We start from the raw sequence: 144,179 nt of genomic DNA, 5'->3' as shown, positions 1-144,179 counted from the left end.
AGGGGTTGGCAGCAGCAGCAGCTGCAGTGAAACCCCAGGAAGGGCAGTTTGGCAGTACCAGGGTCTGTGCTACAGACCACTGGGATCATGGGATTGTGCCAACTATGCCAGGATGGCATAGAGGGGGCAATTCCATGATCATAGACATGTTACATGGCCATATTCGGAGTTATCATTGTGAAGCTACATATAGGTAGTGACCTATATGTAGTGCACGCGTGTAATGGTGTCGCCGCACTCACAAAGTTCAGGGAATTGGCTCTGAACAATGTGGGGGCACCTTGGCTAGTGCCAGGGTGCCCTCACACTAAGTAACTTTGCACCTAACCTTTACCAGGTAAAGGTTAGACATATAGGTGACTTATAAGTTACTTAAGTGCAGTGAAAAATATCTGTGAAATAACGTGGACATTATTTCACTCAGGCTGCAGTGGCAGGCCTGTGTAAGAATTGTCAGAGCTCCCTATGGGTGGCAAAAGTAATGCTGCAGCCCATAGGGATCTCCTGGAACCCCAATACCCTGGGTACCTTAGTACCATATACTAGGGAATTATAAGGGTGTTCCAGTAAGCCAATGTAAATTGGTAAAAATGGTCACTAGCCTGTTAGTGACAATTTGGAAAGAAATGAGAGAGCATAACCACTGAGGTTCTGATTAGCAGAGCCTCAGTGAGACAGTTAGTCACTACACAGGTAACACATTCAGGCACACTTATGAGCACTGGGGCCCTGGGTTACCAGGGTCCCAGTGACACATACAATTAAAACAACATATATACAGTGAAAAATGGGGGTAACATGCCAGGCAAGATGGTACTTTCCTACACAACCCCCCCCCCCCAAACGAAGGACAATAAGACTAGCCATGACCTGATGAGTCTTCATTGTCTAAGTGGAAATATCTGGAGAGTCCATCTGCATTGGAGTGGCTACTCCCAGGTCTATGTTCCACTGTATAGTCCATTCCCTGTAGGGATATGGACCACCTCAACAATTTAGGATTTTCACCTTTCATTTGTTTTAGCCAAAGTAGAGGTTTGTGGTCTGTCTGAACAATGAAGTGAGTCCCAAACAGGTATGGCCTCAACTTCTTCAGAGCCCAGACCACAGCAAAGGCCTCCCTCTCTATGGCAGACCAACGCTTTTCTCTAGGTGTCAACCTCCTACTAATAAAAGCAACAGGTTGATCCTGGCCCTCAGAATTAAGTTGTGATAGGACTGCCCCTACTCCTAATTCAGATGCATCAGTTTGGACATAGAATTTTTTAGAGTAGCAAGGGCTTTTCAGGACAGGTGCAGAGCACATGGCCTGCTTCAGCTCCTCAAAAGCTTTCTGACAGTTTGCTGTCCATAATACCTTTTTAGGCATCTTTTTGGAAGTGAGGTAATTAAGAGGGGCTGCAATGGAGCCATAGTTATTAATGAACCTCCTGTAATACCCAGTGAGGCCTAGGAAGGCTCTCACCTGAGTCTGTGTAGTAGGGGGAACCCAATCAATAATTGTTTGGATTTTCCCCTGTAGTGGTGCAATCTGTTCCCCACCAACAAGGTGTCCCAGATAAACCACCTTACCCTGCCCTATCTGGCACTTTGAAGCCTTGATAGTGAGGCCTGCCTTTTGCAGGGCCTCCAAAACTTTCCATAGGTGGACCAGGTGATCATCCCAGCTGGAGCTAAAGACAGCTATATCGTCCAAATATGCTGCACTGAAAGCTTCCAGCCCTTGCAGGACTGTGTTCACCAACCTCTGAAAAGTGGCAGGTGCATTTTTCAAACCAAAAGGCATTACAGTAAACTGGTAATGTTCTCCAATGGTTGAAAATGCAGTCTTAGGTTTAGCATCTTCTGACAATTTGATCTGCCAATACCCTGCAGTCAAATCAAAAGTGCTTAGATACTTGGCAGATGCCAGTGTATCTATGAGCTCATCTGCCCTGGGTATAGGGTGAGCATCAGTTTTGGTTACCAAGTTGAGACCTCTATAGTCTACACAAAACCGCATTTCCTTCTTTCCATCTTTGGAATGGGGTTTTGGTACCAGTACCACAGGAGAAGCCCATGGACTGTCAGAGTGCTCAACCACTCCTAGTTCTAACATTTTCTGGACCTCTTGCTTTATGCAGTCCCTGACATGGTCAGGCTGCCTATAGATCTTACTTTTGACAGGCAAGCTGTCTCCAGTATCTATAGTGTGCTCACACCAAGAAGTGGTACCTGGCACAGTAGAGAAGAGTTCAGAGAATTGATCTAGGAGGTTTATGCAATTGTCTTTCTGCTCAGCAGTAAGACAATCAGCCAAAACTACACCTTCCACCAGAGCATCTTGTTCTGTGGAAGAGAAGAGATCAGGTAGAGGATCACTGTCTTCTTCCTGTCCCTCATCAGTTGCCATGAGCAGGGTGAGATCAGCCCTGTCATAGTAGGGTTTCAGGCGGTTGACATGGAGCACCCTAAGGGGACTCCTGGCAGTGCCTAAGTCAACTAAATAGGTGACTTCTCCCTTCTTTTCAACAATTGTGTGGGGTCCACTCCATTTATCTTGGAGTGTTCTTGGGGCCACAGGCTCCAAGACCCACACTTTCTGCCCTGGTTGGTACTGAACCAAAACAGCCTTCTGATCATGCCATTGCTTCTGGAGCTCTTGGCTGGCCTGAAGGTTTTTACTGGCCTTTTTCATGTACTCAGCCATCCTTGATCTGAGGCCAAGTACATAATCCACAATATCCTGCTTAGGAGCTTTTAAAGGTTGTTCCCAACCCTCCTTTACAAGTGTGAGTGGACCCCTAACAGGGTGTCCAAAAAGAAGTTCAAAGGGGCTGAAGCCCACTCCTTTCTGGGGTACCTCCCTGTAGGCAAAAAGGAGGCATGGTAGAAGGATATCCCATCTCCTGCGGAGTTTTTCAGGGAGACCCATAATCATGCCTTTGAGAGTTTTATTAAATCTCTCCACCAGTCCATTTGTTTGTGGATGATAGGGTGTTGTGAACTTGTACGTTACACCACACTCCTTCCACATGGCCTTTAAGTATGCAGACATGAAATTGCTTCCCCTGTCTGATACTACTTCCTTTGGGAAGCCCACTCTGGAAAATATTCCCAGGAGGGCCTTTGCCACTGGAGGTGCTGTAGTGGTCCTTAAAGGAATAGCTTCAGGATATCTTGTGGCATGGTCCACTACAACCAAGATAAACCTATTGCCTGAAGCAGTAGGAGGGTCAAGGGGGCCAACTATGTCAACCCCTACCCTTTCAAAGGGAACCCCAACCCCAGGCAGTGGGATAAGGGGTGCCTTTGGGGTGCCACCTGTCTTGCCACTGGCTTGACAGGTTTCACAGGACTTACAAAATTCCTTTGTGTCCTCAGACATTCTAGGCCAATGAAACAGGGGAACAAGCCTGTCCCAAGTTTTCATTTGTCCTAGATGCCCAGCTAGGGGAATGTCATGTGCCAGGGTTAGGAGGAACTTTCTGTACTCCTGAGGAATCACTAATCTCCTGGCAGCTCCAGGTTTAGGATCCCTATGCTCAGTGTACAAGAGGTTGTCCTCCCAGTAAACTCTGTGAGAGTCACTGACATCCCCATTAGCCTGTTTGACAGCTTGCTGTCTGAGACCCTCTAATGTGGGACAGGTTTGCTGTGCCACACTCAGCTCCTCTCTGGCAGGCCCCCCTTCACCCAAAAGCTCAGCAGTATCTGCTTCCAGCTCCTCTGGTGTAGGTTCTGCACAGGGAGGGAATTCTTCTTCCTCAGAAGATGAATCCACTGTAGAGGGAGGGATAGTAGGAAGTGGTTTGCTTCTACTAGCCCTAGCTTTAGGGAGCACTTGGTCCATTGTTCCAGGATGCAAGCTTCCCTGTCCTTTTTGCTTTTTGGCCTGAGCCCTTGTCAAAGCAAAAATATGCCCTGGGATGCCCAGCATTGCTGCATGGGCCTCCAACTCCACATCTGACCAAGCTGATGTCTCCAAATCATTTCCTAGTAGACAGTCTACAGGTAAATCTGTGGCTACCACAACTTTCTTTGGACCAGTAACCCCCCCCCAGTTGAGATTAACAACAGCCATGGGGTGGCTAAGTGTGTTGTTGTGAGCATCGGTTACTTGGTACTGGTGACCAAGTAGGTGTTGTTCAGGGTGGACCAGTTTCTCTATGACCATAGTCACACTGGCACCAGTGTCCCTGTAGGCCTGAACCTCAACACCATTTATTAGGGGTAGCTGCTTGTACTTATCCATATTAAGGGGACAAGCAACTAAGGTGGCTAAATCAATAGCCCCCTCAGAGACTAACACAGCCTCTGTGGCCTCCCTAACAAGGCCAACCCCAACTAAGTTACCAATAGTGAGCCCAGCTACTCCCTTGGATTGGCTATTAGTAGGTTTGCTCCCACCACCACTGCTATTAGTAGGGACACTAGGGGTAGCAGTAGGGGTTGTAGTGGTAGGAGCATTGGTGCTTTTCTTTGGACAACTGGGATCTGTTGTCCAATGGCCTTTTATTTTTCATAAATAGCACCATGGTTTCTTTTCCTTGTTCTGATTAAAAGAGGATTTGGGCCCACCACCCCCACCAGAGTGTTTTTGTGGGCCTGATGAAGACTCATTTTTAGATTTGTCCCCACCCTTGTCAGAAGACTTACCATCCTTCTTTTTGTTGCCATCTTTGTCACCCCCTGTATGAACTTTTCTGTTCACCCTTGTTCTGACCCATTTGTCTGCCTTCTTTCCCAATTCTTGGGGAAAGGTCAGATCAGAGTCCACCAAGTACTGGTGCAACAAATCAGACACACAATTATTAAGAATATGCTCTCTCAGGATCAAGTTATACAGGCTGTCATAATCAGTAACTTTACTGCCATGTAACCACCCCTCCAAGGCCTTCACTGAATGGTCAATGAAATCAACCCAGTCTTGTGAAGACTCCTTTTTGGTCTCTCTGAACTTTATCCTGTATTGTTCAGTGGTTAAGCCATAACCATCCAGGAGTGCATTCTTAAGAACTTGGAAATTATTAGCATCATTTTCTTTCACAGTAAGGAGCCTATCCCTACCTTTTCCACTAAATGATAGCCATAGGATAGCAGCCCACTGCCTTTGAGGGACATCCTGTACAACACAGGCCCTCTCAAGTGCAGCAAACCACTTGTTAATGTCATCCCCCTCCTTATAAGGGGGAACTATCTTGTGCAGATTCCTGGAATCATGCTCTTTTGCAGGATGACTATGGGGAATACTGCTGCTGCCACCATGGGTATCTAAACCCAACTTCTGTCTTTCCTTCTCTAGTTCAAAAGACTGTCTATCCAAATCCAGCTGTTGCTTTTTAAGCTTCAGTCTGGTTTGTTCCACCCTCACCTTATTGAGTTCCATCTCTAACATTCTGTCATCAGGGTTGGTGGGAGGGACATTCCTAGATACAGAGGTATGATGGGAATGAACAGAAGGAGACCTCTCCCTTACAGAAGCCACCCTAACAGCTTGGCTAACAGAAACATTACTACCAGTATGTTGAGAATAAATGCTTTTGCTATGATGTGAGACAACACTATTTGTATGGTGTGGCTCATCATCATTACCATCTATGCTAGACTGTCTAGTAATGGGCAGGCTAGGAAGTTTCTTTCCTGAATCTTTTCCTGGGGTAGTCCCTGAATCAGATTGGGAACTATTAGGTACTTTTTCAACAGATGGGGCACCTATAGGCTTATCTTGTTCTTTAAGCATGTTAAGTAACAGTTCCAAGGAAGGATTCTTCCCTACACTCAAACCTCTCTCTATGCAGAGACTCCTTGCTCCTTTCCAGCTAAGGTGATCATATGCAAGTTTGGACAGATCAACATTTTGGCCTGTGCCAGACATTTTTAGAGAGAGTTAAAGTGATAGAAAAAGAGAAAAAAGTTTTCAGAACTTTTAGGAAAGACAGAAAAAAACTTTTTAAACTTTTAAGAACTTTTTGAAAGTTTAGAAGTACTTTTCAGCACTTAGAAAAGAGTGAAAAGAGGAAATGCAAAACTTTTTGTCTATGTGTATATACACTGACCTTGTTTTGTATATTTTTCTCTTATGAAAAGTACAATGACAAGAGTGGTAAGTAGTCTCAAAGCACTTATCCCACCACTACACAACCAATGTAGGAGGCTGGACTGGCTAGTAGTGAGTACCAAGGGGTACTTGCACCTTGCACCAGGCCCAGTTATCCCTTATTAGTGTATAGGGTGTCTAGCAGCTTAGGCTGATAGATAATGGTAGCTTAGCAGAGCAGCTTAGGCTGAACTAGGAGACGGGTGAAGCTACTACAGAACCACTTAGTGTCATATGCACAATATCATAAGAAAACACAATACACAGTTATGCTAAAAATAAAGGTACTTTATTTTTATGACAATATGCCAAAGTATCTTAGAGTGTACCCTCAGTGAGAGGATAGGAAATATACACAAGATATATATACACAATAGCAAAAATATGCAGTATAGTCTTAGAAAACAGTGCAAACAATGTATAGTTACAATAGGATGCAATGGGGAAACATAGGGATAGGGCAACACAAACCATATACTCCAAAAGTGGAATGCGAACCACGAATGGACCCCAAACCTATGTGACCTTGTAGAGGGTCGCTGGGACTATTAGAAAATAGTGAGAGTTAGAAAAATAACCCTCTCCAAGACCCTGAAAAGTGAGTGCAAAGTGCACTAAAGTTCCCCTAAGGACAAAGAAGTCGTGTTAGAGGAATAATGCAGGAAAGACACAAACCAACAATGCAACAACTGTGGATTTCCAATCTAGGATACCTGTGGAACAAGGGGACCAAGTCCAAAAGTCACAAGCAAGTCGGAGATGGGCATATGCCCAGGAAATGCCAGCTGCGGGTGCAAAGAAGCTTCTACTGGACAGAAGAAGCTGTGGTTTCTGCAGGAACAAAAAGGGCTAGAGACTTCCCCTTTGGTGGACGGATCCCTCTCGCTGTGGAGAGTCGTGCAGAAGTGTTTTCCCGCCGAAAGAACGCCAACAAGCCTTGCTAGCTGCAAATCGTGCAGTTAGCGTTTTTGGACGCTGCTGTGGCCCAGGAGGGACCAGGAGGTCGCAAATTGGACCAGGAGAGAGAGGGGACGTCGAGCAAGACAAGGAGCTCTCTCAGCAGCAGGTAGCACCCGGAGAAGTGCCACAAACAGGCACTACAAGGATGCATGAAATGGTGCTCACCCGAAGTTACACAAAGGAGTCCCACGTCGCCGGAGACCAACTTAGAAAGTCGTGCAATGCAGGTTAGAGTGCCGTGGACCCAGGCTTGGCTGTGCACGAAGGATTTCCGCCGGAAGTGCACAGGGGCCGGAGTAGCTGCAAAAGTCGTGATTCCCAGCAATGCAGCCCAGCGAGGTGAGGCAAGGACTTACCTCCACCAAACTTGGACTGAAGAGTCACTGGACTGTGGGGGTCACTTGGACAGAGTCGCTGGATTCGAGGGACCTCGCTCGTCGTGCTGAGAGGAGACCCAAGGGACCGGTAATGCAGCTTTTTGGTGCCTGCGGAGCAGGGGGAAGATTCCGTCGACCCTCGGAGATTTCTTCGGAGCTTCTGGTGCAGAGAGGAGGCAGACTACCCCCACAGCATGCACAAGCAGGAAAACAGTCGAGAAGGCGGCAGGATCAGCGTTACAGAGTTGCAGTAGTCGTCTTTGCTACTATGTTGCAGGTTTGCAGGCTTCCAGCGCGGTCAGCAGTCGATTCCTTGGCAGAAGATGAAGAGAGAGATGCAGAGGAACTCGGATGAGCTCTTGCATTCGTTATCTAAAGTTTCCCCAGAGACAGAGACCCTAAATAGCCAGAAAAGAGGGTTTGGCTACTTAGGAGAGAGGATAGGCTACTAACACCTGAAGGAGCCTATCAGCAGGAGTCTCTGACGTCACCTGGTGGCACTGGCCACTCAGAGCAGTCCAGTGTGCCAGCAGCACCTCTGTTTCCAAGATGGCAGAGGTCTGGAGCACACTGGAGGAGCTCTGGACACCTCCCAGGGGAGGTGCAGGTCAGGGGAGTGGTCACTCCCCTTTCCTTTGTCCAGTTTCGCGCCAGAGCAGGGGCTAAGGGGTCCCTGAACCGGTGTAGACTGGCTTATGCAGAATTGGGCACATCTGTGCCCAAGAAAGCATTTCCAGAGGCTGGGGAGGCTACTCCTCCCCTGCCTTCACACCATTTTCCAAAGGGAGAGGGTGTAACACCCTCTCTCAGAGGAAGTTCTTTGTTCTGCCATCCTGGGCCAGGCCTGGCTGGACCCCAGGAGGGCAGATGCCTGTCTGAGGGGTTGGCAGCAGCAGCAGCTGCAGTGAAACCCCAGGAAGGGCAGTTTGGCAGTACCAGGGTCTGTGCTACAGACCACTGGGATCATGGGATTGTGCCAACTATGCCAGGATGGCATAGAGGGGGCAATTCCATGATCATAGACATGTTACATGGCCATATTCAGAGTTATCATTGTGAAGCTACATATAGGTAGTGACCTATATGTAGTGCACGCGTGTAATGGTGTCCCCGCACTCACAAAGTTCAGGGAATTGGCTCTGAACAATGTGGGGGCACCTTGGCTAGTGCCAGGGTGCCCTCACACTAAGTAACTTTGCACCTAACCTTTACCAGGTAAAGGTTAGACATATAGGTGACTTATAAGTTACTTAAGTGCAGTGAAAAATGGCTGTGAAATAACGTGGACGTTATTTCACTCAGGCTGCAGTGGCAGGCCTGTGTAAGAATTGTCAGAGCTCCCTATGGTTGGCAAAAGAAATGCTGCAGCCCATAGGGATTTCCTGGAACCCCAATACCCTGGGTACCTTAGTACCATATACTAGGGAATTATAAGGGTGTTCCAGTAAGCCAATGTAAATTGGTAAAAATGGTCACTAGCCTGTTAGTGACAATTTGGAAAGAAATGAGAGAGCATAACCACTGAGGTTCTGATTAGCAGAGCCTCAGTGAGACAGTTAGTCACTACACAGGTAACACATTCAGGCACACTTATGAGCACTGGGGCCCTGGGTTACCAGGGTCCCAGTGACACATACAACTAAAACAACATATATACATTGAAAAATGGGGGTAACATGCCAGGCAAGATGGTACTTTCCTACACCGTTCATGTCTCTGTTCTCACCAGAGTCCTGACTAATCCTGTATAGTTTCCAAGTGAACCTATACTAATGCATTTTGCCATTAGCGACTTGAAGCTCAAGAAAACGTCTTTCATGTGCCATCAGCACACTTACTGTGCTAATTCCAACTCCTTCCAGTTTGTGGATGTAAGTTGGAGGTGTCCGAGTATGCCTTGGGAGGCCTGTTCCTCAAACTGAGTGAGCATATCTACCATTAAAACCAAGGCAGCCATGCTGGTGAATACATCCTAAGGTTCCTAAATTAAAAAGTCAAACAAATATCCAGTGGGACTCATTCACCAATACTTTTACTTTTGCTCTGAAAATGAATCTACAAGTTGAGTCTGCACACTTTCAAACAAGTAGAAATGTTGGTGAATATGTCCAAAGGACAATTGTTTGACTTATTACACTTACTCTGGTTCTCGTTGGCAATCATGGTGGTCCTTGTGTAGCATACATAAGTTCCCTAACAAACACTTCAAAATTCAGTCATGGTTTTAACATTTTGCCACACAGGGTACTCCATGACAATGTGGCATATGTTCTGTCCGCTGGTATGTGCATTTTGGGAAATATAATGCATGTTAGTCGAACAGAACACCTACCACGTTCTGACGGTGGATATAGGTGTCGAGCAGGCTGTAAGGAAGTCCATGATTTCCTGAGGTAGATAAAGTAAAATTTTGTGGCTGCTTACCTAACGAAGCAGTGGCCCATGGGCGATCAGTATCCATGCACAGCCACTGAAAGGTTTACCCAATGGCAGCTTCACCTTAGTCGATTTTCCAGAACTTTGCTTTAGTATGATGCAATGTAAAGCAAGTAGAGACACAGAGGTCTGACTGAGATAGGCACTCAGGACAGTAATGCCAACTCTCCTGCATCTTTCCCTGCCTCAAGAACACTTTACAGCATCAACATGGATGATCCTTTTTGGGTGTTTTAGGAACGCGATCAGCAAAGTACCACTCCTGCATCTTTGTCACATCCACCAGAACATATGAGGTGGAGGCTGGTGCTTCTGTAACAGCAGAGAGGCTTTCAATTGCAAACAACTGGAGGTCAAGGAAAGTCATGAGTCTTCTTGTGGTTGTCTGACAATAAACAACATACGCATTGTATGATGCCTTTTGGATCAGGTGGGTAAACAGTTTCTTATACTAAGTGCAAGTTTTACGAAATGCATTGTATGGTTGAAGAATCTGGTCGTTCTTGTCCACTCCACCCATGTACTTAATGTAATCAAGTATACAGGTGGGCTTGTGTACTTTAGCCATCTGACTCCAAACCATGATGGGGGAAGTGCTCTCATCATGAACTGTAGTGAGCATGTACACATCACGCCTATCTGAGAACTTGACAACAGTTTGTCGGAACGCAACGCAGTACTCTGGGATTTCTGGAGCTTCTTGCAAACAAGCTCCTGTGGTAATCCTTCTTGGTTTCAACAAACTGAACTGCAGACCACAGTGTCAGCTTTGTAGAGCTCACAGAACATCTCTACTCCTGGATAGAAATTGTCCACATAAAGGTTATAACCTTTGTGAAGTAGTGGCTTGACACATTACCATACAATTCTACCTATGACCCCTAGTGCGGGAGGGCAACAAACAGGGTTTAAGGTGGAGTCCTCTGCATACACTCTTAAGCTATTCACAAGCAAGAAGAGCTCTCACACAGCTTGAACAGCTTAATGACATAGCAAGCTATTTTGCTGACAATGTGCTTTGTACTATCTGAACAGCAGCCACCCTTTGTACAGGATCTAGGACTCATCGAGTGCTATATTCTTTCCAGGAGTATAGATCACTGGAAACCTAGCAGACAAATGTTCCACGACAGGCCAAATTTTGAACAACCAATCATGGTCTGGATGGTCCCGGGGCAATGCAGCAGAATTGTCAATGAAATGCAGCATGCCCTGCAATAGCAATAACAATCTCTGCTCATTTACAGTGAAAAGATGGGGGTTATCCAAACCATGCAAGTCAACCAGTAGGACTGCAAGGTGGGTTTCTGCACTAACACCATTTTGAGCATACAGGCCAAAACAATCTTCAACTCCGCTAGCGAAGTGGGAGTCCACTTGTGTGCCCTAGAATGTGGGCCTAGAATGTCTCAATGCTCCCTCAGAAATTGTTCTGCAAGCGAATTTGTTTGCTGTACACTTTGCTGAAGGAAGTCAATATCCAAAAATAGATTGACGCAGTCGACTGGCAAAAAGTTGGCAATATCAACTTTACATCCAGTGTCACCAGTAAAAGGTGACATTTTGGGCTGAACTAAATTAGGGGGCTGCCAAGAGAGCATTCTCTCTGTGCTTGCTGTCACATGCACCTGCTCTCTGGGATGGGCTAACCCACTGTTGTCCTGCTGCACAGACTGTGCTTGCAAAAGGACAGGACAACTGTCTCCCTCAGAATCACTGGAAGAGTTGTCGTCGGATGGGAGTCCGCTGACTGAAAAATCACTCCCAGATTCTGCCCCATTGTTCCTGTCTCAGTATCTGCTGTCTCAGTCTCGAATCCTGCCTCGGAGCTGTCCGCCATAACCCGAGTTACGGCTTCAGCAGCAGTCATCCAATGAGACGCCAGGTCTGCTACTGGCTAAACTGTTCCTCTAAAGCACTAGCCTATGTGAAATGTAGAAAGGCTAACAATATTGCTTGTGGGTGTGTGTGTGTGTATGTGTGAGTGATGTGTGCAACAGTAAATGTCAAGTCACCTTGCCTTCGCTTCTTCTCTGAATCAGCAGATTCTCTAAAGGCACTGAATAAAACAAAAAAGGCATACTATTACTTCATTTTACCGCATACCCATCATCACAGCCTTTAGGGCTGGTAGATATATATATGTATATATATATCTCAGCTCCAACAGATCCAAACAGGCGCGCTCTTCTCATGTCGGTGCACGCATGGGAAGGACCTATTCCCATCAATAATCTTCACACCAGTTTGACAATTAAGTCAAAAATGCGGCACCTACAGGATTACAGCAGATTGCTTTTATTACATATCAGGACCCCAAACAAACTAACACCAACGCGTTTCGGCCTTCCCGGTCTTGGTCACGGTAATTACCCAATCCATTACAAGCACTATTTATACTAATCCTCTATATAAATATATATATATATATATATATATATATATATAGAGAGAGAGAGAGAGAGAGAGAGAGAGTCTCTCTCTACATCACTTATTTTATATACATTTGTGCTTTCCCTGGGGCTGATCGCGACCCCAAGGTAAACCACACATGTATTAAAAAAAATATGCCCCATAGGGGTTGAGTTTGAGGGCTGACCCCAACAGTTTCATTTTTTTTAAATATTCCCTTGGGGGGCACAATCACCTCCCCAGGGGAAACCATTTTTTTAAAATACTACAAATTGCCCGGTGGGGAAAAATGTGATGTCAGCGAGTCACAGATGGGTGGGAGGGGGATGGCAGGAGATGCAAGAGTTCTTCCACATCTCCCTGGGTTTAAAAAAAATCCTTCCCTGGTGTCAGCCCCTGGTTGTGGCCGACGCATGCACCATAATGGTTAATGTTCATTTCAGTGTATGTTATATTTCTTTTTTGAATGTGCATTAATCTCTTTTCAGAATATAATATATTAATTTCAGTACCTTATAGTCATTTCAATCTGTCATATTAATTTCAATGTATGGCATATTCCTCCTGTCATATATCAGTCAGTCCAAGAAATGTCCCATTCTTTTTGATGAATATTAAATTTCTTTCAGTGATTACTTTGTTTAAAGAGAGGGCAATCTTAATTTCAATATGATTGATGTACATTTCAGTATTTTTCTTATTCAATTTGGTGTGTGTTACTCATATTAACCACTAAGTAGCATGAGTACTCTGTCATATTTATTTTGTCACGTTATCCATTCATTCTGGTGTGTGTCATATTCATTCTGCAGCAAGTTTTGCATTTCAGGAGATGTCCTATATGGGGATCTGCAATTTTGACATTTACGGCTTCCCATATTTTGGGCATGACCCGTTAATGATAATTTTGAGTCTCTGACAGTGCTAGAATGGCTGTGATATCTGGTTTACACAGTCTGATCAGTATTTGACATGAGGAGTAAAAACGTGGGTACATGTTCAATGTGGATTCAGCACTGCAAAGTCAAACATTTTAAAAACTCTGACACATGACCATGGTAACATGGATACTCTTTATAAAGTTACACATGAGCTCTCAGGACAAAATTATTGCGTGCTAACATGTAAATCCCTAGCATTTAATACTTGTATTTTTTAAATGGACAAAGCCAGACAACAGGTTAGGGGTAGGAAGAATGTTTCATTCCTCCCTCGGAATTGGTAGAATTTGGCAACTCTGAGTTACTCTTGTAATGCAGAGTTCCGGCCAAATTCCGTTAATTGCCGTTTGGTGGAATTTGTTAAATGAAAGGCTCCAGAAATTCAAGCGCAAGCAAGATTTGGCATCCGCTGCTGCCATTTTCTAACATGGAAGGTCAAAGGGCTGCTTCTGGAGTAGATTTCCCACTACTCAAGTAGATTTTTTACTCAAGCGGCAGCAAAATCAACTTAAATGACTGTTCTCTCTTGCACAGCACATGGTGCCATTCACGCTGATTTTTCAGCGCTGCTTGTGCTACTTGCGCTAAATTGCAGTGCGAGCAGTATGGCATGCATTTTACTGTCCATTGACGGATATTCGCTGAAACTCGTGGAGTTTTTACGTAACTCCTCAGAATTCGGAAGAACAAAACTGCATGTTCCTCCCACCCCTATAATAGATACATTGATTATGCACAGGTCACCGATATTATTAGGCAGGAGAGGGCAAACTTATGTGATAGGCTTTACTAAATATTGTTGCAAGACAAGCGAATAATGCAGCATACTGCAGCACATTTTGTGATAGTATTAATCTTTAATTTTGTAATTTTTCCATGTCACATCTATCTGTAGAAATATTTTGCCTCATTAGTACAGCTCGACATCCAAATACAGCAATAAGAAACAGAAACATGGCCAGTCAAACTTTGTGAGGGACTTTCCACTGCAGAGCAACACTTGTTGCCATATTTTAGTAACCTTTGATGCATTTGAGATGTAAACCACTTTTCTTAAATCTGCAACTATGCAGCAGATGATCAATTATGTGGCAGATGTGGCAAAACATAATTTTGCAAAAAAATACTGCAACTGCAAAACATCCTAATTAAGTGGCCCTGAATATGTGTTCTCAATTATACGTTATGAGTGTCACCATGACATGAGGCCAAAGAGACATACTACGTCAACAATATTTCTCTTATATTTGAGCTGTGCAGCCCTCTGCACCTGACAACTGCAGTGGCCTGAGGGAGCCTGGACACCATAGAAAGGCCACATACTGCTGCTGGTGGCACTGGTGGTGTGATAGCCCCCGTGAGCCTGTGGAGGAGAGGGACAGTGAGGGTGCTCGTGCCTGGGGTACTATGAAGGTGAAGGTCCGTGACCGGGGGACTGATCTGCCATACCCGGTTAGGGGATTGGACTGCCCAGTCTTCAGTGACTGAAAAGGAGGATCAGGGTTCGATTTCTCTGCAGACATAATTACAGTATCCATTGGTGGTGGCCCTCGGAGGGGACCCGGAGATACATGGAGTGACAAAGGGAGATCCCCTGAGAAGTACAGACACAACAATGCACGGGCCCATGCTAATATGTCTGGTAGAGACATTGCAGGGAAGTCACATTGGTTTGACCAAAATCTGCCAGCCCCCTCCCAGAAAAGGATTAATCCCGAACAGAACAGAAGGAGACCACCCAGCTCACCCTAGCCATGGACTTGGGCCTGGAAACACACACGGAAACCATATTAGTGGCAATAAAGGACACCAAAACAGCCTTGTAACTCAAAATTGACACAGTGGCACCTGAAGTGAACCTTCTATGAGCTGACCTTAATAAATAGATGGACAGAGTATCAGACATGGAATCTAACAGAGCTCAGGACAGAGCTAAAGAGACTGAACTGTCCACTTGCATGAGGTGCTGGAGAAGGTCGCCACACTAGCAGAGAAAGTGAACAACGCAAAGGGTCTCTCCTGCCACAATAACATCAGGCATGTGAGAGTCCCATATAAACCTGAAGGCCCCAGCACAGAACTTTTCTTGCAGGAGTGGATCTCACTGGTGGTACTAGAGGGCAAAACCTTGAAATGCTCATGGTGGGACGGGCTCACAGGGCTCACAGAGTACTAGGCAGGCCACCAATTCTTGGACATACCACCACATACCATCGTGGCCAGACTATTACATTTTTGAGATAGGAAAGCTATACAGCAGATGGCATGAAACTAGGACCCTGCAAGATAAAAGATGCTAACGTCGACATATACCCATACTACACAACACTTAGGCCTTCCTGGTAGTTAAACAACCGATGCTAGAACTCCAATACTCCCATTTTCATAGCAAAACTCTGAACAATAGACAGGAGAGAGGCACACTTCTTAACTGAGGAGGTTTTGGGCTGGCTAGAGACATGCGGATACCAGCTACCAAGGGACAGAGGGAAGTGCCAGTCTCCAAGGTGGCAGGAACATAGGAGGCCCCCTAGGGCATGATGTTACCCACATATGGTACCAACAAAGGATCAAGCCCTATCAGAGGGGGTCTAAAATGGTGGCAGGTATCCACTAGACATGCTCGCTGGAGACCACAAATAAATGGAAAACCCTGGCAAGAGAGAATTACAGCTCCCAAGATGATGGCTCTGAACCAAATGGAGAGGAGTCAGATATAACCTGTCTATGGTTTCCCCGATGACATGTGAGGGGATTATCTGAGAACTGCCTGATCCTCCACAATACTTCATGTTGGGGCTTATGTGCTCAGCATAACCCACCTGAAACAGACTAACAAGCCCCCTCCCCTTCTTTGCTGCAAAAAATATCAACAACAATTGCACTGAAAATAATATTCATAGAATTTGATTTTATTGGCAATAGACTTACCATGAATTGCGGTGGCGGCCAATTCGAAGACTGGTGCATGGTAGGGTAGGATGGGAAGGACATTAGGGTTTAATGTAAAAGCTTGCAATATTCTTTGAGCACACCGAGTTCTATGACAGGTTAAACCCTCATAATAGGGATTAGCTCAGCAGACACAGAGTTACCATGCATAATTCTGCACGGGGTGCTCTGTTCCGAGGGATTTTGCACACAAATATTTTAGTCCACGCTGTGGGTGGTAAATGTATTCTGCTTGGGGTGTGGTTGGTGGGAGTGAGGTAAGGAGGGTACTGGAAGGAAGGAGAAGGAAAGTTCTGGTTTGAGCTTTGCGGGGCTCCCCCTTGCCAGAGGAAAAAGAGGGCACACCACCAAGGTTAGATTGATTACCGTGAGGGGTGACAACAAGCATGACAGCCCAAAGGTACACTCACTTAATTTACTGACGTGGAAAGTTAATGGACTGGGAAACCAAATTAAACAGGGCCTGGCAAATCAAGCACTTACACGCTATAATACTGATGTTGTGTTTTTCCAGGAAACACGCTTACAGGGCTCCAACTGTAGTTTCCTGTGGAGAGGGAAATAAGTGATGATCAGCCACTCAGGCTATACCTTTGGCTCCATAGGAGTCGAGATTTTGATTAAAAAAATAGAAGCATTCTAAGTGACACATACCAACTCCGATGACTAGGAATTTTATACAGCGATCCTCAGGCAGTGGGAGGGTGAGACAATCACATTGGTTAATGTACACATTTCACTGATGCTACAGGCTAATACACGAACAAAGTTGAGTCAACTGTTGTTGAACTTATGATCAGTGACAACACCAATAGGGGGGACTTCAACATGATTATGCTCCCTCACATGGGCAGAACTAACACTTCTCACTCATACAATCCCCTGAAATGGAAGCTAGAAAGGTCTTGGGACTGGGGGATGCGTAGAGAACACTACATGTAGTAAATGCTACTCCTACTACGCAGGCACACATAACTCACACTCCAGGGTAGATCTTTTCTTCACACCTATAGCAACACTTTCTTTCATTCACTGCAGCTGAATTCAAAGTGAGGGGGATCTCTGACCACTCACCTTTAAAGGCGGCCCTAGTAATATCATAATAAAGGGGGTGGACGGAATGGAGAATGGTAATGTGGAAACCAGCAGATGCAAAGTAATTGAATGACTAGATAAAGAGACAGAGCATTATTTTAAACAGAACACCGCAGAAGCAAAAGACGTGGTGACAAGATGGGAAACCTACAAGGTCATCATACCAGGGGTGATGACTGGCAGACGAAGTGGGTGAAAAAAGGAAGAGATCCCACTGATGCCTAGAATTAGAACAGGAACTTGTGGCGCTTTAGATGAACTACATTAAATTACCATCAGACACTGTGCGTCTACACCTGCTCCTCAAGACAGAGTAATACCGAACCCTGGTGATGGGTGAAGTCAGGTTAGCACATCTAGCCAAACAAAAACAATTGTACAAAGTTAGGGATAAGGCTGGGAAACTCTTGACTAGCTTAGCCATGGAGACAAAGTCAGGCATCATATTAGGAACATCATAGCCCCAGATGGCTCAAGTGTCACAGGCAGTGAGGGAATAGCAAAAGTAATGGCTGGCTATATGCAGGATTTTTATGCCACAGTTGGACAGTACCTACATTTCCTTATTCAAGACTGCCAGTGACAATGGCTGGGGAAATCCAGAGCCCTGGAGTTAGCAGAGTCCTAAAAAAAGAAGAGATACTACTAGCACACACACAGCTCCAGTACAGGAAAACACTAGACGCAAACAGGGTACCATATGAGTTTGTCATGAGAATGACGAACAAGGTTGCGACTCCATTATTTGAAATGAATATGGAGGCATAAAGAATGGGAGATTCCCCTGAGATCTATGCACCATGATAGTTACACTTATTCTTAAAGTGAGTAAACCACCAGGCAGGTGGAAGCTTTACAGGCTGATTTTCCTACTTAATGTGGGCACCAAACTTCTAGCTAATGTGGTACGGCTCCTATTTTGGGAATGGGACTTGATAGTTTAGCGTAGCAGCACCACTGATTGTGGGTAACACCGTCTGGAGACTGTGGCCCTGACTTCTCACTAGCTTGCAGTGCCTCACACACCTAGAAGGTGAAGGTGATTTGTGGCAACCTAAACAAGACACTCTGACTCCTCAGGGAAGTTGTGGTGAACAGATCATACCCCTTTCACTTATACAAAGACTCACACATGCCAAGGCAGAGATGTGCAATAAGACTCTTAACATATTTATTGAAGCAACTGCATACAATTATAAAAAGTATGGGCTGCGATGAGAAGGCAGATGAAATATAATACAGTGATCATTGTTACCATCAGTGTGAAAAGGATAAACACCCCCACACTTTAATATGATCCTAAGGCATAGAGATTCCTACCTATACCCTAATGTCTAAAACCTGAGAGCACAGAGGTGATAACCCTTCTGCCTGTTCTGGTCTTTGGGAAGACCCTGACCTCATACCTGAAAGGCACCAAAGGGTCTGCCTGTTGTCTGCTGGCAATTCTGGTTAGCTCAAGAGTCAGTGCCAGGATCAACGAAGCTGTCAATGGAATGGTGTACATCGCAGGACTGCCATGACCTGAATGCCCTCTACCTTCCCTATGGAAAAAATGGGATTCAGATCCAGATTTTTTAAATGGACTCAACTTCTTAATACTAACTCCAGAACTAGTCTTAAAGTGAGGGGAATCATCTCTAGGAAATTCCTTACACAGAGAGAGGCCCGAGAAAGGAATGTCCCCTGTCACCAATGCTCTTTGCCTTGGCAATAGAGGTCCTAGCTGAGTGGATCTGGGTTGATGCCCAGACATGGGGATGGCACTAGGGTGACTCCTGAGAAGGCAGAAATTCATAGTATGCGATGACATTTTACAATATTTTGCAGAACCTGACACATCCCTAGTGAGACTTAGAGATATCTTTAGGATTTACAGGAGCTTCTTGGAAATAAACTGGGAGAAATCCCTCATCTTCCAGATAGGACCTGGATGGACAGTGGACCCCTACCTTTACAGCTGAAAGTGGTTAAAACCACTCTAAATACCAGGGCTCTGGGTGTTGAAGACTCAATGAGCACACTATGAAGACATTCGTCACCACTCCTTCATAGACTCCAAATGATATAAACATTGGAGAGTTCTACCACTGTCCATTCTTGGAAGGGCATCAATTTCTAAAATGATAGCACTCACTAGAATCACCTATAGTACAAAACAACCCCTATGTTATCCCAACACTATTTTTCAGGCAGTAAATAGATTACTGCAGTCCCTATTGTGGCAGAATGGACCATTGTGAATCGCTCCAGCTACTTTCCAGAGATCTGTATATCGGGGGGTATAGCACTACTCCATGTACACAAATACTATGAGGCAGCAGGTCCAGATAGTGAACTAGTGGGAATATGCCCTAGTAGAGAAGGGTTCAGCATTCCAGATGGATCGAGAGAAAATCGGGTCGAAGAGTTACCTCCATTCACTATATGGAGGGAAGCTGCCACCAGATGCCCAAACAGTCACTGTAGCAGTTAAACTAAATAGAGAATGGGTGGGAGATGAGACTAACTGTTAAAACTCCTTTGAGGCTAGGCACAAGATTACACCTCATACGGAAACTACCAGGTTTTAAACAGTGGGATATGACTGGTCTTTCCATGTCAGACTTTATGTGGGACTTTATGTGGGACATAAATGCATGGACACTTCAAAACAGAATACACTATAGATGTAACACAGATATTCAAATACTTGCAATTACAAATGTTTTACAATCTAGAGTCCCAATAGGGGAGTAAACAAAGTAAAACTTCCCCCAAGAAAAGTGTCTTGTAGACAAATGATGTCAAAAGCCCTACCTCTCTTCTATTCCACATTGAGACATAGGGGAGCTTAACCAGATTAAGGACCTATTGGCAAAGAGGCCTGGGGGGACTGATGATGATGACTGGAGGGAGGCTCTGCAGTTCCCTGGCAAAATGGCCATGATAGCAAATTTTATGCTAATCCAGCTTAAAATACTACATGGGATTTACTGTACCTGAACACTCCTATATAAAAAAAGCAGAACCTGAGATTACCTCTGCCTCCGACACTGTGGACAGAGCGGTCCATTCCTACACACCTTGTGGGAGTGCCGTAAACTAAGCTCATTCTGGATCAGAGTGACATACAGCCACAAAGGCACCAGATATACCTATGGCTCTGAAAGTCCCACTTGCACTGTTGGGAATATGGTCCGAATCAGATGTGACTACATATAATATATTGCTGGTTAACTTCGCAAAGTTAGGAAAGAGAGAAATTGCCCAGCAATAGGGTAGTAATCTCTGCCCACACCCATAAGATTGTTCAGCTGGAGTGGAACTTTTCAGAATAAAAGAAAAAATGGTGTACAAGGGAGGGCTGCCCCCACAAGGTTGAAGAAGTATGGGATGGATGGGCCATATGGACCTATAAAGGGTGAACAATGGAGATGTAAAAAGACAACCCTTGAGGAATGGTATGAACAAGCCACAAGATCTTAGAGCCTGATTTAGCTATAGGCAGAGGCGAATACTCCATCACAAATGTGATGGATATCCCGTCCACCGTATTACAATCCCATTCTATCCTATGGGGATCGTAATACGGCGGGCGGGATATCTGTCTTGTTAGTGACAGAGTATTCCCTCTTCTGACATTGAAATCAGGCTCATAGTGTCCCTCGAAAGGCATTTGGCTTCAGTCTATACTGCAGACAATTAAAAATGGATTCTATTGGGGTTGATAGTTCTTGGCATCACAGCCATCTTATACTTTGATTGAGTGCCTGGGGTATTTATTGTGGAAATGCAGTTCTGTATGGGGTTGGTTAAAGTGATTTGAGGGGCAATCAATGCCATCTAAAACTCAGTGGAAATGGACAGTGGCGTAGAACTCCCTTCTCACTAATTTCCTTTCCACCAGTGATTGTGGAATGGTGATAAATTGGAGTACACGTCTGGTAATTCATCTCAGTACAGGGCACAAGCACCATAACTGGCTTGCCTGTGAAATTCCTACTCTCTTCTTATTGATCAACTGGGAAATTCATTGGCTAGAAAGTGGAGTGCAGCAAGAATTGTAATGGACAGCCTGAAAGCAGGCTGTTGAAGTGAGCTCCTGCACAAAGTCTGCAATCATGTTAAGGATCACATCAGCAGAAGAACAGCATCTTGCCAGTACTGCTGCACAGGACATACCAATGATAGTGATCCGCTGCCCCTATATGCTGTCTTTCCTCCTCAACTAGTTGTTCCTAATAAAGTGGAGCAATGTGACTCAGACAATTTGAAAAAGTATAGAATTTTTTGGGGGCCACGGCTTTACTTCTGCGGCCAGATTGTAAGAAATTGGGTGATGTGTACTGAGTTTCACAGTAGAAACATAATTGTTGATTTGCCCACCTCCTACATTATCAGGTGTGCTGTAAGGAAATATAGCCTTAATCGTGTATGTGTTATTTACTGTTTCTTGTTGTGTTTACTTTTTGGCCATGTGTATTTTTTTAACTCAAAATATATAGAAATATTTTTAAATAAATATTTATATCTTTTTTATTGGAAATATTTCAGAACATTTCATTGATGACATTATAATGCAGCAATATAAATATCTTGAAATCATCCGAAAATAAAAATCATAAATGTTGCACCATAAGTCACAACTAAATTAAAATCTTCAAGCATAATTTGTTGATCATAAAAGGATGAAAACTGATTACTAACACTTGACAAGAATATCCCTTCAGATCTCCAAAATGTAGCAACATGTGAGGTTAAAAAAATCTCTTCCTAACCAGCTCCCATATTTTCCTTAGCATGCTGCATCTAGTGTTGTTTTGTATGATGGCCAATTCCAGCACACAAAGAAATACAAATTCCTCCCACCAGGAAAACAATGCAGGGCTTCCTTCTGAAGCCATGTACTCGTAATCAACAACCTTGCTGTCATTAGAGCAAAAATGAACCCCCACTACATCAGATGACACTAGGTGAGTTGCTCAATAAAATAGTTATAGGGTCAGACCAGGCATCCTTCTTCAGAAGTTGATTAATTAGATCAAGACCTTTATGCCAGTATTTGATAATAATACCAGAGGTCGTTACAATATGTGCTGTGTCTGCACAAGGCTTGCAACAGAGAAAACAACTTGCTGTTTCTCTTAGACCCCATGTATGTAGTTTATATGGTGCATAACATAGATCTTAGAAAAGTTTCTTTAAAAAATGGGTCTTGGACCTGGAGACATTTAAGATACTCTGAGGGAGCTGATGGTGTGCATTATTTCAGTGACAGAGACTCTAGAGTGAAGATTATGTGACAAACTAGCAGACAAAGCCCTCTGGCCTGCCAGAATTGGATGAAAAGTATGAATGTATGTCTCAATGTTTTCTAATAGCCCTCTGTAAAATGCATTGCTAGTTATGCTGCTCTCATTCTGTAATTGCCAGGAGAGACATTCTCTTAATTGTAAATAGCCAAAAAATCCAGCTTTGGGATCCAATATTCATTACTTATTTCCTAAAATGCCAAAAGAATTCCATTCCCCTGAAGTTAACTGAAGGTCTGACACTGAGATCGGATCAGCAACTTAGATAGATGTTCTGAAAAAATGACAGAAGGCTGGCATTGTACCCAAGAGAGGCATGTTGATGGATCATCGTTATGTGACAAATGGACCAAATAGCCTGCCACGCCTTGTGATATACCAAAAGAGTTTTGAACTATGTATGTTTAAAATAGGTAGTGTCTATCAGGCGTTTGGTGGGTAGGATCATTTGGGGTAAAAGTGATACTCCAGGAATAGGCCGGCTAGGTCCTCAGTATGTGAGCTAACCACTGCCTAAAGACTAAAACTGAGTGAGGAGATATAATAGTTCGAGAGTAAAGGAAAAGCCAACCCACTTTTACTATGGGAGAGCTCTTAGTAACATATGGTGCATCATGGTTTATTATATTGTCAGATTTGGCAGCTAAATTTCTACCAACTGTTTTCTAGTTTTTTGAAGACATTCCTATCAAGATATAAAGGAATAGACCTAGATAGATAGAGATACCATGGCAAGATGACCATTTTAATAATATTACATCAGACTATTTGTCCTAAATGTAATCTAGCCCATTTTCTGACTATTGAGAGTGATTCAGTATTTAATGCATCATCGTTAAGATAGATACTGGTTTCCACATTTCCAGAAAATGAATGCCAAAATATCTGGCTGAGGTGACTGTTGCGAACCACTCCCCCCAACTCCAGGTCGTTCCGATGGGGTGATGCTAATCCCCGAATCCCAATGAGAACTGACAGATCAGCAGTGAAGGACGCACCGCAACCCTAGAAGTTACCTAGGGGAAGGGGGGGTTGTGGTGAGAGAGAAAGAGAGAAATACCAGGACCTCTGTGTATTTGGATACCTCTACCTTGGGCACTGATGGGCTCAAGGATATCTGGATTCTGGTTCTGGATTCAGAATACTGGCAATTAGGATTATTCAGATATAAGAGTCTGGACTCTGATTTCCCTGTAATGAAACCACACTTTAAAACAATAAAAGCTAAACAGATCCTTGGCATTAACTAGTGTCAAATCAACATACCAATAATTCACACTAGAAGCATGCACCAGTGTGATTCAAGAATTATCCAGGAATTATTATGAACTGGAATTATCATGTACAAGGATTTTGCTGAGAGAAAATAACTGGGTTAATCACAACAAAACTACTTCAAATTCTTCAGTAGTTCAAGAGGCTCAAGAGTTGAACGTTCATATGCAAATATGCAATGGGAATCAGATTATAGTTCTCAATTGCCCCAAAAGTCTTTACAACACCAACATCAGATTCTGATTGAGAAAACACGGATTAAAAAACAACTATGAGTACAAGATCCAGGAAGGCAAAGCAATTACAAGAAATATGACTTTTCCCTAATGTCTGCTCAGTCACGAGAGTGATGGGAATATTATTGCTGGCTTTAGATAAATTTGATTAATCAGCACTGATCACGACCCCAAAATAAACAGAATAACTAGTGTCCCCTTATTTGGATGACTGGTGTCTTTTTTGCCAGCGCAAGAAAGCGCGATGCGAGAGATGAATTGCAAGCTGCTTGCCTTTTACAAGTAGTGTGGTAACTGTGGAAAAGATCAGAAAGATGAGGTTGGAACTAAGGAACTGCATTGCTGTGAGGAGAAGCCTGTCACTGTGAAGGTATGGATACTGCTGTGAAGAGAGGACTGCTGCTGAAAAGAGAAGGGTGCCGAAAACTGGAGACAGGTAAGCGTTGCTTCCAAGTTAAACAAGGCTAAGCAGGATTTAGTCTGAAACACTAGCTTTTATAGTAGCCCCGAACTAGGTGGAAGGAGACACATGGGGAAAACAGAGGATCTTGTTGTACTTTTCTCAACTATCTTTTTTCCAATAGGAGGATCAACTAAAGAACTGGCAGTTGTTGAAATTTGACATGTGTTTCCTGGTTTACCTGGGTGAGGTCCAGGTGTTCAGAAGTTATCTTGACAACAAGCGTTGGTCTAGATTTGCTTTAAACATTGCCATTATGTTAATAACCGAGTTGCCAAGTTACACAAGGTTTCAAAGGCATAACATGATTCAAACTCGTAATGTGATTAAAAGAAAATAACATCTTTGTTACCCAAGAATGACTAAGGCATGACAAGCCCTGCTCACAGCTGGAACCATAACAGTGACATATTGAGTATCAGGATTTTCCAGGCAGACATTAGCTAACAAATGTGTGTTATCCATATTCAGTTTATTGCCAGAGATTTGCCTGAAGACTATAGCAGCATTTTCAATAGCTGGGAGTGCCTTTGGTGGCGATGACAATAAAATTTTGATATCATCTCAGTATGCTAGGAGCTTAACTTTCCAGTTATTCAGCCTTAATTATGGAGTTAAAGCAAATAATTTTAATACATGAATAAAAGGATCTCGATAAAGGGCAAATAGAAGCAGGATGAGGTACATCCCTGCCTAGTGCCAAAACTGATTTCAATAACTTGGGAAAGGCTTCCCATTCAAGTGATGAAGGCAGATAGATAGAAGAAGAGCATCCTACTCTGTGTTATAAAACAGGCACAAAAACCATAAAATCTCCAAAAGACCATAGGTACTGTCAAAGCTCTTTCAGCATCGAACAGGATCATCCCAGCAGGCCTTTTCATCTCACATGCAACATCAAGTGTTGATATGGCCAAGGTCGAAGCTTGGTCAGTAAGGCCCATATTTATACTTTTTGACACACAACTGCGCCAACGTAGTTGTGCGTCAAACATTTTACCGCCGGCTAACGCCATTCCAAAGCACCATGCGGGCGCCTTATTTATTGAATGACGTAAGCCGGCGCAGCGGACTGGTGTGCGTAAAAAAAAAAGACTCACACCAGGCTGCGTCGGCGTAGGGGAAAATGGAGCTTGGGCGTCAAAAAATGGGGCAAGTCAGGTCTGAGGCAAAATTCAGGCCTCAACCCGATTTGCGCCATTTTTTTTTACGCCCAACCCCCATTGAAATGACTCCTGTCTTAGCAAAGACAGGAGTCATGCCCCCTTGCCCAAGGCCATGCCCAGGGGACTTATGTCCCCTGGGCATGGTCATTGGGCATAGTGGCATGTAGGGGGGCACAAATCAGGGCCCCCTATGCCACAAAATAAATACGGAGAAAAAAAACTTACCTGAACTTACCTTTTCTTCCCTGGGATGGGCCCCTCCATCCTTGGGTGTCCTCCTGGGGTGGGCAAGGGTGGCAGGGGGTGTCCCTGGGGACATGGGAGGGCACCTCTGGGCTCCTTCTGAGCCCACAGGTCCCTTAACGCCTGCCCTGACCCAGGCGTTAAAAAACGGTGCCCATCAGGCTGGGCGCCGTTTTTTAAGGCCTGCCCCCTCCTGTGCGTCAAAATGACATCACAGTATAAATAAGGCGCACAGGCCTTAAAGTCATTTTTTGGAAAGGAACGCCTACCTTGCATATAATTAACGCAAGGCTGGTTCCCCCTTCCAAAAAATTACGCACATGGTGGAACTTTGACGCCCGCGGGGTCGGACGTCAAAGTATAAATTTGGGGCAGGGTTTGCGCCGATTGTGCGTCAAAGATTTTGATGCACATTCGGCGCAAAGAGAGTATAAATATGCCCCTAAGTGTCACAGTGTCTTTTCCTCTGGATCTGCACGCTGCTGAACACGAATGCCCACCTCCCGGCGTTACCAACTCAGAAAGCTTTAATAGCACAGAGTTATGATGAAGCCAGGTGGGGGGAAGGGAATTAGGGTAGGGAACAGCTGGGAGAGAGATCTGAAAAGGAAAAGGTTAGAACAAACATGCATATACTTATTAATGACAATCTAATTCATGATTAGAGCCTTCTCCATAACACCAGATTGAAACTCTTTGTGATTGCCCAATAGCCCCTTCTGTAAATCACAACACCAGAATGAACTGAGACCTCCGAGTCCCAAGAAGACCAGAGATTTAGACCACAGACACTTTCTTAAATATCAGTCATAGAACCACTTATGCATTGATAAAACTCTAAATATTAGATCTCAGTTTAGGAGACTCGTAAACACTTAAAGAGGTCTTTTCACATAATATAAAATACCTTAATATGTATCCCACATATCATGCATCCTAAAACAATGAAATTGTGATTTCTTTGTCTTTGAAACCCTTTTTCGATAAATGTTCTCCTGTACATGAAAAGCGCTTTAAGTATTGAGCCAAGGGTGCTTTACTTTCTGTGAACTGAAGTGCTTTCAAATATTGTGGCCAAAGCGCCTTTTTCTCCTCTGGAACTGAAGCACTATGCCAATGCTCGTTTATTCCTTTTGGTTGGAGTGCTATGTCAATGCGCGTTATTATTGTGACCTGAAGCGCTTTATCAATAGTGCGTTGCTGCCATGAATTAAAGTGCTTTTATTGAGCGCGTTGTTGTCGAGAACTGAAGCGCTTTACTTAGCGCGTTGCTGCCGTGAACTGAAGCGCTTTACTGAGCGTGTTGCTGCCGTGAACTGAAGCACTTTTACTTGAGCGCGTTGTCGAGAACTGAAGCGCTTTACTGAGCGTGTTGCTGCCGTGAACTGAAGTGCTTTACTGAGCGCATCGCTGCCATGAACTGAAGCACTTTTACTTGAGCGCTTTGTTGCCGTGAACTGAAGCGCGTTGCTGACGTGAACTGAAGTGCTTTACTGAGTGCGTTGCTACTGTGCACTAAAGCGATAAAATCAAATGGCCTAAAACGCTATGCTCGTTAAGCAAGGGGAATGCTGAAAGTTATAGAGAAACAACTCCCTTTTGACTTTCGCTCTTCACGGTCTTACCGCCCACGAGTACGACCTACTCGTGTCTGAATTCCAAATGGAATAAGAGGCACCTTCGTGTTTCTACCAAGCTGCCTTTGAAGAAATTCTGCTTTGCTCCTTGAGGTCTGACTGCATCGAAGTCTTCAAAATAGTAAGCCACGAGCTTGGGTGTGGCTGGGCTTTATAGGCCAGCCACACCCCAAGATGGCTGCTGCCTCTAAAAACATGGGAAATGTAGTCCCTTCATAGAATAGCACTGATAAGTGCATCTTGACCATCAGTGAACTTTACCACAGGGCAAACAACGATGCTGCCCATTCTTGGAACAAGCCGGGATGACCAGTGGTACGCATAAAGCGCCACAAACCCGCGCAGCGGACCTTCGGGTGGAACCTGGACCGCGCACAGCCTTGATCCTGATAGTAAGTTTGGGAGGGGTGAGAGCTTCAGATTTCCCAACAATCATGCTAGCACATCGATGTGTATTTACCAAGTTATCACGAAATGCAGCAGCCAAAAATACTGTGCTGTGTGAGAAGTAGAGAGCAGGAGAGCGCCAAATTTACAGAGATATTGCACTCTCCTCCCGTCTGTGCCGGTGCACAATCAGGTAGCAGTGTGCCATGCACACACCTTTGCACCATAGTGCAAGGGTGCCTGCATGAGCCTACCATAGGTTTTGTACTGGAAGGCTACCCTTCCAGTACATATTACAATGCTCAGACTAACTTTATCACTTTTCCCACTTTATGGTGTGTTGTACAGTGCACCACACATGCAGAGTCGGAAAAGAAAGAAGAAATAAATGCATTTCTCCCTGATAGTGCCTATTTGAAATGGGCGTTATATTTTTAGACAAAACTCTATCTACCTTTTTTTAGTATATAGGATTTTGCGGCAGAAATCATGGGTGGTTGCATGGGAATGCCCATGCACCACCCATGGAATGCCCGGCTAGCGCTAAGTAATACAAATCAGTGCTATGCGCTTTTTAAAATTACTTTCAAATGAATTCTCTGCACAAAACAGGTTTGCTCTGGAAAGTAAATTGGGAACAAAGGTTTTTCGTTGATTGGCATCACCATAGCGATGCAAACACAGCACAAAATCTTAGTAAATATACCACACAATGTTAAAATACATTATATGACAAGCAGGAGCCACGAGATGGGCTTAAAGGGGAGTAGAAAGGGAGAGTAATGAGAATTGTAAAGATAGTGAGAAAAAATCATTATTTTAGGAAAGAACCAGTATTTTTTAATTCTTTTTTCCAACAGAGAGAGGGAGAGAATGTGTGTGCATTTTAGTCTATGTATGCAAAATTTCCTGGTGAAATCTGACGGGCACTTCGCCATCCACAACTGAAAGCACCTGTACCCAATTATTTATAACAAAATACATACACTAGGGGGTGTAATACCCAAACATCCCCCCTGAAGCTATGCCCCCTGGATATGACTGTGCCTATGTGGTAAGTTGTATCCGGTGAGGGAACAAATCCATGCTGCTTTGGATCAATTAATGATGTAATAACAGTTGCCGATCGTTTAGTCAGAAATAGGTCGATAAAAATCGCAATTAAGTGGATGTTTGTTCTGCTTCTTACAGTTATAAAAGTTATCCTCAAGAGAACAGTGTCAACTTCAAAAAAAGCAGTGAAATTAACAAGTTCAAACAAAAGAGGGGTGATTATATTTTGAGACTGCTTGTAAAATTCCGTAGGGATATTATCAAGCCCTACCCCTTTACCCAATGCTGATTGTGCAATAGCCATTTCAATCTCCTACCTATTGATTAAAGTATCCAGCCCTACCCTCTGCTCAGCTGTAAATTGATTAGAACTTACTTCCTAGAGATAACTCTCGACCATGCCCTGAGTTGCCCTGCAGTCATCATTAGAAATATTGGAATAGATTGATGAAAGACTGCTAAAATATCAGCTCCTGTTACAATCTTCTGGTTGCCCCTCTTATACCTAACATCATTTGTTTATTTTTTTATTTTATTTTTATTTAAAAGGCCAGTAGATGGCCCATCTCCTCTCTATTTTTTTAAACAAGACAAATTGTTTGACTGATACTTTAAGGAAGCCCTATCTTTTTTTTATTGCATTTGCAACACAGTCAATTGTCCAAATATATTAGCAGCACTGTCGAAACAATGTTGGTATCTATGTCTGAAAGAGTATGCCAGCTCCAGATGAAAAAGCTTCTCCGGTAACTGTAACTCAATGGCCCGTTCTTGTTGGCCCTTTCAGAAAGTGCAGCTCAAAGTCTGGCTACAAATAGAAGCTTTTAAGTCATTTCGATTTTTTTTTATTTTGCAGAACCTCTGTAGATGCAAATTTGCTTAAGTGTGAACCAATACAGTTAATATATGCAGAGTCCAGCAATAACGTCTGATCACAAGTCTAGTGGATATGAAGTTACCCAATTTACTTGACAAATAATGCCAATGGATTGTGACATGACACAATCCCAGGATTTAATTTAGTGGGCAGTGATGATGAGAGCCTATAATTTGCAAAAAACATATCTCTGTAACAACATATCATGTGTTGAATGGAATGAAATGAAAACCAAGTCCCCCACTCTTCACCCCCACCAAGCCTGCCAGACATCAGCAAGAACATGTGTATCAAGAATCTGTTTCATAGCTGCCCTGGGCTTTCTCATGCACCACTGACTTGATTCACAAGATGCTGTTGAGTCCACTCTTGGGTGAATAGTCAGATTAAAATCCCTGCACACGAGAATTGGGTCCTGCCACATACTGAACTCACCAAGAAGGAAATTAAGCATTGTAGGTTCATCCGTATTCAAAGCATAGATTGCACATACTGTTTAATGTAAATTACCATTCTCTATAGAAGTAATTAGCCATCACCTGACTATCAAGTTTAATCTAATGAATATCCTACTCTTTCGCCCTTGGAAGTTGCATCACCTCCCTCTTTGGAACATCAGTCCCAGTTACAGCAAGTGTATGACACCTAGATTACTCAATTTCTGAAGTTCATCAATAGTGAGATGAGACTCTTGGACCAAATAACATGGGGGTTTGATATACTTAATCTCTCCTACTACATCTGATTTTAGCAGAAAGAAAGCATACCATTGAGGTTCCTACTAAGTATGTGTGCATCCTTGGTACAACTATTAGAAGTATTGCCCATAGGCGAACAAGAACTTTTTCCAATGTATGGCATCAAGTTTTAGCTTAGTTAAAACGTTATTTTCTTTTATTTCATTATACCTCTTCAACCTCCCTAGAATTACTACATTTTGGCACAATGCTCAGTATAAATCTTTGTGCCTCTGTCCAAGTCTCCCCCCCCCCACTGTTTTAACAGGATCTGTGCTTTCCCTGGGTCATGACAGTAAAACATTTGGCCATTAAAACCTGTCCTCAAATTAATAGGCTCTAATAAGGAGAAAGTTGCTCTGAGTTTCTGAAAAGATTAAATTGTTTCCCGTAGATGCCATCTGCGTTCTATCATCATATGACAGAAGTCAGTCCAAACAAAAAACTCTACTCCACAAGCTTTAACAGGTTTGTATGGATGAGCCAATTGAAATATGACTAGCCTGACAATTAAATTTCCCACAATATTCAAGAGAACACAGGAGTACTGAGCTGCCCTACCCTTGCTTGGCTTGTGAAAGAGACATCTTTGCCCACTGTGTCTGGCAATCTTTATCCCAGTCACTGAGTTGAGGAAATGGTTGCTGAAGTGAAGGAATGATCAGTCAACTCCTTATTCCCTTCTGGAATCACCAGTACATGAAGATTGTTTCACCTCATGCAATTTTCAATATCTTCCATGTTTTGGGACATGTCCTGAAACTTAACTTTGTGTTGATCAATTTGACTTTGAATGGGTTGTGTTGATTCCACAAGACTAGCAGATTGAGACTTGGCCCAAATGTATATTTTTTTAGCATCGCATTTGCGTCATATTTTGACGCAAAAGTGGTGCAAACTTACAAAATACGTTTGTATTTTGGACGTTTGCACCGCTTTTGCGTCAAAAAGTGGCGCAAATGCGGTGCTAAAAAAGTATAAATATGGGACTCAGTATCATTCTGGCAGCTATATAGTATGTCCATGATCTTAGACATTTCTTTACAATACCACATGTGTTTTTAAGTGAGAAGCCAATGAGTATTTTTATACTCCTCTCAGTGGCATTGAAGCAGATTTTGAATTGAAGAAAGGGAGGAGAAACTGTTGCAGCAGACACAAACTGCCCAGGCACAATTGTCAAGAGAGACCCTAAAGACCGCTTCACAATGGGGTTATTCTTACTTTCGGCCAGGCCTGGTCCATATATCATTGATTGTGCCTGCAGCTGGGTTTCATTGATAGGGGACAACTCAACTCCATCAGGAATCCATAATAGCTCACCCAGAGGCTAGTCCTCTATATTTTCCTATTGCCTGTATAGTAAGTGCTTCAATTCCCTCCTTCGGTTCGCACGCGGAGTCTGAGCCTACAGTAGCTAGACTGCCAGCCTCAGAGAAATCTGATAATGATAAAAAAAAGTTTCCAGGGATTCCTGATTCTCGTGAAACTCATTTACTCTGGAAGTATATGTCTCATGACATGCCATACCTCTGTTTGTTTCCCAATCTGGGCTATATCTTTCCTTATGGAGTCTTCATCCACAGCAACCGAAGGTGCAACCTGCCACTATGATTCACAGCGGTTGCTTTACAGTAAAGTCCAGCATTAACCCCAAGTGTAAAAACTGAAGGGCCAAGTGAAGGGTTAGGAGGAGCATATAAGCCCGAACTCTTGAGGCCAACAAAGTCCACCATAGTTTTCTGCACAGGAGTCTGTGGATAGTCATTATGAATTACTGCAGCTGAGGAATGTGCTTTCTCCGTTGTCGCCATTAACAACACCATCCTCGAAGGCCCAGCTCCAGGGCCTCTAACGGCATTAGCGCCCTACTTGCTGAACACTGGCTCCTCAGCTTGGCTATCTTCACAAGTGTCAGGCATCACGAAAGGTTTGGGCATCTCGAAAGGTTTGGTAGGCCCATTGAACTCCATTCTTTGCTCTTGTGGGTATTTTGGCATCTTTTGGGGCGAGTTAAAGACGCGGCAGCTGCCTTAACTATCTCCTCGTCAGCTACCCCAGCCGCTCTCACTTCCTGATGAATTCGTTGCTCTAATGGATGTCTTAGCCTGCAAAATAGCCCCGTGGCATCTTTTTGTCCTTGCGCTCGCCAGGATAAGGAACCGAACCGGCACGGCAGCCGATGCAGGGGCATGGATGAATCCATCAACAGTGAGTCAGGAAGCACTACTAGGCCACCGCCGCTGAGCGGCCACCGATCGGACCAGCCATGTAGGCGCCAGGTGCACCAAACAAAGCTGTCAGCCGTTCTCCAAGTTCCTAAGCGCTCGCCTTCATGGACCCCCTCAGTTAGGCATCAACCTCTCAGGAGGCAAGAAGCCGTGTCAGCCCAGCGCCCCATGACACTCTCCAAATGAACCGTGATGAAGCAGAAAATGAAGGTTTTGATTTATTAACGCTTAAACGTAGAGCTGAAATAATCATGTGTGACTTTATCCAAACTAATTAAGATTGTACGGGGACAAAATGTGCCCTCAGAGTAGTTTGCCATCATTTATACGCGTGCTTTATATAACGTGGAGAATTAGAATTGCACTAATCCGACATAATCATAAACGTGTGCTACGATTTGCCTATTCGAAATGTTTTAGCTTAGCCTGACTTTAGCGGAGGCTTTGGCCTAGTTGCCCGGTCTCACGGTTTAGATGCTCGTATTTTTCCACTGTGCTATTAAACGTGTATTTTAGCTTGAAGCTGTACTTTTCCACAGAAACTGTTCACATGCTTATCTTAAAGTTAGTGCCAGCCTGGCATATTTTCTCTTTAATTCAAGGTCGACTTGCAGGTGCGGACAATGGAGGCTCTGAGAGTAAGCTAATTGGGAGACAATGTTGCGATTTGCGTACCCATCTCCAAGGATAATGTATGCTTAAGTAAAAGCTTGAGAACTGTCGTTTTTGATTGGTCAATTTGAAGCTAACCTATGAACCCTCCAATGGAGACCCTACAGGATTTGGACTATTGTCTATAAAAATCAGGTGCACGAGAAGAAAGGGGAGCATTGCAGCCATTTGCCCGCGATTACGAACATTCGGACATCGTAGCTATTATGGCCCACTTTGCTGCGACGCCATTTTGAAGGAGACTTTGATGCTTTCTCTAATTGAGAGAAAGAGACTTTAAATGATTTTGGCCCTAGAGACTGTAACCTTGATTTGATCCCTTTGCATGAAGTAATAGTCTTACCTTGCCGCCGTGAGGCATTTGCCCCGTTTACCCCTGCCCCTTTGTCCCGTCCCATGCTGATCGAGAAACGGTACCCATGATGACCGAAGAACGGTACCTGTGAGACGAAGACTTCCTTGTATGCTGATCGTAATTGGTAAATATGAAAGGAAATTGTAAAATTGCATTGTGTTTCTTTTAGGTAACCAACTGCTGATTTTGGTAAGAACCCTAGTTAGGAGTTTTTCTAAATTAATGTTACTAAATTGTTTTTGCATGAAGTCCCACATGCCGATGCTAATTTGAGGTTAGACGAGGATTCCACATGTCGCACGATGCAATTTGAGATCTTGTTGTGCTGACTAAATGTATGCTATTAGTTCATTACAGATTATCGTATTAGTGATTTGCATAGCTATTATCGAATGCCTTGTGATTCAAATGCTGCATAGATTACACTTGTTTCGACGTTATGGACAGCTATTAATGTTCATATATGTTTATCATTTGGTGTTGAGACACATTTACATTGTGCTAGCTTTGTTAATATAGGGAAATAAATTCACTAACTTCGCAATAAACTGGTGTGGTTATTCCTGACTGAAAGGTCAGGGTTCGCCAAAATGTATTCTGGATTAATTGTAAAGTGTTATGTCGTTCAAGGGGTTGCTTATGTTCGTTATTGATTATTGATTTTGATGAGATTGACTGGATTAAGAGTACAGAGAGTTCCCACTAAGTCAAAAGATTCATCGGCCTAAAGAGCGTCCGAACACAGGTAAATTATTACTACGGACCGCTCTATCAGTAGATGGTAGCAGAGGACGGTTACGTCTTTTGGGACCCTGTACTATTAAAGTACATGGTGTTGAATTAACGGTTACGCATTTTGAAACCCCCATTCGAGAAGTTGAATTAGATTTTCTTGGGTAGAACGGATTGACAAGATGATGATGGGCTAGGTCCACCGCGACTTTCCCGGGATCTCGGAGCTTGCGAATGGAGAGAACGGAGGTGTGGAATCAGCGTTGGCGGTACTAGTGATGGTATGAGTGAAGTTAGGGTTTTGCGCTTGCACAGCTTATTGCCGCAGGGTGTGTGAAAAGGTTGCGAGGATTTTCTTTTTTAAGGATAGCGGAGGTGCGACTCCGAGTGTAGAAGTAGAGAAGTCGTCGAACTTCATAGAGTTAGCGGAGGTGCGGCTCCGAGTGTGAGAGTAGGGAAGTCGTCGAACTTCATGTGAGTGTGGCGCTTTGTGCATAAGAAGGTCCACGTGGTTGTTGTTGTTGAGACGGGCCCTGCGAGGTCAAGAGACTCCGGAGTATGTTGATCCATGTTGTGGTCTGGGCGGTTTAGTAGGTTGATCGGGCGTGGTCAACAAGTCGGTACGTGTGTTAGGGAGTGAAAGAAACTTCGACTTCGGGCTTTGACAAGATTCTAAGTGCACTAGAACAGATCATTGACAAGTTGAGAGTAGGTCTGCGGGTCAGATTTGCTTGCGAATGTGGGGACTGAGAAAGACGGAATAGCGGCCAGAGGCTAGTGAAAGGTCCCGAGGCTAGTGAAAGGTCCCTAAGGTCCTGAAGCGATTGTGTTACCCTTCCTGTAGTAAACCGTCAGATCTGTTTTATTTTTGGTAGCTCGCGATACATGCAAAAGTTGTTACGAGAGGAGGTGAGTGAAGGAAGACTAGCCGCGGGGCTTTGTCAGCCGCAGTGTGTGTGAGTGTGACGTCACTAAGAGCCGCGCTGGGATAGGTTGGTTGCAGAGAAGGGTCGCGCACGGATTGGACGCAGTCCGAGGGACTCGATTGGAAGGGGAAAGGCAGGTGAAGAGTATTCCGGGAATTAAAGTCACCTATTGATTACAAACTTTGTGAAATAAAAGCGACCTATTGATCATAAACTTTGTGAAATAAAAGACGAGAAAATGAAATTCTTTAAAGCATTCAGGAGCGCGATGAAGGGGGAGTCTTACATTAAAGCGAGCGTAGGAGAGGAGACGCCGCCTGAGGGTACACCAGCTTACATTGTAATGGAAGAGAAGGGGGTAGCTCCGTGTCTTTGGCTAAAGCAATGGCACAAGTTGACAGAGAAACATGGGAGCGTAGCATTCCCGATATACGGGACATTCAATATAAAGATTTTAGAGAATTTGAGATTCACGATGTACGACATGAAGGTGCCTCCAAGGCCAGCACAGTTTGAGGCTCTAGCAATTTGGGAACTAATGGCCAGACAGCAACAGCAAAAGAAGTTCGAGACCAGAATGAGGAAGGTAGAAAAGACACTAGCGGATGCTAGGTGGGATAATGCACAGAAGGTGTGGAGGTCAGATGTATTGCAGGGGATAAAATTGTTCCCCGCAATTACTAAGGAAGGAGAAGAGACAGGTAAGAAAGCTACCTGTAAGACGGACAGGAAGTGTTCCAAGGATAGAGAGGACGAGGAAAAATTGAGAAGAGAAGAAGAGTTGGAGGATGAGGAGTTGATAATGCAATTGTTGAACGACCGTCCACCACCTTATGCGGAGAATGGACAAGGTCCAAGTACCAGTTCTGCCCCTCCGGCACCGGTACAGAACAATGAAACTCAGAGTTCGGGAGTGTCATCGGGATCAAAGGACCCGAGTCTGCTGTTCACCCCGCAGATACCGCAGGTTAGGAGAGTATATCCAGATGTGCCCGTGTTGAAACCAGCAGAAAGTTATCAGCCGCAGATGCCAGGGTACTACAGTAGTGATAACGGTGCGGGAATGATTCTAGATCCAACAGTAAGGGGAGTACAGAATGGTTACAACCAAACAATGGCACAAGCTGAATCAACTCAGTTTTGATGCCTCAAAAGCAGATGCAGGGAGGAAACGCACATGCTCAAATGACGGGGAGCCAGATGGGCATGCCGGCAATGATGACCCATGGTGTGGGAATGAACATGCCACAGAACATGGGGAATGGACAGAACCCAGACGCGATATCCCTACCCATTACTGTAGGTCCAGCGGTACCTCTGTACAGTCAGCCTAATTCGGGTCTGAACAGTCAGGGATCAATGCTGCAGAATGGGACAGAAAGAAGGTGCATAGAAAACACTCCAGGGATAACTCCGATAGCGGCTCAGCCAACCGGGTCTGGGTCCTTGATGGAGTTTAGTCCCGTATGTGCGCAGTCAACACTGGTGAGGTCGAGCCCCCCACTGATAATACTTCTCACATCGAACACTGAAAAGCTGCCGCAGCCATCGATAGCAGTCGATGTGAACGCTACCTTGATGGGGGTGAATGCGCAACAGCTGACACAGTGGTTCAACAGTCTGAATTCCACACAAAATTCAGCTAGTGGGAGAGGAGAAGACTATATGAATAGGGTCAGGTTGAACATGGAAGCACAAGAATTGGTGGAAGGGACTATGGGTGTGAACAGGTTAGAGTCCTACACGGAAGAAGAGCTGAGGTATCTATGTCCCAGGATTACGAAGGAAGTGAACAAGATACATAAGAGCTTGCAGGAAGCAGCTGATAGAAACGGGGTTGACATAGACAAGACGAAACACTTGAGCAGGAGCTACAGGTTAGATTTTGGGACCACAGATTTTGAACACATGAGGTCAGCAGGCATGAAGCCCCACCTTAGAAAATTGCTGCAGAGTGCACAAGTGTGGAGGTGCTTAGACAAATGGGAAAGCAGGTGGGTAAAGAGGAAGGAAAAGAGGAGGGACAGTGCTACAGAGCACAATGAGAAAAGACCGCAGAGTAGTGATACAGTAACAATGTTACCAATGAGGGAGACAGCAGGGGGAAAATTAGTACATGTACCATGGCACAGAAGCGACATTCAGTCCTTTACGGATGATTTTCCCAAACTAAGAGAGAAGCCGATTGAATGGTATCAGCAGACTGATAGGTTTGTCAAGCTTGCAAAATGTCTCTGGGAAGACCTGAATACTTTATTTGAGATTGTGGTTCCGGCAGATTTGTGGGAGGATTGCAAAAGAGCTGTAGGTTGGCCGACAAGTGAACCAGAGAGGAACAGGGAGACAGGTGCACCATCACCTTTGGTGATGAGCTTGTACTATAAGGTGATTGAGCATTTGAAAACGAAGGTACCCGCGAAGAATGTAGATTGGCAGAAGATTGATCGAACTGCCCAAGAGACTAAAGAATCGATTCATAGTTACTATGAGAGGTTGTTGAAGGCGTTCAAGAATTACAGTGGCACGGAAACAATTGAGGCGAAGGACATGCTCCATTTTGTCTTCAGATTTGTGGAAGGGCTGAGGCCAGAGATAAGTCAGATGATAAAGTCGCATTAGATTTGTTGGCAATCTAAACCGATTGACGAAGTCTTGACTTACGCGAAATACTGTAGCGACGAAATTGAAGTGAAACAGAAAAGGCTGAAAGAGAAGGTGATGATGATGCAGCTTAAGGCAGCTCAAACAGGTTTACAATGTTTGCAGGGTTTGCAAGGGATGCAAGGGTTCCAACAGCAGGTACCGCAACCGCAGTTGCAGTTGCAGGGAAACATGGCGTTTCAGCCACAGGCCAGAGGCAGAGGCAGAGGAGGTTTTGTGAATAATGGTCCGGATTTGAACACCGTTGTGACGGGTGTGCAGGCAATGAAGAAGGTGATGCCGTGTCACGTGTGCGGAATCGTAGGTCATTGGAAACGCGAGTGCCCGATGGTGGTGCAGGAAGGTGCAGGTGCAGGTGCAGGTGCAGGTGTTGGTCAGCAAAACAATGATGTCAATGCATTTCAGACAATGAGGGGACCAAAACTGAGAGGTCCAAGCCCAAATTTTCAGACCGTAAATCAATTGCAGGGATTACAACCTATGCAGCCGCAGCAGATGCAGATGCCTCGTATGCAGATGACGCAAATGCAGCCAATGCAACAGCAGTTACCTATGGTACCTAATCAGCAAATGCAAATACCATTGGCACCAATGAGTCAGCAGCAAGTGATGGTTCCTCCACAGGTAACGGGTCAGGTAATGAGTACAAATGGCACCGTACAACAGTTCCCATTACACAGTGAGAGTGGAATAAACAATGTATGGGAGAGTGAAAGTTCAGGAGAAGAAGGAGATTGTGTGCTTGCGGCATCCTTGGAAGTTGATCAAAGGGGTCCGTACGTAGAGGGAAGAGTAATGGGTCATCGTGTCTCATTCTTGGTTGACACGGGAGCCACACGTTCAACAGTTAAGAGTAGTGAAGTTCCAAATTTGCCACTCTCAGGGAGGACAGTTCAAGTGGTGGGAGTAGCAAACAGACATCTGACGAACCCAATTACAGATCCGGTTCCAGTCAGCATCGGTAACTATCAAGGGGTACATCAGTTTGTGGTATGTGACTCAAGCCCAATAGCACTGTTAGGAAGAGACCTATTGTGTAAATTGGGTTGTTCGATAATGTGTTCAAACGAAGGAATAACAATACAAACGAGCAGTGATGGGGAGGAAGAGGACAGTGTAGAGGGGGATGAGATGGAAACTGTCGATGAAGAGTATCCTCTGATTTGTCTCTTCCCGATGATAACTGAAGAAGATATCCCAGCCGAATTACGGGAGACAGTCGGAAAGGAAGTGTGGGACATGACAGGGAAAGAGGTGGGATTGATGAAAGGAGTGGAACCAGTGAAAGTGATGGTAAAGCCCAATGCAATCTTTCCCCAGACCCCACAATACCACATGCCACAAGATACCCTCATGAAAGTTGCTCAACTCATTGACGAATTTGTAAAACAGGGGGTACTGAAAGAAGTGTTAAGCAGTCCATGTAATTCACCAATAATGGGACTAATAAAGCCGAGTGGAAAGGTCCGACTCGTGCAGGATCTGAGTAAAATAAATGACATCATAGTCAAGTGCTGCCCTGTCATACCGAATCCAGCTGTGATAATGTTTCAAGTTCCTTGCGATGCTGAATGGTTTTCAGTCATCGATTTGTCACAGGCATTCTTTTCTGTGCCTCTTCATGAGGACAGCCAATTCCTCTTTTGTTTCAAATTCCTAGACAGAGTGTACAGTTGGTGTCGAATTCCTCAAGGGTTTTCTGAGTCACCGTCAATATTCAATCAGATCTTAAAGAAAGATTTGGAAGAATTAGAATTGCCATTCGAGTCAACTCTAGTACAGTACATTGATGACTTACTGGTTGCATCAAAGACAGAAAGTGGCTGCACAGCCGATACCATTGCCCTGTTGAACCATTTGGGAAGGAATGGACATAAGGTGTCTCCTTCCAAATTGCAGTTCTGTCAGAAGAAAGTGAAATACTTGGGTCACCAAATAGAGAAAGGGTCACGGAGAATAATGAAGGAAAGGATTACAAGTATACTTCAAATGAGTCCACCAAAGACAAGGAAGGAGGTGAGGAAGTTTTTGGGAATGGTGGGATACTGTCGCCAGTGGATTCCCAACTTCTCGTCTCTAGCAAAGCCCCTACTGAAATTGACCCAAAAGGATACCTTGGATGAAATTGAGCTGAAGGGAGATGAGATGGATGCTTTTGTTGAATTAAAGGAGTGCATGTGCAGGGCTCCAGCTTTAGGTATGCCTGATTACACAAAACCTTTCACATTGTATTGTCATGAACGTGATGCATGTTCTTTGTCTGTCTTGACTCAAGCCCATGGTGGCGTAAACAGACCAGTAGCGTATTTTTCAGCTACTTTGGATCCGGTTGCAGCAGCACTCCCAGGGTGTTTGCGCGCCGTATCAGCAGTTGGTATCAGCCTCACTCAGAGTGAAGGAATAGTGATGGGACACCCAGTAACAGTCATGGTCCCTCACTCAGTTGAAATACTTTTGACCCGCTCCCGAACACAGCACATGACAGGAGCAAGACTCACAAGGTATGAAACGATAATTCTGGGCTCACCGAATGTGCAGCTGAAAAGGTGCACTACGTTGAATCCAGCAACCTTGCTTCCTGGAGAAAATGCTGAAATTGAGAACGCTGAAGACGTCGAGCATGACTTCCTTCAGGTGACTGAATTTTGCACAAAACCTCGACCGGACATTAAGGATACTAAGCTTGATGTAAATGACCAAATTCTTTTTGTTGATGGTTCATGTCTAAGAGATGGGATGGGGATTTTAAAAGCAGGATATGCTGTATGTACTGTAACAGGGGTCTTGGAAGCGGGATGGCTTCAGGGAGTCTATTCTGCACAAGTAGCAAAACTTGTAGCCCTTACAAGAGCATGTCAACTGTCTGCATTGATGAAAGTCACCATTTACACTGATAGTCAATACGGGTTTGGGATTGTGCATGACTTTGGACAGCTATGGTCACAGAGAGGTTTCCTGACTTCTTCAGGATCTCCAGTGAAGAACGGGGAGAGAATAAGGGAATTGTTACACGCCATTCAAGTACCAGCTGAAGTTGCAGTGGTAAAGTGTAGTGCTCATACGAAAGGACAGGACTATGTGTCTCTGGGAAATGCATATGCGGATCAAGTCGCAAGATTTTGTGCCTTGAACTGTATATTACTCAGAGATGAATGGAACTCCATAAGTGAGCCAGAACTCGAACCGGCTGAAGCATTTGCCTTGAAGGTTGTAGATACAATAGAGGAACTAAAAGCATTACAGAATAATGTCAGGGAGGATGAAAGAGATTCCTGGATTAAATCACAATGTATAAAGAGACAAGACGAGTTATGGGTTTCACATGAGGGAAAATTTGTTTTGCCAAATAGTCTCTTATCACAGCTTACGCGGTTCTATCATGGGCAAGCTCACCTAGGGAGAGATGCCATGATAAAATTGTTCAAAATTGATTGGTTTAACCCCAGATTTCGTCAAGCTGCAGAAGCAGTTTGCCATCGATGTGTCACTTGCCAGCAGATGAACCCAGGAAAGGGAACAGTTGTGAGCGCGAGTCACATCGGTAGGGCAAGCGGACCTTTTAGTCGAATGCAGATGGACTTCATTGAGATGCCTGTGCATGGGGGTCTGAAATATGTGCTGGTGATTGTGTGCATTTTTAGTCACTGGATTGAGGCATACCCCACACGTAGAAACGACAGCCTTACAGTTGCCAAGCTATTGTTGAGGGAGTTGATACCACGTTTCGGATTCCCGATCTCTTTAGAATCAGATAGGGGAAGTCACTTCAATAACGAGGTGATAAAGTTACTTTGCGAAGCGCTGAACATTGAGCAAAAGCTGCACTGTAGCTATCGCCCTGAAGCCTCAGGACTGGTGGAGCAGATGAATGGTACGCTGAAATCGAGAATGGCAAAAATATGTGCATCAACAAATTTGAAATGGCCTGACGCATTGCCCTTAATGAGAAACACTCCTGATAGAAAAACTGGATTGTCTCCGCATGAAATACTCATGGGCAGAGCTATGAGACTTCCTGCAGTTCCCGCAAACATGCTTTTGAATATTACAGATGATATGGTGTTAGACTACTGCAAAGGACTGGCTGACGTGGTTCGCTCTTTCTCTCACCAGGTGGAAGCGACCACCTTGCCACCGATCCAAGGTCCAGGACACGCACTGAAAGCAGGTGACTGGGTCGTGGTAAAGAAGCACGTGAGAAAATCGTGTCTGGAACCCCGTTGGAAAGGCCCTTTTCAAGTGATCCTGACGACAACTACCGCTGTGAAGTGTGCGGGGGTTCCCAACTGGATTCACGCCAGTCACACAAAGAAGGTGTTGTGTCCCACAGATGAGGAAGTTGAAGCGCTGAAATTACCAGTGCCTGATAAAGCAGTGCTGAGTGCTGAGACAGAACAAAAGCGAACTGAAAGCGAACAGGCAGAAGCAGGAGAGAAAGAGATATTCTCCGACGACGAAGACACCAACTCACTTGGGGAAGACCAAGGAGAAAGTTCAGACAGCGACGAAGAAGCTGAAGGTGACAAAGAACCTGAAGCAGCTGAGGGTAGCAAAAAGCCTGAAGCAGCTGAAGGTGACAAGGAGCCTGAAGCAGCTGAAAGTGATAAAGAGCCTGAAGAAAGTAAAGGTGACGAAGGGCTCGAAAAAGGTGAAAAGGCAGGAGAGCCTGATCAGAGGAGGGCTCTCCCAGAAGCAGAAGATACAGAAAAAGAAAAGGAGAACGTGATCGATTCCCCGGAAGAAGGGGATAAGGCAGAACAGAACGAAAGGGTTCAAGCTTCCACAGAAAAGATCACAGGTCCATCGAATGGACATGGTGCAAAGAGAAGACTGAGTATCTCACCAATAAAAGAAAAGGGTAAAGAAAGTTTGAACGAAGGAGGAAGGCCAAAAGTGAAAGAGAAAAGAAAGGAAGTGACTGTTGTGGAACAATCGTCAAGTGAGGAAAAAGACTTGACAAAAGAGGAAAGTACCAGCGAAGCCGAGTCGAAAAGGGAAGCAAAATTGAAAAGAAAAAGGATACCAAACAGGAGGTATTCCGGTCCTGAATGGGCATATGCAGTCAATGATGATTGGACTGACGAGTTTGTATCTCTAAGCATCGAGAACGAAGAAGAAGAAGAGATACCAATAGAAAAGAAAAGTTTCAAAGACTCTGTCGATTGAAAGAGTAGTAAATGATATTACTCGCTACAATCTAACGTGAAAGAAACAACCAGCTGAGACATTGTTAAACTGGATGAGACATTTGCTAAACTGATAAAGACTGAGTTATTGCCGAATTGAGACAAATGCTGCTAACCGATAAGTGACTGGCCTTTTGAAGAAGACGGTGTGAACATTGCGCTTGTTCAGCTTTGTAACTGAATTGCTAAGTAGTTTCATTTATAAGTGCTTCTAACTCTCTGATTCTATACAGATCATGGTTAGGTACACTACGCAAAATAATAGAAAGAGATATTGTAAATACGTGTGTATAGGCTTGGTAATTACATGTGTAATAATAATAATGGCAATTGTGATTGGAATGCATGGAAAGGGTGAAAGTGAGAATATCGAGGCTTCTACTATTGCTCCTGTTACTGTCACTGAACTAACCCCATTGAAAAGACTAGCAATGGATGAGAGGCTCTTGCATGATAAGAAAGAGCTTTCGTATAATGTTTTCTATCGCTTACTAACAGAGTATGTTGAGACTATGGATGCAAAGGATTGTTATGTGTGTACCCAGATACCGACATCGGTCAAGGAAGGGGTAACTTATCACCACATGCCTCTTACATATGGGATTACGTGTAGTATAGTAATGTCTAGGTTTTATGGTCAAACTAACATACAGTATTTTTACTCGAATTATGATGTTACCTTTGCTTATGTTCCTATAATAGCACAGCTAAACCAGACTGCAAAAGATTGGGATTTTAAAATTATGAGGGAATTTTTCGAGCCAATGCAACCTTTTGAAACGGCTCACGCTCATAGGGAGAACCTTACTTGCTCAGTCTCTGCTGTAGAAATAAGCTTTTTAGACCGCACAGATGATAGAAGGGCGCAGATTAATGCGAAATTAGAAAAGGAGTTAAGTAAGAGGACTTCAGTAGATAACTATGATTTTGCTGCTATAAAGACACAAGGGAAATTAGCTTTAGATGCTTGGCATGTAGGGAAGTTTTGTATATATCGAGGAGAATCTTATTATGACAATATTTTTGTAGGAGCGAGTGAATGCAAACATACGTTTATTTTTAAGGCCAAATGGACATTCATGATGAACGGACTTGACCCTGTCATCCCAGGTGTATATTACATTTGTGGGCATAATGCTTATTATCGTCTTCCAAAGGGATGGTGGGGGAGATGTTATTTGGGTATAGTGTTCCCGAAGGTTTATCAACTGGATGACGTATCGATGATTCAAAAGACATCTGGATCCCATCGTATCCAGAAAAGAGAGACCGCAGCTGCTGTGGTAGGTGACATATTTGGAGCCATGATTCCTTCATTGGGAGTTGTGTTGAATTCCATCAAGATACGAAAGTTGTCTACTATAGTGGATAACATGTTGACAAAGTTTTCAGGTGCTATAATCCTGATAGATGCTGAGCTTGCAGCGGAAAGAGCTATGACTCTTCAAAATAGGCTTGCTTTAGACATTCTTTTAGCAAAGGATGGAGGCGTTTGCAAAATGATTGGTGCACGTCACTGCTGTACCTATATACCTGATAATAGTGTGAAGATTAAAACTATGCTTGCTAATCTAACAAAAGAAAGTGCAGATTTGAAGGAATTGAAAGAACCAGGAGTGTGGGAGAAGGTTGGAAAGGGACTTGCTTCAGTGGGACATTGGATTGGGGGAATTTGGAATGGAATATTATTGAAAATAATAGAAGGAATATTAATAGTAATAATTTGTGTATTTGGAATTTGGGGAATAAAAAGGGGAATAATAATGATTATGGAAAGAATTAAAAGAAGAAAAGAAGAGAAAATTATGAAAAGAATGGCAGAAGAATACAAAGCGCAAACTAGGGGAATTAAAAGAAAGTGGGAACAGACAGAATTTTAATGGAATAAAATTTGTGGGCGTGGTTTGATGTGATGACTAGTAGTCATCAGAGGAGGGATTGATGAAGCAGAAAATGAAGGTTTTGATTTATTAACGCTTAAACGTAGAGCTGAAATAATCATGTGTGACTTTAACCGAACTAATTAAGATTGTACGGGGACAAAATGTGCCCTCAGAGTAGTTTGCCATCATTTATACGCGTGCTTTATATAACGTGGAGAATTAGAATTGCACTAATCCGACATAATCATAAACGTGTGCTACGATTTGCCTATTCGAAATGTTTTAGCTTAGCCTGACTTTAGCGGAGGCTTTGGCCTAGTTGCCCGGTCTCACGGTTTAGATGCTCGTATTTTTCCACTGTGCTATTAAACGTGTATTTTAGCTTGAAGCTGTACTTTTCCACAGAAACTGTTCACATGCTTATCTTAAAGTTAGTGCCAGCCTGGCATATTTTCTCTTTAATTCAAGGTCGACTTGCAGGTGCGGACAATGGAGGCTCTGAGAGTAAGCTAATTGGGAGACAATGTTGCGATTTGCGTACCCATCTCCAAGGATAATGTATGCTTAAGTAAAAGCTTGAGAACTGTCGTTTTTGATTGGTCAATTTGAAGCTAACCTATGAACCCTCCAATGGAGACCCTACAGGATTTGGACTATTGTCTATAAAAATCAGGTGCACGAGAAGAAAGGGGAGCATTGCAGCCATTTGCCCGCGATTACGAACATTCGGACATCGTAGCTATTATGGCCCACTTTGCTGCGACGCCATTTTGAAGGAGACTTTGATGCTTTCTCTAATTGAGAGAAAGAGACTTTAAATGATTTTGGCCCTAGAGACTGTAACCTTGATTTGATCCCTTTGCATGAAGTAATAGTCTTACCTTGCCGCCGTGAGGCATTTGCCCCGTTTACCCCTGCCCCTTTGTCCCGTCCCATGCTGATCGAGAAACGGTACCCATGATGACCGAAGAACGGTACCTGTGAGACGAAGACTTCCTTGTATGCTGATCGTAATTGGTAAATATGAAAGGAAATTGTAAAATTGCATTGTGTTTCTTTTAGGTAACCAACTGCTGATTTTGGTAAGAACCCTAGTTAGGAGTTTTTCTAAATTAATGTTACTAAATTGTTTTTGCATGAAGTCCCACATGCCGATGCTAATTTGAGGTTAGACGAGGATTCCACATGTCGCACGATGCAATTTGAGATCTTGTTGTGCTGACTAAATGTATGCTATTAGTTCATTACAGATTATCGTATTAGTGATTTGCATAGCTATTATCGAATGCCTTGTGATTCAAATGCTGCATAGATTACACTTGTTTCGACGTTATGGACAGCTATTAATGTTCATATATGTTTATCATTTGGTGTTGAGACACATTTACATTGTGCTAGCTTTGTTAATATAGGGAAATAAATTCACTAACTTCGCAATAAACTGGTGTGGTTATTCCTGACTGAAAGGTCAGGGTTCGCCGAAATGTATTCTGGATTAATTGTAAAGTGTTATGTCGTTCAAGGGGTTGCTTATGTTCGTTATTGATTATTGATTTTGATGAGATTGACTGGATTAAGAGTACAGAGAGTTCCCACTAAGTCAAAAGATTCATCGGCCTAAAGAGCGTCCGAACACAGGTAAATTATTACTACGGACCGCTCTATCAACCGTTAGATAAATATTTTCTAACCAACTATTTTTTTAAATATTTGTTTCTCTAAACAAAAATATTTTTTTCATATTTCCCCTGTTTACTTTAGAGCTGCTGTTGTTTCCTTCCTTTGTGTCACACCTGCAGTATCTGCGAGCGTCCACGTGTGGTTATGCGACTTACTCAAAGACTTCGGTGGAATAAATATGTCTTCTTTGACTGTCACTTGAGCTGACGTGGTTGCTACTGTGGTGAATGGCAACTGAGCAGTAATGCTGGAACTAGGTAGGGGTCGGAAGTTGCTACAGCACTCCCATAAATAGTAAAAGCGTTTAGCAGTATAATGAATAATGAAGGGCCCCTTCAACCGTTTTTCACTTAGCAGTATTTGCCCTGATTGCAAAGCAGACTGGCAAATATCAGACAACTTTTTCAGGCACGCTGCTGTTAGTTATGTTAATATGAGCATCTTTGTTTTATTTTCCTTTTTGTAACTGCAAAGGTGGGATTTTCTAATTTCAAACACAGTACTCAGTGTTGGAGTGGGGAGAAGGCTATGGCATGGCAAATATTTGACCGAGAGCTCCCGCATAAGGGATATGAGAGGTATGGGCAGTGATCTCTGCTCAAACCTTAGTGAAGAGTGTAGAATCCAGCTGGACTCGTTCTAGTGTTTCTGCCAGCCACTTTGCTGGGGGCTGATCTTACATGTGCACCCCACACCCACCCCACACAGGCGTCACTAGTCAGGTGACCCTACCAATAAAAAGGGCCGGGCCACGTGCCTGAGGCCAGTTTATAGTACCACCTTATTGTGTCTGCCTGACTTCGTTCCGGAGCATGAGGGCCTAGGGCCCCCAACATTACAAAGAGCATAAGGTAATAACAAGTCTACTAATTTCTGTGCTTAAAATTGCTTTGGTGCATTGGTTCGTGTACAGAGTGCTACGCACTCGTGATGGAGAAGAAATCCACACATACATGGACAAACATAGACATTGGACTGCAGTCTTATGTGTTTTATGAGTATGTGAAATAGCACTTCAAAAGTAACACTTTATATACCCATAAATGCGTTTTGTGATTCGGGCCCACTGCATTTTCGGGATAGGGTTAGCCACCCAACAGTTAACTCCCTCAATCCATTTCCCATGCACTTCAGACAAGCCCCGTCTCACTGCCTCTGCTACCCACTGGGCATGGCTGTGCATAACTATGACAAGCGGCCGCTGGGCACGACCTGTGAACATGCCTTGTGGAAGGCATTTATCCCTGGCACAGTGACAGTCTGCAAAACGTTTCAGAGTTTCCAGTCTTCTGCCGGGACTTTCCTAACAAACACAGCATCCACTAGGCTCAAAAGTTGCAAGGAGCGTAATTGTCTTTTTTGTTCTCTCAAAGAATAAATGAACAAAAACCCACAAAAAATCTTTGCCGAGCCTGTACATATCCTTGGTCCTCCCACGTGGTGACCTGGTGTCAGACATGCGAATCGCGCCGGTACCTGAGCTTTGTGGAGCCTACTGAGTGCAGCAGCGATCAGGTGTCTCAGTTCATAAACTCTTCCAGACAACGCTGCTAAAGCTCAGGGTACCCATCAGAGAAAGTGGCCAAACAGAACGGTTAATTATGTATTTATTTTGCTGATTTATGTATGACTTACGAACACATTCTTCTGCGTGACCCTAGCAGTTGATTGCAAAGGCCTTTGTTCTTGATTGATGCTTGTCCTTGGAAGAAGATGAAGCCCTTGCAGCGCAAACGCTTTCCAATGCTAAGACTTTTCACAGAAAAAACATCCTCGACTGACAGCATAAGGAAAAACATTCCGCTATTGGTGGCAGGTGTGAGCTTTGAGACATCTCTTGCACTGGTGTTTCTGTCGGTGTCAGGTTTAGACCCTCTGACACCCATTAATGATATTCAATCATCTCCCAGGTGTGACAAGTGTGCCATCTATTTTACTATTACTCCTAATGACACAAGAGTGACCACTCTGTCGATCGCTGGTATTTCTATCAGTGATGGAAGCGACCTCTGTGGCACCTGGCATCCATTGCATGTTATCCCAACAAGTGCCAGGTATGGCCACAGTGCCACTTGTGGAACAGGTATTCCCATTTGTGCCAAGTCTGACCAGTGTGTCACGAATTGCCCTTTTATTTATAATTGTGGCAAGTGTAAGTGCCGTGACACCCATTGAGCTTGTATTCGTACCAGTTTTTGTGTGGCACTTTTACACCCATTATACCGGTATTCTTATCGGTGCACGATTACCTCAACTGCATTAGTATTTCTTACGGTGTCAGGTGTGGACACCGTGAAACCCTTTGCTGTGACATTTCTATAGGTGCCGAGATTGAACACTGTGAAACCCATTGCTGCGAAAGGTGACCAGTGTGCCATCTATTGCACTGGTACTCCCATTGCTGCAAGGAGTGACCAGCGTGCGGCGACTCCCATTGCACTAGAATTCCTTTTCATGGTGTGTGTGGCCACTGTGATATCCATTGTGCTGGTGTGTCAATGAGTTTCGTATGTAACCACACTACTGTTGCACTGGCGTTCTAAACCAGGGCTAAGTGTGACCACTGTCAAACCTCTTACAAAGGCATTAAAATGATGCCAGATGTTACCTCTGTAACACCTGCTGCAATTCAGTCCTAGCCAGGACTAATTGGGGGCACTTAGATGCCCAATACACTGGAACCCCTGCTTGTGACAGGTGTGACTCGGGTAAAATTCATTGCACTAATATTTTTTATTCGTACTCGGGCCCTGATTTATATTTTTTGCGCCTCATTTGCGTCATTTTTGAGGCAAAAGCCGTGCAAACTTACAAAATTCAGGGGCATATTTATACTCCGTTTGCGCCGAATTTGCGTCGTTTTTTTCGACGCAAAACTAACTCCATATTTATACTTTGGCGTTAGACGCGTCTAGCGCCAAAGTTCGTGGAGTTAGCGTCATTTTTTTGCGTGAACACCTTCCTTGCGTTAATGATATGCAAGGTAGGCGTTCCCGTCTTAAAAAATGACTGCAATGCATGTGCGTCGTATTTATACTCCAGGGCAAAAATGACGCCCGGGAGTGGGCGGGACTAAAAAACCCGCATTTGCGCCGGATTTTTGCGCCTGGGTCAGGGCAGGCGTTAAGGGACCTGTGGGCTCAGAATGAGCCCAGAGGTGCCCTCCCAAGCCCCCAGGGACACCCCCTGCACCCTTGCCCACCCAGGAGGACACCCAAGGATGGAGGGACCCATCCCAGGGAAGAAAAGGTAAGTTGTGGTAAGTATTTTTTTTATTTTTTTTGTGGCATAGGGGGGCCTGATATGTGCCCCCCTACATGCCACTATGCCCAATGACCATGCCCAGGGGACAGAAGTCCCCTGGGCATGGCCATTGGGCAAGGGGGCATGACTCCTGTCTTTGTCATGTTAATGGCGCCTGGGCGCCAAAAAAAAATGGCGCAAATCGGGTTAAGACGATATTTTTGCCTCAGCCTGACTTGCCCCATTTTTGGACGCCCAAATGCCATTTTGCCCTACGCCGGCGCTGCCTGGTGTACGTGGTTTTTTTTCACGCACACCAGGCAGCGCCGGTCGGCTAACGCCGGCTAACGCCATTCAATAAATACGGCGCCCGCATGGCGCTTCAGAATGGCGATAGCCGGCGCTAATTTTTTTGGCGCTAAACTGCGTTAGCGCAGTTTTGCTTCAAAAAGTATAAATATGGCCCTCAATTGTATATTGTGCGTTTGCGACGCTTTTGCATCAAAAAAAGACGCAAATGCGGCGCAAAAAAGTATAAATCAGGGCTGAGTGTGGCCACTGTGGCATGCATTGCACTGGTATGTTTTGCTGTGCTGAAAGCGCCACATCGTACTGCTACTCCGATCAGTGACAAGTGTGGCCATTGTACACAAGTCACACAAGTATTTCAAGCTTTGCTGAGAGTGACATCCCTTGTACCGTTATCCCAATCATTGCTAGATGGGGTTACTGACATACTGCATTCCAGTTAACTTTATGAAAAGGTAAGTAATCGAGAATTACAGGAACGCCTGGCAATTGCCATATCTCTACGATTGTACGATTCACCTCTTCGGTGAGATCAACATAGGCCTGGGTGAATCTTGTATAATTTCATTTGCAGAAATTGCGCAAAATGCCCTGAAAATGTTGCCAAATTCCACATTAGAATGCATAAAGCTTGCTTCAGAATTCTGCACTATTTGTAAGCGCAAATTGAGATCTTGTGTCCACTTTTGGAGTGAACATGCATTTTTATTGGTACTGAGTGTGACGCATTCCTTCCGTTCTCCGACATTAGGATTTTATTTTTAAACCCAACAAGCCCCAATTATTCGAGGTGGCGTAATTGCATATTCTAACACATTTCGGGTAGCAGTCTTAATGCAGAATGCTGTAAATTACGCAAGATTACACTTGTTTAAAAACATTTCTACTCATACCTGATCTACAAACGGTGCTAGCAATAGTTAGGAACAGTTCTCTATTTCCACAATGTCCTCAAGTGCACGTTTGTCAATTTGTCATCACTTATCCCCAGCTGCAATGTAAAGGGGCCAAATACTGCACTACCAAGGTATTTCGTCATTCTAACGCTACTGTCAATGGACCTAAACCAGTCTGTAACATTCAACTGCGGAGAGTGATATTCTGCACACATATGTTCCTTAATGAGTGCACTTTCTAATAAACAGACAAAAACAATATCATTTCCAGAGAGAGAGACCTCAAAAGGTAACAATAGTCTACTTTTAATACAAATGAGAGAGCCGGAGAGATTTTATACATCAAATACAGAGATGTTTGTGCAACTTATAAGTCAAAGGTTTGAATCAAGGTGGATTAAAAAAACAAGGCCCAGATTTATTCAAAAGTGGCGCATCTCAGTGCTGCCCCACAAATAGCAGCGCTGCACTACTTTTGAAATACAAGGATGTGCTGTACTTAGAGGAATACTGCGCACCTCTGCTTTTCCCCCTGTGCTGAATTAAGCTGTCTGCGCCAAAGCAGGCATCCTTGCACCATAGTGCAAGGGTGTCTGTGTTGAGGGGATACATTGTTTATGTGTAGGAAGGTGCTCCTTCCTGCACATAAACAATCTATAATGGTGATTTGGCACTTCTGTGCGTGCCCATGGCCTTTTGCTCTATGTGTGCTGCAGAATGCAGCACACATGGAAAAAAGCAAAAAACGAGGAGGAATAAAAGCATTCCTCCTTGTTTTGTCATGATAAAGCCACCCCTGCGGTGGCATTAGTTTTTGGCGTTGTCACAGGTTTACGATTACTCATAAATCTTGGGTAGGGTTCAAAAGCAGCTGGTGTTGAGGTGGAATGCCCACTGCAACACCCATTGAATGCCCCCTCTGATGCAGAAAACTGCAAGAGAGGGGTCCATATTTACAAGGAGGCATAACGCCACGAAAAGTGGCATTAGATCTCCTTGTAGATATGGAGCAGTGGTTAACACCACCGGAGAGTCACGAAAAGTGACACTCCGGTGGCACAAGCAGCTCTTAAATCTGCCCCCAAGGGGAAATGCCCTCAATAATGACTCCGGAAGAATGATGCCGTGAACAACGCAAGCGTAACTATGCTTGCGGGAATAATGACTGCCTTTTCCTCTGCCTTAACCATGCATTTGCTGAACAACGCATATGAGTGGTTAAGGCAGGAAAAAAGGCAGAGTGGATCAGGAGAGGATGCGGTCAGGTAAGTGGGGTTAGGGGGAGTTTTTAGGGGTGGGGTGGATTAATGGTTTGGGGTTGAGGGGTTGGGGTAGTTTTGGTTTTAGGGGCGGGGTGGGGGGATTGGGGTATTTTTGTTTTTAGGGGCGGGGGTCAGAGTATTTCTGTTTTTTGGGGGCAGGGTGAGGGGTCGGGGTAGTTCTGTTTTTATGGTCGGGGTGGGGGTAGTTTTGTTTTTAGGGTTTGGGTGGGGGTAGTTCCATTTTAAGGGGCAATGTTGGGCACCGGGGTAGTTCTGTTTTTAGGGGTGGGCTGATGGGTTGGGGTAGTTTGGTTTTTAGGGGCGGAGTGTGGGGGTCAGGGTAGTTTGGTTTTTAGGGGCAAGAGTTCAGAGAGATCAGAGTATTTTGGTTTTTAAGGGCAGGGGTTGGGGTAGTTTGTTTTTTAGGAGTGGGGTGGGGGATCAGGGTAGTTCTATTTTTAGGGGTGGGGTGGGGTGGGGTAGTTTTGTTTTTTGGGTGTGGTGGTTGGGGTAGTTTTGTTTTAAGGGGTAGTGGTAGGGGAATCGGGGTAGTTTGGTTTTTAGGGGTGGGGAGCTGAGGTAGTTTTGGTTTTCGGGGCAGGGGTGGGGGGTCAGAGTAGTGTTGTTTTTAGGGGTGGGGTAGTTTTGTTTTAAGGGGCAGGGGTGGGCGGATTGGGTTAGTTTGGTTTTTAGGGTTGGGGGGGTCGGGTAGTTTTGTTTTTAGGGGCGGGGTGAGGGGTTTGGGGTAGTGTGGTTTTTAGGGGTGGGGTCGGGTAGTTTGTTTTTTAAGAGCGGGGTGGAGGGGCGGGGGAGTTTGGTTTGTGAGGTAGTTTTGTTTTTGGGGGTAGGGGAGGTGGGGTAATTTTGCTTTTAGGTGCGGGGTAGTTTTGTTTTTTGGGGTGGGGTAGTTTCGATTTTAGGAGCGGCGGTTGGAGGGTTGGGGTAGTTCGGTTTTGAGGGGGGGTAGTTTTGTTTTTGGGGCTGTGGGAGTCGGGGTAGTTTTGTTTTAAGGGGCAGGGGTGGGGGATCTGGGTAGTTTGGCTTTTAGGGTTGGGGTGAGTGTAGTTTTATTTTTAGAGGGGGTAGAGGGATGGGGTAGTTTGGATTTTAGGGACGAGGTGAGGGGTCGGGGTAGTTTGTTTTTTAAGAGCGGGGTGGGGGTGGTGTAGTTTTGTGTGTGAGGTAGTTTTGTTTTTGGGAGTGGGAAGGTGGGGTAATTTTGCTTTTAGGGGCAGGGTGGGGGGGTTGGGGTAATTTTGTTTTTAGGGGTGGGGGTGAGGGGATTGGGGTAGTTTGGGCTTTAGGGGCAGGGTGAGGGGTCAGGGTAGTTTGGTTTTTAAGAGCGGGGTGGGGCGGTGTAGTTTTGTTTGTGAGGGTGGGAAGGCAAGGTAATTTTCCTTTTAGGGGCGCGGTGGGGGGTCAGGGTAGTTTTGTTTTTAGGGGTGTGGTAGTTTTGATTTCAGGGACAGGGGTGGGAGGTTGGGGTAGTTATGTTTTTATGGGTGGGGTGGTTTTGTTTTTAGGGGTGAGGGGTGGGATGTCGGGGTAGTTTGTTTTTTAGGGGTGGGGATCGGGGTAGTTTGGTTTTTAGGGGTGGGGTACTTCTGGTCCCTAGAGAAGGTGGGGGTGGCATGCTAGAACCACACATGCAGTTTCCACACATGCCTTTACTAGGCATGCTTTTACAAAGAAAAATTATTGTAAAGCATGCGTGGTAAAGTCATTCGTGGTAACAACGTGGTCATTGATCTAACCGCGTTGTTCAGGCATGTGTGGTTCTCACATTAGTTGTTCCATCATACCTTCGCCCCAAGTATTTCAGTCTTGCAAAATCAATTGAACTACCCCCACTGAATTGGATTATTGAAATATCTGTTGTGCAGAGAAAGAGTAGTTGAAAAAGTAACGAATCTTATCATAATAAATATTATAAAGTTAATCAGCATCACAAGGTATTGATTCCTGCAGTGTGCTACCTGATTTATTCAAGGTCAATAGAAGTACGGCCACGTTACTCCCACCCTGATGGCAGTAAACTGACTCCCTCTTTCAGGTATGCTTTCATCATTGTCAAGTCAGCAAGGCAGCAACAACCAACGGCCCGACTGGTCAGTCTGTCACAGTCGCATCTGGTGAGCTGCAGGCTAGGGGGCTGCTGTCAGAGTGAAACAGCTGCCATGACCCATCCATGAAGTTCCAATGGTCCCTTACGTTCTCGGCTTCCTGCTGCGCGAGCTGGTCTGTATATTGTTGCCAGAGTAGAATCTGCTTTCCATTCCGACTGTAAGCAATCAACACACAATCCTGGGAAAAACAAAATGGTCGTGAGAGCAGACCAGCACTACACTCAAAGCCATCAAGTTACCATATTGGAAGCCAAAAGTTGCACAAAGGATGAGAAAATGAGGCAAACCTTTTCAAGTTATGTTCAAGATCCGAAAAGACTACCCAGCACTGCTCAGACTCTCTGCTCCTGAACTGTGGATGTAAGTCAGAATATGGTCAGAAAGATCACCTGACATAAACATCATGTTGAAAATAAAATATTATCCGAATAGGTGTAGATTTTTCATAATTGGATCCAACAGGGTGACACCTTTGTAAATGAGTGGGGTATATTGGGTTATAGTACTGCCAATCAGAGCTTGGCTAATAATGAGTGACAATGGGGAACCATAACTCACTGAATCTTGAATTCCCATCTATATTTATCCTGACATTTGGCTGCAGTGTATGGTTTAGGTTAAACTCTGTATGTTACTGTGAGGGGTGAAGCCTTCCAAACTTCACCTGATTTAATTATGATGAACTTTATCTCCCACTAAAGACAACCCTTCCAAATATTTAACACAATCTTTACTGATCCCATATTATGTAAAGCTCTGTTGGCCTCTTTTAGTGTTTGTGGAGCAGGAGGAACACTGTAACTAGGCTGTCCTCCCACCCACCAGCACCCAGTTCGCCCAACTCTTTTAGAAATTAGAGAAACTACCGGGTTCATGTTGGCAGAGCCAGCTGACCCAGAGGTCCGCCTTCACAGGACTGGGTATCTTGGTGGTCGCCCCATCCTTCTGAGGGTAGAACAATCAGCTCTGATATTCTATTGCCTGCCATTCATAGTGGACATGGACAGGGAAAATGCAGAATTGCCCCATGGCTTTGGGAGTTTGTCTACTCCCCAAAAAAACAGTTTTCTGAGTGGACGCTTGAAACAGTGGCTTAGCTAGGATGCCCCAGGCCCTACTGCAAACAAGGAACAGGGTCCTCTCACTCCGCTTCGAGGGTCGGTATCAAAAGATACCGATTGTAACTGCTGCAGTAATGATAGCTATGACCCGAGACACAGGTCTTGAGGCTCCTTATTTGTCTTTTGTTACTTCTCCATATCTCCATTCCTCTCTCCGCTCATCACTTTTCCCCCTTTCACCTATTGACATTAAACTCCCTATTTCCTTCCACTCTATTTCTCTCTTTTACTAGTCCTCATCTCTTTTCTTCCCTTTTGTCTTCTTCTTGATCCTTCTCTTTTTTCTTCGCTCTTATTTCTCATCCCAACTCCTCTATCATCTTTTTCTCCTTATACTTTTGCCAACTTCCAGCTATTCCTACATTTCACTCTTCTCCATCCTTTATTCTTTCTACCCTCTCTACATTCCATTGCTCCTTTCTATATATTGCCTGAGATGATCCCTGTTTTTATCACTTTTGGACCATTCTTTCTGATATCCTTATGTCTTCCTCCTTTCACCTTCCATTCCCTCTCTCATTTAGATTCTTCACTCATCTTCTTTCTCTATTTGATTATCCACTCATGCCATGTTTCTCATTTTATTTCTCCTTAAATGTTTCTTTGCACTCGGTCATTTCTTCTCCAGTTTTTCCTTATGCCTTTCCACATTTTTTATCATACTTTTCTCTTTCTCTCTACTCTATATCTTGCCTTTTCTTTCTCTCTTCTCTCGTGATTTCTGTCCTCCATTTCTTGACCTAGACTGAACTTCTTCACTCCCATTAGTTCTCCTCCATAGCTCTTCTTCCATTTCTGTCTACTGTTAACTCTTTCTGTCCATTATTTCTATTTCCTTTCCCACCTACTGTTCCTCTTCCTATCTCTTTATATATACCTTCTCTTTTGTAACCTTTTGGAAATGGCCTTTCTGCAGGGTCACCCCCAAACTTTTTGCCATCCTCCTTCTTTTTTTCTGACCTCATTTTTGCTGGCTTTAGTACTCTGCACACTTTACCACTGCTAATCAGTGCTAAAGTGCATATGTTCTATCCTTAAAACATAGTGACAAAGGCTCATACCCAATTGGGTTATTTAATTTACTTGTAAGTCCCTAGTCAAGTGCACTACATGGAACCACGTAGCCCGACGTCGCAAGAAAAAGATCGACGTGGCGCAAGCATTGCAACCGGAAATTCTATGCACGGCCCACTGGATCAACGCAAAGCTGAGCCAGAACAATGCAGCCCGACTTCCTGTGAGGAAATGAAGCAGTGGCTGCTGTGCGGTAACATTTCACTGCATCGCCCACCAGATTGACGCAGCCCCTGTGACTTCGTCCTGCAAGCGCCAGGTTTCAACGCATTGTCCCCAGGGCGTCCGAAAACCCGGCAACCCAAAGAGGATCCAAGTCTGCGCGCTGGAAATCTACACAAAGTCTTCCCTGCGTGACAAATAAACAACGCATCGTCTGTGTATGCCGGAGAAATCGACGCACACCTCCCCATTTTCCACGCATTGCCTCCTCTGTGGTCCCTTGCAGAGAATTTGAACGCAAACCAGGTACTTTGTGCTTGCAAGAGACACTTGTTGCTTTTTAAGAGACTAAAGACACTTTATATAATTTTTACAGGGATATTTCAATGTATACTTATTGCATCTTGATTGTTTTGACCTGCATCTTATCAGTTAAATATGATATATTTTTTTAAACACTGTGTGGTGTATTTTTGTGGTGTTCTGTGTTATTGCATGATTTATTGCACAAATAATTTACATATTGCCTTCTAAGTTAAGTGTGACTGCTCGGTGCCAAGCTACCACAGGGTGGGCACAGGATAATTTGGATTGTGTGTGACTTACCCTGACTAGAGTGAGGGCCCTTGCTTGGATAGTGGGTAACCTGACTGCCAACCAAAGACCCAATTTCTAACATATCCCCTTTACCAATCCCTCCTATTTTCCTCATTTTTCTGTTTCCCCCTCTCACCTCTTTTCTTTTGTTTCAAGGTCTCCATCCTATTCTTTCTCCTGTTTCGCCATTCTTCATTATCATTATCAGCCTTTTCTTCTACACTGCCTTCTTCCCTTTCCATTTATTGTCATTGTTTTTTCTTCTCTTCCCATCCTTATACTTCTTTTCTTGTCTCTCTGTCTTTTATTGCCTTTCTCCTTTCTTATTGTGTGCTTGCCGCAACTTCGTTTTCTCTCCATCACAACCATTTTTCATTCATGTGTTGACTTTCCTAATTAATCTGCGACCTGCGACTGCATAATTTCAGATATCATACTCTTTCCACCAGGGTATCTCCCTATTTGTCTGTCTCTCTACCCCTCTTCTGTCTAAAGACTAGGCAGATATTATTCTATAGTAGAGTTCTTCATACGTGGCACCATGGTGTAAGACTGAAGGGTAGAGGAGCTTCAGGAGTACGATTAGAAAGTGTATTTTATTTAATGGGGAGTGCATTGGACACATATAACAGAATGAGTGGAAATGAAAACTGTGAAAGAGTTTAAGAATTATTAGAGACCCAAACAGGGAAACAGAAACACAGTAAGCACAGTAAAGCAGGATATTTATGAAAACAGCATGCATGCTAAACAGGAGAACGAATGGGCCGAATGGTGTATGTTTTCCAACATGTGTTACTATGTAAGTAACAACTGTACTCTTTTGGTGAGTAACCGGAATGAGAATTCTGACTCATCTTACAAATTAAATCCAGAGACATACAGTGACATAACAAATGAAGACCCTACTCATACCCTATTGCCTAGTCTCTAATTCCAACTTGAGACGTGCTTTCTCAGTAAAGTGTCAGAACCTAAAGTCATGAGCACCTTTGCCCAGCATGCTGTATAGTGCAGTAATATTTAAACATTTCATGAAGGTCCTGTGACTAAAATGTGGTCTGTGGAACTCTAAGATGAGATAAGAGTTCCAATTATTGCTTTCTAGCTGTGGGATTCTGGGAAACCTGTTTTATTTCCAGGTGCCTCAATAGCAATTGTTCCTGACAGTAGTGCCGCAGATTTACGAAAAATTCACACAACGCAGCACAACAACTAAAGTTACTGTTCTGCGTTGCTTCAAAGGGAGAGAACACTGTAGCGCCTACGATCTGCCACTGTTTTCTTCTCTCCCTGCGCTGGCTGACTTTAGGCTAACATGTACAATGGCACTCACCTTTGCGCTATAGTGCAAGGTTGTGTGTGTGTTCTGTCAGGAAAAGTTTTAGAATTGGAAGGGGGCCCTTCCAATACAAAAACTATTATTTAACACTTTTCCTGTTCAGCCTGTGTTGTGAACAATGGAGCACACATGCAAAGTATGAAATAACGAGGAAGAATTAAAACATTTCTACTTTTCAATCCTGCCTCGAGCAGGTGTAAGATTTAGTATTAACGTTGGTCTAAGGATGTATGTAGTTAGAAATGCCCATGCATCACCCATAGACCGCCCCCTTGACGCAAAATAACGCGAAACAGTGCACAGCACAACTTTGCATTGATTTGCTTTGGATAGTAAATCCCAGCATAACTCTTTGCATTGGGGTTGTATTACAAAATTAAACAGTTAAAATATCAAAAAGTGACAAAGGATTTACAAGGGGCAGCTGGAAATATGCATTTTTAAAGTTTTAAATAAAAATAGTGCCAAAAGTGCAAGATGCCAATCATGGGCAGCTCATCAAACAAGACCGGCGCTAAGGTAAGGTTTACGGCGAGCCACAATGGATCATGGGTCAGATCCGAAGTCCAGGTAGTTCCCAGTGAAAGAGTTACCTTCTGAGAAGGTAAACCCTCAGTGGGGCAAGGCAGCAAGCTGGATCCAAAGATGGTATTGTCCACAATGGGTTGACGAATGCTGAGGTCTCAGTGAAGCACTCAACAGAAGCAGCAAAAGTCCAGATTTCATGCCCAGAAAGACATCAACGTCGACTGGATACTGCTCTCTGAAATTTTGCTGCCACACCATTCTATTTCTTGAAATTGGATTCCTTCAGTGGGGAAAAACTACAGGCTGTAGCTGGAGAGGGCTCAATGACATTGGACACTGGTTGGCATCAAGCCCGCTTAAATGAATTAACTGCTGTGTAGAAGAACCGTAGTGGGGGCTGCATCAAAGTCAGGTCTACCGGCAATACACCTTTTTAAGATCGGCCTGGCAGGTTAGCCCAGTCATCCGTCGTTTCTCCAGGCAAAAGTCCTTAAAAGAAACTTCTAAGTCACGGGTTTGAGGTTTGTGCAGGAGGAGAACACTTTAACACTTATCTTAGGGCCCCAGGATATTAGGGACACCACTTAGAGGTCAGGACTCACTCTAACACGGTCTGAGTCATGTCAAGATTTTACTGGTCAGCTGTGCTCTTCAGAAAAGTGGTCATCTTGCAGTTTTTTTGTATCTGAAGCTTAACAGGAGGTAAGCCAACTGAACTTTGGTGTCCATTTCTCAGTCCTAACTACAAGTGGGAGGATGTCCAGCCCTTAAGGTTCTCGTCACAGGATACACCTTCAGGTGCAGTCCCGCTGCTGTTCTCCACAGGGACAGAGGTGTTCTGAAGAAGGTGTCAGACTTATATTTGGCACTAGCCTATGGATGGGGGTGACTCTGCATCCCTCCCTGGCCGATAAGGAAAACATTCTCAGGGCTATCCCTACCCACTATTGCAACAGTTCCTGTTTCCCCTGCTTCAAACAATCCCACAGTGCCCCTCTTTCCCTATTATCAATGATTATTTCCTTCCGGGTGCTGAGCTCCTGTGCTGACTCTAGAGGTGGGGCTAGGCTAATGAGCAACACTTCCCTGTGGTCACTAAAAATTGGTTCTGGGTGCAGCTTTTCTCCCACTGGGATTGCTGGCTGCTTGGCTAGCAGGTCAACAGAGGAGACATGCCCAGATGTGGACTACATCTGCCTTCAACAGAATGTTTGGCTTGCTTGCAATGTTTATACGACATACATCTATTTATTGTAATACTATGAAAGGCATAAATGAATGTCGGTTTTATCTGCGTTATTGAAGGGAAATGCCTGCTTGCCCCAATAAAATTAGTTAGCATGCTTGCAACATTTAGCTTTTCATAGAATAAGTGTGAGAAGATTTGTTGTGATTTGATGGGCCTAGTGAAATTATTTTATGTGATAAGGTGCAGCATGAGAACATTTGAAGACCATTACATTTGACAGAAAGCTACACATGCCTTGAGTACAACAGAAATATGTAAGATAGTCATGTCTTCCTTCAGACTCCTATATTTGTCTTTTCTCAACTCTTCTCCTTCTGTGGCTACTGAGAAAGATTGTGGGCAGAAGATTGCCCTAAGATTTTAGAAGCCCCATAATGAATGTGAAAGCCCTGGCTCCTAGCATTCAAGGTGTGAGTTGTGACTCAGAGGCTCCAACCAATAGGCGGTGCCTCTTTTCTCAAGACCCATATTTTGTCCATTCAAAGTTTCCAGCATCTTCATGTCACAGCATGGAAACTGAGAGGCTGTGTGCAGAGGTAGGGCCTCCATTAGATACTTGTTCCATCCAGTCTTTAAAGATGGAGGCACCCTGATAAACTCCCACAAAATTAAATGCCAGCTCCAATGATCCCTGGTACATACTGCATTTCCTGATGAAAAGGTTCTTAAGAGGCCACTAGCCTCTCCCATGCATTTGCAATGAGTTGGTGGTGGAACTCTTTGTAAAGTGCTGTGTAGCAGTGCAAGGTATTCCCCTCATAGTGATCACTCATATTAACCTTCTGCAACCAGAAGTTAGTGTGAATTTACCTGCCCTTTCATGGAATTTTTCATTGGTTCACAGGGTCAACAGAAATACCAATTTCAGCCTTTTGAATCCTAGTACTTGTGCTGGCTATGGGACAATGCTGCGATGTTAGTGGTCACCACAGCTACTTGTTGTTTAGGGGACCAGGTTATTTGAGAGCAAACCCTCCAGATATTTCCAAACAATTACATTCTCCATCCTTCCTTGGCTGATGAATAGAGGGGCACACCTTGATTGATTGCAAAAGATACTGGGTAATCCTTGTGAGTCGCACCTATGTTGTCTGCAATACAGAAACACTATTTGTCACTCATGACGTTTGTTGCAAATTTAAGATCAACACATCATTGGGTGTGAATGTGCAACAGTGAGGGTGTGGAAGCTGATGTTCTTCCAGAAATTTAAGGATGTTGCTTGTTAAGGTGAAGGGGCTCTTTTGCAAGAAATCTGTAGAATGATATCCTTGGCTTTGTTTGCACCCTTGTTCCACATCACGTGAATACATTGCAGTATCCCTTGTTTAGTTCAAAGGTTGTACAAGCTGTTTACTCGCAATTTGTTTGAATTGTGATAATATAACACTTGGCAATTAAATGTGTATGTACTACCATGAGTGTTGCACTGAGCATAGAAACTTTGGTACCTCCTTACCTGCATACGTGAGTAAGGAATGTGGTGAGGAACATGGACCCTTTGGTAATGTCCTTATTACTGATCAAAACCCTCATTACTCCAAGTTCTGCTCTACCTTATCAGATTACTGGATTATGCTCACACACACACTCCGATGTTCGTTTTTGGAATTAATCTGATCAAAGTACTTGACCATCCACTGAACAAGCAGGGGTGAGGAGAGGAGATAGGAATAGCAGAAAGAGGACAGGTGGATTAGGGAAATAATCATCGTCTCGTCCTTTTGGAAAACTTTGCCTATCTGTTTGAAATGTATTGTATGGTATTATATTATAGAATTTATATAGCTTTATGCGCTATAGTAGGGTGAGAATGATTATTTTCAGTCATGGGTATTACAGTACACCATGCATGGTTGGCAGGTTTTTGTAATGTTTTGTGTGATGAGCTTGGAGGTCATGCACAGGTGGGCAGAGATGTCCTTTTATCTTGTCCTGTGGTGATATTCCTAGCAGTGTAATGGAGGAGGAGACGTAAGAATTAAGCTTTCACATTATAATGGCAAATACTAGGGAACTAAAAATTACTCTACTGGTTCTGGGTGAAGTGTAGTAGCTCATGTTATGCCGGATGCAGGAACAGAGCCTGCTATCTACCTACATAATCTGTATGATAGTTAGGCCAACAGGGAGAGCAGAGAGGCAGGGACACTAAACCATTTATGCAGCAACATAGCACCAGCCTAGCTAGAAGGGCAGTCTGGTGCTGTGTGCATGTATTCCAAAAACAGGGGGTTTAATTAGAGAAAGCCCAGTAAATATGGCAACATATGCAAAGCAGAAATGCTGTAAAATAAATGGAATGTTGCCAAATGTACAGGTATTGCAGTAGGTGACAAGAGCAGTAGCCATGCACCTTTTAAAGGCAATGGCACTGCCTATTGGTGTACAAATAGCAATCATGACAGAGTACAATGCTACTCCAGTAGGGGGTGCATGGTTGGCAGAGCATGGCATTTGTTATGATCTTATCTGGGAATCATTTGGTGTCATGATTGAGGGACCAGAGAGGTGCTCTTATTTTGTCTTGGGGAGCCGCGCGTAGCAGTGTGAAGGAAAGGGGGTCTGAGGGATAGACATGCAAAATATAATCGTAATTAGCATGGAACTATAAACTACTCTGCAGGTCTGGGGTTAAGTTTCATGGTTTTTATTAGGCTAGAGACAGAGAAAAGATGCAGAGATCTTGCCTTATCGTCTATCTTTTGGATAGTTCAGTTGGCAGGCCCATAACCAGAAGTATTTTTCTAGGCGGTATGGCCCTCAGCTATGACCAAACATTAAAGCTGTGCTCTATAGATTCATTCTTTCCCAAATAATGTTGTTTTAATATATTTCTATTATTTTTTGCAGTATTGCAACACATACAAACAGCATTACAGATGATCATTACACTCAATTGCCGTAAAGCTTGGGTGATACTCAATTTCATAATGTCAATTCAATTAAGCAACTTAATGCAAACCCTTCAACTACCCTCCCCTCCACTTGCTTCTGGTATCTCTCAGGTCCAAACATGTTTGTACACCCATTATCTACTTTTCCTGTCTTTGTGCATTTCCAGTCTCTTTAGCCACTTTGCTGCCTTAGTCTTTACAGGCGTCGATGTCGTAAGCATTCCTCACCCGCCACTTCTTTATATTGCAGCCTACCCCACTGATTCCCAGCACATATGTGTTTTTTAGCTGCCACTTATTTCTTCTGGTGGAATATTTGGCACTTTTAGGTCTTGCACCATCTTTGCCCAAGGCGTTATATCTTCTGCTAACTTTGCATCTGTGCCGACATGTTTCATCCGGACTTCTTCCGCTACTGCCCATTCGGTGAAATCTCGGTACCAGTCCCCATATTTTGGGGGGATAGGGTTAAGCCATTTAATCACTATACAACACTTTGCCAACAACACCATAAATTTGCGGCTTAGGTGTTTCCCCTTAAGTGTAGGAAGTAGTCCCAGCAGTATCACCCTGAGGGTACATACCAGTTTCCACGCAGCAGCCCCTTCAAAACCATCATTATACACCCCCAGTATGAGTACAGGGCTCTTCATTGGCATACTATGTGGAATAAGTCTGCCAAAGCCGCAGTGCAGCATGGGCAGGGAGGGGATGCCGCAGAGTATATACTGTGAAGGATGTTTGGGGCCAGGTACGTTTGATTATAGTTATATTGTATGAGTTTGAACCTGGCATTTAAACTGCTGGTCTTCACCCCTTCGTATCCACGTTTACATTCTGTGTCTGAAATCTCCTCCTCCAGCACCGCACCCTATCTATGCTGCGCTACCGGAGTAACACTCGGAACATCCTCCCACAGGGCTTTATAAATGTGTAAAATCAGTCTCGGCCCCCCCACCCAGGCATAACAATGCATCTAGGGTGGCTGAGGTTGGGGGTTCATCAGGAAATCCAGACCACAGACCATGAGCTGTTGCCGCCATTTTTGCATATTGTAGGAACTGACGTCTCCCCAGTTGAAAAGCATCCATAGCATCCTGTTGGGGGATGAATTTCCCCCAAAGGAAGAGGTCTCCTGCTGCCCCACATCCCCGTCTTTCCATCTCTTCATAGATATGTCCAAGGCGACTCTTGCAAATTCCTGTATATCCCAGATGGGTACATCCCTAGAGTAAGGGTGGCAACGCAACACAGAGGACACAACTCGGGTCCACACATTACAGACCTGTTTCACTATATATGGGGCTCCTTCCCTTACCACCTGGTCCCCCAGTAGTAAGGCCGACAAGGTATGTTTTTTGCACGCATCCTGTAATAGTCTCTTCTCCCAGTTGTTTTCAGGGTCAAACCAGTGTACCGCATGCTGCAGATGGGAGGCAAAATAATAGAGTTCCATATGAGGGAGCTCAATTCCACTGCGTTCCCATGTTTGTCGCAGCATAGACATCCGCACTCTCTTCCTCCTATCTGCCCACAACAACTCTAGGATTAGAGTACCTATTTGAGCAAAGTGTGATCTAAGCACTTCGTATACTGTATTCTGCTATCTATATAGGCAGCGCAGCAGGATGACCATCTTTGTAATGACTGTCCTAACCATCAGGGAAAGTGGCAATTCCTTCCAAAATCTGACTGAAGTCTTCAACCTCTCCAGTACTCTGCCATGGATGGGGTCATAATATTTATCAGCAGTGTATGTCAATTGTATCCCAGGGCCCTCAGCGTTCCACGGCAATCCAACTGATGGGAGAGTATCAATCTGGTCCCTGGCTATAGCACCCATCGGGAACAAGTAGGACTTACGTGGAGTCCAGAACACTCCCCAAATTTCCCCAAGGCATTTAAAAGAACAGGAATCGATGATTCTGGGTGCAGCACATAGACTAGCACATCATCTGCATATAGATAGATCACATGTGTAGTCCCCCAAAGCATAAGCCCCAGGGGCTCAGCAGTCCATGCAAGTGTGTCGCTAATGGTTCCATAGTCATAGCAAACAGAAGAGGGGACATCGGGCAACCCTGCCACCACCCTCTCCTCAATTGGACAGCCTCCAAGACCACTTCCCCAGTTCGCACGCGAGTGACAGGGCTCTGATACAAGAGTTGGACCCAAGCAATAAACTTCAGGCCGATAGGTATTTTGGCCATAGCTTGCCAAAGATACCCCCAATCCACAGAGTCAAAGGCCTGTTCTATATCCAGGAGTGCAAACGCTACTGGTTCATTCCACTGGTGGTATGTGTCATATATATGGGTAAGGCAACAAATATTGAACATTGTGCTGCGGTGGGGTATAAAACCACACTGCTCCTCATGAATAAGTAGGTCAAGTGTGGAAGCAGGGGCTCCGCTAGAATGCTACTGAGTATTTTAATATCCACATTCAGAAGCAACAGTGGTCTGTACGCAGTTCGGTCGGTCAGATCTCTATCTGGCTTGGGGATAAAGGCCACCCAGGCCTCCCTCATCAAGCCCGGCATGCTCCCACGGTCAGATGCCTCTTAGTATGCCACCAACAGTTTCTCAGAAAGGATATCTACATACTTTTGATAGAACTCTGCGTGGAGTCCATCAGAACCAGGCGTTTTTGATGTTTTTTAATTGTTTTATGTTCCCTTGTATTTCTGCCTGATCAAGGGAAGGGAGTGTGTGACCCCCATCTTGGAAGGCCATCCCTGCCTCCAGGGGGGCACCCCCAGGCAATGTATAAAGTCTGTCAAGATGATCTCGGAACACTGTATTAATTGCTACCTGCATACATACTCTCCTGCCAGCAACGTCCACCAGTGGAGTGACAGGCGCAAGGTCAGCATGTTGTTTGAGCAGATGCGCCAATATCGCAACTGCCTTATCACCCTCCGCATGCAGACACTAACGATATGCCCTATATACATATCTTTCCAGTCCTCTAGCACTGACCGTTGAGTGTGCCGCCATTCTTCCATTCTCTTCAGCTGCACTGAACGGCATTTCTCCCAGTCTCAAAGCTTGGCCTCGTGATCAATAACGTCTTTCATGAGGTAGCGACTAACACTGTAAGTAGTCTGCAGCAAAGACTCCTGATCACAACCTTCATCGCATCCCAGCCACATCCCCTAGTCGTGGACGTTCCCCAGTTTGTGACAAAGTATTGCGCCAGTCTATCCCGGACTGCCTTCTCAAATGGGGCATCCGTCAAAGCCTCTGGTGGCAACCGCCACGTCCGGACCATGGGTCATTTATAACCTTTATTCAAGTGTGCTAGAAGAGGGGAATGATCCGATATGCAGTAGGCCAAATATGCAATAGCCTGTCCCTGCGGGGATAGGGTCTCAGACACTAGGCAATAGACCAGCCTACTGTGAGTGTAACAGGAGTATTCCCCAAGAGTGAGGGTTCCTTGTGGTGCCAGAGGTCCTGTAACTGAAGCTCTTGCATAGTGTCTACCATTGTCCAGTCAGGTGGGGTTTCGTGCACTGCCGCGAAGGGTCTCGGTCTAGCGTACAGTCCAGGACACAATTACAGTCTCCTGCCAATATAACCTCTGCTGTCAAATATGGGGAGGCAGCCCCCACCATACTCCCAATGTAAGTTCCACTATCTACATTTGGGGCATATACATGTATCAAGCATATTTCCCAGCTGTCCAGGGTCCCAAACAACACCACATATCTTCCATCTGGAGTTAGCACATGAAATGTGACCTCTGGGACTATCCAAATCAATACCCCTCCTTGCAAAGCCAGATTAAGAAGTTGCGTACAACTGCATTTTTGTAGACTAGGGATACAGCTCCCCCATGTATGCATCTCCTGTAGCATTGTTATTGAGACACAGTAGCGTCGGAGGTAAGCATGTACCTGGGCGCCGCTTAGCTAGCTGAGTCAAACGTCGTACATTCCATGATATAAATGTGTAAGCGTCTGCCATGAGTGCAACCTAGGGTATATTTAAAAAACAACTGTTCTGTACATAAGGACCAAGAAATACACTTTTCTAAAAACCTTCACAAGCAGTAGAACCCACTGTTGAAGAACCAAAAAATGAACATTCCCCAACTTACCCCCTCCCATAGGCAGTGACCCAAACCTATCCCGTGTGAACCAGAACAGGTTAGAGGCCGACGGGCTGCGCCTCAAGTCCCAATTAGGCAATTGAAACAGATTAGTAACTATTACCCAATTATATGTAATATTACATTTCATCAGAGGCCATCACCAAGCCTCACCATGAGGCAGAGCCTTCAGTGGTCAGAACTCCACATGCACCTCTGAGGGGGTGTAGAGCCAACCAGCCCCCCACATTGGTATAGGACATCTAGCATTTCTTAATAGTACATAAATCGTCATGTTGGCTAAAATAAGTTTAGCCAGCAGGAATCGTTATCAGAAACTGTGCTGCCCTCATTCTTCCATTGATCTAATGCAGTGTATCCCCTCCTGACCACATTGTGGTAGGCAGATAATTCGTTCAACACTATCAAGGGTGACCATCCTCTGTAGCATCTGTGTTCGAGTCAGGGTGTCTTTGCTGTTCTTCAAGTGCGCTTTGACCATACAGTTTGCCTCCTTCAGTGGCCAGAGTGCCATCCGGTTGCACAGTAATTCTGCCCGTTGAAGCCAGTGATGAGGCTCCACTTTGCAATGGTTTCTGGGTGCGTCTCCTTGCACTCCGGCCCCCTCAAGCTTCCGGCTTGTCTGATCCCACTCATGAAGACACTATGTCCACCCGTTCGCTCACCTCTTGCGGGTCCGTAAACAATGTACCTTATTGTTATGAATTACTCTGAGTTTTGCCAGTAACACCAAGTTGTAGCATAGATTTTAGTATCATACATTTTTCTTGATATCCATATAGGATTTCCTGAGGTTCTGCACCTTCTGTGTGTAGTCCGGAAACAACAATATTTGGTGTCCATCGTAAAGTGGCTGCCCATTATTCCGCACCTGCTTCAGGATCGTGTCCCGATCCCTGTAGTGGAAGAAATGGGCGATAATAGCACGCAGCGGCACCCTTGGGTGAGGGGGAGGCATCAAGGTCCTATGGGCGTGCCTAACATTGAAGATGGGGAACGTTACTCTTGGGGGGCTATCACTACAAGCCATTGTTCCTCTACATTGTGCCCTTCAACCCCCTCTGGAAATCCCATGAAGCGTAAATTGTTCCAGCAGGATCTTCCCTCTGCGTCCTCAGCCCGTTCCTCAAGTAGCACAATTACCTTCTGGAGGGAGAAGGCAGTGTCTTTAAGGATATCCACCTCTTGGTTAAGCACTATGTAGGAAGTTGGCTCTGTATGTGCTATTTCAAAGTAAGGAATAACATGCACAGAGTCCAAGGGTTCCCCTTAGAGGTAAGATAGTGGCAAAAAGAGATAATACTAATGCTCTATTTTGTGGTAGTGTGGTCGAGCAGTAGGCTTATCAAAGGAGTAGTGTTAAGCATTTGTTGTACATACACACAGGCAATAAATGAGGAACACACACTCAGAGACAAATCCAGCCAATAGGTTTTGTTATAGAAAAATATATTTTCTTAGTTTATTTTAAGAACCACAGGTTCAAATTCTACATGTAATATCTCATTTGAAAGGTATTGCAGGTAAGTACTTTAGGAACTTTGAATCATTTCATTAGCATGTATACTTTTTACATAAAACACAATAAGCTGTTTTAAAAGTGGACACAGTGCAATTTTCACAGTTCCTGGGGGAGGTAAGTTTTTGTTAGTTTTGTCAGGTAAGTAAATCACTTACAAGTCTCAGGTTTGGGTCCAAGGTAGCCCACCGTTGGGGGTTCAAAGCAACCCCAAAGTTATCACACCAGCAGCTCAGGGCCGGTCAGGTGCAAAGGTCAAAGAGGTGCCCAAAACACATAGGCTTCAATGGAGAGAAGGGGGTGCCCCGATTCCAGTCTGCCAGCAGGTAAGTACCCGCGTCTTCGGAGGGCAGACCAGGAGGGTTTTGTAGGGCACCGGGGGGACACAAGTCAGCACAGAAAGTACACCCTCAGCAGCGCGGGGGCGGCCGGGTGCAGTGTGCAAACACGCGTCGGGTTTACAATGGTTTCTTATGAGAGATCAAGGGATCTCTTCAGCGTTGCAGGCAGGCAAGGGGGGGGCTCCTCGGGGTAGCCACCACCTGGGCAAGGGAGAGGGCCTCCTGGGGGTCACTCCTGCACAGAAGTTCCGATCCTTCAGGTGCTGGGGGCTGCGGGTGCAGGGTCTTTTCCAGCCGTCCGGCAATGGAGTTCAGACAGTCGCGGTCAGGGGGAGCCTGGGGATTCCCTCTGCAGGCGTCGCTGTGGGGGCTCAAGGGGGACAACTTTGGTTACTCACAGTCGTAGAGTCGCCGGAGGGTCCTCCCTGAAGCGTTGTTTCTCCACCAGTCGAGTCGGGTCGCCGGGTGCAGTATTGCAAGTCTCACGTTTCTTGCGGGGAGTTGCAGGGGTCTTTAAATCTGCTACTTGAAACAAAGTTGCAGTTCTTTTGGAGCAGGGCCGCTGTCCTCGGGAGTTTCTTGTCTTTCTCGAAGTCGGGCAGTCCTCAGAGGATTCAGAGGTCGCTGGTCCCTTGGAAAGCGTCGCTGGAGCAGGTTTCTTTGGAAGGCAGGAGACAGGCCGGTAGGACTGGGGCCAAAGCAGTTGGTGTCTTCTGTTCTTCCTCTGCAGGGGTTTTCCAGCTCAGCAGTCTTCTTCTTCAGGTAAGTTGCAGGAATCTAAATTCTTAGGTTCAGGGGAGCCCTTAAATACTAAATTTAAGGGCGTGTTTAGGTCTGGGGGTTAGTAGCCAATGGCTACTAGCCCTGAGGGTGGGTACACCCTCTTTGTGCCTCCTCCCAAGGGGAGGGGGTCACATCCCTAATCCTATTGGGGGAATCCTCCATCTGCAAGATGGAGGATTTCTAAATGTTGGAGTCACTTCAGCTCAGGACACCTTAGGGGCTGTCCTGACTGGCCAGTGACTCCTCCTTGTTTTTCTCATTATTTTCTCCGGCCTTGCCGCCAAAAGTGGGGGCCGGGGCGGGCAACTCCACTAGCTGGAGTGTCCTGCGGTGCTGGCACAAAGGGGTAAGCCTTTGAGGCTCACCGCCAGGTGTGACAGCTCCTGCCTGGGGGAGGTGTTAGCATCTCCACCCAGTGCAGGCTTTGTTACTGGCCTCAGAGTGACAAAGGCACTCTCCCCAAGGGGCCAGCAACATGTCTCTAGTGTGGCAGGCTGCTGGAACCAGTCAGCCTACACAGATAGTTGGTTAAGGTTTCAGGGGGCACCTCTAAGGTGCCCTCTCGGGTGTATTTTACAAAAAAAAATTACACTGGCATCATTGTTTATTTATTGTGCTGAGAAGTTTGATACCAAACTTCCCAGTTTTCAGTGTAGCCATTATGGTGCTGTGGAGTTCGTGTAAAACAGACTCCCAGACCATATACTCTGATGGCTACCCTGCACTTACAATGTCTAAGGTATTGTTTAGACACTGTAGGGGCACATTGCTTATGCACTGGTGCCCTCACCTATGGTATAGTGCACCCTGCCTTAGGGCTGTAAGGCTTACTAGAGGGGTGACTTATCCATACCGGCATAGGCAGTGAGAGGCTGGCATGGCACCCTGAGGGGAGTGCCATGTCGACTTACTTGTTTTGTTCTCACCAGCACACACAAGCTGGCAAGCAGTGTGTCTGTGCTGAGTGAGGGGTCTCCAGGGTGGCATAAGACATGCTGCAGCCCTTAGAGACCTTCCTTGGCATCAGGGCCCTTGGTACCAGGGGTACCACTTACAAGGGACTTATCTGGATGCCAGGGTGTGCCAATTGTGGATACAAAATTACAGGTTAGGGAAAGAACACTGGTGCTGGGGCCTGGTTAGCAGGCCTCAGCACACTTTCAATTCAAAACATAGCATCAGCAAAGGCAAAAAGTCAGGGGGTAACCATGCCAAGGAGGCATTTCCTTACACAACCCCCCCCCCCAAACGAAAGAGGATGAGACTAACCTTTCCCAAGAGAGTCTTCATTTTCTAAGTGGAAGAACCTGGAAAGGCCATCTGCATTGGCATGGGCAGTCCCAGGTCTGTGTTCCACTATAAAGTCCATTCCCTGTAGGGAGATGGACCACCTCAACAGTTTTGGATTTTCACCTTTCATTTGCATCAGCCATCTGAGAGGTCTGTGGTCAGTTTGAAGTAGGAAGTGAGTACCAAAAAGGTATGGTCTCAACTTCTTCAGGGACCAAACCACAGCAAAGGCCTCCCTCTCAATGGCACTCCAACGCTGCTCCCTGGGGAGTAACCTCCTGCTAATGAAAGCAACAGGCTGGTCAAGGCCATCATCATTTGTTTGGGACAAAACTGCCCCTATCCCATGTTCAGAGGCATCTGTTTGCACAATGAATTGCTTGGAGTAATCTGGAGCTTTTAGAACTGGTGCTGTGCACATAGCTTGCTTCAGGGTGTCAAAGGCCTGTTGGCATTCTACAGTCCAGTTTACTTTCTTGGGCATTTTCTTGGAGGTGAGTTCTGTGAGGGCTGTCACAATGGATCCATATCCCTTCACAAACCTCCTATAGTACCCAGTCAAGCCAAGGAATGCCCTGACTTGAGTCTGGGTTTTTGGAGCTGCCCAGTCCAGAATAGTCTGGATCTTAGGCTGGAGTGGCTGAACTTGGCCTCCACCTACAAGGTGTCCCAAGTAAACCACAGTTCCCTGCCCTATCTGGCATTTGGATGCCTTGATAGAGAGGCCTGCAGATTGCAGAGCCTTCAAAACCTTCTTCAGGTGGACCAGGTGATCCTGCCAGGTGGAGCTGAAGACAGCAATATCATCAAGATAAGCTGCACTAAAGGATTCCAACCTAGCAAGGACTTGATTCACCAACCTTTGGAAGGTGGCAGGGGCATTCTTTAGACCAAAGGGCATAACAGTGAACTGATAATGCCCATCAGGTGTGGAGAATGCTGTCTTTTCTTTTGCTCCAGGGGCCATTTTGATTTGCCAGTACCCAGCTGTTAAGTCAAAGGTACTTAAGAATTTGGCAGCCCCTAATTTGTCTATCAGCTCATCAGCTCTAGGAATGGGATGGGCATCTGTCTTGGTGACAAAATTGAGACCTCTGTAGTCCACACAAAACCTCATTTCTCTCTTTCCTTCTTTGGTGTGAGGTTTGGGGACTAAGACCACTGGGCTAGCCCAGGGGCTGTCAGAGTACTCAATTACTCCCAATTCCAGCATCTTGTGGACTTCCACCTTGATGCTTTCCTTAACTTGGTCAGACTGTCTGAATATTTTGTTTTTGACAGGCATGCTGTCCCCTGTGTCCACATCATGGGTACACAGGTGTGTCTGACCAGGGGTTAGGGAAAAGAGTTCAGCAAACTGCTGTAGGACCTTCCTACAGTCAGACTGCTGTTGGCTAGAGAGGGTGTCTGAATAGATCACTCCATCCACTGAGCCATCTTTGGGGTCTGATGAGAGGAGATCAGGGAGAGGCTCACTCTCAGATTCCTGGTCCTCATCTGTTACCATCAACAGATTTACATCAGCCCTGTCATGGAAGAGCTTAAGGCGGTTCACATGGATCACCCTCTTGGGGCTCCTGCTTGTGCCCAGGTCCACCAGGTAGGTGACCTGACTCTTCCTCACTAGTACTGGGTAAGGGCCACTCCATTTGTCCTGAAGTGCCCTGGGAGCCACAGGCTCCAGAACCCAGACTTTCTGCCCTGGTTGAAATACAACCAGTGCAGCCTTTTGGTCATACCACAACTTCTGGAGTTGTTGGTTGGCCTCAAGGTTTTTACTTGCCTTTTCCATGTACTCTGCCATCCTTGAGCGGAGGCCAAGTACATAGTCCACTATGTCTTGTTTAGGCTCATGAAGAGGTCTCTCCCAGCCTTCTTTAACAAGAGCAAGTGGTCCCCTTACAGGGTGGCCAAACGGAAGTTCAAAGGGTGAGAATCCTACTCCCTTCTGAGGCACCTCTCTGTAAGCGAAAAGCAGACATGGCAAGAGGACATACCATCTCCTTTTGAGTTTTTCTGGGAGCCCCATGATCATGCCTTTTAATGTCTTGTTGAATCTCTCAACAAGGCCATTAGTTTGTGGATGATATGGTGTAGTGAATTTATAAGTCACTCCACACTCATTCCACATGTGTTTTAGGTATGCTGACATGAAGTTGGTACCTCTGTCAGACACCACCTCCTTAGGGAAGCCCACTCTGGTAAAGATACCAATGAGGGCCCTGGCTACTGCAGGGGCAGTAGTCGACCTAAGGGGAATAGCTTCAGGATACCTAGTAGCATGATCCACTACTACTAGGATGTACATATTTCCTGAGGCTGTGGGAGGTTCTAGTGGACCAACTATGTCCACACCCACTCTTTCAAAGGGGACCCCCACCACTGGAAGTGGAATGAGGGGGGCCTTTGGATGCCCACCTGTCTTACCACTGGCTTGACAGGTGGGGCAGGAGAGGCAAAACTCCTTAACCTTCTGGGACATATTGGGCCAGTAGAAGTGGTTGACTAACCTCTCCCACGTCTTGGTTTGTCCCAAATGCCCAGCAAGGGGAATATCATGGGCTAAGGTCAGAATAAACTCTCTGAAACCCTGAGGCACTACCACTCTCCTAGTGGCACCAGGTTTGGGATCTCTTGCCTCAGTGTACAGGAGTCCATCTTCCCAATAGACCCTATGTGTTCCATTTTTCTTGCCTTTGGACTCTTCAGCAGCTTGCTGCCTAAGGCCTTCAAGAGAGGGACAGGTTTCTTGTCCCTTACACAGCTCTTCCCTTGAGGGTCCCCCTGGGCCTAAGAGCTCAACCTGATAAGGTTCCAGCTCCATAGGCTCAGTTCCCTCAGAGGGCAGAACTTCTTCCTGAGAAGAGAGGTTCTCTTTTTCTTGCTGTGTTGCAGCTGGTTTCCCAGCTGACTTTCCTTTTCTCTTGGTAGGCTGGGCCTTTCTTCCAGACTCCAGCTCTACTTTTTCACCCTGTGCCTTGCACTGTGCCCTTGTCTTGACACACACCAGTTCAGGGATACCCAGCATGGCTGCATGGGTTTTCAGTTCTACCTCAGCCCATGCTGAGGACTCCAGGTCATTTCCAAGCAAACAGTCTACTGGGATATTTGAGGAGACCACCACCTGTTTCAGGCCATTGACCCCTCCCCACTCTAAAGTTACCATAGCCATGGGATGTACTTTAGTCTGATTGTCAGCGTTGGTGACTGGATAAGTTTGTCCAGCCAGGTATTGGCCAGGGGAAACCAGTTTCTCTGTCACCATAGTGACACTGGCACCTGTATCCCTCAGGCCCTCTACACTTGTCCCATTAATTAAGAGCTGCTGCCTGTATTTTTGCATGTTAGGGGGCCAGGCAGCCAGTGTGGCTAAATCCACCCCACCCTCAGAGACTAATGTAGCTTCAGTGTGACACCTGATTTGCTCTGGGCACACTGTTGATCCCACTTGGAGACTGGCCATTCCAGTTTTAGCTGGATGGGAGTTAGAAGTGGTATCTTTCTTGGGACAGGCCTTGTCTCCAGTTTGGTGTCCAGACTGACTACAGCTACGACACCAGGCCTTTTTGGGATCAAAGTTTTTACCCTTGTACCCAGAATTGTTTTGTGAAGAGGCTCTGGGCCCACACTCCTGTGCAGGTTTTTGGGGGCCTGTAGAAGACTCCTTACTATTTTTGTTTTTGGCTGTCTCACCACCCTTCCCCTGGGGAGGTTTTGTGACCCCTTTCTTTTGGTCACCCCCTGTGGAAGTTTTGGACACCCTAGTCTTGACCCAATGGTCCGCCTTCTTTCCCAATTCTTGGGGAGAAATTGGTCCTAGGTCTACCAGATGCTGATGCAGTTTGTCATTGAAACAATTACTTAACAGGTGTTCTTTCACAAATAAATTGTACAGCCCATCATAATTATTTACACCACTGCCTTGAATCCTACCATCTAGTGTTTTTACTGAGTAGTCTACAAAGTCAACCCAGGTCTGGCTCGAGGATTTTTGAGCCCCCCTGAATCTAATCCTATACTCCTCAGTGGAGAATCCAAAGCCCTCAATCAGGGTACCCTTCATGAGGTCATAAGATTCTGCATCTTTTCCAGAGAGTGTGAGGAGTCTATCCCTACACTTTCCTGTGAACATTTCCCAAAGGAGAGCACCCCAGTGAGATTTGTTCACTTTTCTGGTTACACAAGCCCTCTCAAAAGCTGTGAACCATTTGGTGATGTCATCACCATCTTCATATTTAGTTACAATCCCTTTAGGGATTTTCAACATGTCAGGAGAATCTCTGACCCTATTTATGTTGCTGCCACCATTGATGGGTCCTAGGCCCATCTCTTGTCTTTCCCTTTCTATGGCTAGGATCTGTCTTTCCAAAGCCAATCTTTTGGCCATCCTGGCTAACTGGATGTCCTCTTCACTGGAGTTATCCTCAGTGATTTCAGAGTTGTTGGTCCCTCCTGTGAGGGAACCAGCATCTCTGACTATTATTTGTGGAGTCAGGGCTTGAGGGGCCCTGTTCTCCCTAGATAGGACTGGTGGGGGGGAATCACCCTTCAAGTCACTATCATCATCCTCTGTGTTGCCATCCTCAGAGGGGTTGGCTCTTTCAAACTCTGCCAACAGCTCCTGGAGCTGTAGTTTGGAAGGTCTGGAGCCCATTGCTATTTTCTTTATTTTACAGAGTGACCTTAGCTCTCTCATCTGTAGATGGAGGTAAGGTGTGGTGTCGAGTTCCACCACATTCACATCTGTATTAGACATTATGCATCTAAAAGTTGGAATAATTTTTAAGAATCTAAAACTAGTTCTAGGTTCTAATTCAAACTTTCACAAACTTTTAAACTCTAAAAGAAATGCTAACAGGGACTAACACAAGGCCCTAGCAGGACTTTAAAGAATTTAGAAAAATTTCAAATTGCAAAAATCCATTTCTAATGACAATTTTTGGAATTTGTCGTGTGATCAGGTATTGGCTGAGTAGTCCAGCAAATGCAAAGTCTTGTACCCCACCGCTGATCCACCAATGTAGGAAGTTGGCTCTGTATGTGCTATTTCAAAGTAAGGAATAGCATGCACAGAGTCCAAGGGTTCCCCTTAGAGGTAAGATAGTGGCAAAAAGAGATAATACTAATGCTCTATTTTGTGGTAGTGTGGTCGAGCAGTAGGCTTATCAAAGGAGTAGTGTTAAGCATTTGTTGTACATTCACACAGGCAATAAATGAGGAACACACACTCAGAGACAAATCCAGCCAATAGGTTTGGTTATAGAAAAATATATTTTCTTAGTTTATTTTAAGAACCACAGGTTCAAATTCTACATGTAATATCTCATTTGAAAGGTATTGCAGGTAAGTACTTTAGGAACTTTGAATCATTTCATTAGCATGTATACTTTTTACATAAAACACAATAAGCTGTTTTAAAAGTGGACAAAGTGCAATTTTCACACTTCCTGGGGGAGGTAAGTTTTTGTTAGTTTTGTCAGGTAAGTAAATCACTTACAAGTCTCAGGTTTGGGTCCAAGGTAGCCCACCGTTGGGGGTTCAGAGCAACCCCAAAGTTATCACACCAGCAGCTCAGGGCCGGTCAGGTGCAAAGGTCAAAGAGGTGCCCAAAACACATAGGCTTCAATGGAGAGAAGGGGGTGCCCCGGTTCCAGTCTGCCAGCAGGTAAGTACCCGCGTCTTCGGAGGGCAGACTAGGGGGGCTTTGTGGGGCACCGGGGGGGACACAAGTCAGCACAGAAAGTACACCCTCAGCAGCGCGGGGGCGGCCGGGTGCAGTGTGCAAACACGCGTCGGGTTTACAATGGTTTCTTATGAGAGATCAAGGGATCTCTTCAGTGTTGCAGGCAGGCAAGGGGGGGGCTCCTCGGGGTAGCCACCACCTGGGCAAGGAAGAGGGCCTCCTGGGGGTCACTCCTGCACAGAAGTTCCGATCCTTCAGGTGCTGGGGGCTGCGGGTGCAGGGTCTTTTCCAGCCGTCGGGAAATGGAGTTCAGACAGTCGCGGTCAGGGAGAGCCTGGGGATTCCCTTTGCAGGCGTCGCTGTGGGGGCTCAGGGGGGACAACTTTGGTTACTCACAGTCGTAGAGTCGCCGGAGGGTCCTCCCTGAAGCGTTGTTTCTCCACCAGTCGAGTCAGGGTCGCCGGGTGCAGTGTTGCAAGTCTCACGCTTCTTGCGGGGAGTTGCAGGGGTCTTTAAATCTGCCACTTGAAACAAAGTTGCAGTTCTTTTGGAGCAGGGCCGTTGTCCTCGGGAGTTTCTTGTCTTTCTCGAAGTCGGGCAGTCCTCAGAGGATTCAGAGGTCGCTGGTCCCTTGGAAAGCGTCGCTGGAGCAGGTTTCTTTGGAAGGCAGGAGACAGGCTGGTAGGACTGGGGCCAAAGCAGTTGGTGTCTTCTGATCTTCCTCTGCAGGGGTTTTCCAGCTCAGCAGTCTTCTTCTTCAGGTAAGTTGCAGGAATCTAAATTCTTAGGTTCAGGGGAGCCCTTAAACACTAAATTTAAGGGCGTATTTAGGTCTGGGGGGTTAGTAGCCAATGGCTACTAGCCCTGAGGGTGGGTACACCCTCTTTGTGCCTCCCCCCAAGGGGAGGGGGTCACATCCCTAATCCTATTGGGGGAATCCTCCATCTGCAAGATGGAGGATTTCTAAAAGTTGGAGTCACTTCAGCTCAGGACACCTTAGGGGCTGTCCTGACTGGCCAGTGACTCCTCCTTGTTTTTCTCATTATTTTCTCCGGCCTTGCTGCCAAAAGTGGGGGCTGGGGCCAGAGGGGGCGAGCAACTCCACTAGCTGGAGTGTCCTGCGGTGCTGGCACAAAGGGGTGAGCCTTTGAGGCGCACCGCCAGGTGTGACAGCTCCTGCCTGGGGGAGGTGTTAGCATCTCCACCCAGTGCAGGCTTTGTTACTGGCCTCAGAGTGACAAAGGCACTCTCCCCAAGGGGCCAGCAACATGTCTCTAGTGTGGCAGGCTGCTGGAACCAGTCAGCCTACACAGATAGTTGGTTAAGGTTTCAGGGGGCACCTCTAAGGTGCCCTCTGGGGTGTATTTTACAAAAAAATGTACACTGGCATCAGTGTGCATTTATTGTGCTGAGAAGTTTGATACCAAACTTCCCAGTTTTCAGTGTAGCCATTATGGTGCTGTGGAGTTCGTGTAAAACAGACTCCCAGACCATATACTCTTATGGCTACCCTGCAATTACAATGTCTAAGGTATTGTTTAGACACTGTAGGGGGACAGTGCTCATGCACTGGTGCCCTCACCTATGGTATAGTGCACCCTGCCTTAGGGCTGTAAGGCCTACTAGAGGGGTGACTTATCCATACCGGCATAGGCAGTGAGAGGCTGGCATGGCACCCTGAGGGGAGTGCCATGTCGACTTACTCGTTTTGTTCTCACCAGCACACACAAGCTGGCAAGCAGTGTGTCTGTGCTGAGTGAGGGGTCTCCAGGGTGGCATAAGACATGCTGCAGCCCTTAGAGACCTTCCTTGGCATCAGGGCCCTTGGTACCAGGGGTACCACTTACAAGGGACTTATCTGGATGCCAGGGTGTGCCAATTGTGGATACAAAAGTACAGGTTAGGGAAAGAACACTGGTGCTGGGGCCTGGTTAGCAGGCCTCAGCACACTTTCAATTCAAAACATAGCATCAGCAAAGGCAAAAAGTCAGGGGGTAACCATGCCAAGGAGGCATTTCCTTACACACTCCAATGGGGTCCTCCACTTCTGTCACTCTGTCTGCCACTTAACGTAAGTCTGCCCGCAGTAGTGTAACATCCACTGCGGGAGTGTTGATTTTGGTGACCAGTTCAATGCGTGTGCCCTTGATTTCGTTCAGGATATCAGACATGGATGGGTCTCGGTCAGGACTGGTACAATAGAGTTTCACAGGTCTTTCTAATGGTTTGCCGGGCAACCTCCAGCAGGCTTGTCAATCCCAGAACCACAGCTCAGGTGTCTCCCCCAGTTGGTACACCAGTCAATCAACAACATAGATCTATTGCACCGTGTCCCCTCCTGCCCTAAGCCAATGGTACCACATGTGGGCCTCCACTGTACACTGTCTGCTCTCCAGCTCAGGGGCGATGGTGCTGGTTATTACCTCATTCCCCCCTTGCCTCTAACTGTTGGCGCTATGGTTTCAGGGCCTCTTTTGTGTCCACAAAACCCAGGTCCATTCAATTCAAGCTGCAGAGGTTGAAGCTTGGGGGCCCCTGTCTCAATACCTTCCATCTCCAGCACAGTTTATGGAGGGGTGGGGCTTAGCCAGGACGCAGCTCCTTCCCCACCTGCCCCTGTCCACCATCCGTGTTTCCTCCGGGGCCTCTACAATTGGCCCTTCATCCGCAGGCTGGTTGTTCACTGTGGCAGAGGTTGCATCATCTGTCGCATCAGCCAACTCCACTTCCTGCCTCTCCTTACTGGTGGAGATGCACTGTTCGCCGGTGCCAAGGATTCACCAGCACGTGGACTCATCACAACTGCATCTTACGGCCACCAGCTCTCTCCTTTCGGCTGACGTCTCGCCACCTCCTCTCCTCGCCGCCGCTGTCATGGGGGGTGCAAGGGGAAACTTTACTCACATATCAGACTCCGTCGTCGGCCCCGGGCAGCGCAGCGCTCAGGCTGGGTCGAGGACTCAGCCCGGCTTGGGCTGTCCCAGCAGTCAGCGCCGCTCCACTGGGGTGTGCCCAGGCCAGGGAAGGCCACAGCCCCAGCTGACATCTAGAGTGCTGTGGCTGGGCCACATCCCAGGGCCCGCTCACACTAGTTTAGGCCTCACCCGGCCAGGGCAGGGGATCGTCACGGCTGTCTACATACTGGGCTTTCTCCCCAGATACTTTTCTGCCACTATAGATAGGATTTTGCTGCAGGATGGTTAGGATTATTTACAGGGCCGGCCAGATCTCAACAAAACACATCTAGTCGGCCATCTTGTTGGCTCCCCCAAGTCCCAAATAATGGTTGTAAAACTAAATACCAACACCCAGAATATCATCATACAAGAATATCAAGGTTAGAAAATTGAAAGGTAAGTGCATGCAGGGAAGTATAGATTTACTATTCCTAACTCCAAGTTTATGAATCTTAGGAGGATGATAAAAGGAACTATTGGGGATCAAACAAAGTGGGGGAAAGAGTCAATTGAAAATGAAAATCCAAATGCATGCCACAATCCCCAGTGTGTGCAGTGGACATATTCCATTAAACTGTCATCAAGTAATTAATGGACTTAAAAAATAAAGGAAGGAGAGAGTGTAAAATTTAAAATATCTCGCAGGATCAATGGAAAGCACTGAAGGATCTACAAAAAGATGACCAGGTGATCATTAAACCTTCAGATAAGAGGGGCAATATTGTTCTCCTCTCACAATTATGTGAAAGGGACACACTAAAACAATTAAACGACCACCAGTGATATCTCCCGATAGAATTAAATTAATATTTCAAGAGCATAAGCAGATTTCATTATCTGCTCGAAGAATGGCAAGATAAGGGGATGCTGCACATTGAGGACTTCCAAAATCTAAGGTGTGAATATCCCCAGGTCCTCTACCTTTTATCATCCTCCTAAGATTCATATGCATCCAACTTGTCCACCTGGATGTCCCATTATTTCTTCAAAGTGTAGTCTTCTAGAAAGAATATCCAATTATGTGCACTCTTTCCTATTTCCATTCATGAAATGTTTGAGCTCATACATAAGAGATACTAATGACTTCCTTCAGCGCATTAACAATGTTGAATGGGAGGATGACTTCATTAGAATTACAATGGACCTAGCACGTTTTTACACGAGTATAGCACATGAAGATGACTTGCTAGCCAGAGAGTACTTTCTGGGAAGTAGACCTCTGACATTTTATAAACACAATAAAAAGTTGTTATAATTCTTGGAATTCTGTGTAAGGAATTACATTTTCATCTGAGACAATATTACAGGCACATTCATGAGACGCCAATGGGTACCTGCATCTTGCCCAACTACACAAATTTATTTGTGGGCTGATGGGAGAAGCAGGTAGCCTGGTCGGAGGAAAATTATGTTTGACTAGAAAGGGTGATAATGTGGGTCCGGTACATCAATGACCTCTTTATTATTTGGAGAGGAACAAAGGAGTCAGTGTAGGAATACATATCGGTTCTCAATTGAAGAATGTTAATCTCAGATTCATGGGAGAATTCAATTCAGAGCGGGTGACATTTTTAGACCTAATGGTATTTGTTACAGATAGGGGGATCTGCACATCACTTTACAGAAAGCTGACTGCAGGGAACTCCGTGTTACACGCCAGGAGTAACCACCCCAAGAGATTAACATCGAGTATCCCCTTTGGGGAGCTCCTAAGTGCTAGAAGAATTAGCACTCAGGAACTGGAATATGGTGAAGCTGCGAGAGAAATGATATCGAGATTTGAAGTCACAGGCTCGTCCAAGAAAAGTTCTAAAAACAGGTAGAGCAAAGGTGGAGTCTTTCAAAAGGGAGGATCTACTGAGAAAGAAACCCAAGGCAGAAGGAGAAATAGGATTGTAATTAATTACAGATTTCTTGGAAGACACACCTGATATGTATTGGATACTTTAAAAAAGTAGGAATATACTGCAGGCAGATATGATATTAGGGCCAGAATTGTCAAATCAACTAGCAGTGTCTTATAGACTTACTACATCACTTAAAGACCTGCTAGTAAGTGGTCATTTCAGTAAGACAAGGAATAATCATAGAGAAACTGGTTTGGGAGGGTTCTACCCGTGAAATAAATGTAAGGCGTATAATTGGAGTATCAAGGTTACTGAATATAAAGTCCTGTGTTTAAGTACTCAGAGAAAAATTAAGCAGTTTGTGAATTGCAATACGGAACACAGTGTACTGTTTGGTCTGTACATGTGACAAAAAATATGTTGGGAGAACACGTGCTGTCAGCTAAGAAGCGAGTGCTACAACACATGAGAGCCATACTAATCAACTGACCCCACTTACACAGGGGCCAGGTATTTTGAAGACAGTCACAAGAGTAACAGTAATTTGTTGAGATTCGTCTGCCTTCATAATATACATGTGGAAGAAAGTGGAGGAGATAGGACCCTAACATTGAGGTGACTGGAGTCAAGGGACATTATCGATCGCCAGACGAAGATACCTTACAGTCTTAAAAGAAATGAGGAATTGGCTTCATACCTATGAGACTCTTAAATATTACATTTCAAATCCTGATTTGTATTGCTCATATTCATGTGAATGGCAATAACAAATTAATGGCAAGCCTCACTGTCGTTGTGATGTTAATGCCGCTGGTTCATTATGTTATCTTCCCTTTCATTATATTAATTTTTTTCATGTTTATTCATTTTTTTTCTTCATTTTTCCATATTTTGTTTATCTTGAGGGATTGCATGTGTAACATCCCATGGATGGGTAAGAAAAGGTATAAGAGAGATCTTGTAATAAAAAGTGATTCAAATTGGTACCTTCCATATGATGGCTATTGTAGCCCATTTAGGACACCATAATAACTACATAGATTTTTTATAACTCTTAAGATAACGATAGAGAGGTGCATGTGCAATGAGCATTTTATAACACTGGAATCCTTTCCTGAATGTCTGAGCTGTACATAAGGTAAATAGCAGGAGTCACACAAGATATTTATGTGACCATGATTATTTGGGTGAGTTCTAGGAACCAAACATTACGATATAGTGAGGCTGAGATGGCCGCCAGGCTCACCGAAGATTTATGAGTGATGTGTAGGGCTATCTGTTTTCATTTTGTGATTAATTAGTGGGATGTGTATTCAATGAAATAATCATAAATAGAAATGTTCTTGCACATAATCTGGAATCCTAAATGGTGAATGGAGTTTTTAGGAATTATATACGAAGGGAATATGTTAAGTGTTAAGATGTCCGCCATGATTAACAATGATACAGAGGTTATATATTTTGATTTGTTGTTCGTTTACTTTGTGATGAATCGGGAACAAATGAGGTGTGGAATTTTCTTTAAAAACTTGTCTGAGAAACAACATTGACAAAGGCCGGAAGCCTAAACACGCTCGTCGTCTTTAGTTGTTTCAATAAACAGCTTTACCCCATGGGTGCTGGTTGGTGTTCTTTGCTTTGGAGTACAATTTGTGACGTGAGTTTCACCCTCACAAAGGACCACACACATATCCGTGAGTTTGGCGGCCCTGGTGACTATTATATATGGCATAGGTACACATAAGTGGCATAAGGAAAAGAAAAACTATACCTACCTGTTGATATTTTCGATTCGATATTCTGTCATCAAGTGTGGAGTTTCCTAATTCCGACCAACTTTGTAAGCGATTATTTAATTTAACCTGTCACTAAATTAAAATAACTTTATGGAGAGCTTGAAGTATATTAATCAATAACATATTAGGGTATTAGTGGTGAACAGTGTGTTTTAACCATTTAAGGGATGCAACAATGGAGAAAACTAAATAGAATTTAGATGTAATTTTACAGGGGAAGTTGGGAAGGTCCCACAATTAATTTTACTGCAAGGTTGTGACAAAAGATGGATAGTCATTAAAAGCACCAATACAAATTCCATGGACTTGAAGGAATATCTGACATTGACATATACCCCTCATAGTTACAGGCAGATTGTGTAAAAGGTGTTGTTACAAAAAAAAAAAAAAAAAAAAAAACCTTTGTTAGACATCGACCAGCAAGAAAGTAAGGCATGGATAAGTATAGGTGAGTGTGAGCCTGTGATGGGTCCAAGTGAGGCCTCTGGCCTGGCTGAGGTCACTAGCAGCTGCACTACCTCTATTGTTCTGAGTGGTGGTTTCACAGTTTACATCTAAGATCCTGCTCTGTGATCTTTGATGTTGCTTGCATGGTACCTCCTATTTGGATGCTACAGAGTCCTCCACTTTCAGAATTATGGAAATTTTCTACTCTTTCACATGCAGTAGACTCCTTGCGTAGGGCCCTCAGGGTGGCACCCAATATGCAGCTAAGATTGCTTGGGCGAGAAGGCACTTATCCAAGTGGTGAACATAGAAAGCATGGAAGCCTGCAATGTATAGTAGTGTCACGATTCCTCAGCTAACAGCCATTATTTAATTCTTGTGCACATCCATGAGAGTGTACATTACAGGACTGTGGTGGTAAGTGGTGGCTGTGTTGCAGACTCTTTTTAACAGGTTCAATGTTCATAGGCTATTGATCATTACAGTATTGATCGTATTACTTCCCAGTTTAACTGTAGCAATCGGTTACATTTGCCAAGTTTTGTTGAATTTATCAGTAATCCTTGTGTCCTTCCTCAGTTTCCGTAGTAGCTTACACAGCCGTCCCTGAGGCTATAAAAGCAGCCCGCCCTACTGACACGTGCATGTTACTCACTGCAGAGACGGATGTCTGGTGTTGTCTCTGGGACGTTCTTCATTCCCAGGCCCAAAGAGTCAGAGTCAGTGTGTCATCGGGCGTTGCAATCTGAAATCCCCAAATGATTTCTGTCACTGCCAGGTAGGAGACCGACGATTACTTATAGGATCGAAAGAGCTGAAATCCAGCAACAAGTTCAAGTGTTGAAGGGTGGGATTTTGAGTGTCTATGGCAGGGCGATTCGCCTGTGAACTTTTAAACCATTGAAATCGAAGTCTTGGTGAACAATATTAACATATTGATGATTTCCGTGATTTCATGATGGTCTCATAAAGCGAGAAATTAAATTGAAAGTTAACTTTTGTCAAGTGTTGAAGCAATGAAATCAAAGCCATAACAAACAATATTAATATATCAATGACTTTCGTAATTCCATGATGGGCTCATAAAGCAAGAAATGAAACCAAAAGTCAACTTTTGTTAAGTGTTGAATCAGCGAAATCAATGCCGTAACAAACAATATTTATATTCTGATGATTGTTATCTTTTTAATGATGTTCACCTGAAACAGGAAACAAAACCGAAAGTGAACTTTGGTCAAGTATTAAAACATAAAAGACAGTGTTATAATGAACAATAATATATATCAATGATCGTTATAGTATTTATGACCTGACATGAAACAAGAAGTGAAACTGAAAGAGAAAAAGAGAAATAATCATAAATACAAGAAGAATGTAAAACTAACAAATTCTTATTCACAGTATTCGCAGGTATTAGTGACTATGATTTTTAACCTTGATATTATATTCACTAAGAGAGAACAGACAAGATTTTAGTTCTCATATTCTGCTTCCAGGTCTCCCTCCCCACAGTACCCTCCCTAATTCCCTTCACCTCGTCTGGCCATTCTGATACTCTGTATATACATACAATCAGAGTCTGAGCTGCCGGAAGGTGGGCCTCTTGATAGTACTGCTCCTGAGAACCAATCAAACGAATCTTGACAACTAGAAATGGAAAATATTTACTTGCACAGGGTTTGTTTGCCATTACTATATGTGCTGATAAAATTCAAGCTGTATGTTATGAAACAGTTAAGAGACTGCCATAATTAGATGTACACCAGCAAGCCAAATCGCCTCCTTAATCTTCTCAACAAGTAGGTTGTACTTTTTAGCAATTATAGCAGCAAATGTAGCATGGCTGTTATGCACTGAAAGACAAAGAGCCAGATGTAGCAAGCAGTTTTGCCCATTCTGTGTCTATGGAAAAATGTGCTCATACATACGGCCCAAGGTGTCACCACTTCTCACAAAGACCATATAGTAACAATTAACAAGGGATGCCATTGTTAAGCACTTTGCAAAAACCAATGTGGATTAAGTAACAATGGTTAGACCTTGTTAGAATTCTAAAGACTACTATGCAAGTTGATTTGTGGATCTTACTCTTAGATCCCTTTTAGAAAATAAAGTGAAAAAAAGTGTGCTTTGAAATCAAATTGGGCCAGGTTTATTGTCCAAACATGCTAAACTATAAATTCTGCTTAAGATTGCAAATAACCATTTGTCTACTTCCAACTCGCTATCACGTCTCTTTTTTAGGCTCTCTCTTACTTTCTCTATTTACTCCCAATTTACCAATCTCTGTCCTCGCTCCATCTTTCCATCTTTTCCTTGCTATTCCTTTCTGTTTGCTGTTGCATCTATCTTCTCATTCCTGTCTCCTTCTCTCGCTTGCTTTTTCTATTTACTCTCCTTTCTTTCTCTTCCTTTCGTCTATTTTTCCAGAACTTCTCTTCTCAGTCTTCTTTTCTATCTTCTTTGTACTTCTCAACATTTTTTATTCTCTCTCTAGCTCTCTTCCCAATATACCATTTATGGCAACTGAGACTTTCTCTTGGCTGTGCATGGCTATTAGCAGCACCTGCCACCTTTCTTTCACCACTGTGTTTTTAGCCCTTCCCAAGTCCCAGAAGCCTACCATGCAGTGGGTCTCCTGGAACTGGAGAAGTCCCCAACAATCATGGAACACAGAAATTAATGCAACATGGCCATCATATTCTTACAGCTTGTCATCAGTTCTTGTTGGACAGAACATTAGGCTGCATGAATTGGGTGGGTTTTAATTGCTTTAGGGCAGACAACTCATTGATGTCCACCACATTATCTTCACAGCACAGTGGTCTTCGACAGGTTATCCGCAGCACTGGAAAAGAAAATGTTTCTGGTAAGACACCAAATATGTTTTATTTTCCAAAAGTCAGTACACGAGGGAAGTGCTTCCCACAATTCCCAAGTCTGACTTTTGTTTTGTTGTATTTGCAGCAGGCTGTGCACACTGATGTCACACAACAAAACAAAAGTGAAAACAGATCACGCTACTGGAATTTGTGGAGATCCACAAGTGTTTGCCCACCAGCGTTCTTACTCTTCTTCCAATAACAGTAGTACCCAACACATGTGACTGTACTATCACCTGTGAAATGAATGGCTCCCTAAGGCCTCTAACACACAAGGAAAGATCACAATTTTTCCATGCCAATTGACGAATTCTGGTGATGTGGTTAGCTGTGGTATTTAGGTGAGGACTCAGCAGCACCTGGAGAAAACTTCCTGGCCGAAACATTTTTGAAACAATATACCTAGGGAAGTCTGGGGTTGTGCAGTTTGCGTGGATTCGGATACTTTTCCTCACCCAGAAAGGCCTGCAAACTCCAAACCTTAGCTAAATCACAGACTTTCCTCATGTTTCTGTGAGGAGAATTTTGGGAATCTCCAAGGATTCATACAGCTCCTATCACCCTGTGTTCCCACACTTCTTCCAATAAAAACACTACTCCAAATGTTCACCAGATATTTTGCAAGTAGTACATTAATTACATAGGACCTCATAACAGCAATTTATCTTCTATGACCATCAATTAGAAAAGCAGAATTAATAAAGCAGAATTTCAAATGAGTCAATAATGTACAGATTTATAGTACACAGATCTTAAACTACATTATAAAAAAATCAGAAAATGTTAGTCGATTTTCTGCAGAGATGTCTAGAGAGGTCCGTTATAATACAAATGCTTCCAGCCACAAATGCCCTGATTATGGTTTCCACATGATTTGGTTCAAGGAGATGAATCTTCAGTGTATTGACTCTGGCAGTATTATCTAGATATTAAACCATTTTTGAAGATGGTCTGACATATCAGCCCTTTCTGAAATGGCATACTATGTTGGCATACTATGTTTCAGCTTTACACTACTGCTAGTTTTTACACCACTCGGCACAGGCAAATTACCCCAACAAACCATGTGGCTTCTGCAAGCAAAATACCCATCTGTAGAGCAGATCCTTAACCTCACCAGGCTATATTTCACAACAAGCCAGCGTAGACTGGAGCAATGTGAGTTAAATATAAGTTGTACCTGAAATGTGATAGCCCAAAAGGCTAATCAAATTACCATGCCATATTGGAATCTGTAATTTCTTGACTGGCCATTGCTTCTGACTGGCTGGTAGGTTTGGGTTTCCTATCAGCTACTCACATAAAACATTGTGGTGTTCCACAGATATCATCATATCCCCTCTACCCAAATTGGTTAAATTATTAAACGTCACCTGTTACAACTATGAGAATGACACCAAAATCCTTTCTAAAAATAGATGGTCTGGAATATCTCTACAATTTAAAGCTTGATGACTGCCATTTGGGCCATAAACACATGGATGATGAATGACCATCTAAAGTTAACACCACAAAGACCGAGCTAATGACCGACAGACAGTGACAAAAATACCAACCTACTACCACATGGCCTAAGGAACATGAGGCCCCTACAACAATATCAAGAGAAGCCAGAAACCTAGGGATAACCATGGATTCACACCCATATTTGATACCACATGTTAACGAGGTAAAATAGAGTGCCTTCTTCACAATGAAAACACTATGGTGGTCATTAGAACCCTGGCGGATGGTGTTAAAGCGGCGGTAAGACCACCAACAGGCCGGCGGTAAAAAAATTGGAATTTCGACCGTGGCGGAAACCACCAACAAAGACAGCCACTTTAACACTCCGACCGCCACGGCGGTACAGACAAACAGCTTGGCGGTCACCGCCAACAGACAGGCGGAAGACAAAGTACCGTCCACATTATGACAACCTACCAATCTGCCACCTTTTCCGGGGCGGATTCACCGCGGACAAAAACATGGCGGAAACAAGACTTCGAAAGGAAAAAGCTCACCTCTACACACCCCACGAGGAATCCGGACGCCATGGACCCGAGCTCCAGATCCTGCCAGCCCTCATCTTCTTGCTCCTCTACCAGGAGCACGAACGGCGCCGGTGAAGATAACGGTGAGTACTGCACCTACGACACAGGGGAGGGGGGAGGAAAAAAACAGGGACACACACACCCAACACCCCCACCCTCACCCACTACAACACACACACTAATACATATTTATACATTATAGTTACACCCCCCAACCCCTCCGGAAGAATGCAAAGACAAAAGGAAATTAGTGTAACCATTGTGATATATATAAATCAAGTACGCAAAAATATATAAAACACCATAAACAAAATATACACCAAGCTTAGTAGTCCAGGTAGTGCTCCAATGAAGTCCGTGGAACACTGGGCCCACACGGTGTGGGTGAGGCCAACACAAGATCCCCGACCATGACAGAAAGAACACTGGAGGGGCATCAGAGAGCAAGAAAACAGGCACCTCAGGGGGAGGGAAAGGGGGGGCACCTCAGCCGGTTGAGTGCACAATGCCAAATCCACGAGGGGGCCACATGCCCACTGTTCAGTCCTGGGGAGTGCAGAGCCACAGTCTCTCAAGTCTCTACAGTGGGTGGGGTGCCTACTGTTCCATCCTGGGGAGTGCAAAGCAACAGTCTCTCAAGTCTCTACAGCGGGTAGGTGGCCCACTGTTCCATCCTGGGGAGTGCAAAGCCACAGTCTCTCAAGTATCTACAGTGGGTGGTTTGCCCACTGTTCCATCCTGGGGAGTGCAAAGCCACAGTCTCTCAAGTCTCTACAGTGGGTGGGTTGCCCATTGCCTTATCCTGGGGAGTCAAAGCCACAGTCTCTCAAGTCTCTACAGTGGGTGGTTTGCCCACTATTCCATCCTGGTGAGTGCAAAGCCGCAGTCTCTCAAGTCTCACAAGTGGGTGGATTGGCCACTGTTCCATCCTGGGGAGTGCAAAGCCACAGTCTCTCAAGTCTCTCCAGTGGGTGGTTTTCCCACTGTTCAATCCTGGGGAGTTCAAAGCCACAGTCTCTCAAGTGGATAACAGTCTCCACTGGTTCTGGAGGGGGCTTTGTGCCCAGATTGCTTCATCCTGCTAAGGACAGAGGTAGTGGATGTATCTCTCCACTGGTTCTGGAGGGGGCATGGTGCCCAGAGTGCTTCATCCTGCTAAGGACAGAGGTAGTGGATGCCTTTCTCTACTGGTTCTGGAGTGGGCTTTGTGCCCAGAGTGCTTCATCCTGCTAAGGACAGAGGTAGTGGATGACAGTCTCCACTGGTTCTGCAGGGGGCTTGTGCCCAGAGTGCTTCATCCTGCTATGGACCGAGGTAGTGGATGTATCTCTGCATTGGTTCTGGAGGGGGCCTTGTGCCCAGAGTGCTTCATCCTGCTAAGGACAGAGGTAGTGGATGACAGTCTCCACTGGTTCTGGAGGGGGCATGGTGCCCAGAGTGCTTCATCCTGCTAAGGACAGAGGTAGTGGATGTATCTCTCTACTGGTTCTGGAGGGGCTCTGTGCCCAGAGTGCTTCATCCTGGTCGTGACGGACTCAGTAGCGTCAGTGCCCTTGGCGCTCATGGGCCAGCGGTGCTTGTGGCGGCGGTGCCCTGTTCAGCGGTGCTTGGAGCGGCGGTGCCCTGTTCAGCGGTGCTTGAGGCGGCGGTGCCCTGTTCAGCGGTGCTTGAGGCGGCGTTGCCCTGTTCAGCGGTGCTTGAAGCGGCGGTGCCCTGTTCAGCGGTGCTTGAGGCGGCGGTGCCCTGTTCAGCGGTGCTTGAGGCGGCGGGCTCCTTTGCAGTGACTCAGCTGCTTGTGGTCGTCTCTGTCCTAGCGGGTCTTGTGCTGGCGGTCCTCTCTGTCCAATGGGGCTTGTGCTGGCGGTCCTCTCTGTCCCAGCGGGCCTTGTGCTGGCGGTCCTCTCTGGCGGTCCTCTCTGTCCCAGCGGGGCTTGTACTGGTGGTCCTCTCTGTCCCAGCGGGGCTTGTGCTGGTGGTCCTCTTTGTCCCGGCGGGGATGATGGCGGTGGGCTCCTTGGCAGCGGGGATGATGGCGGTGGCCTCCTGGGCAGCGGGGATGATGGCTGTGGCCTCCTGGGCAGCGGGGATGATGGCGGTGGCCTCCTGGGCAGCGGGGATGATGGCTGTGGCCTCCTGGGCAGCAGGGATGATGGTGGTGGCCTCCTGGGCAGTGGGGATGATGGCGGTCTCCTCCGCAGTGCTGCTCTTCCCAAACCTTCCTGGTTTCTTGTGGCCCTTCCCCACCTTGGAAGGTGTCGCAGCTGACTCAACACTCCCACAGGGACCCCTGGGAGCGGCTTTGGTGGCTGGAGTCTTCCCCCTCTTCCGCCGGACACTTGCCAACTTCCTATGCTTCACAGGTGGGGGACTGTCCGTGCTGTGGCTCCGTGCCACACTGCCTGCCCTGGTGGCCGGTGCACTCCAGATTCCGGTGACTACAGGCACCACTGGTCCCGGAGATGTTGTGGCTGAGGTGCTAGGTTGGGACCTGGAGAGTCGGGCTCTAGGAGACCATCAGGGTGGGGGAGGTGTGGGAAAGAGGTCAAGGTTGGACAGGAAAAGTTTTTTGGAGACACTGGGACGGGTAGCTGGAGGGGATTTGGGAGTGGAGGAAGAGGTAGTGGTTGTAGAAGGTGTTCGTTTGGTGACTTTGGGTGAAGGTGCATGCGCTGGAGGCTGTCGTGAGGTGGATGGCTATTGGGTGGGTGTGTGCCTGCGTTTGTGTATCTTGGGAGGTGGCATCACAGACACACTCGAAGAGGACACAGGGGACGTGTGAATGGTAGTGGGGGTGGTGACTGCACGTGAGCAGGGTGTGGTGGTGGGTTTGCTGGTGATGGCAGTAGTGGCTGTAGATGTAGTGCATGCAGGTGTGAGTGTAAACGAGTCTGGGAGGGAGGAGGGAGACGAGGAGGAGGGGGACACAGTGGAGGCAGTGGATGTTGGTGTGTCTGCATGTGTGTGATGCTTGCGTGAGTGCCTGTGGGATGTGTGGTGCTTATGTTTGTCAGAGCTTCTCTTGTGTGTTGACGTGTGTGCATGCTGGTCTGAAGGTGTGCTTGGGATAGGCTGGGGTACAGGGGATTGGGTCTGGGTGGAGGAAGGTGCAGGGGGGAGGATAGAGACAGGGACAATGGCTGCCATCAGTACTGAGGCCAGAGTCTAAAAAACTTGCTGAAGGGCCGTCTGACCAGAATGAATGCCCTCCAGGAATGCATTTGATTGTTGCAACTGCCTTTCAACACCCTGGATGGCATTCAAAATGGTAGACTGCCCAACAGTGAGGGACCTGAGGAGGTCAATGGCCTCCTCACTGAGGGCAACAGGGGTAACAGGGGCAGGGGCTGAGGTGCCGGGGGCGAAGGTGATGCCCACCCTCCTGGGTGAGCTGGCAAGGGGGCAAAGGCTGAGGGGCTGCTGGGAGGGCGGTGCTGGTAGGGGGGGTGGCGGCTGTACCTGTAGATGCGGGGGCACAGATGTTACCGCCACCACAAGGGAGCTCCCATCAGAGGACGAGTCAGTGTCGCTGGTGTCAGCTCCTGTCCCTGCCGTAGAGCTCCCCTCACCCACCGTCGCACTGGTGAACTCCAAGTCCGTAGTGTCGTCCTCCATGGCCATGTTGGATGCAGCTCCCTCGTGCTCGGGTGCCACTGCTCCTACCGCCTGATGATGCTAATGCACACAAGAACAGGGAGACCACAAAAAGGGGGGGGGGAAACGACAGAAGAAAGACATGTTCAGTGCATGCATTACCGCTACTGTTGGCGGACACGACAAACACAGAAGCCCCCTGCACTACGCCGCACTCTTGGGCTCCACTGTTGTATCCCTGGGAAATGGCCTACTAGGCTATGGAGGACATCTGCACACATGGATGATACAGGGGCATGACTAGGTGTACTTAGCACTCTACAGAGGTGGGGTGGGGTGCCACATGGCCTGCCTTATGGAGGGACCTTGCCTACTAAACTCGCCCTGGCCTAGGGAAACCCACAGCCCACCTCCCCCACCCAGACCCCTCCACTGTGAGCAAAATCAGCAGGATGAGAGTGTACTCACCCCCTTGTGGCTGCTGTGATGCCCTCAAGCGCCCATCCAACTCCGGGTACACCACTGCCAGGATCCTGAACATCAGGGGGTCATGGTGCGACGGGTACCCCTCCCACGTTGGGAGGCCATCCCCAGCTGAGCTTCCACCGTCTTCTTGCTGCAGCGACAAATGTCCTCCCATCTTTTCCGGCAGTGGGTGCTCCATCTGTGGTAGACCCCCGGGGTCCGGACGTCCTTGGCGATGGCACGCCAAATATCTTTTTTCTGGTGGGCGCTGAGCTACATGAATTGTACAGGGTGAAGAGAAACTTATTACCAACTGCACCGTCACAGTCATTGGCCCCCATCCCTACCCTTGCCATGTGACACATGTTGTTTCATGCATGCCGCAATCTCCCCCCCCTTCTTACATCCACCCCACTCCACACAGGCATAGCCCATACAGCATGCTCCCAGTGTACTTACCTGTTTCTCTGGATGACCGTAGAGTAGCGTGTACAGGGGGAGGACCCCGTCCACGAGTTTCTCCAGCTCCTCCGATGTGAAGGCAGGGGCCCTTTCCCCAGACACTCAAGCCATTGTCTCTTCCAGACCGAGGTCACAGCAGCACTTGCAGTGTAGGTCCTCTCCTGTCGAAGATCAGGTATCGAGTGATTGAACAGATAGAAAATGGCGGTCACGTCTGCGACGGTGCGTACCGTCACCGCCGGCGTACATTGTCATTGGCTCCTTGGACCCACAGGGTCCAACGTTAACCAATGCAGCATTGCGCCGCGGTCTTCGACCGCCTACAGTGACAGTGTACAACGCCAGCGAAGTTACTTCATGTCCCATTGTCCCACTTTAGAGGTCAGGCAGCCGCCATTTCAGGGGCCCACATGGCTTCATTTTTAACTGCGTCACACATACCTAGGCCTAGACTCAACACACATACAGGCCACTTTTCAGATTATGATTCATGTTCTGTGTAAGCTGTGGGTACGTACCTCTGAGTTGGTTGACTCTGTGCTCGCTGTTGTCCTTCATAGGCACCGTCCGCTGGGACATGTGAGGAGATGGCGGCATCCTCCGGTGTACAGACCGCTGGTGGACCTGTCGACAATGGAGGAAAGACATGTAATCATCACATACAGGCTTGACCGTGCCACAATCCAGGAACTGTGTACCCAGCCGGAGCCAGACCTGATGTCAGCTATCCACCATCCCACAGGAATCCCCCCTCAAGTGCAGGTGCTGTCAGTGCTCCATTTCCTTGCAAGTGGGTCATTTCAAACAACAGTGGCCATAGAATCAGGGATGTCCCAGCCTATGTTTTCCAACGTGTTGTCCAGAGTGTTTTTCTGCCCTGCTGAAACACATGCGGAGCTACATCGTTTTCCCTCAGGTGGAGGATTTGCCTACAGTGAAAGGTGATTTCTATGCCATGGGACATATCCCCAACATCATAGGTGCCATTGATGGTACACATGTGGCTTTGTTCCCCCACTGCAGGAGTGAAAAGGTGTACAGAAACCGGAAGAGTTATCATTCGATGAATGTGCAGATGGTATGTTTGGCAGACCAGTACATCTCCCATGTTAATGCCATGTTCCCTGGATAAGTGCATGACGCCTACATCCTGCGGAATAGCAGCATCCCTTATGTGATGGGTCAACTCCAGAGGCACCGTGTGTGGCTATTAGGTTAGCACCTGGAAGCAAGACAGTGGGAATGGCTGTCTGGGTCTGGGGTTATCCCTACAGGTTAGTGTGTGTCTAACAGTTGTCCCTCGCCATTTGCAGGTGACTCTGGTTACCCCAACCTGTCATGGCTACCGACCCCAGTGAGGAATCTCAGGACAAAGGCAGAGGAACGCTACAATGAACCCCATGGGTGAACACTGTGGATAATCGAGCGGACCTTCGGCCTCCTGAAGGCCAGGTTCAGGTGCCTCCATATGACAGGTGGATCCCTATTCTACTCACCAAAGAAGGTGTGCCATATCATCGTGGCCTGCTGTATGCTTCACAACTTAGCTTTGTGATGACAGGTGCCTTTTCTGCAGGAGGATGGTCTAGATGGCGGTGTTGTTGCAGCTGTGGAGCCTGTGGACAGTGAAGACGAGGAAGCAGAAGAAGAGGACATGGCCAACAGGGACTCAGTGCCCACTACATGTACTTTAACACTACTACCTCTCTACTGTCTGTCGCTTTCACCCAGTGTATGGTCACTGAGTTGTCACTTTCCCTTACGATTTCACAGATGTGGGTCCCACTGTGTGACATCTGCTTTGATTCCTCATGGACTAGAGCTGTGTGACATAGGTATGTTGACATTACAATTGAAAGAGCTTTATTTAAGTGCTCAATATTGGAGGGGGTTGCAAAATTGTGAGGGGTGATGGTGGAGGAATGTCCATGGCAGAGTCCAGTCTATTAGTCTCACAGGTGCATTGCCCAAATGGGCATGGGAAGTGGAGCTGGGGCAGTTTAAGAATGGACAGGGTGAAAAAGTGGGACAGAAGGATGACAATCAGAGTGGTCTCATTTCTTGCGGGGGTCTTGGCATTGCTCTCTGTCTTTGTCCTGGATCTCAGGGACCGTTTGCAGGGTGGTTCTCTCTCTGCAGGGGGTGGGGTGCTGGTGTGGGGGTCCTCTGGCTGAGGCTCCTGTCCACTAGTGCCGGCAGAGGTGGTGGGCAGTTCATCGTCCAGGCTAGTGTCAGGGGCCTCTTGTTGTGCCACAGTGTCCCTCCTGGTGTTGAGTACTTCCTTCAGCACCCCTACGATGGTGCCCAGGGTGGAATTGATGGCTCTGAATTCCTCCCTGAAGCCCAAATACTGTTACTCCTGCAGGTGCTGGGTCTCCTGAAACTTGGCCAGTACCGTTGCCATCGTCTCCTGGGAGTGGTGGTAGGCTCCCATGATGTTGGAGAGGGCCTTGTGGAGAGTGGGTTCCCTTGACCTGTCCTCCCACTGTTGCAAAGAAGCCCTCCCAGTTCCCCTGTGTTCCTGGGCCTCCGTCCCCTGGACCGTGTGCCCATTGCCACTGCTCCCAGGTCCCTGTTGTTGTTGGGGTGGTGGGTTAGCCTGGGTTCCCTGTAGTGGTGGACACACTGCTGATTGACGTGTCCTGGGGACATAGGTATGGGCCCGCTGGGTGGGTGCTGTGCTGGTGTTTCCAGAGGGGGGAAGCTCTGTAGTGGCATGTGACTGTGTGATGGGAACTGACTGTCCTGAGGTCCCCGATGGGCCGGGTTGGTCATCTAGATCCAGTTGCACAGAGCTGCTGTCATTACTGTGGGCCTCTTTTGTTGGTGGTGTGGACATGTGTGGACCCTCCTGTCCGGTGACGTTGGGTAGGGGTCCTGCAGGGGTATAAATGGATGTTTATTACATCTGTGTGTGATGGTGTGCAATGGGTGGGTGACCGTGTACCCCAGTGCTTGCATTCCTGTGTGGGACCTTGTGTGATGATGATTTAGGGGGGTGTATGGGTTTGTGCAGTGGGCATGCTTTGGTGATGTGTGTCCATGCTTTGGTGTTGCATGCAGGGCTTGGTGTTTGGATGTGTGGTTTGTGATGTTGGGACATTTGTGAGGAGTTGGAGTGAGGGTGGGGGTATGTGATGGCATGCAGGTAGGGTGGGGGATGTAATAGTTAAGATTTTACTTACCAGAGTCCATTTCTTCAGCTACTCCTGCGAAGCCCTCAGGATGCAGAATCACCAAGACCTGCTCCTCCTATGTTGTTAGGTGTGGGGTAGGAGGTGGGGGTCCGCCGCCAGTCTGCTAAACCGCAAGGTAGTGTCTTGAGACCACGCAACGCACCTTCCCCCGTAGGTCGTTCCACCTCTTCCTAATGTCATCCTGATTTCTTGGGTGCTGTCCCACTGCGTTGACCCTGTCCACTATTCTTCGCCATAGCTCCATCTTCCTTGCAATGGAGGTGTGCTGCACCTGTGATCCAAATAGCTGTGGCTCTACCCGGACGATTTCCTCCACCATGACCCTGAGCTCATCCTCGGAGAACCTGGGGTGTCTTTGCCGTGCCATGGGGTGGTGTGGGTGATGTGTGGGGTGGTGTGTGGTGATAAGTGTGCTGATATGTAGTGGGGTGTTGTGTCAGGTGCGTGGAAGTTATGTGGGTGATGGTCTGGTGTACCTGTGGATGCTAGTATTGTTGATGGTGGTGTCTCTCTGTGTGCTTCTTTCTCAATTGTGGTCGTAGGGGTTTGTGGGTGATGTGGGTGTGTGTTTTATATTGTATTGGGTGTGTGGGAGTGGTGTGTGTATGTGTATCAGGTGTGTGTATTTTGAATTGTCCAATGTGGCTGTGTTTCGGATGTGTGTGTGTATTTTGAGCGCAGTGGTGTGTACCGCCAATGGAATACCGCGGTTGAAAGACTGCTGCGTGGATTCGTGTGTCGTGATAGTGTGGGCGTATTTCTGTTGGCGTGACGGTGGAGGTTTTGTTTTTGGCAGTTTATCACTGACCTTTGGTGTGGCGGACTTGTGTGGGTGTCTGAATTTTGACGGATTCCGTGCTGTGGGTCATAATAGCTGTGGCGGATTTACACGGGCACGGAGGTGTGTTGGCGGTCTTCTGCACTGCAGTAAGCGGCTTTTACCGCCAATGTTGTAATGAGGGCCTATGTTGCATCCTCCCATACCTTGGATACCAACAGAAACTGCAAACCATCCTCACACTCACACTCTCCAAGCTTGACTATGCCTACAGCCTACAGCTCATCCAAAATACTGCTGCAATGTATTCCTTCTCTGCCTTCACCCAAAAGAGCACATAACTGCAGTCTTCCAATCACTCCACTGTCTATCAATAGCAAGAAAGTTAATGTTCGAGGCACATTGCATTATTCACAGAGCCGCCAAGGAAAAAGTCAATACAGATAAAACAGGACACTGCACTTCAGGCTTGCACCACTTATCAGACCACCTTACCATAAGAAATGTGTAGGAGGCACTGCTTTCTCAGTACAGGCCTCCAGCTCTGGAATACACTACCAGTCAGCATTTGAAGCATCGAGGTGCCTATACACTTCAGAAGACAGTTGAACACATGCCTATTTCCAAGTCAACTACACCACCACACATCCCTGCAACAGAACCTGGAAAGACAGCTGCACCCTCAAACTGAATCTTCAGCTTACAATCCACAGATAGGAAACAACCTAATCAGCAAACTACTTTCAGTAGGCAGGTAAGTTAAAGAGACTGACCCATGCTTCGCTGGGGTATTATATAGTTGTGCAAATTCAGACATAACAACTCTGGCCCACATTAATGCTAACACCATAACACTCAGTCATCCTCAACCAACTGTAACTTACAGCTGTTAGATTCACATAAGGCATATCTGCTATAAGAGTTTTCCATCACCAGTACTGTGAAGCCAATAAACCAGTCATCACTAAATAAACAGGCATGGAATAACTGAAGAGACCTGTCACAAACTGTGGGTCAATTGAAGGACTTTAATGTAGTCCATGACTGTAGGTCCCAAATATCTATACACTATGGCTGCTTTCTTTACATCTCACAATGGGTGTCAGATATGAGATGACAGTAACAATACACATCCCAGCATCTCTCCCCACTTCTCTCTTCCTCCCTCAATGCCAGGTCTGGCAGAGAACTATACACTAGGGGGCAGATTTATTATATTTTGCATTGGTCTTGCGTCCCTTTTGTGGTGCAGTCTGACGCAAAATCATTGTTGATATTTACTAAGCAATGCAAAGCCACCTTGTATGGTTTTGTGTAGTTTAGTAAATACAAATTAACGGATGGCGGCACATATTTCTGCCTTGAGTTAACTTACATTGGGGAGGTGTTCCATGGGTGGAGCATGAGTGTTGTCATACTTCCACCTATGGAATTTTATGCATTCCTAGATTTGCTAAAGCTAGTAGACTTGGGAAAGCTTCAAAATGGTATGCCTTCCCCAGAGAGGCAGAACAAGGAGAAATGTATTTATTTATTCTTGTTACTTCCTCACTCTGTGTGCTGCTTTGTGCAGTACACATTAGAAGAGGAATATGCCTCTATGGATTGTTTTTGTAGGAGAAAATATCCCTTCCTGCACACAAAAACAATCCTGCCTGTAATACAGGCACCCTTGTACCACAGTACAAGGGTGCTTGCATTGGCACTAGGCAGCACACAGTGCACCAATGCTAGGAGACAGCAGAAATGTGCCATATCTTTGTAAAAATGGCACATTTCTGCTATCTCCCTTTCATGCAGTGCAGTGCACTAAGTTCTTTCGCTGTGTTGCATTGTATGAAATGTTGGTAAATCTGCCCCCAAATTTCTGACTGGACAACCCAGTGCAGTAACCAGCTAAGCAGACTCTAATTATAACAAATACAATAATGGATCCCAGTGAGCTTTTCAAAGTTGCCAGCTTACTAAAAAACATATAAATTGCATGTCTTTCTCACACTTCCTCATCCACCACATTGTTATGGGCTGCATCTCATAACATGATAATCCCACCTCGGTGGTCATCACGCTTGACATGGAAACACTTCACACATTGCATCACAAATCAAAAATAACACCCTACTAATCACATACCACCCTAGCTCGTGTTGCTTCCTCCTCATGTAGGTAAGTGCTTCAGTGTCACACATATGGGTAGTAAGTGCTATACAAATGCACAATACAATACAATACAATAAGTATCACTTGTCCATTACCAACATTTCTTTTGATCCTATTAAAATCTTTGTTTCCATTAAACTTCAAAAATATAAAACAAAATGTGCTTCATTTGGTCTTTAGTAATTGCTGGTATATGCTTAAATATTTGTACAGTTCATTTACAGGTTTTTACCTTTTTCTGTGAATTAAAGACAAATTGACATCCTACAATATTTATTTTTGCACTCCTGTACACAAGGCTATTGTGTTTCTAGCTGAGACAGACCAACAGTTAATAAAGGTTTGCAATGTGTGCTGCCGTGCAGTGTGAGGCCCTTCACAAATGTAGACCTTTCAGTTACTTGCAACGAGTAGTATTTGAAACCTTTGCCCAGACAGTGCCAACATGTGCAAAATGACATAATAATGAAAATACAATTAAAAAATGTGCTGTATTAAATGGAAAAAAATGTTTTCTTGCCATATAATTTAGTCAATAATGCTGCATAATTTGGACCCGCACTGCTGCCTAATTCCACTGTCCCCGTCTGTACACAGAGACATTGTCACATTATCCACTTTACAAATTACTCACATTGCAGTCAAAGGAAGAAAAGTAAACAATTTCTCCACAATAAAAAGATAAGCAACAGTCAGAAGACAGCCTGCCATTTACTTAACCTGTCTTGGAACACGCAGCAAATGTAACAAGATAAAACCAAAATGTAAATGTATTTTCATTGCTCATTCATCTTTTGAACTCCAGCACCTCTATATTGTGTCAGACAGCTCTGTTGTTTGGCTGGAACAAAGATTCTTATGGCAGGGATGGCCTGGTCACCAAATGACCCCCTCACCACTTCCACCCCCCATGGCTACAGCCCTGTCAGTTGGGGGTGGGGGTGCAGAGAGACTAAAACACAAAGGGTGCTATAGGGCAAGTCTGAGCTTTGTACACAAAAAGGGGATGTAGGGATGGAAAGGTTCCCCTGCCTGGCTTGGAAGTGCTAAAACCTCTGCCTTGAGTTACCCATGGAAAGTTTTGGATTCATATTTTATTTTGGGCAACAGGACAGGGTAGAATAATCCATGTACATGCTGGCCCTATTGTGCCACAGAGCAAGAACTAGAGCCGGCCCCCTCCAGACCACACCTTGTGCTCAGTCCTTTTCTGAGTATGATTAGCACCAGCTCAGCAAACGGAGTAGGACTGACAGTGATGGGAGCTGGTTGTTCTTAGTACCAGGACAGACCTCTTTACCTTCCACCTGCACTCAAAGAGCAAAACACTGGTCTCTCATTTAAATTTAGTCTGTCAGTCCCCTGCAACTGGGCCCTACACTACATACAGGATATGAATGTTGTGTGGTTATTAAACATGTATGTATGTCGGACTAAGCCCAGAGTGTGTGCGATGTGTTTCACTGTGCCAACCAAAAATCCATTTTGAATTGGGAGGCCCAGAATGATATACAAGATGGATATTGATGTGAGCCTGCCACACAGCAATAGAGATTGCACAACTTCTCCAAAGCATACCTGCGTTCCTTTGTAGTGGACTATGCTCTATTGTGGTTTTGAATTTTAATTTTAAAGATAGAATGCAGAGCACCTTTGTAGTGCAGAGATTGCCCTTGCTCATTTTCTGCTCCATTGTGACCTGAGACGTGTTATCCCCAGCAGATTAGGTGGTACGTTTGTGACTTTGTTTTAGGTTAGCCAGAGAGGAAGCTTTCTGCCCAGATCCTAGCATCCTGCTGACAGTATAAGACAACAACTATTACTAGACTAGTCAGTGAGGAATAGGCAAAAACCAGGATCTACTTGCAACCAATCCCAGAGTTGGACCAGTGATGGGGCTGAAACACTCCGTCAATGTGCCCGGGCTTCACATGAACAAACTACAGAGGACCTACACAAGTGGCAACCAGGAAAGACCCGTAAGAGCTAGGGTTGGTGTTACTGACAGCTAATTTCTCTTGCCAGATTCGGGGCCAGAAACATTGGAAAGACTATCTTAGCTGGAATAGCTGCCTGCAATCATCTTGAGGAAATGAGCCCACTAACTGCATGCGAGTTGTACTAGAGGTGCTATTGCATGAAAGGAAGGATGCCAAGAAGAGGAGCTCAGGAGGAGCTGGGGAAGTAGCAAAGAGAACTGAGTACTTTTTATCATGGGAAGTATCCTCAGAACAAGACTCTGCAGTGAGGCATTTCTCACTGTTCCCTTTGGAGCATGCAAGGGTGTTTTCTTCCTCCAGAAGTCGAAGCATATGTGGCCATGGGGAGCTATGAAGTATTGTATTTGCAGTCAACAGTTTCATTAAGACATTCCTAAAATGCTTAGATGGCTTGGTGCCAATATGTTTTGCGTCAGCAGTAGACAGTCCATAAGGATACATTCAAAGTACCTTGATAAATTAGTACTGAAAAAGTATGTGATCCCAAATGAAAGTCCCCCCAAAAATAGAACCAGCAAATCTATGGAACTCTAAGGGCTAGAAGGAGCAGCATAGCCACTGCTTTATCTGGTAAGGGTAGTCCATGATCTTCAGAACATGTATTGTGCATGGATTATAAACATCAGAAAAGGAAGTAAGCTGACTACTGGGATACACTACACCTTGGACATGGCATCTACCCCAAAAGCAGCAGGGTGGAGTGTTCAACTGGAAGCAAAGAGAGAATTCTTCACAGTTCTAGTCCCCCAAGGTCAACTTACCTTGCACAAACTGTCTCATACCCTCAGGGACTTCATAGGCCCCCAGCACAGTGATTATTGCTGAGATATGACTCTGTCCCTACTGATGTCCTTCTGAACTGTTATGAACAATTCTGAGTTATGTGCCTAGAATTAAAATACCTTTCCATTTTAAGAAAAAGCTGTCTTTAGAAAATGAGTTATTGACTGGGGTTATGTGCTTTCTGAGCACTGAATGAACAATCCCACTACACTACCATCCTGATTAAGTCTTGGACTGTTGACTTTGCTATCCAGAGGTACAAGAGCGAAATAGGTGTACTTGGAGCTAGTTTTTAAGTCATTAGTACGATGAAGCTCTAGGTCACTGGTACTAAAAAGGCTTTGGTTGCTACAATTATATCACAGTAATTCCTAACTGTTCTGGAGCTCTGGACAAGTTCCCACTGGGGGGGAGGGGCAATACAGCGAATGCACAAATATCCAGATGACATCATGAGCAACGAAAACATGCTTAGGACATCATGAACAATGCAGGCATGCTGTCAAATGAGTAAAACTATGCCAAAAAAGCATTCCACTAGGGTCTTGGAGACTGCGTACCCTCCTAAGAAGCCTTCAACCAACTGATCAGCCACAGATGCAACTGCGAGGAATGAACTATTGGGTTGACTGGCTCGCACTCATCCCCAGAAGTGTGGGAGTACAAATGCCAGCAGGAAGCAGGGAGGTCACCAGGACATGGCTAGATTAGCAGCCCCACATTTGTTTGCAACTACTGAGAGTGAAATGCTGAAGGGCTTGTACGTGCCACAATGTATAGTGCCCCAAATAGGTAGATCCTTGGACATAATTGCTAAACAACCACAACCACCATGGTTGATGTCCAGTAACCCATGCTTGGCCCATGCCTCCTGAACAGCGTCTAATGACATGTAAAGGGCTTTAAAGCTCCGCTGATTGATGAAAGTGAGCTGACATCACTAATCATGAAGACTCAGTAGTGTCATAGCTTATGAGAGTCACTCCACCTATTGTTGCCACATAAAACATGGCATCTATATGGAGGTTATCAGGGTGGGAAGATGTGCTGAAGGCTCATGCTATGTCAATGGCTACATGGCACATAACATGAATCCTTTCCTTTGGACTGTTTAGGCTTGGGCAGGGTTTTAGAGAGACACACCAGGTCATAGTGATTCATCCCTGCCCTAGTGTCAATGAATCAATGAAAGCATCAACAGTGTGTGTGACATGATCGGACTTATCCCCTGGGTGTTTTGGGATAAGCTTGTCTCTTGATGGAATGTGATAATGCTGAACATTTCCTGCTTATGACAGAAAACTGTGCAAGGTTTGCTTTCCATTTCAGATCTTCTCACACACAAGCTTTAGATGCGAGGCAGAATAATGAAATGTTCTTGAATAAAGGTGGTCTACACACCCTTACAAAATAAACTGGTTAAAAAAGAATCCAAACATGGAGAATGGAAGAGAAATTCTCTCTTAGGTAGATTTTTCCAAATTAATGTTTTTCTCCAAATTGTTTTCACATGAAGACCCCCATGCTAATGCTAATCTTGGTTAGATAGGCTGTTAAGGGTGACGTTGACGGTGGCAAATGACTGACAAACTTAATTGGTGAATTACATTAATAATGTTGATATTCTTAGCTTATGGTGTTGCTTTGTTGCATATATTTTCTTTAAGAGACAATGGCCATCATTACAACATTGGCGGTAAAAGCCGCTTACCGCCGTGCAGAAGACCACCAACACACCGCCGCGGAAATCCGCCACAGCTATTATGACCCACAGCACGGAATCCACCAAAATTCAGACACCCACACAAGTCCACCACACCGAAGGTCAGTGATAAATTGGCGATAACAAATCCTCCACCGTCACGCCAACAGAAATACGCCCATACTATTACGACACACGAATCCATGCGGCGGTCTTTCAACTGCGGTATTCCATTGGCGATACACACCGCCGCGCTCAAAATACACACACATTTACAAAACACAACCACATTGGACAATTAAAAATACAAACACCTGATACACATACACACACCACTCCCACACATCCAATACAATATAAAACACACACCCACATCACCCACAAACCCCTACGACAAATACACCGAAAGAAGGCCAGAGAGAGACACTACAAACTACTACCAAGCATCCACAGGCACACCAGACCATCACCCACATAACTTCCATGCACCTCACACAACACACCACTACATATCAGCACACTTATCACCACACCCACCACCCCACACATCACCCACACCACCCCATGGCACAGCAAAGACACCCCAGGTTCTCGGAGGAGGAGCTCAGGGTCATGGTGGAGGAAATCATCCGGGTAGAGCCACAGCTATTCGGAGCACAGGTGCAGCACACTTCCATTGCTAAGAAGATGGAGCTGTGGTGAAGAATAGTGGACAGGGTCAATGCAGTGGGACAGCACCCAAGAAATCAGGATGACATCAGGAAGAGGTGGAACGACCTATGGGGGAAGGTGCGTTCCGTGGTCTCAAGACACCACCTTGCGGTTCAGCGGACTGGCGGAGGACCCCCACCTCCTTCCCCACAACTAACAACATGGGAGAAGCAGGTCTTGGCGATTCTGAATCCTGAGGGCCTCGCAGGAGTAGATGGCGGAATGGACTCTGCTAAGGCAAATCTTAACTATTACATCCCCCACCCTACCTACATGCCATCACATACCCCCACCCTCACCGTCACCCCCATCACTCCAACTCCTCACAAATGTCCCAACATCACAAACCACACATCCCAACACCAAGCCCTGCATGCAACACCAAAGCATGGACACCCATCACCAAAACATGCCCACTGCACATACCCATACACCCCCCTAAACCATCATCACATAAGGTCCCACACGGGAATGCAAGCACTGGGGTACACGGTCACCCACCCAGTGCACACCATGGCACATACAGATATCATAAACATCCTTTTATACCCCTGCAGGACCCCTACCCAATGACACCGCGCAGGAGGGTCCCACACTGATGACAGCAGCTCTGTTCAACTGGATCTAGATGACCAGCCCGGCCCATCTGGGACCTCAGGACAGTCGGTTCCCATCACACAGTCACAGGCCACTACAGAGCTTCCCCCCTCTGGAAACACCAGCACAGTACCCACCCAGCGGGCCCATACCTCTGACCTCAGGACACGTCAATCAGCAGTGTGTCCACCACTACAGGGAACCCAGGCTAACCCTACACCCCAACAACAACAGGGACCTGGGGGCAGTAGTAGTGGGCACATGGTCCAGGGGACACAGGCCTAGGAACACAGGGGAACTGGGAGGGCTGCTGTGCGACAGGGGGAGGACAGGCCAAGGGAACCCACTCTCCACAAGGCCCTCTTCTCCATCTTGGGAGCCTAACACCACTCCCAGGAGACAATGGCAACGGTACTGGCCAAGTTTCAGGAGACCCAGCGCCTGCAGGAGGAACAGTATATGGGCTTCAGGGAGGAACTCAGAACCATCAATTCCACCCTGGGCACCATCGTAGGGGTGCTGAAGGAAGTACTCAACACCAGGAGGGACACTGTGGCACAACAAGGGGCCCCTGACACTAGCATGGACGATGAACTGCCCACCACCTCCGCCGGCGCTAGTGGACAGGAGGCACCGCCACAGAATCACCACACCAGCACCCCACCCCCTGCAGAGGGAGAACCACCCCTCAAACGGTCCCTGAGATCCAGGACAAAGACAGAGAATGATGCCAAGACCCCCGCCAAGAAATGGGACTGCCATGAATGTCACCCTTTTGTCCCACCTTGTCACCCTGTCCATTCTCAAACTGCCCCAGCGCCACTTCCAATGCCCATTTGGGCAATGCACCCGTGAGACTGATAGACTGGATTCTGCCATGGACATTCCTCCACCATCATCCCTCACCATTTTACAACCCCCTCCAATATTGAGCACTTAAATAAACACCCTTGAGGCACAAAACTATCTGGAGTCAGTCTGTGATTTCGAAATAGTGTATTAGCAATTAGAGTGACAAAATGCTATTTCAATTGTAATGTCAACATACCTATGTCACACAGCTCTAGTCCATAAGGAAACAAAGCAGATGTCACACAGTGGGACCCACATCTGTGAAATTGTAAGGGAAAGTGACAACTCAGTGACCAGACACTGGGTGAAAACGACAGACAGTAGAGAGGTAGTAGTGTCAAAGTACATGCAGTAGGCAGGTCTGTACCCTTACCTGTGTCTCACTGGAAATATTGCAGGATCACCGAGTTCCTGTTGTCCATGTCCTCTTCTTCAGCTTCCTCGTCTTCACTGTCCACAGGCTCCACAGCTGCAACAACATCGCCATCTGGACCACCCTCCTGCAGAAAAGGTACCTGTCATCGCAAAGCTAAGTTGTGAAGCATAAAGCAGGCCACAATGATCTGGCACACCTTCTTTGGTAAGTAGAATAGGGATCCACCTGTCATATGGAGGCACCTGAACCTGGCCTTCAGGAGGCCGAAGGTCCGTTCGATAATCCGCCGAGTTCGCCCATGGGCCTCATTGTAGCGTTCCTCTGCCCTTGTCCTGGAATTCCTCACTGGGGTCAGTAGCCATGACAGGTTGGGTTACCAGAGTCACCTGGAAATGGCGAGGGACAACTGTTAGAGACACACTAACCTGTAGGGATAACCCCAGACCCAGACAACCATTTCCACTGTCTTGCTTCCAGGTGCTCACCTAATAGCCACACACGGTGCCTCTGGAGTTGACCCATCACATAAGGGATGCTACTATTCTGCAGGATGTAGGCATCATGCACTGAGGCAGGGAACTTTGCATTCACACGGGAGATGTACTGGTCTGCCAAACACACCATCTGCACATTCATGGAATGATAACTCTTCCGGTTTCTGTACACCTATTCACTCCTGCGGGGGGGACCAAAGCCACATGGGTCCCATCAATGGCACCTATGATGTTGGGGATATGTCCCAGGGCATAGAAATCACCTTTCACTGTAGGCAAATCCTCCACCTGAGGGAAAACGATGTAGCTCGGCATGTGTTTCAGCCGGGGCAGACAACACTGCACAACACGTTGGAAAACATAGGCTGGGACATCCCTGATGCTATGGTCACTGTTGTTTGAAATGACCCACTTGCAAGGAAATGGAGCATTGAGAGCACCTGCACTTGAGGGGGGATTCCTGTGGGATGGCGGATAGCTGACATCAGGTCTGGCTCCAGCTGGGTACACAGTTTATGGACTGTGGCACCGTCAAGCCTGTATGTGATGATCACATGTCTTTCTTCCATTGTCGACAGGTCCACCAGCGGTCTGTACACCGGAGGATGCCGCCATCTCCTCACATGTCTCAGCGGACGGTGCCTATGAAGGACAAAAGCGAGCACAGAGTCAACCAACTCAGAGGTACTTACCACAGCTCACACAGAACACAAATCCTAATCTGAAAAGTGGCCTGTATGTGTGTTGAGTCTAGGCCTAAGTATGTGTGACGCAGTTAAAAATTAAGCCATGTGGGCCCCTGAAATGGCGGCTGCCTGACCTGTAAAGTGGGACAATGGGATGTGAGGTAACTACGCTGGCAGTGTACACCGTCGCAGTAGGCGGTCAAAGACAGCGGCGCAATGCTGCATTGGTTAACATTGGACCCTTTGGGTCCCAGGAGCCAATGATGATGTACGCACCGCCGCGGACGTGATCGCCATTTTCTATCTGTTCAATCACTCGATACCTGATCTTCTACAGGAGAGGACCTACACTGCAAGTGCCGCTGTGACCTTGGTCTGGAAGAGACAATGGCTTGAGTGTCTGGGGAAAGGGCCCCTGCCTTCATATCGGAGGAGTTGGAGAAACTTGTGGACGGGGTCCTCCCCCACTACACGCTACTCTACGGACCTCCAGACAAACAGGTAAGTACACTGGGAACATGCTGTATGGGCTATGCCTGTGTGGAGTTGGGTGGATGTAAGATGTGGGGGGAGATTGAGGCGTGCATGAAACGACGGTGAGTGCATGTGCCACATGGCAAGGGTAGGGATGGGGGCCAATGACTGTGACAGCGCAGTTGGTAATAAGTTTCTCTTACCCCTGTACAATTCATGTAGGTCAGCGCCCACCAGAAAAAATATATTTGGCGCGCCATCGCCAAGGACGTCCGGACCCTGGGGGTCTACCACAGACGGAGCACCCACTGCCGGAAAAGATGGGAGGACATTCGCCGCTGGAGCAAGAAGATGGCAGAGGCTCAGATGGGGATGGCCTCCCAACGTGGGAGGGGTGCCTGTCGCACCATGACCCCCTGATGTTCAGGATCCTGGCGGTGGCGTACCCGGAGTTGGATGGGCACTTGAGGGCATCACAGCAGCCACAAGGGGGTGAGTACACTCTCATCCTGCTGATTTTGCGCGCGGTGGAGGTGTCTGGGTTGGCGAGGTGGGCTGTGGGGTTACCTAGGCCAGGGCGAGTTTAGTAGGCAAGGTCCCTCCGTAAGGCACGCCATGTAGCACCCCACCCCACCTCTGTAGAGTGCCAAGTACACCTAGTCATGCCCCTGTGTCATCCATGCGTGCAGATGTCGTCCATAGCCTAGTAGGCCATTTCGCAGGGATTGAACAGTGGAGCCCAAGAGCGCAGCATAGTGCAGGGGGCTTCTGTGTCTGTCGTGTCCGCCAACGGTAGCGGTAATGCATACACTGAACATGTCTTTCTTCTGTCGTCCCCCCCCTTTTTGTGGTCTCCCTGTTCTTTTGTGCATTAGCATCATCAGGAGGAGGAGCAGTGGCACCGGAGTACGAGGTAGCTGCATCCCACATGGCCATGGAGGGCGACACTATGGACTCGGAGCTCACCAGTGGGACGGAGGGCGAGGGGAACTCCACGGCGGGGACAGGAGCTGACACCAGCGACACGGACTCGTCCTCTGATGGGAGCTCCCTTGTGGTGGTGGCAACACCTATGCCCCCCACATCTACAGGTTCATCCGCCACCCCCCCACCAGCACTGCCCTCCCAGCAGCCCCTCAGCCTTTGCCCCGTGCCCGCTCACCCAGGAGGGTGGGCATCACCTTTGCCCCAGGCACCTCATGCCCTGCCCCAGTAACCCCTGCTGCCCTTAGTGAGGAGGCCATTGACCTCCTCAGGTCCCTCACTGTTGGGCAGTCTACCATTTTGAATGCCATCCAGGGTGTCGAAAGGTAGTTGCATCAAACAAGTGCATTCCTGGAGGGCATTCATTCTGGTCAGGCGGCCCTTCAGCAAGCTTTTCAGACTCTGGCCTCAGCACTGATGGCAGCCATTGTCTCCGTCTCTAGCCTCCCCCCTCCACCTTCCTCCACCCAGACCCAATTCCCTGTACCCCAGCCTATCCCAAGCACACCTTCAGACCAGCATGCACACACGTCAACACACAAGGGAAGCTCAGGCAAACATAAGCACCACACATCCCACAGGCACTCATGCAAGCATCACACACATGCAGGCACACCAACATCCACTGCCTCCACTGTGTCCCCCTCCTCCTCGTCTCCCTCCTCCCTCCCAGTCTCGTCTACACTCACACCTGCATGCACTACATCTACAGCCACTACTGCCATCACCAGCACACACACCACCACACCCGCTCACGTGCAGTCACCACCCCCACTACCATTCACACGTCCCCTGTGTCCTCTCCCAGTGTGTCTGTGACGCCACCTCCCAAGATACACAAACGCAGGCACACACCCACCCAACAGCCATCCACCTCACCACAGCCTCCAGCGCATGCACCTTCACCCAAAGTCACCAAATGAACACTTCCTACAACCACAACCTCTTCCTCCACTCCCAAACCCCCTCCAACTACCCATTTCCCAGTGTCTCCCAAAAACTTTTCCTGTCCAACCTTGACCTCTTTCCCACACCTCCCCCACCCCGTCCGTCTCCTAGGGCCCGACTCTCCAGGTCCCAACCTAGCACCTCAGCCACAACATCTCCAGGACCAGTGGTGCCTGTAGTCACCGGAATATGGAGTGCACGGGTGACATGGGCAGCCAGTGTGGCACGTGCCACAGCACGGACAGTCCCCACCTGTCAAGCATCAAAAGTTGGCCAGTGCCCGGCAGGAGAGGGGGAAGACTCCAGCCACCAAAGCCACTCCTGGGGTACCGGTGGGTGTGTGGAGTCAGCTGCGACACCTTCCAAAGTGGGGAAGGGCCACAAGAAACCCGGCAAGTCTGGGAAGAGCAGCACGGTGGAGGAGACCGCCATCATCCCCGCTGCCCAGGAGGCCACCACCATCATCCCCGCTGCCCAGGAGGCCACCGCCAGCACCTGCCCTGCTGCCCAGGAGGCCACCACCAGCACAAGCACCGCTGGGCTAGAGAGGACCGCCAGCACAAGCCGTGCTGGGCTAGAGAGGACCGCCAACACAAGCCCCGCTGGGCTAGAGAGGACCGCCATCACAAGCGCCGCTGGGCTAGAGACGACCGCCAGCACAAGCCCTGCTGGGACAGAGAGGACCGCCAGCACAAGCCCCACTGGGCTAGAGAGGACCGCCAGCACAAGCCCCGCTGGGCTAGAGAGGACCGCCAGCACAAGCCCCGCTGGGACAGAGAGGACCGCCAGCACATGCCCCGCTGGGCTAGAGAGGACCGCCAGCACAAGCCCCACTGGGCTAGAGAGGACCGCCAGCACAAGCCCCGCTGGGACAGAGAGGACCGCCAGCAGCTAAGTCACTGCAAAGAAGCCCGCCTCCTCAAGTACCGCTGAACAGAGCACCGCCGATACAAGCACCGCTTGTAGGAGGCTGGCCTGGCTTGTAGTGGGTACCAAGGGGGACATACACTCTGTACCAGGTCCAGTTATCCCTTATTAGTGTAGAAGAGGTGTTTCTAGCAGCTTAGGCTGATAGAAGGTAGCTATAGCAGAGCAGCTTAGGCTGAACTAGGAGACATGCAAAGCTCCTACTATACCACTGGTGTCGTTTGCACTTTTTCATAAGAAAACACAATACACAGATATACTAAAAATAAAGGTACTTTATTTTTATGACAATATGCCAAACGTATCTCAGTGAGTACCCTCAGTATGAGGATGCCAAATATATACAAGATATATGTACACAATAACAAAAATATGCAGTAATAGTAAAAGGAAGTAATGCAAGCAGTGTATAGTTACAATAGATTGCAGTAGGAGCACATAGGTATAGGGGCAACACAAACCAAATACTCCAAAAGTGGAATGCGAATAACGTATGGACCCCAAACCTATGTGAGCTCGTAGAGGGTCGGTGGGACTGTAAGAAAACAGTGAGGGTTAGAAAAATAGCCCACCCCAAGACCCTGAAAAGTAGGTGTAAAGTGCACCTATATTCCCCAGAGAGCACAGAAGTCGTGATAGGGAAATTATGCAAGGAAGACCAACACCAGCAATGCAACCAAAGTGGATTTCCGGACGAGAGTACCTGTGGAACGTGGGGACCAAGTCCAAGAGTCGCAACAAAGTTGAGAGTGGGCAGATGCCCAGGAAATGCCAGCTGAGGGTGCAAAGAAGCTGCCACCGGATGGTAGAAGCTGTGGATTCTGCAAGAACGAAGAGGGTTAGAAACTTCCCCTTTGGAGGATGGATGTCCCACGTCGTGAAGAAGCTTGCAGAGATGTTCCCACACAGAAAGACTGCAAACAAGCCTTGCTAGCTGCAAGGGTCGCGGTTAGGGTTTTTGGATACTGCTTTGGCCCAGGAGGGACCAGGATGTCGCCACTTGGATGAGGAGACAGAGGGGCGCCCAGCAAGTCAGGGAGCCCTCACAGGAGCAGGCAGCACCCGCAGAAGTGCCGGAACAGGCACTGGAAGACGAGTGAACCGGAGCTCACCCGAAGTCACAAAAGGGAGTCCCACGACGCCGGAGGACAACTCAGGAGGTTGTGCACTGCAAGTTAGAGTGTCAGGGAACCAGGCTTTGCTGTGCACAAAGGAATTCCTGCAAGAGTGCACAGGAGCCGGAGCAGCTGCAAATCACGTGGTACCCAGCAATGCAGTCTAGCGTGGGGAGGCAAGGACTTACCTCCACCAAACTTGGACTGAAGAGTCACTGGACTGTGGCAGTCACTTGGACAGAGTTGCTGAGTTCCAGGGACCACGCTCGTCGTGCTGAGAGGGGACACAGAGGACCGGTGATGCAGTCTTTTGTTGCCTGCGGTTGCAGGGGGAAGATTCCGTCGACCCACGGAGATTTCTTCAGAGCTCCTAGTGCAGAGAGGAGGCAGGCTACCCCCAGAGCATGCACCACCAGGAAAACAGTCGAGAAGGCGGCAGGATCAGCGATATAAGGTTGCAGTAGTCGTCTTTGCTACTTTGTTGCGGTTTTGCAGGCGTCCTGAGCAGTCAGCGGTCAATCCTTTGGCAGAAGGTGAAGAGAGAGATGCAGAGGAACTCGGATGAGCACTTGTATTCGTTATCTAAAGAATTCCCCAAAGCAGAGACCCTAAATAGCCAGAAAAGGAGGTTTGGCTACCTAGGAAGGAGGATAGGCTAGCAACACAGGTAAGAGCCTATCAGAAGGAGTCTCTGACGTCACCTGCTGGCACTGGCCACTCAGAGCAGTCCAGTGTGCCAGCAGCACCTCTGTTTCCAAGACGGCAGAGGTCTGGAGCACACTGGAGGAGCTCTGGGCACCTCCCCTGGGAGGTGAAGGTCAGGGGAGTGGTCACTCCCCTTTCCTTTGTCCAGTTTCGCGCCAGAGCAGGGCTGGGGGATCCCTGAACCGGTGTAGACTGGCTTATGAAGAGATGGGCACCATCTGTGCCCATCAAAGCATTTCCAGAGGCTGGGGGAGGCTATTCCTCCCCAGCCCTGACACCTTTTTCCAAAGTGAGAGGGTGTAACACCCTCTCTCTGAGGAAGTCCTTTGTTCTGCCTTCCTGGGCCAAGCCTGGCTGGACCCCAGGAGGGCAGAAACCTGTCTGAGGGGTTGGCAGCAGCAGCAGCTGCAGTGAAACCCCGGGAAAGGTATTTTGGCAGTACCCGGGTCTGTGCTAGAGACTCGGGGGATCATGGAATTGTCTCCCCAATGCCAGAATGGCATTGGGGTGACAATTCCATGATCTTAGACATGTTACATGGCCATGTTCGGAGTTACAATTGTGACGCTGTACATAGGTAGTGACCTATGTACAGTGCACGCGTGAAATGGTGTCCCCGCACTCACAAAGTCCGGGGAATTTGCCCTGAACGATGTGGGGGCACCTTGGCCAGTGCCAGGGTGCCCACACACTAAGTAACTTAGCACCCAACCTTTACCAGGTAAAAGTTAGACATATAGGTGACATAAGTTACTTAAGTGCAGTGGTAAATGGCTGTGAAATAACATGGACGTTATTTCACTCAGGCTGCAGTGGCAGGTCTGTGTAAGAATTGTCAGAGCTCCCTATGGGTGGCAAAAGAAATGCTGCAGCCCATAGGGATCTCCTGGAACCCCAATACCCTGGGTACCTCAGTACCATATACTAGGGAATTATAAGGGTGTTCCAGTATGCCAATGTGAATTGGTGAAATTGGTCACTAGCCTGTTAGTGACAATTTGGAAAGCAGAGAGAGCATAACTACTGAGGTTCTGGTTAGCAGAGCCTCAGTGAGACAGTTAGTCATCACACAGGGAACACATACAGGGCACACTTATGAGCACCGAGGCCCTGGCTGGCAGGGTCCCAGTGACACATACACTAAAACAACATATATGCAGTGAAATATGGGGGTAATACGCCAGGCAAGATGGTACTTTCCTACACCGCTGAACAGGGCACCGCCGCCTCAAGCACCGCTGAACAGGGCACCGCCGCCTCAAGCACCGCTGAACAGGGCACCGCAGCCTCAAGCACCGCTGAACAGGGCACTGCCGCCTCAAGCACCGCTGAACAGGGAACCATCGCTACAAGCACTGCTGAACAGGGCACCGCCGCCTCAAGCACTGCTGAACAGGGCACCCCCGCCTCAAGCACCGCTGAACAGGGCACCGCCGCCTCAAGCACTGCTGAACAGGGTACCGCCACCACAAGCACCGCTGGCCCATGAGCGCCAAGGGCACTGATGCTACTGAGTCTGTCATGAGCAGGATGAAGCACTCTGGGCACAGAGCCCCCTCCAGAACCAGTGGAGAGATACATCCACTTCCTCTGTCCTTAGCAGAATGAAGCACTCTGGGCACAGAGCCCCCTCCAGAACCAGTGGAGAGATACATCCAGTACCTCTGTCCTTAGCAGGAGGAAGCACTCAGGGCACCATGCCCCCTCCAGAACCAGTGGAGAATGTCATCCACTACCTCTGTCCTTAGCAGGATGAAGCACTCTAGGCACCATGCCCCCTCCAGAACCAGTGGAGACTGTCGTACACTACCTCTGTCCTTAGCAGGATGAAGCACTCTGAGCACCATGCCCCCTCCAGAACCAGTGGAGACTGTCATCCACTACCTCTGTCCTTAGGAGGATGAAGCACTCTAGGCACCATGCCCCCTCCAGAACCAGTGGAGACTGTCATCCACTTGAGAGACTGTGGCTTTGCACTCCCCAGGATGGAACAATGGGCATCCCACCCACTGTAGAGACTTGAGAGACTGTGGCTTTGCACTCCCCAGGATTGAACAGTGGACAACCCACCCAATGTAGAGACTTGAGAGACTGTGGCTTTGCACTCCCCAGGATGGAACAGTGGGCAACCCACCCACTGTAGAGACTTGAGAGACTGTGGCTTTGCACTCCCCAGGATGGAACAGTGGGCAACCCACCCACTGTAGTGACTTGAGAGACTGTGGCTTTGCACTCCCCAGGATTGAACAGTGGGCATGTGGCCCTCTGGTGGATTTGGCGTCGTGCACTCAACAGGCTGAGGTACCCCCTCTTTCCCTCCCCCTGAGGTGCCTGTTTTCTTGCTCTCTGATGCCCCTGCAGTGTTCTCTCCGTCATGGTCAGGGATCTTGTGTGGGCCTCGCCCATACCGTGTGGCCCCAGTGTTCCATGGACTTCATTGGAGCACTACTTGGACTACTAAGCTTGGTGTATATTTTGTTTATGGTGCATATATATATATTTTTGTGTGCTTGATTTTAATATATTACAATGGTTACACTCATTTCCTTTTGTCTTTGCATTCTTCTTGGAGGGGTTGGGGGGTGTAACTATAATGTATAAATATGTATTAGTGTGGGTGTTGTCGTGGGTGGGGGTGTTGTGTGTGTGTGTCCCTGTTTTTTCCTTCCCCCCTCCCCTGTGTCGTAGGTGCAGTACTCACCGTTGTCTTCGCCTCCGGCGTTCGTGCTCCTGGAAGAGGAGCAAGAAGATGAGGGCTGGCAGGATGTGAAGCTCTGGTTCAATGGCGTCCGGATTCCTCGTGGGGTGTGTAGAGGTGAGCGTATTCCCTTCAAGATCCTGTTTCTGCCTTGTTTTTGTCAGTGGTGAATTCGCCCCGGAAAAGGTGGCGGATTGGTAGGTTGTGATACTGTGGGCGGTACTTTGTCTTCCACCTGTCTGTTGGCGGTGACCGCCAAGCTGTTTGTCTGTACCGCCGTGGCGGTCGGAGTGTTAAAGTGGCTGTCTTTGTTGGCGGTTTCCGCCACGGTCGTAATTCCAATTTCTTTACCGCCGGCCTGTTGGCGATCTTACCGCCGCTTTAACACTGTCCGCCAGGGTTGTAATGACCACCAATGTTCTTTAACTAATGAATTAATAAAGAGTTGATCTGAATAAAGTTTAAACTAACATATGACTTAGAATTGTAAGCAATAGGGAATACAACTTGGTAACCCTTTTCTTGATTAGTGGTTATTTTTTAACAATATGATTTAGTATTGTGGTTTAATAGAGTGTTTTCCTTGATTATTGATGTTAGTTGTTGATTTCAATAGTCACTGCATGACTAGGATACTCCATGCGATTCAAAAGGTTCATCGAGCTATACGCGTTGCCTTGTACGTTTACTTACTAAGGACCAGGCACCCTAGCAATCTCATAAATTGTTTGTTCCTTGCCAGTTCTTTGGTCTGCACAATATAAAACCTCAGGCATACCCCGTTAGCCATGGATGTTTGCATCTCTCTCCAGTGTGTCACTCACATCTACTGGTCCAAAGTATCAGGAGGGGGGCTTAATTAGTTCCTTTGTTCTTGCCATCTCCGAGATGCCTGAGAGGCGCAATTGTAGCTAATGCAAAATTTGATGCCTTAGTTTACCTGAATATCAAGCAAATATGAACTGGTTGGAAAAGAGCAGAAATTATGATGCACGTCTTCGACCAAGGTGTGTCAAGGATGGGCTACTAAACTTTGACATATAATGCGCAGTAGTGACAATAATTGTTGGACAGACACAGCTCTGCCAAGGCTGCCCATAATGCATAGACAAATGCACAGACAGAATCTTGTCAGAATGCCCAAAATATGTCAAGAATTTTCCACAATCGTTCCATTGGTAGCCAGAATGTTGTCCCCATGTATGTCAAACATGATTTACTATTATTCCAAGGTTGACCAATATACGTCAGGAATACCCATTGTATGTCAAGCATGAGTCACTGCTTTTGCCAGAATAGCCATTAAGAATGCCCTTTATATGTCAACCAGTGACTGTTATTATGATCATCCCGAAGTTGGGAACATTTTGCTTATAGAATTTTGAGAGAGCCGCCTATTACCATTAAACACAATCAATGGGCTGCAAACCGTCTCATCAAATGCCTATGCAAATATGACCAAATTGGCTCACCGCCTACGGTGCCGCATTGCCTCCACCTACAAGCACACATTACATTAAAAAAAGTCTGCATTAACTACAAGGCTGTCTACACTAACCTCTGGCCATTTCGTAACTACAACTAAGACCTAAAGCTGAAAATAGACAACACAGAGAAGGGGCATCTACTGATTAGAAATGACGAACAGGAATAAGTAGCACCAAGACAGGGCTCTAAGGGGCATATTTATACTCTGTTTGCGCCGAATTTGCGTCGTGTTTTTCGATGCAAATTCGACGCAAAACTAACTCCATATTTATACTTTGGCGTTAGACGCGTCTAGCGCCAAAGTTCATGGAGTAGCGTCATTTTTTTGCGTGAACACCTTCCTTGCGTTAATGATATGCAAGGTAGGCGTTCCCGTCTTAAAAAATGACTCCAATGCATATGCGTCGTATTTATACTCCTGGGCAAAAATGACGCCCGGGAGTGGGCGGCTCTAAAAAAACCCGCATTAGCGCCGGATTTTAACGCCTGGGTCAGGGCAGGCGTTAAGGGATCTGTGGGCTCAGAATGAGCCCAGAGGTGCCCTCCCCTGCCCCCAGGGACACCCCCTGCCACCCTTGCCCTCCCCAGGAGGACACCCAAGGATGGAGGGACCCACCCCAGGGACATTAAGGTAAGTTCAGGTAAGCATTTTTTTTTTTTTTTTTTTGTGGCATAGAGGGGCCTGATTTGTGCCCCCCTACATGCCACTATGCCCAATGACCATGCCCAGGGGACAGAAGTCCCCTGGGCATGGCCATTGGGCAAGGGGGCATGACTCCTGTCTTTGCTAAGACAGGAGTCATTTCAATGGGGGTTGGGCGTCGTAAAAAAATGGCGCAAATCAGGTTGAGGCGATTTTTTTGCCTTAGCCTGACTTGCACCATTTGTGGACGCCCATACTCCATTTTCCCCCTACGCCGGCGCTGCCTGGTGTACGTGGTTTTTTTAAACGCACACCAGACAGCGCCGGCGGCTAACGCCGGCTAACGTCATTGAATAAATACGGCACCCGCATGGCGCTTCAGAATGGCGTTAGCCGGCGCTAATTTTTTTGGCGCAAAACTGCGTTAGCGCAGTTTTGCGTCAAAAAGTATAAATATGGCCCTAAGTTTGCTTGGAGTCCAATTCTGACAGGTCAATCCACGTCTCCAGTTCAGAAAGAGATGACATGTCCTCTCTGCAAGCAACACCTAGTCACTTCATACCCCTCTAAAGCCTTCCCTTTGGCATGATCCCTATCTTTCGATCTCCCTTCCATCATCAAAACCAGCTTAGCCCTTCTTGGCCTACTATGTATACCATATCCCCTACCTCATTTCATGTACACCTGTCTGCCATTCCAGCCCTCACCTGCACAGTAAAACATTGTCCTGTAAGCACTTTGTTGCTATGCAGATAGGTGTGTACTTAATAGATCAGACATACTTTCAGCACTGGTTGCCCCTCGTGCGACAATCTTTTTTGATGCCCCCATCCCTCATGACCTCCCTCTCCATGAATACCCTCAGTACCACTCTCTAGCAGAGAACCTCATATCTCCATAACCTATCTCTGACATATATTTCATTTTTTAGAGTGATACTCAAAGTTCACTCATATTCATTTCTGTGATCTGCATGATAGAAGATCTTTACAGCAGGCATCCTTAACCCTCCGGGCTACTGTTTGATGACTCAAAACTGCCACTAGATACAATTCCTCTCTCTCTCACAAGTAGGAATATTAATCATCAGAGTTATCTTGACATTTGTATTGTTGCCTGAAAATTGCTGGACGCAAAAGGAAGTTCAGGTGCTTTTTAACCAAAAGCCATTTTTAAACACAGCGCCCCCCACCAAGTCACCCCCAGGTGAGGCTGCAGTGGTCGAACCTAGCAGGCCCTGCGGACATATATGCATATTCATAAAGAAGAAATGTGGCTAAGCTGCTACCTTTGGCGCCATGGGTTCAGGGTTCAAATCTCAGCCCGGTCGTGATTGAAAATTCTGTGATTCTGGTCAAAGTTCTTAAATTCACTGTGCCTAAAATTAAATTGCATATATGTCCAAAACGAAATGCAATTGAAAAACTATCATGAGTAAACTCATTGTCCAAACCAAATGTGTAAAATCTACAATTTATGTAGACGGTCTTACGTCATCCGTCATCACCCCTCTTGATGCACAGCTTTGTTGCTACCCATCTAGATTTGTGTTGTATAAATTGCTGTGCTCTCCTACATGGCAGGAATAGGCAAAATACACACAGTATACCAAGAATACGCTACTGTTACGCCAAGGACAGACAAATAGGAAGAGTATGTCAGAATTACCAGAATCAAAATTGAACCTGCAGAAACACAAATACACAAAAGCAGACACAAACACCGTAACTAATTCAGTCAAAGATGAGCTCCTACATTTTCCTATTTCGATGACTCTCCCACGTCTCTTCCTCGTCTTCTTAGCATGTGATACTGAGGATCCTAGTTCACAGCTTGGTGAACATTCCTTCCTGGCTTCACATCATCCTCAGATACATAGTAGCAACTGGTGGTGGTATGAGGAGGAAACTTTGGCCCAGGAACTAAGTGGCCCTTGGCATCCAGAGGGCTCAGACAATAGCCAGTGGCTCTCCGCCTCCTGAGCCAAAAGGAGGCCTAGCACCAGCATGGAGTGGCTGGGAGATGCAGGGGGCACTGGGGTCAGTTGGCGTAAGAGGAAGCAGACAGTAGTGGTTGTAGTGACATGCTATGATAGCGCTGCTGTATCTGAGCTCCCGCCCTCATAGATAATTCTTATTCTTTTAATTGGCTGACCTTCTGAAGGGCCACAGAGAGTAGAAGGTGAACATTTAGGAGCTGTGTTGTGCTCCCATCAAAGCTCAAGGTGAGAGGCTGCACTGCCCTTAGCCCAGGAAAATTCTTGATTTTTGAAGTGCCAGTCTACACACATCACTGCCTTGCAGGGACACTTTCAGGGACATCTTAAGGATAATGGCGGCCATGGACCAAAGATATTTTGGGGGCCCTTGTTCAGAACAGCCAGCATTTATGATCCACTTTCAGCTTTTTCGTGCTCTCTGAGACCTGTCTTTCATGCTGCAAAGGCAAACTGGTCCAAATTCTAAAAATGCTTCTATTTAATATTCAAGGATAGTGATTTGTGTTTTCAATGTTTTAATGTAGCAGCAGCTGACTAATATTATTGCAAATCATCTCTGTGATCCACTGCCATTTATCATACAAGGAACCTTTTTATGGCAAAAATGTAAACACAACATTTCTCTGCAAAATGTCTGAAACAGACTCCCACACATTGCCAAACAGAAAAATAGTATTAAAACAATCTGTTTAAAAATAATTTAAAGTCATCAGGGCAGGACTGTGTGAAGAACAGGGCCTGATCTATCAGGGCCCCCTGTAAGGCTGAGCCCCTCTTTGCCCATGCCTTAAAAATACTCTGTATATACTCAAATGACGGTGGTTTACTTGGGATGGCAAAATCCACAAAGAATAGTGCTAAGTAAATGAATTAAAATGCACAAGGACTGTTACAGTAAGCCTAACACCCAGAAAACACCCACAAAATCACGTATAGATATATACACACATAAGTCCCAACAGAAAACCAAAATAAAAATAAAAAACATCAAACTTAATGTTTGTTCATTGAATGTAATCAGACACAAAATGAAGAGTGACATAAAACAAACTGATATACTATGCAAAGTAATGAGCTGCTGCCTATGCAAAAAAAAGACAACGAGATAGGTAAGTCTGACAACAGATCAAAAGGTTGAATCCAAGGTCAAACATATCAACACTTGATCAATCAATTCAGCAGTACATATTGCAAATGTTGAGGACGACGTTTCAGCCCCACATTTAACTTGACCAGGGTCATCATCAGGACAGTGTCGCAAAAACGTAAAGTTATTTTTATAACAAAGTATGATCAAAATTAAGAAATTATGTCATCTGCAATGAAAACACAAAGATATGGTGTCCCGAGTGTGAAATCCTAATAGAACCCACTACACAAATGAAACCTGCACAGGGATCTAGGTAAAAGGATCCAACGAGTCAGAGGGCTCAAAAGTTGAAGGTGCCAATGAAATTTACAGCATCACCCCACTGCGTGCTAAACATCGGAGTCTGTGTGCCTCACAGTCAGAGCCCAACTTGTAGCGGGTTCCTCCTGGGTGTATTCCAAAGTATTCAGTGTTTGCCAGCTGGTTACAAGGCAGTTCTGGCATATGAGGGATGTGTGCGCCTCCCCCGGGAGGTTTAGCACGCGGTGGGGTGAAGCTGTATATTACATTGGCACCTTTAAATGTTGGTGGGCCCTCTGACTCATTAAATTACCACTCTTCACTGCATAGACAAGAAAGCTGTAACAGATACTGGTGATTGGGACATATTGGGGTAGATAGGGGTAGATTGTGCTATTGGGTGTGTCTGTGTGTGTGTGTGTGGTCCAGGACAGGCTTTGATCTGAAAGGATTCCCTTCCAGTAGAAAAACCGACCAAGCCTATGCAAACTTTTAAACTTTATAGTACGACACACATACTTTGTGTGAAAAGGTAGGAGAAATTAAGGCCCATATTTATACTTATTGACGCACAACTGCGCCAACGCAGCTGTGCGTCTAAAATTTTACAGCCGGCTAACGCCATTCCAATGCACCATGCAGGCGCCTTATTAATGGAATGACGTTAGCCGGCGCTGCGGACTGGTGTGCGTCCAAAAAAATGACTCACACCAGGCAGCGCCGGCGTATGGGAAAATGGGGGTTGTGCGTCAAAAAATGGTGCAAGTCAGGTCTGAGTCAAAATTCAGTCCTCAAACCGGATTTGCGCCATTTTTTTTTACGCCCAACCTCCATTGACATGACTCCTGTCGTAGCAAAGACAGGAGTCATGCCCCCTTGCCCAATGGCCATGCCCAGGGGACTTATGTCCCCTGGGCATGGTCATTGGGCATAGTGGCATGTAGGGGGGCCCAAATCAGGCCCCCCTATGCCACAAAAAAAATCGGAAAAAAATACTTACCAGAACTTACCTTTACTTCCCTGGGATGGGTCCCTCCATCCTTGGGTGTCCTCCTGGGGTGGGCAAGGGTGGCAGGGGGTGTCCCTGGGGTCAGGGGAGGGCACCTCTGGGCTCCTTCCGAGCCCACAGGTCCCTTAACGCCTTCCCTGAGCAGGCTGTGCGCCGTTTTTTAAGGCCCACCCCTCCTGTGCATCAAAATGACGCCAGAGTATAAATAAGGGGCACAGGCCTTAAAGTCATTTTTTGGAAGGGAACGCCTACCTTGCATATAATTAACGCAAGGCTGGTTCCCCCTTCCAAAAAATGACACGGGCGTCAAAGTATAAATATGGGGCAGGGTTTGCGCCGATTGTGGGTCAAAATTTTTGCCGCACATTCGGTGCAAACAGAGTATAAATATGCCCCTAAATATTTCTCCTGCTGAGTGCCAGACTCAAGGAGGCATCGTTTTGTGGGTTTTAAATCCTGCCTACCAATGTTAGTAGATATGGGTGTCCCACTTATGGCACACCTTCTTGCCGCAAAGTATTGCCAGGCACTAATGGCTTTACTTTAAGGGCTACTTTCCATCATGAAAAAGATTTGCACTGGAAAGTATGTACTTTATTAACACTTGGTGACACTTTGCATGATTCTGAAGTGCCACAAAGTGCTGATCAAATCTGGCCCTTCAACCAGTCGTGAAAGGACTGCTGAAATATGGAGTGCCGACTTCTTCCCTGATTGCGTGACAGGTATGCAGAGTAGGAAATGTCCATGACTCAGTGTACGATAACATTTGTTTGAGGCATGGCTTTTATCTGCCCCATTGTACATATAATTTGCTGAGTCTTCACAAACTTTATAATCGTTCTTGCTCATTTTACATGCAGAAGAATAATGCATTCTTAAAAACAGATAGAAGATATTATGACAGGTTGAATCTGATTCCTAAACATAGTACCCATACTAGCATATCCATATAGCAGGGAGTATCGAGAAATATATTTTTCTGCAAAAACAACTGCAGTTAACATTTGAGGCTTTTGAAATCTACCAGAATTACCCCCTATGATTTGGGAAAACACAATTGTAGAAACCACCAGGGGCTCTAGTAGAAGGTTAAGTTTTGTACACAAAAATTTGATAGAATTCAAAGATGGCTAGTGAATAGAGGATATATTCACCCAAAGATGAGGAAAAGAGCCGCTCTCAAAATCCAACTAATATAGTGGACTATTTAGTCACTCAAAAAGATATCCATCTGATCATTTATTTTCACACGTCCTCATCCATCACACTGCATTCTGTAACATGACAACTGCAAATCAGTGGTCCTCAATCCTGACATGGAAACACTTCACATATAGGATCAAATGAAAGACAACACCCTTCCAACTACACACCTTACTCAGTGTAACATGCTATCCATGTAGACAAGGACTTCCACACCCCGCATAGGGGTAGTAAGCACTAAATACATTTTGAAATACAATAGTTAGACAACATTGTTTTCCATTCAGTGGAAAAAACTATGTTAACCTGATGCAGCTCCACAAATATGGAGTATGTTGTATCCTTGCTGAGAATATCTCCATCACTTAGAGTCTACTGCACTTCTACTGGAGGGCTCACAAGTGAGCAAACTGAATGGCTTGTCCCTACTCCTGAGCTGGCAAGATTGTGTCCCACACAACTCTTGCAAATACCGTCCTGTCTACAGAGAAGAGGTACTGAGATACTATACACTCAGTTATAGGTTAGCAAACTCCTGCCAAAACACCTGCTCCCATCTTTCGCGCAGTTGTATGTTGCCTCTCCATTATCTAAAACCTTGTGTGAGTACAACTGTGTCACAACTACAGTAAAAACACAAGATGTACAATCAAAACTTTTAAAGATGCCTTAGGTACTGGCCTACTCATTTATTATTGTTTAGAAGGCATAAATAAATCGGTATATCACTGTACCATTTAGCTACTGCCAATCTCTAAGGGCAACTGTTTGGTGGAGTTTGGTGTATCTTCTATTCTGTGTTCCTGAGAGGGCTAGGTTGTACATGCTGTACCTCTAGGTGCTTATTTCATCCATATCTCAGTCAAGTCTCTCTCAACATCTGCAATAGCTTCAGAAGTAGATTGACTTATACGCACCACAGTCACCTCCTTTGTCACTTGGTACATTGGCAGTCGTGTAACACAAACCGATGGAGCCACCTGTAGAACATAGTGAGAAGCTCTTGAGGTTCCCATACCTCACAGATAGTTATTGACCTTGGCCTGAATGGGGGCTCCCTGAAGGACTGTGAGCCCTTGTTAGGGTGGCTTTATTTTGATATTTTTACTGTTGACAAGCTTCAGACACTGAAGCCTATATGTAGGTTGCTAGGCGAGTGCTAAGGATTGAAAGGTTTAGTGGCTCAGCATCTGACCTCAACGCGATTAGCATTGACAGAATAACTCGCCAAATCACCATGCGACACTACCACTTCTTGCTTGTTTGTAGCTCTCTACCCCACCATTACCTCACCCCACTCACGGGTTTCTCTCTGCATCAGCTGCTGTGAGCTCCTTCCCTCAGTTACCCATCCACGAAGACAGCCTGCCCTCCTTCACACTTGGCTTCCCCCAATAACCTCTGTCCTTATCCACAGTTCGAAGCTGACACCATTTAGCTCCACATCAAATTTCATGTGTGGAGACTTTAAAGTAATCCCGCGGCGTTGGTAGCCAGCTGCCGTCTGCCGTCCAGGAGCTAGCAGGGATCGGCTTTCAGGTGTTTTAATCAGCATCGAGGCAGCGTTTGCCAGGTGGATGCTAGGCCAAGGCGGCAGCACAAGCTAACGTGACCTAAACTAACCTGCAAACACGAGGAAAAGAACAGCTTGCTGGTGTCACTTTGGAGACGAGCCTGAGATTCTGTTCTATTCCCGATCGTGAATTCTAGAAAGCATTCCGCCCCAAAAATTAGTAAATAGAAAAGATGCAACTTACGCGTGATAATAAAAAAAAAAAATCACAATTCATCATGGTCAGGATGAAATTTAGACCTGCTGGAACCTAGCTGGCTTCCTCATCTAGTCTAGGCTGGATGAGAGCGCATTTTTTAAGTTCTTTAACATTACCATGTTTTTGAACTTTGCAAATTAGAATTGTAGAGCTTGGACAATCAAACGTATTTTCGGTTTAAGTGAAATAAAGTAAAAAGCTCTACTGGAATAGGTGAAGAGGCAACTGATTTTGTGGGGTGCACAGTTCAAATATTGATGACTTTCAAGGATTTCTTCAATTTATTATTATTATTATTATTATTATTATTAAGAATAATAATCATAATAATAATCATAATATTTTTGAAAAACAACACATTCTATTTTCAGTGAGTACATATAAGACATCATATTCTCCCTTGCTGTGTGTCAACAGGAATTGAAGTGGCTTGCGGAAATTTAGTAAAGACTAATACGTTTCTTTAAACGTTGAGTTTGACAAGCCTTGTTTTGTGTATACTAGTTGCTTACCCTTAAATAGTTTCTTGTACCAGGCATTTCTAGTTCACTTAAGCCTTCTAGTTTTGGCACTGCTACTCAAGCACCAGTAGTAACTTCATCATCATCTGACAAAGTGGTACTGGGACAGAGGTTGACATATCATGATTGGCACCCAAGGACCTCAACATCTTTAGGGCCCTGTATCTTGCTAGTGGCTGGTTGTGATCTGGAAATGGGAGGAATCACTACACTAAAATGATGCACCACATTTTTATAAGAAACAGGTATACACTCAACACATAAAAGATGATAGGTCAGGATGTGGTAGTCATAGTATGATGGTTTCAAGGATTATGAGTTCAGTGCAGTTCCCCGTAGTCAGTGTAACTCACCACAAGGGATGTATGTTAAAAGGGGGCTCTCTAAAGTTCCTTCTGACCACAGAAAGGGTCATTAATGGCCCATAAAAAGTCAAAAGGTGATTTATGCCCTTCCTCAGACTAATACGTGGTCTGAACTGGGCCATGTCCACATGTAGAGGGTAAGGCAGCAGGATGACAGAACAGTATGGAATGCAGAGAGAGCTTTGCAGGTTCTCAATCAGGTGCAATATGTCACTGTCTCTGACATTTGCTCATCTTCCTCAGAAACCAGTTGTTGATCTTACTTCTCATGTTTTGCTCCTTTCCAGCTGACCTGCAGATTGATACATTTGTGCCAAACAGAGTCAAGAGCTTACTAGAAGCTAAGTGGGGGTTGCAGAGGAAGAAGACCAGTTCATGTTCTTCTGAGGTGGTGCATTAAGAGTGTTGTACAGCTTCTCTATCCTCTGGTCTCCTCTAAGTTCTTTGCGATCACTGGCAACCAGGAGGGGGTGATCTTTAAGTTATTTGTGGCATGAAGCAGGAAGGGCAGCAGTACGATGATGGAGAAAGGTGCTAGGAGAAAAATTACTATCCAGGCTGCTTATTCATTTCCCATGTAGACACCAAGAATTCCAGAATAGAGTAGTGCACAAGGCTTATAATCTGCCTTTCCCAATTTCTGTTTCACAGGATTTTATCTGACATTAAGAGTCCAAGATGAAGTACAAATTGTTCCTACCATGTCAGTTGCTATAAGAACAATTATTGAATTTCCACTAACCCAACCTATTTTATACTAATTATTCCCAGTGGCGGTTGTTGAAATATCAAAACGGACTGGCACAAAACAAACATTTTATGTTAAAAAAATGTTTCACTCACCTTAATCTGCATGCAAAACCTCCCAGATGTTCCTGGCTCTAGCCTCCAGTCTGAGCACAAGGTCCACCGCCCCACAACCAACTCCTTTATCCAATCAAGACGCTGCACTCTTGCAGTTAAGCAGCATGAGTGAAGCATCTGGATTGGCTGGAGAAGGCCGCTTCTGTGCACTGCAAAGCACTGGAGGCATATGCCTGCTGTCCAACCCAGCTGTCTAAGATAGTTGAATTGGAGTGGTTTGAATTAGGCCTGTCAGCCCAGGTGTAGCAAGATAGCTGGCCAAACCAACATGCGCACTTCAAATTGAAGTGGCCACTCCTTACTGCTACCACTAAGCAGCAGTGATGCACTGGCACCACCCCCACACTCTATTTGCTGGCAGAGAGTAAAAAATAAAATAGTAATAAAAACCATTCTATTACCATTTTATTTTTCACACTTTCTGTGCAGCAGTGTGGGGGACTGCGCTAATTATTCCACAATTCGCAACCATTCCTTCATCATTTAGTACAAAATATATACTTAGGTATGCGGTGAACTCTGGACAAATGGAGGAGCTCTCCATACCGAAAAGATAGGAGAGATGAGGTGAAGATGTCTGACTGGAGGTTTGTGAATTGCATTTTGTATTATATTAACAGCCCTACTGGAATATTCCAAAATGAAGTTTGTGAATCATGCTCAAAGAATGTAACCTCCTTCTAAGGCTAATATAGAGGTTTTAATGTACTTGGGTCTAGTGCCTTTAAACAGAGCTTCAATTTAGAATGCACTGAATATATTTTTAAATGGGCTTCCAAAGCTTGGCACAGGTCTAATTATTAGCAATAAATATGCATCATCTGCTGATCTATGGAATAGAAGAAAAGTACATCACAAGGACATCCGCTTGAATTCCAGTCATGAAGGAAAACAACATATCTAGAAACAGAACCGTTATCTTGGAGTTGGTTCTTAAAGAGTCTGGTCTCTCGGTTATATTTCTTAGCATCCAAACCATCATTACCTAGAACTTTCTCAAACTGCTATTGCCAATGACTTTTTTCATGTCCTACATGGCTTATGTTGCAACAACTTGCGTTTTGACTTCTATCATTAATTCATAAAAAGCCCTAAGAGAAATGAACAGCAGGAAGAGGGTCCATCTTTCCTTGTAAAACGGAGTACAACAGGGCCATACATCCTCTGACAATGAAAAATCCAGATCTATATCAAAAGGTTCCAGAAGAAAATTTAATCCCTAGGAGCAGGTCCTAACAGAGGGAACCACCAGCTAATATCAAGTGATGACTTTTCAAGAAAATCCCACTTCTCAGTTTTCCTAAACACATAGTCAGTCAAATCTGTTTAAAAGTACTATTTTTCCTCAACCTGTCACTAAGGCATCCTAAATATCAGAGGTGCATCTGTCATTAAAGCACTGTGAGGGAGAAGCTTCCAAAGTGATCCTGTTGAAATTTAGAGATATAAACACAGCGCAGGTGGGAGGATCCCAGAAGCATCATTTCCATTTCGCAAATCATTCTCCGATCCAGGTAATCAACCTTTTTAGGATGTCCGCAATGAACTGCAGAGAATCCATTCATACTGGATAAATGCCAGTGTGACTTTTGAAGTACTTAGCAAAATGATTAGGAACATCAAACGTGCTGCTGTGGTCTGTGACATTGTTTACCTTGACTACCTCTAATTTGGTAAGCCTCAAGAGAAAGTGAGTTCTATTATGTTGTCTGTGTGAAATTCGCGTCTTATGGCAATGCTGTACAGCACACAAGCTTCTAATATAGTGCACACAACTTTAGGAGAGTACAGCAATACCGCTGAATGGTCAGGACATTTGAAGCGAGACTTAGGCATACCAAAAGTGCATTCAGCGCTGGCTTGTGTATGTATGTGAGTCCTACTGGACTTTTTTTGAGGTGGTGGGGTTGGGTATTAGAAAGATGTGAGCAGATGGGTAGCGTGAGCATACCCAGTGTCGCCAGCAACAAAGACATGTAATGTAGAATATCCATATATGCAAACCACCCTTCGGTTCATTGTTGTGCTCTTAAGAGGTGGGGTGATAAATGAAATAAATTGCTATTAGGGGCAGATTTATCAAACTTTTACACAGTGCAGCACAGCAAACCACCTTAATGTATTGTGTGAAAGGGCAGGAATGGTGCTGGGTTTAACAATATATGGCGTATTCCTGTCCCTTCCATGCACCAGCGCCCTTTGGCTGCCTAGCACAAATGGGCACCCTTGTGGGTGGTGCGAGTGTGCCTGCATTGTAGGAAGGATTGTTTTTGGAAAAGAATGCACACCTTCCTGCACAAAAACAATCCTCAGAGGCATTTACCTCTTTCTGAATGTGCTGCAGAATGGAGCACACTTAGAAAGGGGAAACTATTCTCGTTGCACCTCCCCTCGGAAGGTTTCGCATTGTGCCGTATTTCCAGATTTACTAGTGTTGTAAATGTGGGAATGCAACAAATCCATGGATAGATGTGCAGCAACACCCACGCTCCATCCACTGACCTCCTCCCTGGGCAGAATAATGCAATGCAGAGATTTGTTCTGCATTATTCTAGATTTATCAAGCCATGCAGGGCCATGTAAGGTGGCCTTGCGTGGCTTGATAAATCTGACTTAGTTGTCTCGCAACTCGCAAATCAATGATCAATATGCCCATTACTGTCAATCAGCAGCCCAGCGAAGGTCAAACATTTGTATTACGGATATCAATGACTTCAAGTTATGGTCCTGGAACCCAGACCAGTAAGTCCCCTAGGTATATGTGTGCAAGTATATGTTATTTCTATAGCACAAATCAGTCAAAAGGCAGCGGAGCTCTATTCATGGACAAGGACCAAATTGGGGTTGGAGTGCGGGAGGGGGGCCTGACTATCAATAAATATGGCTGTCAAATAAATTGCAACGAGATGGTGAAGTTCTGTCACCGACTTCCAACATCAAGGAGTCAACATTGAGGAAAAAAACTCACCTGGGGGAAAATTAATTGGAGTAGTGAAGCCTGTGGTTTTCACTAAAGAGCGTAGCAGCCCACTCAAGCCGAAAGTAAGAACTTGAAAAGATTTCCTCATGTGTGGATAACGCGTTCCCCTTTAACCACAGCTAGACTCAAAAATCAAGTGCGCCCTCATTTGCATAATTACCAGGTTGCAGCATTGCATGCTATTTGATTTGAGCTGCTACATAGGTGAGGAACCTGCCATGTACGGCTTGATTATGTTTAATTGTCATTAAAACAATCTTTAATCAAGACAAACTACGGGGAAAGTCTGATTAGAAATGAAACTCTTTGCAGGGTAATTAGAAAAAGAGATTGCGCTTTTGGCGTTGTGCGGAAGATGGCCATGGTAGCTGGTTTTGATGGGCGGCTGAAACTGAGAAAAAGCAGACTGTATCTGCAATGTTCATAAATAATAAACATGTAATCACTGTTTTCTTTTAAATTATGCGCTGGGTGTATTTAATAATATTTAGTAAATCTAAAATATGAAAATATGTATGCAGTAATAATTAATTCTACTTCTGTATGATCAGTTGAACAGCCAAACTGACACACCTCACTCTTCGAGTCCGGATCTGGAACTAATTCTTAGAAATATGTTTTGTGCATTTCTTCTTTAATAATAAACAATATAGGTTGGTATAAAAAACTCATTTTTTCAATTATGATCTGCAGTGCGATCACGAGACCAGAAGGGATACCGGCTCGCCTCACACAGGTCTTGGAGCCACCATAGAGTTGGTAACAGTGAAAGTTCAATAGTGCTAGGAGGGAAGGCACAGCATGGACAAAGGCAGCGCAAGTTTCCCCCACATGATGAGAGCATCTACAATACCTGGCACAGCAGTACTTCCCTTGCACTATGAAAACGTGCACAATCTCAGTATTGGCAAAGTATGCTCTCTTCACACTATGAGAAAACTTACAAGATAAACAGTGAGAGTAGAAACCTTCCTCACACTATGGCCACGGGTACTGCAGCAGAAGAGCAAGCTTCAGCCACACTGCGACAGCCGATACAGCATGATCAACTTCAGTTCAAGCTTCCAAAATGTTATGAGAAAAAGTATCAAATGGGAAGTGTTGCTGCAAGAATTGCAGACAATCTGCAGTTATTTCTCCTAAATTACAGGCTAGTGTAAGTGACATCACACAGCTTTTGACCCTGTCGAAAAGTGAAACACTGAGTCATAACAAGCCCAGATACGTGCGATGCCAATTAAGCAATTCCCTCATACCATAAAAGTTAAATGAAAAGATTAGGTTTGCAAAATTAGGAAACTGCAAAATGTACTGTTTTGCAAATTGTTAGATCACCTGCAGTCACTGGTGACATTACACACCCAGGAAGTGCCAAGCAGTGGGTCTTGGCAGAGCTGGAGAGCAGTGGAGAGGTAGAAAGGCCTGGCTGTGCGTAATGTGGCACTATGCAAGTCATGGGCGAAATTACATAGGTGAATGCCAGTAACACAAAGAGGAGGATTACAGACTAGTTGAGATCCCTCTGGAGTAGGAGAACAACAAATTGTTATCCAGAATCTACAAAAAATACTGGCATTCATCCAATAGGCAATCAGTGCTGTAGCTGCGATCAGTAGAACCATGGATACAATTTGCAAATTGTGATATTACCTGCATTCATTGACCTAACAGTGAGTAGACAGCAGGATGCAGGCGGCTGCTATAACAGATGGTGGACCGAGTACTCAACCAACCCCCACCACCATGGAAGAGCTCTTTAGAAGCAAATTCAGAGGCAATTTCACAACATTGAAACATCTGCTAAAGAAGTCACATTAACTGGTGATTGCCAACCCCATGGATGTAACAAGAGAAAGAAATTACCACACCCCTGGAAAACATGATCTACACATTTTGGTAATCACTGTCAACCCTAATAATGCACATACATTTACAATGATATTCCTGTCCACTTGAGCACCATGTAGTTTACATCATGATACCTGGTGCCCCATTACACACAGGGCACAGTTTTCCTGTTTGCGCCGCAGCGCACCTTTAAATAGGTACACCCTGAGCAAACAGGAAAAGTGCCCCCCATACATTGAATGTGCTGCCCCCATAGCTACCTCATACTCATGCTTCCCTGTGGGCAGCGCATTCAAGTGAAATACGTGCAGTGGCTCTAAAGCAGCTCTGTGTTTCACTGCGCAGAAGTCAACCTGCCTGCACTATGAGGAAGTATTAGGGATCCCTTTCCAAGTGGGTCCATTGAGTGACTGCACCCGCCTGCAAGGGGATTAAAACATCTTTATTTTGAATGACTACTCAATTAAATGGAAGATTTTTATATTTTATTCAGCTCCGTACATAGTGACCAGCCCGGAATGCAGACCAGCTCAGCTGCCAGGGTTATGCCTAATTCACCTTCTACATTCTGTACTCTACATTCTCTTATCTACATCGCTGGCCTGACCTAACATAGCTATACAACATTACTATACACAACATATCTCCTTTAGAATATCAAAACAAGATGAATAAAAGTTTACCACACTAACCTATATTATGTAATATCTTAATTGTTACTATAATTTGAACTAACTGCACTGAATATGGTCTTTGAACTTTGTAGACACACTCCTTTGGCGGTGACTCTTGTGTATAGGTTCATTTTTCATTTCTACTGTACTCGAAACTTTGGATGATGCTAACTCCGTTTTTATTGCATTTTACTACAGTTCCATCTTTTTCCATCCTCCAGGATTACGGATTTTTTTTTTCACCTCAACAACTTTTCTTGTCTCAGACCATTTAGATTCCCGTTTTTTATATGCAATACATTTTCTCAATTTTACAAAATCTCCTACTTTAAATTCCTTTTCAACTTTTTTAACTCTTCCATTCTAGGTGAAGCATATTTTTCTTGACTCTTACACAGTCTTTGTTTTGTGCTATCCTCATTTATTTCTATCTTTTTCTTTCTATTCATGCACATCGGTACTGCCATTGTGCTACCTTTTCTACCTCTTAACAACACAATTGGGCCCGTATTTATACTTTTTTTAGCGCCGCATTTGCGCCGCTTTTTGACGCAAAACGGCGCAAACCTACAAAATACAATGGCATTTTGCAAGTTTGCGCCGTTTTTGCGTCAAAAAACGACGCAAATGCAGCGCAAAAAAAGTATAAATACGGGCCTTGGTGTCTCATTCGTTGTGATGTGTGGTGTAGTTCTATAATTCCAGACCATTTTCTTGACCTTTTCCTTCCAATCTAAACCACTTTGTAAAGCCAATTTTTTATTTTCTGCAATAACTTTCTACTAAACCATTCTCATGTAGGTAATACACAGCAATTTTCTCATGACAAATTCCACTTAATTTCAAAAAGTCTTCAAATTATTTTGTAACAAATTCAGGACTATTATCTGATATTATGGGGCATATTTGTACTCCGTTTGCGCCGAATTTGCGTCGTTTTTTTCGACGCAAATTCAACGCAAAACTAACTCCATATTTATACTTTGGCGTTAGACGCGTCTAGCGCCAAAGTTCATGGAGTTAGCGTAATTTTTTTGCGTGAACACCTTCCTTGCGTTAATGATATGCAAGGTAGGCGTTCCCGTCTTAAAAAATTACTCCGATGCATATGCGTCGTATTTATACTCCCGGGCAAAAATGACGCCCGGGAGTGGGCGGGTCTAAAAAACCCGCATTAGCGCCGGATTTTAGCGCCTGGGTCAGGGCAGGTGTTAAGGGACCTGTGGGCTCAGAATGAGCCCAGAGGTGCCCTCCCCTGCCCCCAAGGACACCCCCTGCCACCCTTGCCCACCCCAGGAGGACACCCAAGGATGGAGGGACCCACCCCAGGGACATTAAGGTAAGTTCAGGTAAGTATTTTTTTTTATTTTCTTTGTAGCATAGGGGGGCCTGATTTGTGCCCCCCTACATGCCACTATGCCCAATGACCATGCCCAGGGGACAGAAGTCCCCTGGGCATGGCCATTGGGCAAGGGGGCATGTCTCCATTTCAATGGGGGTTGGGCGTCGTAAAAAAATGGCGCAAATCGGGTTGAGGCGATTTTTTTGCCTCAGCCTGACTTGCACCATTTGTGGACGCCCATACGCCATTTTCCCCCTACGGCGGCGCTGCCTGGTGTATGTCGTTTTTTTTAACGCACACCAGACAGCGCCGGCGGCTAACGCCGGCTAACGTCATTCCATAAATACGGCGCCCGCATGGCGCTTCAGAATGGCGTTAGCCGGCGCAAATATTTTTGGCGCAAAACTGCGTTGGCGCAGTTTTGCGTCAAAAAGTATAAATATGGCCCTATATCTTCAGGGAACCACTCTCTTCTAAATAATACTTCTTTACAAAATTCAACTACTACACTAGCTTTAACTTCTCTCATGAACGCAATCTCTGGCCATGTAGAATAATAGTCCATCAATACCATGGCAAACCTCTTATCTAAACCTAAAATTTCAAATGGTCCACCTACATCAATTCCCATTCTTTGCCAGGCCCGTTCTGAATAGTCCATGGCTATAACAGGCGTTTCTTGAGCAGTATGGGATCTATCACTACATGCACAAGCCAAGCATTCACTAACAAATCTTTCAACATCCCGATCCAGACCGGGCCACCAAAAATCCATGCATACTTTATGTATCATGGCTGTTATACCACATGTTCTTCATGTAGTGCAGTTAGTACTTTGAAGCGTAGACTTCCAGGAATTACCAATCTATCTGCTCTCCTTAATATACAATCTATGTTAGATCATTCATGACACACATACTAGAAATTTGAAATTTCGTCTTTTTTCCCACTCCTTAGTCCACCCATCTGGTAACAGTCCTATAACGTTCTGAAAAACGTAGGCCCGTATTTATACTCCGTTTGCGCCGAATTTGCGTCGTTTTTTTCGACGCAAATTCTGCGCAAAACTAACGCCATATTTATACTTTGGCGTTAGACGCGTCTAGCGCCAAAGTATTGGCAAATAGCGTCATTTTTTGCGTGAACGCCTTCCTTGCGTTAATGAGATGCAAGGAAGGCGTTCCCGTCTAAAAAAATGACAGCGACGCAAATGCGTCGTATTTATACTCCCGGGCAAAAATCACGCCCGGGAGTTGGCGGGTCAAAAAACCCCGCATTTGCGCCACTATTTAACGCCTGGGTCAGGGTAGGCGTTAAGGGGCCTGTGGGCTCAAAATGAGCCCACAGGTGCCCTCCCCTGCCCCCAGGGACCCCCCCTGCCCACCCCAGGAGGACACCCAAGGATGGAGGGACCCACCCCAGGGACATTCAGGTAAGTTCAGGTAAGTATAATTTTTCATATTTTTTAATTTTTTTGGGTGGCATAGGGGGGCCTTATTTGTGCCCCCCTACATGCCACTATGCCCAATGACCATGCCCAGGGGACATAAGTCCCCTGGGCATGGCCATTGGGCAAGGGGGCATGACTCCTGTCTTTACTAAGACAGGAGTCATGAAATGGCGTCTGGGCGTCGTAAAAAAATGGCGCAAATCGGGTTGAGGCGATTTTTTTGCCTCAACCTGACTTGCCCCATTTTAAGACGCCCTAACGTCATTTTTTCCCAACGCCGGCGCTGCCTGGTCTACGTGGTTTTTTTCCACGCAAACCAGGCAGCGCCGGTCTGCTTGCGCCGGCTAACGCCATTCCATAAATACGGCGCCCGCATGGCGCTTCAGAATGGCGTTAGACGGCGCTAAATTTTTTGACGCTAAACTGCGTTAGCGCAGTTTAGCGTCAAAAAGTATAAATATGGGCCGTAATCTTTCACAACTTTAGCTTTCCATTCCTGTTCTGATATTTCCTTGAGACTAGACATTTCTGTCTGTGCTACCATCCAATCCTCCTCCACTTTATCGTCATCTACTTGCAATGGTAAGCATGATAAAAATATCAGTATTAATAATTTTATTACCTGGCACATATTTCACATTAAAAATGTATTCTTGCAATCAGAACAACCATTTTTCAATTCGTGGTGTTCCTTTACCTGCTCCCTTAGTTCTAAAAACATCAATCGGAGGTCTGTGATTTAAACTTTGTTCCCCATACAACATTTCTAAAACATTGGATACCCCATCAACATGCCATGGTTTCTTTTTCAATGGTAGAATAGTTTACTTCTGCACTTGTCAATGATCTTGATACAAATGCAATTATTCTTTCTTGACCATTTTCCCCTTTTTGCGTCAGCACAGCATCCACTCCATTCATACTCGCATCTGTTGTGTTAATCGATTTGTCACCTGAAATATATGGTGTTAAAGCTATAGCATTAGGAATACATTTTTTGATTTCATCAAATGCACTTTGACATGTGACATCCACATCCATTTCTTTCTATTTTTCAATATTTCTCGCATTGGATGAACTCTATCCACAAGCTTTGCATAAAATTCCACTAGACCCAAAAATTATCTCAATTGATTCTTATCAGTAGGATTTGGAGCCTTCTTGACAGCTTCTTCTACTTTCAATGTGGGTTTAATCCCTTCAGCAGAATTACTGTCTCCTAAATACGTCCTACACTGCAAATTTGAATTTATTTAGTTCCACTGTTAGACCTGCATCATTTAACTCTCTCAATACCATCCTTAGATTGTTATCATGTTTGTATTTGTCGCCATCCTACAATAGGATATCATCTTGGAAAAAACAAACTTGCCTTAAATCACCCAATAAATTATGCATCACTCGTTGAAAAACGGCTGATGCTGAGTATAAACCGAAAGGCATTCTCAAAAACCGATATGCCGAGGGCATGGTCTAGCCATGAATGAAGATGGCCGTCTCATTTTGGAACTCTGTGCGGCAGCAGGCCCTGGACGGGGGTGGAAGCCCCTGTGGAGCGACTGAGGACCACAGTTGTGGCCAGGCTGCTTCAGACCGCAACGCAACATGCACAGTATGCCCTGGGGAATGGCCCCCTCCACTGTGGTTGTCGACTCTGCATGCGGCCGTGCAGGTGAGGCCTGGAGGAGTAGGGGCGAGTAGTACGCAAGGCCGGCAGTGGAGAAGAGAAGCACCGCTGGGGCCTCCCACTTAAGATATTGCACCGGTTGAACTGAAGAGCACTGCCGGGTGCGACAGTCGTGAATCACAGGTCCTCACCCTCTCTTCCTCCCCTGCTATTACTATCAAAGGCGGCCCGCTAAATAAATAAAACAGGGGTTCAGGACTCGCTTTAGCGCGTGTCCCATCTGTCAGAGTCACCAGATCCTTGGGGTCTGCGCACGTTCCCAACACGTCCACCACTGAACAGCTCCAAGACTCTGATAGATAAATCACAGAGGCTAAGAGAGTTCAAGAGGGGAAGAGGGGATTAGGAAGGGAACAGCTGGGAAGGAGATCTGTAATAAGAAAAATGTTAAAACACACAATATGAAAATTACATCTCATGAAATCAATACTAGACTATGACTCTCAGCCTAGTCATTCTGAAAACATGAACAACCTAAGAATTAGGCTTAAAATGACTAAGTTTCAAGATGACTGGATACCTGTAAGGGAATCAAGATGGATTAAATGAAACTTTCAAATTCAAGTACTTTCCTTTACATGAGAATCAGGAAAACATTCTGAATATGTTCTAAACCAGTCATATGAATCCTTTTTTGAGAATGCATACTAGGACCATGCAATATTGCATCTAGAAACTCCGGCCTTTTGTGTTCTCTTGAAATGTTTCAACACGAATTGCGCACATTGCAGATTTTCATATATATATATAGTAAACACCATAAAAGGATTGTGAACCATGAATAACACAATATGGATTCAGGAAACAAAACACACAACTTGTCAACTCGAATACTACCTAATAAATGTTTTAGAATAGTGGCATACAATGAACAACATGAATTAAGCTCGAGGAGAGAATCATGCGTCTTGCCGATTCGAGTGCCACCATGTAAATGTCAAGAAATGGTAGCACGCAATGAATATCAAGGTGAAATCACCATTAAACGAATCGCGTGTCTTGCCGATTCGTAAGCCACGATGTAAATGCCAAGAAATAACAGCGCGCAATGAATAACAAGATTAAAACAGCATGAAACGAATCGCACATCTTTTGACAATTCTTAAGCCAGCATGTAAATGTCAAGAAATGGTAGCGCGGAATGAACAACAAGGTTAAAGCACCATGAAACGAATCGCGCGTCTTGCCGATTCTTAAGCCACCATGTAAATGTCAAGAAATTGTAGCGCGCAATGACTAACAAAATTAAATCAACATGAAACAAAACGCTTGTCTTGCAGATTCGTAAGCCACCATATAAATGTCAAGAAATGGTAGCGCGCAATGAATAACAAGATTAAATCAACATGAAACGAATCGCGCGTCTTGCCGATTCGTAAGCTACCATGTAAATGTCAAGAAGTGGTAGCGCGCAAAGTAATCTGTTAATCATTAAAGAATTAGGCCAAAAATATGAATGTTCTCGATAACGGCGTCGGGAGGCCAGCCCAACCACCGTCTTAACGCCCAGAACAAGGATCACCAATGAAGAATGAAGGGCAGAGGCCTGGAAGATCAAATAGGCCCCCGGGACAGGAGCTCAGGAAGTAGCTGCTGCTCTGAACCGGGACCTCTGAATAGTGAGCACTTGGAGCTGGGCTTGCTCCCTTATTTAGAGTCTTGGCCCAGCCCACAACCACACCCAGGCATGCTGCAGAGAAAGTCTCTGGAAGGCCCTGGAAAGGGACCACACCCTAACACACTCTGAAAGCCTGCAGCAATACATTGCAAATGAACAGTATTTGTAAACACATAAAAAATAAGTCTTCAGGATTAAACTCTGCAATGCAAAAGGTTAAACAACAACATATCAGCACAATGCATAAATTACATTGTTTTGAGAGTGCTGGGTTTTTGCATTCTAGTCGCCAATACAGCGCGCACTGCCCTGGTGTTGACACCATCAGAGAACAACAAACGTCGACAGGCCAGCACCCACCAGGACCATTGAAAACCGCTGGTGATATATGGCATAATGCAGTGGCACGCCAAGGGGAACTGTTGAGACAGGGCCAGTAAGTGAACCTCCCTTCCCTCTCCTACTCTATGCCACTTGTCTATGCTATGGGCATGACCCCTTTAGACAGATCTGCAGGTCAGACCACTGGCCCCCTGGACACACCACCCTTACCGAACTCACCGAGGAGACAGACTCAACTCGATGGTGACTCACATCAGAGGGGAAGGGACCTAAGACATCATGGGGACAGAGACCTAGCACTACAGGCAGTGGCGCTACACACACAACAGTATAGAGACAATTCCCGTTCCCCTCTGAAACCTATACATACTTCCAGTTAACAGAGCAATGGAACAGCGGGCCATACCAATCCACTGTAGTGAATCATAGTTCGTTTTAATGGGATAACAGGAGTTAGCTTAGGCTCTGGCTTGCGGACTCGTGCCCCCGTCACCTAGTGACTTTTAACCTACTTAGCTTGCTCTGTCTTAGCCCATTTAATTATTTATTTCTTCTAAGATGGCTGCCTTGTTTATAGTTAGGCCACTTGTTATGGGTAACATTATCAGTGTCACCGCGCCAAGGCGTCAAGATCAAGCACCAAAGACAAACAAACAGTAGGTGTTCACACTTAGGGATTTTCCCTCTCTATACTTTCGAGGGATTGTTTATATTAATTGCCGTCCCAAGCATGTCTCTTATCTATTGTTTAGGAACACACCTACGTCAGGGGTCCTTGTAGATCTGTATAAATACATCACACTTTAGACAGATAGGCAGAGGGATTCCGAGCAGAGGGCATCGCCACATCGCTGATACTGATGCTGCACTCGTCTTGACGCTGACCCAGTCTTCGTGTCCCTGCCGAGTCTGAGATAGAGACCTCATTCCAAGGTAACAAGGGTTGGGGGCTCCTCTCATGGACATGGCATTGGCAGATTAGGGCTAACAAACCCAGCTCTCCTTTAGGTAGGAGGTTAGGCCTTTCACAGTAGGGCATTGGGGCATATTACATCTCGTATGTCTTTTCTACGTATTGCAAGATGGTGGGGGTCTTTGTAATAATGACTCTCGTCTTCACAATTCTGTTTCTTGCATTATTCATTATCCTAATCATTGCAGCCCATGCAACTTATCACAAACTGCAGTTATGTTAAATAAAAACTATTGAAACTCTACTGCATCTTTGTAATTGCCTATGTTTGTATGAGACATGATATCTCACCACGACACTCCCTGAGATGTCTTACTCTCGAGTCCATGCATAACGGCTGCCCTAAATCACCTTTTACTATTGTGTTTCTGGTGAGGTGCTGCTAGTGAGCCAGTAAGGTTGGGACAACAGTTGCGACTTGTTGTAGGAAAGGCGTAGTCGCCTACAAACAAAAGTACTGTCATCCTTAAACCAGCAGTCTTGCTCAGAGCAAGAGTCCAAACTACGACACCACGAGGAAGAGGCCGCACGTTATCGAGTAGTATGACCGTCTACTCTGATGGACAGCTGAATATATCCCTGTATGCCTTATATATTATGATATAGCTAGGACAAAACCGGGTCGGAATGTAGAATGTAGACTGACAGGTGTACACTGACTACCACGATGTCTATTGGGGCACACAATTACTGTTTTGGTTCTATTTGTCCCACCCACTTCCCCCCTCCATCTCTGCACCCCCTTTCTCCTTCTCCCCTTCTTCCGTTTACCATCTCTACTCATCTCCTTCCTTTTCTTATCTTCTATACTTTCTCTCCCTTTCTCCTTGTCTTTTTCTTCAACCCCTCTCCTGGCCACATGACGTTATGCACTATTCATACGGGGGGACGCAGAAGAGTTATGTTAGGAACATAGGGCTGTTACTGTTATTGTATACTGTGCCTATGTGCAACTGGCAGTTGTCCTAAACTCCTGCGGTTAATGGCTATTGGTTAATGATTCTCACTTGGTGACGTGTTATGATGTGTTACTGTTGAACCTGTTGTAGATGGAGTGCTGCCTAAGTGCTCCTAGCTGCCAACTGTTTACTGTTTCATGTTTGTTGTGCGTGCTGGCGACCATTGCTGTCCTGGCCCAGCTGTTGCTGTGATAACCCCCACCTGGTTGGGGGGTCTGCCAGGTGACTGATGCTCATGTAACACTGTCAAACTGATGTGATCCATTCACACTCCCACCTACCCTCCTCCCCACACACTCTCCCTCCTGCAGAAACAAGTGTTCCTGTATAGATTGCCAGTGCCCAACGACCGCCTTGATCTCACTCCCCCACTCCACCCCCAGGAACCTCTCTACAGCTGCCAAATGACTCGTCTTTTCCCCTGCGCGCTCTGCCCCGGCCGGGGTCTCTCTGGCCGTGCTGGCCCCACAGGTTTAGGCCCATAGTCCACTGATCTTATATAGAGGATACGCCCCTATCAATAACTGGATCCCCTTTTTCCCCCTGCCCCCCTCCTCCTTTTCGAGCTCAGTACCGCTCCCCTCTTCCTTTTCCCCGTTTCCCTCACTCCCTCATCTCCTGTTTTCTACAATCAACTACTTCCCGCCACTCCCACTTACCCCACCACCTAAGGTGGCCACCCGGCGTCACCCCATACTTTTCCCTCTCACCTCACCGATCTAACACTGGAAAGTCTACGGGCTCGCTCCAGCAGTGAGTCTTACCTCCCTTCCCATCCCTCTATTGGCACCTCTCACATTCCCCCCTCACCACAACCGCCCTATCACTTTCTTTCCCCGCCCCCATTAATCAGCCCCACGCCATTGCGCTACAATGGCCAGCCAGGCCCCTCCTTCCCCCAAATCATTCAAGGTCTGGTCTTGGAATGTCAAAGGCCTGACCCACTATATAAAATGAAAGAAAAAAACGATATGCCACTTCCGCTGTGACAAATAAAGTCAAACGTCGGGACTCCTTGTGTAATACCATCTGGTGATAGGCATTTGACAAATCGATCGTAGAAAAATACTTACCTTTAGTTATGCCGGCTAACAGTTCACCTATACTGGGTAAGGGATGACTGTTTACCCATTTGTTTTTGTTTAAATCCCTTAGGTCCACACACATTCTTAGATTTCCACACAATACACTCATATGCCTCAATCTGTTCGACAATGTTCTAACATAATCGTTCTAGTTCTTCAATCACTGGAGCTCCTACAGCCATGGGAACATATCTTACTTTATGTACCACAGGTGTGACATTCTCTTTAATATAATTTTGTGGCCAAATGTTTTTAAATACCCAAGTCTTTGCCTAAATACTTTGGGAAATTCCTGTTCCCATTTACCTACATTATTTCTACTTGTAGACAACACTTGTTCTTTTTGATTTGGATCTAACTTTATGCCCAGTTTCCATTGAACCCTCATCCCAATAATGATCTTCCTTTTTCAACTACATATAAAATACTTTCTGCACATCTATCCTTGAATTTTAATTCTATTTGAAAACACTCAATTATTTGTAATTTAACCCCACAATAGCCTCTGTTGTTTCACTCAACTTTACATTTCCTAGCTGTTCCCAAATTTATTTGTCAATTAAAGTGTATGGGAACAGGAATCTGCCTACATCCATATATTTTCCCCACATATTTTCACTAAACACTTTGGCAGCCGATAAACGTCAACTGAATTTATGTTTTTGCCATCCAATGGATTTATGGAATCTTGTACAATTTGCACCTGATTTTCATTTCAGATCCTGATTGATTCTCCAAGTCCCTTTTGTCACATGGATTGTATTGGATCACAATAACATTAACAATAACAGAATTAGATCTGCTGCTTTTTTCTTCACTTTTACATGCTCTTGCAAAATGCCCAATTATCTAACGTTTAAAACATTTTGCATTTATTGCAGAACAATTGCTTTATGTTGCTATGTGCTTTATGCTACCACACCTATAACATGCTTTCCTTTTAACATTTCCATTTACCATATGTTTTCTTCTCTCCTCTTTATTTCTGGACCCTGACTCCTTTATTTTACACACACTTTCTCGAGATTTCAACTCTTCTACATATTTAAATGTATTCTCTACTTGTTTGGCTGTGTTGTGTAGCCATTTTAGTTAGAGCTCCATGCACATTATTTTACCACACTAGGCCTGCCGCTGTGCTCTTTAACCCAGATATATTTTATTCAGCTTTGTTTATTATTTTAGAAATAGCCACATTCGCAGTCTTGTTTTACTTCTCTCTATCTAGCTGTTCTTTGCCTAGGCCACCACTGCGTTCTTAAACAAGACATACTTTCACTCTTTGCTTTTCCCAAGTCTGCAGTAAGATAGGTTGCCAGTTTATGTGGTAACCCTTTGTCTCTAGTGTTCATAGAAACATACACATCCTCACGTAGGGACATTTTCTCAGAACATCTGCTGTTTATTATAAAAACACTTCTCTGTCCCATACACGGAAGAGGGAGATTACAGGGAGATGTGTGCTGATTGCAGAACGCTTCGCTACAGCTGCCTCTGTAAGCTACAAGCCTCATGCTCAGGTATGGGAGATGATGTCTTCCCAGGGGAACCTGAAGGGCAGAACTAGAGCTTAACATGCTGTGCTCTAATATAGCCTAGGTAGGAATTACTTTACTGATTCTAGTGACAAGATGGTAGTGTTATTTTTATGCTTTACTGTCCTTGTCACAATTGTATTCCTGTCATGCTTCATCATCCTGGTTATTGCAGTACATACTTTATTATCTAAGATGCAGTGCTTCATTAAAACCTTATTGAAAGATATACTGCCTCTGACTGTACTTGCATATGTGAGATTAATGTAAATAAGAGAAAT

The sequence above is a fragment of the Pleurodeles waltl genome, chromosome 3_1 (genome assembly GCF_031143425.1).
Source record: "Pleurodeles waltl isolate 20211129_DDA chromosome 3_1, aPleWal1.hap1.20221129, whole genome shotgun sequence".
Lineage (NCBI taxonomy): Eukaryota > Metazoa > Chordata > Amphibia > Caudata > Salamandridae > Pleurodeles > Pleurodeles waltl.
This window is presented reverse-complemented; position numbering follows the sequence as displayed.